At 39.4% G+C, this 108,131-nt stretch overlaps 2 protein-coding genes across 2 annotated transcripts; one reads left to right on the forward strand and one right to left on the reverse strand.

The window, feature by feature from the left end:
- The first annotated feature begins 2,810 nt into the window (after positions 1-2,810).
- Positions 2,811-68,209, forward strand: ZDHHC17 (zinc finger DHHC-type palmitoyltransferase 17). The gene is made up of 17 exons (XM_039704046.1): positions 2,811-2,937; positions 19,472-19,575; positions 27,149-27,271; positions 30,485-30,562; positions 31,920-32,064; positions 38,589-38,653; positions 39,951-40,113; positions 44,545-44,670; positions 45,941-46,083; positions 48,515-48,615; positions 54,957-55,081; positions 57,043-57,105; positions 58,234-58,327; positions 61,561-61,644; positions 62,032-62,189; positions 62,966-63,060; positions 65,066-68,209. The coding sequence occupies exons 1-17, from the start codon at positions 2,875-2,877 to the stop codon at positions 65,202-65,204; spliced, it is 1,869 nt and encodes a 622-aa protein (XP_039559980.1). The 5' UTR covers positions 2,811-2,874; the 3' UTR covers positions 65,205-68,209.
- Positions 68,210-70,384: 2,175 nt separating this feature from the next.
- CSRP2 (cysteine and glycine rich protein 2) lies at positions 70,385-79,182 on the reverse strand. Its single transcript, XM_039704187.1, has 6 exons — positions 79,063-79,182; positions 75,262-75,380; positions 73,170-73,338; positions 72,055-72,187; positions 71,296-71,389; positions 70,385-70,694 (listed from the first exon to the last, which is right to left on the reverse strand). The coding sequence occupies exons 2-6, from the start codon at positions 75,371-75,373 to the stop codon at positions 70,618-70,620; spliced, it is 585 nt and encodes a 194-aa protein (XP_039560121.1). The 5' UTR covers positions 75,374-75,380; positions 79,063-79,182; the 3' UTR covers positions 70,385-70,617.
- Between the last annotated feature and the right edge of the window lie 28,949 nt (positions 79,183-108,131).

The following is a 108,131-nucleotide window of genomic DNA, read 5'->3' on the forward strand; positions in this document are numbered from 1 at the left end:
TAAACATTTAGCTTTAATTGCAATATTTCATTGCAAATAAACATTGTTTATGCACACTTTTAGTTGTTTTAAGTGTTGATGGCACAATATAAAGCTACTACTAAGAAATGTGTGTTAAAAGTCTTTTATTTCCCTGTCACATTTCAGTCTAGTAGAACACAGAAGCTAAAAAAGCTGCACAGTCATGCCTAGCACTGAGTGTTCCATTAATATGTTTAGTCTCTGCCAAAGGGTTTTCTTCCTAATAACTTGTTAAAGAAGCTAAAATTCATGTCACAGAATAGAGAATCCTAAGACTTTGTGCTACTTCCCAGTTTGGCTGTTGTTTGGCTTACCTGAAAATTAAAAGGTCTCCAGACCTTATGTCCCTTTTCACAGTGATTAACACAAAGTAAAACAAAGGCAAGAAAATCTGTGTGTCTGTGGTACTGGTGAACTGGGTTGTGGTGTTTTTTTTGTGTTTTATTTGGGGGGGGGTTTGTTTTTTTTTTAGTTGTTTTTGTTTGGTTGGTTGTTTTTTGGGTTTTTTTTTTTTTGTTTTTTTGTGAGAATATGACCTAAAATAATTTTCTAGTGTGTGTGGTGCTTAACCAACATTACAGACTTGCCCCTATTGCATGCCTAGTTAAGTAGAACTGGATAAAACCTCTTGGGTCAATAGGGAGAGCACTTCACACATCAGCTATGGAGCATTCAATGCAATCACACGGAAGAGCATTTCCTGCCATTGATCAACAACAATTCCTGGCATTTACAAGGCATCTTTAATCAGAGAGATAAAATTGTTCTGAAATGGTAATAAATTCCCAGAATACCCCCCTGAATGAGATGACACAGTTCTTGATTTACAAGTGAGCAAAGTAAATCATAGAGAAGTGAAATACTTGCTTAAGGTCAGACAGTAATTTTTTTGGCAGACTCCAGAAAAACATCTAACCTTACAGCCTTTTAGATTAGTGGGAAATAGGAGTAAACTTTGGTACTGTAGCAGATTGTTGGATTTGTATCTGCCATTTGCTTACACTGCACAGGCCTAACCTCTCTGTAATGACAATGCAAAACAATGAAGAATCACATTTCCATGTAATTATGTTAGATTGTAGGTAGATTAGGAAAGGACAGGGAATGCTTGAAGTATGGAAAACTTTTGAAACTTCTGAAGCACAGCTAGCTTTTGAATGAGGAGCTCCAAGGCAGAGACACAGTAGCACAATCCCATATTCTAGTTCTGCTGTTACTTGGCAGTAAAAGGGACACTTGTTCTGAAGAAAAATATAACAGGCTGCACATGAACTATACTTACAGATCAGGCCCCAGTTTAAACAGCAAAAAATTCTCTGTACAGATATATCTAGGAACAGAATTGGTTTGCAAATGTGTACATCTGTGAAGAGCAGGCTGTAAATAACCAGACATGTCAGAATATTTGTTTACAATCCAGTTCAGAGCTATGGGACAAAGCATAACTTCTTCAGAGTTCCAAGGAAGAATAATCTGAATAGTAAAAATACTATAAAGATTTTTAGTTATTTTATCACCCTTGCTTTCATTATAAATAGGAGTGATGAACTGTCATGATTAATTGGATTTCTATTTCTGGAGGTTGTAGGGGGGTTGAAAACCCTCTTCCTCATGCAAATCAAATTGCAAATTATATCTAAGCCCTAGTACATTTAATAATATAGACAGTTAAAAAAAGATCCTCTCCTGTATATTCAGTGTCTTGTTCTGCTCTTTTAGCACTTCAGCCCTTATGGTTTCAAATATGTGCTTTGAGACCTGTTTCACACCCCCGCTTTCTAAATCTTATGTCATTCTTCTTCACAATTTTGAATTTAAATACATTTAAAAAAAAAGACATTTATGGTTTAACATTTTAATAATGCTGCAGTCAGATTTTATTAGTGCTTCTCTGTTACATTTTGCATGAGATAGGAAAGAGTAATGAAGAGAATATCATTGTAGGGTTTTAGGCTTATGAGCTTAATGTATTATGATACAACAAAATGTATTATCCAAAGGACCCTTTCTCACAAAGGCAAATGAGAGCACCATAGATATAGCAATACAGAGCAGTAGTCAAACCAGCAATAACGTTCTGTAATTGCAAAACCATTTTTGATTAAAATGTAATTTATTAAGGAAAGAAAAAAAGAAAAAAAGCGCTTTAGGATTCCTGATCTTGGCTGTATGCACATTACGCAGCCTGTGAGAATAGAAATGACCAGCTAAAGAGAGCTATTTTGTAACTTGTCCCCAAATCCGCAGCCATCTGCTCGGGAGGTGAGGAACCAGCGGCCCAGCAGGGCACAAGCGGCTGGAAGGAACTGCTTCCTCAGGACTGCTGGGGGGGTTCAAACATTCCTGCAGCTGGGAGCAAACACCCAGTTAAATCCTTCTTGCTGTCTTCCCATGCTCTCTTTGCCACTCCAGCAGGCATGAAGGTAACTCCCAAGGAAAATGGACAGACTCGGCTTAGTATGGAACAGTATCTCCATTAAAGGTGGAAGGTGAAGGGCTGTTTTTTCGCTCACATTCCAGCCTGTAATGAACCCCACTCCTTAATCAGGGGTATCTCCGCAAACCTGCGCTACACTGAATATCGATTGCAGGAGAACTGGTGCCGGTGCCTCCGCAGACACGGGGGGTGCGCACACAGACACACACACTCCGCAGGTTCCACACCTGACACACGCCGTGTGTGTGTATATACATATATATACACATATATGTATGTACGCACACCATGACTGCGCGGGGCCCTCAGCCCGCCGCGCTCCGTCCCGTCCCTCCCGCCGGAGGAAGCGGCGGCGCGCGCGGCGCGGCGGGCACGCGCACTACCCGGCATGCAGCGGGCGCGGGGCTGGCAGGAAGATGGCGGCGCCGCTGGAGGAGTACGAGAAGGAGGCGGGCTGCGTCCCCATCCTGCACCCGGAGGTGCGAGCGGCCCGCCCGCAGGGAGCGGCGCGCGGGAGCGGGGCTCGGGGCGCGGCCGGGACGGCGTCCCGCCGTGGGGCGGGGGGGAGCGGGGCTCGCCCTCCGTGCCCCCTAGCCGGCAGTGGCGCCCGCCCGAGGCGGGGGTGAAGCAGCGGCGGGGGCAGAGGCGCCCCGGGTGGTGCCGCCGCAGCGGCCCCGGAGCGCTCGGAGCCCGGCCCGGCCCCGCTGCCCGGGGGAAGCGGCTCGGGGCAGTAAGTGTTTCCCCTTGGGTTTGGAAGGCACGGGTCCGCAGCTCACCCGCAGGTCGGGGCTGGCCCCATCCAGCCCAGCGCTCCCGTGTGGCCTGGGCTTATCTCAAGAGCGAGCGGTCTGGTTTTCCCAGGGTGCCGACGGTGGGAGGAATGTTTACAGGTAACGTGTAGAGGTCGTTTCGTGCCATTTCTTTTACCCTTCTTTTGTGCCGCCCACCTTTGTCAGCAGCATGTCTGTATTCTTGAGAACTAGCATGATTGTTTTGAAAGGTATTTTAAATAGTTTAGAAAAGCTTTTATATGTGGACTTGTCATCTGATACGTTAAGGACTGTAAGAATTGATTTTTCAGCCTACAAAACAGATAAGTGCATATGTCAGGCTCCAGTTTTTGCTAAACAGATGGTATCTTTTCCTTTAACAGTGTTCTAAAAGTCTGTTAGTTTATTTGATGACTTAAGAGGCTATATAGGCCTCTATATGTGGTTGTGCACCTTATCTGCTCCACCTCTCTAAACTGTGCTCATGGCTTTAGAATAGACCAGTCTGTTCTGAAAGGTAATTAGCTAGCAATAAACCCCAAGTGAGTGTCTCGATTTTTTTGTTGTTGGTTGGGTTTTTTTTTTTTTGTGGTTTTGGTTTGGTTGGTTAGTCTTCTGGGATTTGTTTTAAGGAATGTGTGTAGACTATTGCTACATGTTTTTTCAGCCTAACTGGAGTCAGACTAAATGCAGTACCCTTGGTAGCAGTGTCTGATGGTTTTCAGAAGTGACACAAGTTTTCAGAAGTGATCCAGACTGTACGATGTTAATGTTCTTTGAAAGAAGGTGTTCTTAACTTGTGGAAACTTTAGATTGGCAATCTAAGACTGGAACGTGGAATAAAAAGCATTTATAGCTTGTCAGAAATTCATTGTATTTTAAAGATTGAAAACTAGTGTTTGTTAATTTTGAGTAGTTACTGTATAGCAAACTAAAATCTCTCAATTTAAATTGGTTGTCTAGCTAGTTCATCTGGTAGAATTTTATACTGTTCCTTTGATGCATAAAGTTGAATGTCTGCACAAAAGATGGGAATGGAAGTTAATTATATTTTTTATATTAACACAATTTATATTGTGTGCTGTAACATCAACAGGAATCATATGTCATCAACATCACTAGTTTGGAGAGAGTTTTATTCCATTTTTCCAGAAATGCTGTGTCTGACTAGATCTTACAAGATAGTGTCTACATGGATTTCAGTGAGTGTTTCTCTATTCCCTAAAGTCTTTGTACAGATAAACTTTAAAAGAGAAGGATGTTTTTCATGCTGGTGGTGAGACAGACTGGCTGTTAACAGACACTCCAGAAATGCTCTTTTGAAAACTTAGGGACGGTGTGGTAGCAGAGCTGTATTGTCACAGACCTGCCCACTGAACAATGCAGTGCATCTGTGTTCAGTTGCTTTTGAAGGTCAGGGGCCCTAATACATAGTGATTTCCACTTTTTAAGAAAGTAGCACCATGTCCTTATGTAAGTAGTGACGTTAGAGCATATAATCAGTTTCAACATTTGTGTACATTTAAAACCGATGCTTTTTATAGTACTGTCAAAATCTTAACCTTTTTTTTTGCTTCATGGTGCTGTTGTTTATGTTTGGTATCTTTTTCAGGTATTTTTTCTGTGATTTTTTATGAGGCTTTTGTTTCCTACTGTCCTTTTGTATTTACTAATTTGGATTACTTTCAAATTGTTTGAAGTTTCTGCGGGTTTTTTGGTTGTTTTTGTTTGGTTTTTTTTAAGGGATGTGTTTGTTTTTTATCTGGGCTCTAAGGCTTTGCATTTTGCCATGAAATACTATGAATACAATATTAATGTTGTAGGAAAGAAGTTTGAAAGAATAGTGAAAATTACTTAAATACAGTCATGCTGGGAGATCTGTTTATTTATTTGTGAAAGACTCAGTTTAAAATGATTCAGTAATTTTGGTAAGAAGAGGTAGAAATGGATGGAAATGTGAATGCTTTAGGAAACTTAGGATGGGAGTGCTTTTGAGGGGGTTTGTGTGGTACCATGCTGAATTCTTGGGCCTCCCTTGCTTCTTCCCTCATGAATGCAAGCTGAACTTAGGTAATAGACTCTTTACAATGACATTTATTCTGCCTTATGCGAAGTTCAGTTTAGTGTGGCAGGGTAGATCCTGTCTTTCTAGCTGTAGGATTGCCAGTGGAACAACAAAGCTTTTGAAGACCATTTTAGTGGTGAAGTGCAACAAATAATATTAATTGCACATGTGATACTTGTAGGAGGATTCTGTAGTATGTGACAAATGCTTGGAGAACTGCTGGCTAACTGATACATCTTGGAAATAGTTGTTGGGATTATTCCTGAATTTCATTGTTCCTAAAAGTCTTGGAGGAGTTGGACTACTAGACTCGGATTTTTTTCTTTAATGATTTGGATGCAATGTCAAATTTGTCAGTAATAAAATTTGCAGGCAAACAAGATGGATGGGTGATAAGCAGGGAGGATGGAACTGTACAAAACCATCTAGAATTCACGTGATATTATGCTGGTAAAGCAAGGCACACCTCAGAGCAGCTATATTCAAAGTAGTGCACTGAAGGTAAGAAGCATATGCATGGGATTGTATCCCAAAAGTTATTGACTGATAGGATACGAATATGAACAAGCAGTTCCACAGAAGTTCTCAGTATAATGCTTTGTTTAAAAATGTATAAGAGCAAGGAGATGTTTTTTGGCTGAACATGTGGTAATGCTCATGATGAGGTTTTGTCTTTAAAAATACTAAATAGTGAAGAGTAAGGAAAATAATTTAAAAATAGTTTAATAATGCCTTACGGTAGGTAAAAGGCCTGTAAAAGCCCTGTTCACTTTATCTAAAAAAGTGAGAGGTATCTTTTTTTCCCCATGTGAATATTTTCTTCCTGAAATCCAGTGCTTTATTCATTTTATGCTGAACAAGATCCAGTGACTGGAAAGTGAAGTTGAATAGGTTCAAATTGAAAAGCACAAGTGGTAAACGTGGAGGGTGAGTAATCATTGTAGTGAAGGAAGGAGGGCAGTAGTGGATTATCCAGCTGTTGATGCTTTCAGCTGGAGTTCAGGGATCTTTCTATAGACCAAATCCAGGTTTTTTAATTCCACAAATGGATAACTGACTGGTGTGTCAAATATGTGAAAATAGAGGAGTGTAGACTGTGTTGGAGTGACTCTGATTCATGTACATGAATTCTTAGGAATTCCCAGCAGGACTGGGAAGTGCGTGGTTGGCCAAAGCAGGCCCCGTGGGTGTGGGTCTCGGGATGGACATGGCAGCGGTGCCCTGCAGTGGGATATGGTAGCTCCTTTGGGAGGGATGCAGAGCACCCTGCCATGGCTGACTAACACTGGGCTAAGTAGTCCCTCCCTGCTGGTTTGCTTCCTTCTCCCAGTGTTTAGGTTTCTGGTGACAGAATAGCGAGCTCTGCTTCCTTTTATACAGTGTAGCCCTGCTGTGGGAGTGCTGTTCTTGCTTATTATGTTTGTTATCCTCTGATTAAATTATTTTTATAGGCCAACATACCTGACTTTAAATTCCTTGGATCTTCTAAATAAGAGTGAATTCCCGACTCTTCCATGCTAGGTGATGATAGGTTTGGATGTTTTATTCTGAAATTCAAGGACAGGGAGGGAGAAGAATCTTAGAAAATGGATTTTGCTTATAATGCTCCTTTATATTTGGAAAATATTCTAGATATGTGTCTAGTATGGCTCTAACTGCCAAAGGTATTGCAGCTGTTGAGAGCTGCATCTCTTCCTAAATGGTAAGAACTATTACTGGGAAGGAAGATCAGGTTTGTTACTTCAGTGTAGTGTATTTACCACCATCAGGTGGTGTGGGATATATTTGAGAAAGATGGAAGTTATTGTTTATTACAGATACCTCTTGGTATTAAAAAAATCTTCCTGCAAAGTTGAAAAGCAATTTTAACAGTTATAGCCTCTGTTTGACAAGAATTTTTCCAGATGGAAGCCATCATTCTTATCTTAGTTTCTCTCCTTGTCATTCAGTTTGTAACTACCAAGGAAGTTAGAAGCATATATACTTATATGCTTCACCTTCTTGGTGATTTTGAGAAAACAAGTACATCTATTGTGAATAGCTTTGCTCTTATATACTTATATTTCTTCTTGGTGATTTTAAGAAAACAAGTACATCTATTGTGAATAGCTTTGCTCTCTCTTTTTTTTTTTTTCTGTTCAGAATTTCAGTGAAAGGCCTGATGTGACCATCCAGCTCTATTCTCTGTGGAGTTCTGTACAAATTGTTTGGGTTGTCCTGGAGTGCAGATTGTTTTTAATTGTCTTATACAGATACAGAACTTACTGTGTTGTTTAGTCAGGATCACTCCAGAGACTAGTCTTGCATTTGTGAGCTCATTCAAAGATCAGGTATCACTTATTATACTGCTAAGAAAGGACAACAGAACTGTGAAGTCTCAGACAAATTAGCATGCTTGATATTGAAGGTTGAGCCTTGCTTGGTGTATCTTGGGTAGCTTCAGAGGCTGAGGATGGAGAGGACTGCAAATCTAATCCAACCTTATATCACAGGCTGAAGGTTTTTTAACTAATTCTTTTTATTGCCAGAGTGCTAATTATAAAGTAAAAAAGAAAATAAAATCCTATGTTAATAGGTCATATTGTGTAACTGGGAAAGTTGCCCTCAAATTTAATTAGTCTGTTTAAGACTTAAACATGTTTCTAGTCTGAATTTAATTTATTTCTGTTCATTACATCTTGCAAGATACCTATTCAAGTATAGGTCTGTCTGTATCTAGTTAATATGCTGATGATTATCAGATCCCTACACTACTGTTATGGTCTGCAGTCCTCCTGATCCTTTAGAGTCTCTCATGTTGATTTGTTCTTTCAGTGTTTTGATGGCTTTGCTCTCAGTGCAGTAGCTGTTGCAGGAATGTGGGAGCAGTGCACTGTTCTGGCTGTGGCAGTAAACACCCTCTGGGTGACCCATCCCTGGAAGTCTTCAAGGCCAGGCTGGATGGGGCTCTGAGCTCCTGTGACAGAGGTGTCCCCGTCCACTGCTGAGGGGTTGAGCTAGATGGGCTTCAAGGCGCCTTCCAACCAAGGCCATCCTATGATTCCTGCTCATCATTCCCCATAGATATATTTGTACTGGTCTTGTTGGGAACTGCATCACACTGGAAACTTGTACTCAGATAATGACCAACCCTTCAAGGTAGTTTTTAGGATAGGTCTTTATTTTAGATAGGGCTTGGCTTTTTTTGATATTTAAAAAACCTTAATTTTGTCCTGTCCCAACATTCGCTAAGTTGTATCAGGAAGAGAGTATTAGTTGTTCCCCTTTTTCTCTCTCCACACACTCCCCATCCTCCCCTCCCAGTAAGAATTATCTCTAACTGTTGTTTACTTCTGGCTTGCAATGCTGAAATAGGCTGGGTCAAGGTACAGCCTCTGAAGGATGCTTAGTGTGTTCACCTTGACACTTCTCTGGGGGTTTAAAAATGGGAGCTACTGAAAAAAACAAAACGAGTTTTTTTGGGAGCATATTCCTTAATTTGGAGAGTAGGAATAATGGTCACAAATCAAATCATAAGAATAAAGCTTGCTCACCTGTAGCTTTTAATACATGCAAGACAGACCACATTAACTTTCATTGTCTTCTAACTTCTAAATCAAAATATCAGACGCTACTAACCCAGACACTTTGGACATTAACTGTGTTTGACCGTTGCTACTAATTTATCCAAAAAAAGTGACAGGTTTAATTACCTGAAGCCATGGTACAAGTTTTTGTAGACTGCTATATTATTAGTATTTGCTTTTTTGTCTGTTTTATATAAAACCTAAAAAAGGCAGCAATAACTTAAAATGGTAATTGTTTATAACCCATGTAGTTTTGTATCCAGACTGCAGAAGTTTCTTCTGGCATAATTAATAGCAATATTGATATCTTTTGGACTATATGGTTGACCCAAACAACCTGTAATTTACAGAAGTTTAGTACTCATTGTTCTATAGAAAGCGTTTTATTGGGGCAGTTTAAATTTTCTTTTTGTTCTGCGCTTACCAAACATTTTCAAATTTTGTGGTTTTGTGTTTTTATTGACACTTTTCATTCTTACTTTGTAATCTTGACAACTTTTGTTAATTTCTTTTATTGCTAGGATGGTGCTTGCCCTTCTAGGGATAGGGAGGTATTGTATCCTTCTGCTATATATTTTTTTCATATTTTTCTAATTTGTCATGATCATTGCAAATGCTTCACTTGCAATTCTTACGAGATTTTTTACAGTTGTTTTGTTACAGTTGCCTTTGTAAATGGTGCCATTTTTCACCACTTCTGGTCTTTTTCTCAATGATGAAATTGTGGCTTCTTTGGCATCTGGTAAAACACTTAAACAAGTTTTCAACTATTTAAAATTTTTGTTTTATGTATCTTCTGAATTGGGTAGTAATTGATTTTAAAGTTAAAAATTTGTTTTGAGACAGGCCCTCTTAATGCATAAGAGATAAATGTCTGGTTTGATCCAAATTTGTGTTGATTCAGTTTGTTTTTACTCATTAAGCACAGGCCTTATTTCTCTCAGATTTCACAGATTAGTCTTTCAACAGTTTTTATTTCACTGTGTTTTGCCTGTTTGCTTAGGAAAGTAATAAGACTTTATGAATGTGGAAGAAAATTTACAGAATTAAGGAGGAAAATGTTTGCTTGCTGTTTGCTTGAAAACTGAACAATGTTGCCATTGGTACTGACATGTTTAGAGAGGAGCAGCCTCAGTAAGTGGTATTTCAGCATGCACACTGTCCTCTGTGGCTTTTCCAAGACAGCATGAGATAAAGATTTGACTTCCATGGTATCCTTGTACTTGAGATAAACACTGGGATGTGTTACAAATGAGACTGTGGAGCAAAGTAGAAAGCCAGGCTCCCTTTGACTTCAGAAAAAGCTGAATTGAAGCCTTGGGCCTGTCACATCCTGTATGTGGTGTATCATTAGACTACAATTGTGCAATTTTGAGATCTAGTAATTTCTTCCTACATTTGTAGGATGCCCTGAGGTATGTAGAAGTGTTTCCTTGATTCTGTCTATAAGGGAAGAGGTACCAAAAGTGGAGGGTAGTGGGAATGCTGTGGTCAGAGTTTGGAAAGCTGCTCAAGATCAGGAGAAGATGACTCAGGAAGGAGGGAGCTCAGTAGCAAGAGAAGAAAGACATCAGAGTGTACTCTGAGAACACTTGCATTGCTGCATCTGAAGGATGTGATTTTTATGGTTGCGTTTAAACTGGTCTCAAGCCATGGTGGAACCCAGACACAGCTCCTCACCCTTCTTGGGGTGAGCTTTGCAATTGTGTGGCCAGTAGGTGATTTGGGGTGGTACTTGCTTGGCGAGTCTGTGGCCTAATCTGACACCTTGGGTAAGAGCTTATGGAGGAGGTGCAGCCAGCACCAGGAGTGATCACCTGCCTGATTGCAGATCACTTTTAGCTTGTCTTGAGCTGATTGTGATTTAGGTGCTTCCAGCTGCACTCATATGCCAGTGGTGCTTCTCTGCTCCCAGGATGAGCCAGTTCAGGGAAGTAAATCAGTAGAAAATGCATTCAGTACAAAAACTGCTGTGAATAACTTTCTGCCAGTTCACTAAGCCTACTCATGGAAGGGTCAAGTGCACTAAAGCACTGACAGAAGGTAGATGATGAGCTGGCAGTCCTGGTTTGGAAAGTGAGGAGTCGGGGAGAACAGGACCCTTCTGCAGTGTTAGACCATGGATTCACTGAGCTGCCTCATTTGCTGCAGAAGATTGTTTGTTAGCATGACTAGAAATACCTTTCCTGCACTTCCTAGGTGTGTTGGTTAACCAACCTGTATTTATTATAAGTGGGAATGGGAGTTTGCTCCACTCACTGTTGATGAGAGACTCCGTGGGCTGCTAAAACATTGAAATGGGAATGGTGAATTGAAATTTTTTTAAAGGATTGAGCACAACTTGTACTAACTTTTTTCTCTGTATCTGCCAAGGAGAAAAGGGCATCTCTAGCTAGGCTGACTGCTCATTCTGTCATGTGCACTTGCTGATCTAATTCTTGATGGGGAAAAAACATTTACCTTTGAAAAAAACTTTTAAGAATATCCTTTTCTGTGAATTTGAAAAAGAGGACTGCTTTTTCTGCAAGTAGCTGAGTATCAGTGTTGGGCTAGACACATACTTGGGTGCATTTTTGACGTTTAGCACTTTAAAAGAGTGAAATATGTAAATGGTTTTACATTAATCTCATGACAGACTCTTAATGCTAGGTCTTTCGGAGATTTTTTTTTTTAGGTTGATGGCTCTGTAAGCTTGTGTACTGTGAGACCTAGACCTGTGTAAATAACTTGGAAAAAAAATAGTTTCATTTTTGCCAAAGTCCTAAGATTTTTGGCTAAGAACATAATGCAATGCTCCTTGCAAAAGAAGCCAAAAAGTGAAATGTACATGTTAATGTAACTTGCTGACTAAACAAAGTATAATGAGCTTTACACCATAGCATTTTAATCTTTTAAGGTTTTAAATCATTACAGATGCTAATAAATGTAATTCTTCTAAATAGTGCTTGCTTTTTGGTGCTGTATGTGCAAATACAAAGCCTCTTGAAAAGCATTTTTTGTGAAGCTATGGCTTCCTAAAGTATGTAACACTGTTCAATTTAGGAGTATCTTCAAGGAAATTGCTAGGAAAGAGTTGACTGGTTGTGGGTGCTTGTTTTGAAGAAACAAAACTTATCATGATCAGCTGTGATTTGAATCACATGAGCTGTGACCTCTGCATAGAGTGGTTGGATTAAGGGCTCTAGTTGAGCATCTCTAACTCGTTATGTAAAAAATTAGATCTATGTTGGGGAGTATGCAGGATTATGGTCTCTGTGTGATGCCTGACTTGCATGTGGGTGGAAATCTGTAGCAGCAAAAGGACTGCTTTATGGTGTTTAAATTGAGGCTTTTCTCAGTCTATTTCACCACTTTTTAAAGAGAGCATTGTCTACTTAAACTGTATACTGATTAAAAAAAGATTGAGTATTAGGCAAAGATTTATTTCCATTGTTCATGTATTCTATAATTAGCTTCTCTAGGGATTTTCAAAATACATCTTTTCTTTTAGTCAAGAAACTGTGCAATTAGACCAAAATTGCAGGAGGTAAACTGAACAGACTTCACAAAATGCGGTAAAAATTAAAAAGTAATGGAAAACAGTAACAGAAATACCATTGAATGGAAGCTTATTTTATCATGTCATACTCATTTTGTGTAATTCAGTGCTGTAACAGGGGCAGGGAGAATCCTAATGTTAATGGTTAAGGATCAAAGTAAGGCAAGTCTGGTGGTATATATTTGCAAGACAAACACGGATCCTTTTATTTTTAAACGCATAATTTGATCAGTTAATAAAACAAATGGTGTGACTTTTTTTTTTTCCATGGAGAATGTAGTCTGGTTTAGGTGGAAATTTTCTATCACTGGTTAGCTAAACTGAAGGTGTATATGAATCATCCCGGTCCAGACAATCTAACAGCTCGTAGCTGCTGAACATTCTGGCTCCTCAAAGTTATGAACCTACATAGCCCTAGAGAATTCTTAACTTTCTGGGCTAGGTGTTTGTGTGAATATGGGAAGGATTAGACTGTTCTCACTTGATGGCAGTCAACAGTTAGATTAGCTGTTGCAGCAGTAAATGTTGAGAGAAACTGGTTTCTAGGGAAGAAAAAGCTACCCTTATGCCTGTAAATAATTAATTGTGATTCTCTCTAATATTATCAAATTTTAGCCTCTGTTTCTGCAACTTTGTGAGTTGCAGAGTTAGCTAATGGGGTAGGGGAAGGAAGAGGATCTTTAGAAGAGGATCCTTCATTAAAAATACTAAAATACCAGCAGTATCTCTATTTTGTTGTTTGTGTTTGATCAATTTGCTTGTTTATTTTGGTAGCATTTTTCTATTAATGTTAATTCATGAGTGACTAGTCTTTCTGTATATAAATGAATGTGGGTGTTGATAATATGCAAGTAACTATATATAAATTTGTCTGTATAGATTCTTGCACCTTCTTTAAAAGTAGGAGGAAAACTGGGAGAGAAAACTATAAACCACAATATTGTAGTAAATGAAGTACAGGGAAAATGAACACATAAATATGGGGGAAGGAATTCTTTAATACTGACCTCCAGTAGTCCCTGCTAAATGTAACACACATACATGAGGATTATTATTTAGCTTCCCTGAAACAGTTGCAGTCACTTCCAATTTGATTATGATTCTCTGACTACAGCCAGATATGAAAATAGTGTAGTCATCAATTCAAGAAGAAATTAGTTTGTTTCTATTAAGAAACAGATGCAATAGTATGCAATATTTTATGGAAAGTAATACTCCTATTTCTAAGCTTTTATTTTGAAACCTTTAGTTAGTATTTTCTCTTTAAGTCTCAATGATCTTGGTCACCATTCAGAATTTGAGTGTCTGATTTTGATCATGGTACCTCTTCCTTGCAGCAACATCACATAATGTTAAAGGAAAAGCAGTCCTAGCCATCTGTTAGTGGCTCCCAGAGCCATGTGTGGCAGCTGTAAGCAGCAGTTCTTTCCTCCCTTCCTTATGTCCAAGCAGGCATATTGACCTATTCATATCCTCCTGCTATGTGTAATTGTGAATTATGAAATTGCTATCTCAGAATGATTCAGTCTTGGTCATCTTATTCTGTCATGCATTAACTTCTTTTTTTTTTTTCTTTTTTTTTTTCTCTTGTAAATACTATTCTCAAAATCCTTCTTAAGCTTGTTTCATTTAGGCTTTTTTACTGGAAACTGTTAAAAACTTTGAGTATTGAGGGGAAATGAGCACAACTTTACTTACAGATTTGGTTATGAGGACTGATTGGGAATGCTGATATTGGCAGAGCTTCCAAGAATAAACACTTCCCCCCACTCCTCTCCCTTGCACTTCATACTTGTTCTTTGGAGTTGTAGTTCATATTTTTCATTATTTTCTCTTTCCTCATCTTACTGGTCCTGTTTTCCAGAGGAGGTTTGCTTTTTTTCTTTTATTTCTTTTTTTTAACCAAAATATGGGTTTTTTGTTGTTGTTTTTAAAGCATTGTTCTCTTTTGAGGCTTTTTTTCCTACATTGCATTACTTGTGCATCTGTGCAAGGAGTCTGTGCATTTTGTGACTAATAAATAAAGACAACACTGTCACAGATGCACATGAGTGATTAGGGCCTTATCAAAGGATAGTCACTGAAGTGGGAAGCTCATCTAAAAGAAGTGATCTTTGGTAGGAATGGGGGAACCAAATATCATTCTTATAGATGAAAAAAATTTGTCTTTCTTGCAACCTTCCATACTAGCCAACTCTAGCAATTTCTAAGCAGAATAGTTTTTTCAACCTGTCAGCCTAACTTTTTGGTTATTTAAAAGCTGAAGCGAGTTGTCCATGATTACTTAGTCAAATTAACAATTAGCAGGTGCAGAAATGTACCTGCTACCTTCTGTTGGCTCGCGTTCCCTCTGTCAGTGCTTCTGGAGCCTGTGTTTTCACAGGAGAAACACATTCAGCTCGCTGTCCCACTAAAAGATAGTTTTTTTCTGTTTCTTGTTGATCCCTCCTGCCCCTTTCCTGTCATGAGAGGAGTGGGTGTGGTGTGACCACAGCTCCAAGTACCAAACTTGGCTTGAGTGAGGCAGCAGGAGCATGGAACCAAGAGCAAGGAGTGGGCAGAGGAATGACCTTTCTCTTTTAGCAAAGGTAACAATTTTGGCTCAAGTCTTGCTTGAAAGTGGCTCCTTGAAACCGGATGGAACAACCAGAAATCTAGTGTTTGCAACTTGCCTATTTTAAATCAGTGACATCAGGTCTCTGCTCTACTGCCTTCTTACTGGTTTTCCTGACTCAGCTGGGGAAGAGCCATTGTCACTGAATATCAAAATAGCCAAAAACAAGTGCACTTGGGTTTCGGTTAGCTTTCCCTCTTTTAACTGGCTGTTGAGGATTTTTAACAGCAGATCATCATTGAAAAATTAAATTTTCCTGGAATAAATATTTTCATCCAAAAAGGGAAAATATTTTAACACTTGGGAAATGTTGAAGCCATTTGTGAATGCAGTTTATACTCTAGGCTCAAAATGTTATGTTGCTACTTTATTATCAATCTGGCATATCATATGTTTTAAAAAGTCATAGTAGTTTCAAGAATTTATATTCCTAAAATTTTTGTGAGGGTGTATGAATTTAGGGGAGGTTCATTTTTTACGTGTGAACTTAAAAGCCTCGTTTTTCAGATTTTTATGCTCATTTCTGTTCCTCTAATAGTGGGATGCAGGTAATCTAGATCATTGTAGAATTTAAAAGTTGAGTTTTCTCTTCTGTCCAGCAAGGTGGGGGAAGTAATCTCTATTTTGTGTGTTACTGTATTTTTTAACTCTGAAAAGAGATACTGTGTAAATGTCTTAGGTGTGATTTCTTTCATGCAAAATGAATCATGCTGGGCAAATTCCCCCCAGTGCTTCTAGTTTAGCTGCCGATGCAAATTGAATCATGCTGGGCAAATTCCCCCCAGTGTGGCACCATGCAGTTGGTCCTGCTGGGGCTGAGCAGGCTGTGTGATGCCTGGGCACAGGGAGCTTTGTTCAGGCAGCCTGCTGTCCAGTTAGAGAGGTGCCTCAGTGTGTATCTGCTGAAACTGTTGTCTATGGTATGCATATAAAAAGAGATTATGTTTAATATCGACAGGTTTTTAAATGGCAGTCTTTTAAATTGCTGTGCTAAACGTTTAGAAATGGGGAACGTGCCCCCTTGAGCAGATAGCTGGTTTGCATTCACTCATTGCAGGGCTTCTAAAGGTCTCCTACTTCAGGCTGTCAGTTGTTTTCTTGTTGTTGGTGACTTGCCCAATTCTTGGCGTAAGCCTGTGTTGCATTCTCTTAGTCTTTGGTTATTTCTCTCTAAATCATTCTGTCTAGAATAATCAGGAAAAAGTACTCTTCTGCATTTATATTCCGGTGTCCTAGCGCTGCACGGAAATTTCAGAACCCTGATAGAATTATATTCAGTTCCTAGCTGCTACCTTGCTTCTTTCATGTTAACATTGTCAGCCAAGTGTAGTGTATAACAGCATTATTTGCATTGCCTTGGTCCAAATCACCAGGGGTATCAAGGATTACTGTAATTCACAGAATCCAGGTTTTCTTTTCTCCTGATTCCTGATAGCTTTTTGACTTAGGAACCCAAAGGTTACTGTGCAGGTTACAGTCATAAACAAGGCACTCGTAATGCCAGGTAAGAGTTACCCCATGGAGTGGCACTAGAAGTAGCCAGCAGGCTACTGTGAGCCAGAATGCAACTGTCGAGTTGCATAGATAATAATGAGTAATAAATTTTGAGTCTTAAGATTGGGAATCTGTGTCCAGGCTACAGACAATTGACTGTATTGGCTGAGTATTCAGATTTTATATGCTTTGCTGTGATTTAAAGATTTACTTCCAAAGTGGGCAGTGTCTGCATATTCTCTAAAATCATCCTTTTTTCCATGGTTTTCACAATGTTACAGAAAACTCTGTGGTATGATTTTGAAGGAAGTGATGTTGATAAAACTTCAGGGATTTTAGGAATTGCTTCAACTATTCCTAAACATAAAATATTAATTCAACTCTGTCAATGAATTATCTTTATCTCTGGCTTATCTAGTAGCTGGGAAAAAAAGATTTGGTTAAGCTGTTGCCTTTTTCAGATACAAAGCAAAGCTATGTTTTTGAGTTGTAAGAGGATTGGTTGTAAGGTAAGATTTGGATGACGGCAGATGCCCTGTTACATTTTTAGGTTGTGCCTCCTGTAGAGATGGCAACAAAGCAACCTTCCTGCTGAGCTGGCAATGCTTATTTGGTTCATCTAGGTAATTTTTTGTGCTAGGAAAGAAAAATTAAATCCTGCAGAATAACATTGTGGTAAAAAAAAATATATAATCTGCTGATCACTTAGGTACTGTGTGAAATGGAAACATTTGTTTTTTTTGAAGAAAAGTCATACATAAGTCTGTTTTGAAAATGAAGGCTTGCTGCACTAGTCATCAGTGTTAACTGTGCTCTGGTTTTAAAGTTCTAATTGCTTCAAATTCTTGAAAGTTTTTTTTACTGCATAAATTGTCATAATTTTTCTAATTATAAGTTACTATAGTAATTTAATGCAACAAAATGTACTCAATGCATTAAAAATTCTTATTTTGATTTGTTTTCTTTCTGTCTGGCATAGGCATAATGTATGTAATGAATACAAACATGCTCAAGTGAAGTTACTCAGTTTTTACATAAATATTGAGTGTTTTTATATTTGCAACTAGACTAATTTCTTGATAGTTTACTCTGAAGTTATAACTGATATCCAAAGATTTTAGACTTCTGCCTAAGTGGTACTTCAGCATGTTGAAATCTAGAAATACTTAAAATGTGGATTTTATACTTAATTTTTTTCTAGCCTCTTTAAAAGAGATAATGTATGTAATAATTTTGGAGTAGAAATAGTTATTTTAAAATAGCAGCCAAGATGAGTAACATCTGAGGGTTGGAAAACAATTTCGGAGTAGAAATACTTATTTTAAAATAGCAGCCAAGATGAGTAACATCTGAGGGTTGGAAAGCAGTTTACTTAAACTCCCATCCATTCAGCGGAGAGCTGGGTAATGCCCCAGGAATCAAGAAAACACTTCAATTCACTAGCCACAACTGGGCACAGTATGAGGTTATTTCTCATTGTGCCCAACATCTCCTTTTGCAGAATTACTGCCCAGCTGAGAGAACATGAGGAATAGGAAGGCCTGTTCCTCCTGGCAATTGGAACTCTCCCTAGCTGTAATACATCTCTTGGGCAGTTGAGCTAACAGGGCAACATACACCTTTAGGGAGAGGTAGTAGTGGAGATTTGTCACTATGAATCCTTGTTAAGTGCACTACATGATCATTGTCTTGACTCAATTATCTTTATTAAAAAAAAAATAAAAATGTCTGTATAGTATAATAATGAACAAGTTGATTGCTCATTTCAGTGACTAAGTGGAAGTTGGAACTGTTTAAATTAAACACCTTTCATAAGGCATTTAAAAGTTTTTTCGGGTATAAATGAAAGATAAAATTCTTCTAATGGAAGTTTATGTCAGGGAAAACTGAAAGTAAACAATACATTTTAATGAAGTAGACTGAAATGCATTTTTAGATCTTGTAGAGGACTTGCTCTTTTTTTTGTTGTTGTTTTTTCACCCATGTTGCAGTTTTCATGCTTGTTTATGTAGCTATGCTGAATTGCATGGCTGATGCGCAGAGGTGATCAGCTATAGCATCTGCAACACATAGAAAATTGTCCAGAAGATGTATAAAATTAATTTTTCAATTTCAGCTTGCTGAGCTAAGCTGTGTCTAAAGAAAAACAGTATGTTTCTGTCCTAGGGATATGTTAATAGTGTTTGAATATAGATTCCACCAAGGGAAGCACTGAGCAAGTGTTGCCCTTCATCAACAGAATTAACTCAGAAACCTGTATCTGCTGAAGAACACATCATGGTTGTGCCATTTACTTTTGAGACCCACACCTTAAACACCCACAGATAACATCTCTGCTGTTTGAAATGCAACATTTATTTGTAGTAACAGAGTGAGACTTTGTCAGTTTGTGGCAAATGGCTTTTCTACCTATGTTGTGTTGCCTTTATAAAAGCAAAGTAAAGCAAACCAAAAAATAAAAACCCAAAACCAATAATTCCTAAGGAAATTTGTTCTTAGTTTTTGTTTGCCTTCTCTAAAAATACAAGTAGGAAAAAAAATTAGGATTTGGCAGCACCCTGTGATTGTGAGTTGTGTTTTCTGTAAAGTGTTTGAAAAGTATACTGGGGAATATGGTGGCTGACTTTACAAAGTGTAGGAATGTACCACTCCTATATTTAGGTGGCTTTATAGTGCAAAAAAATTGTTCTTAGTTTTTGTTTGCCTTCTGTAAAAATACAAGTAGGAAAAAAGTGTAGGATTTGGCAGCACCCTGTGATGTGAGTTGTGTTTTCTGTAAAGTGTTTGAAAAGTATACCAGGAAATCTGGTGGCTGACTTTACAAAGTGTAGGAATGTACCACTCCTACATTTAGGTGGCTTTATAGTGCATTCAATTGAGTACTGGTTTTAGTTTTGCTTATAACTTTTTTTTCCCTCCAAAACTTGCTGCCTTGGGTGTTCTAAAAGTAAGTTTGTCTTTTTTAGGAAATAAAACCTCAAAGCCATTACAACCATGGATACAGTGAATCTCTCGGACGGAAAAGCCACATTGATGATTACAGCACTTGGGACATTGTCAAAGCCACACAGTAAGTTTATCTTTGAATGTTAGATTTGTCTGTGTCTGTATCAGAAACAGTAAAACAGGTTGTTTTATTTGTGTAAAGTAGAAGATAAACTGTATTATCAGTTAGAAACAGTAAAACAGGTTGTTTTATTTGTGTAAAGTAGAAGATAAACTGTATTTTTCAATCTAGTAGTGGAAGATTTCAGAAGTAAGCTGTACAAAATTACTGTTATGACAAATTTGTGATCATTGTATAAAAAATATGGGAGGAATTGTGTTAAGTTGTAAATATAGGTGGTTGCTGGACAGATTGTTGGAAGAGGGAATGCTACTGGTGTTTAATTTCTATAGGTGATGATAAGTAAGCAGACAACATTTATATGCAAACATAAGGGCTTGATCGTAAAAAAATATGGGAGGAATTGTGTTAAATTGTAAATATAAGTGGTTGCTGCACAGATTGTTGGAAGAGGGAATGCTACTGATGTTTATTTTCTATAGGTGATAAGTAAGCAGACAACATTTATATGCAAACATAAGGGCTTGATCATAGAGGTTATAAAAAAATGTGTTTCTAACTTCCATTATCTCTGATTCTGCAGTCTCAGTTCTACTATGAAACTGAGTTTGCTACTGAAGGAGGACTGTAGGAGTAAACTGAGTGCAGATTTGCTTTCTGTATGCAGATGTATTATACAAATTTGTTTGTTCCACAGTCCTTTAGCAGACGCTAATTTATGAGACTTTCCAGGAAGTTGTTACAACACTGTTTTCTAGTTTGCTACTGTTTACCATTCAGAAACCATCACTACCATCACTTTTCCTGAGTGAGCTGAGATACTTCTGTAAGATTTTTATTATTGTATTGTTAATTTGAATGCTTAAACCATTATGTATCTTGTAGAGCTATTTGCCTTTTTCTTCTTAAAGAAGATTTTCCTTGCATTTTTTTCTTAAAAAAACCCAGTCTGAACTGGAAGCAGCTTTGCAGCTCTGCATGTGACACAGGCCCAGTTTAGGCATAGGCAGTATGTACTTTCCTTCACTTTTTGTTTTGAGCTGTAAGGAGTTTAGCTTCCTGAAACAGATGTCTGACTCTGCTATTGTTGCTCTAAATACTTAATAGTAGCACTGCAACCTATCATACGCACATTAGGGTATTTTTAGAAATTAAAGTATTGGCACAATATCAAACTAGCTGCTTCTTATAAAAGTATGGAAGTGTGTTTGACAGCAGAAGTGGTTTTGCAAGTTACCTACTTCTATTTTTGCATACTCGTTGCATGTTTGAAAACTTAAAATATCTTTGTCTCTCTTAACCCTCACATTCAGGCTGATCTGTGCTTTCAGCCGAGTTGTTACACTTCTTTTCTGCTTTCCTCATACAGGAACCAACAGCTCTGAGTTGACATCTCACCACAAGGACTGCAGTTTCATATTGTAGCTCTAATGGTTCTTATTCCAGGGAGGGGGGATTGTCAACATGATCAAGTTGTGGTATCCAGGCAGCACTTCTCTGACTAGAAGGAGAATTCGCAGAATAAACTAGGTTGGAAAAGACCTTTGAAATCATCAAGTCCAACCTGTGGCCTAACATTACCTTATCAGCTGACCCATCGCACTGAGTGCCTCATCAAGTCTTTTTTAAACACTTCCAGGTGACTCAACCACCTCCTTGTGCAGCCCATTCCAGTGCTGAAGCATTCTTTCTGTGAAGAATCTTTTTCCAATACATAGCCTAAATTTCCCTGGTGTGGCTTGAGGCTGTGTCCTCTCAGGCACACCTTTTTTACTAGGTTTTGAGGGGCATGTCTGTCATAAAGGGAAATATCTGAAATTTCAGGTAGAAAATAAACCCACCAAATATCGTAAGGCTTAGAGTAAAAGAAATAATGCTATATTAATTCAGTGTGCTTGAAAAGATACACTTTTCCTATTAAAATGATGTAGCTATTTACATTTATAGAAGCATAACCCATCATGTCTATGTAGAAAAATAGGTGATCTTATTGTCTACCCTTTGTCCTCAATTATTAATATTCACTGAGATTAAAGTATCTGCCGATTTTTCCTCACCTTTTAGTTCAGTGCTAATGTGAGAAAGATGTCACAACATTTTTTTTATTTAAAAAGGGCCATTCATGAGTCTCCTAGAACTCTTCCCCCAAGCAGGTCAGTAAGTTCAAGCAAGATGTAGCAAAATATAATAAGAATTATTTTTAGTCTCTTGGTTTGGATTTGGAGTTTTTTCCCCAAGTCCAGTTTCTCCTGGAAAAAAATAATTAGTCATGTTATTGTTCCAACCTACATGAAAATTGAGAGCATTGTTCCTTAAATCTTAAAGATGATGGTGAGAAAAATGGGATGAAAACATCTAAAACTCATCTATATTTCATATATGCTGTTTGAGTTTAGAATTCTATTTTGACATGTTTTTATTGAGATTACGCAGAAATAAAACAAAGTTAGTGAAATACTGTGCTCAATTTTGTCAGCAAGGAGAAACAAGAGCTTGCAAACTTCTCACATTCTTACATAAGTATTTGTATGTTGCTTCATATCTTACTGAACTGTTTCAGTGCTTTATCATCTTAATCTGTAGATTGCACACAAATTAACATGCTCATAAGGTACGAGCTACAAATACAATAACATCTTATAATCACATTAAGATTTCATACAGAAAGCAGTTGTTTGGCTCATTGAAAAGGGTTTATTGGTATTTGTAATTTTCATCCATTATGCTCCTTGTAAGTTCTCACAAAGACCTAGGCATATTTTGTATCAAAAGTAGTCAGTCTCTGTTTTTTATTTTGCAAAAACTTTTGCTGGAGTAAAAATTTTAGTGTTTGGTTTTAGTACCTATTCATACAAAGAACACTTTTCACTAACTTTGTTGTAAACATGTCCAAGAGCATCTAGATAGCTTTAAAAGTTGTACTGTCTATGCCCTTCATGTTGCAGATGTTAGAAGGTGTGTGTAATTTTTTGCCATCTTATATTTGGTTATAGCAAAATTGTTTGGTTCATAGAAAGTCTCCACTGTGTTTTGAAAGCAGAAGCAGACCATTCATCTGTATTGAAAAACTATTTACAGAGGAATAGTAAAAAAATCATCCATGCTTGTCTTTGGTTTTCTTCCACTGTTATATTCAGAGTTCTCACTGGAGCTCCAGGGAAGGAATGGAATCTTGTTTAAAAAAAAACCCAAAACTGTCACAAGTGATTTAAAAGTGAAATTTAATGGTGATATGTTGGGTACATTTATTTCTATGGTCTGGCAGCAGTAGCCATCTGTCATCCAAGGCAGCAGTCATAACTTTAAATATGATGTCTTGGAAAGTGTCCTGTGTTAAAACAAAAAGGTAGCAACTTTGTAAAGTTAAAGCTGAGACAGCTTTAACTTTACAAAGCTTTCTCTTTTAAGCTGAGAAACTGAAAAGTAGCTAAAGTTCTCATGCAGAGAAGCATATGATGGGCTGTCACTAGGAGAATAAAATCTGAGGGACATTAATGCTTGCATTGTGTTCTTCTGTTCTGTTGAGAGTGAAATAGACACTTTTGGGTTGTAGCGAGTTTGATCAAATTCCAGCTTTGCTGAAAGCAATTTAAATGACCATTATGAACATGGGTGTTAAACATTAATGGTATTAATAAGTGCTTTTGTGACATCTGGAAGATTGAGTCCCTGTGCTCAACTGTTATGATTTCATTATCACAAGATGAACTTTTCTGTTAAGTTTTATTCAATGAGATCATTCAAAATGAAGTTGTGTGCATTGTGAAATAGTGCAGCATAAAATATGAATTATGTTGAATCTTGCCAAGGAGAAAAATCAGTTAGAGATATGGCTTTTTTCATGACTATTTCTCATCAGTCATAGGGTAACTGATTTTAAAAAAGATATCTATGGAATAATTAAAATTGGTAAAGGATGGCCAAAGGAACAGTTACTCCTGGCTCTTTTCAGCTGGTCACAGGAGAGAGTGGACAGACTGTGACACAGGTACACATCCATTATTCCTGGTTATTTGTGCCCATGGGGTTGATTGTATTGCTGCAAGTGAAATGTACTGACTTTCTTGTGGAAGGGTGAGACTTTTTTAACCACATTAGTAATATGGCCACAACTGTCTCGACAATTTAGGGCTTTGGAACAGTATTTAAGAGCTGAATTTCTTCTGTCTTTCAACACTACTCTTAATGGTCTGTTAACTAGCTCTTGAGTTAAACCTTTTCTGTTGAAAATAAAATTGTCTTAAGGTTAACACAAAAAGCTTGAGAATGTGTTAAAGGCTTTGTTGGTATTTACCACCATTATTCATGGGAATGAGATTTCCAAAGAGGAAAAAAGATCATTTTTCTGTTAATTGCGTTTCCACTTCAAGCAGCTTTGATTTGAGGCAGTGAGCTCCTGGTTTACCTACTCTTTGTTGGCATGGTGATGTGCTCACTGTGGAGAGATTCCTTGCTATTATTGCGGCCAAATCTAATGTTAATCGTGCTGCAAAGCTGGCAGTGTCTATTTTCAAGAGTCTGTGTATTTGTAGACAAAAGAATAGATTATGGATTACGTATTTCAAATTCAGAAGGCAGTAGGGTACTGTTTTTCAAGGTTTTAAGGTCAGCATATCTTTAACCTGCAATGACAAAATGTTACAGGTTAGTTACTGAAACGGCTTAGAGACTGTGGTAGCAAAATGAGCTTGCACAATAGTATTTTTGTCCTGGGCTAATCTCATTTATTTCAGAACAAGACAAACTCAATAATATGCTTTAATTATGCTCCATATTGATGTTTACAGCATCACCCTCTAGAATTCACTCAGATGCTGAATATTTGTTGGATTAATAGATCAGTCTCTTGTGAGGATTTCAGTCTTACTCTCCATTACCCTTGAAGGGCATAGAGCCCTCTATAACAACATTACTAGCATGATTATGCTGAGTGTCTGAAATAGGTGACTTTGTAATTTTCTAACCTAACAGTGCATCATGAACCTTTGGAGAATGCAAGGTGAAGTCAGCTGCAGCAAATTCATGGAGCAAGGCAGTAGGTTGTATGTGAGAGAAGAATGCTGCACTTCTGGGATGGATCTGAAGAAGCCATAGCTGCAGCAGATTCAGTGTTTTATTTAATTGTAGAGAGCCTGGTGTTTCCAGGAAGAGGAACAGATTGTTGTCAATTCCTAATGTTTTTAGCAGGCAGATTTTGTCTGTCAAGATCCTTAAGTCCTCTTTGGACAATAAATGGAAGAGCCATAAAATTATACCTTGTGTGCTGCATCTTCAGTAAACAGTTATAATTATGTTCAAAATACTAAATGTAAATTGCTAGAAACAGACAAACTGAGAGTGACTTAAATTAAAAAAAAATCTGTATACGTCATTCTCAGTGTCACTTTTGGAAAGAGCTTTATTTTCCTATAAAGGCTGTTCTGGCGTATTGCAGAATTTTATGTTGTGTTTTGTGGTGAAGTACTGTGACTTGTGGATTGCCTTCTAGTGGGAAGAATGAGAAGTCTGTGATGCTAAGCCCAAAAGAGTGAATCTATTCCTACTATTCCTTCTTGCATCTGAGGCCATGCCAGCAGTCTTTGCCCAGGGCCTCACCACAGTGTACAGGTGAATTCTAGAAGGAGGTGCTTGTAAACATCAATGGAGCGTAATTGGAGCATTGTGTGGGAACTGGCAACAGCATTCTGCAACAACAGGCTGCAGGGTCACTTGTGACAGCTTTCCTTGGTTTTCATACATCTTAAGCCAAGTCCTTCAGAAAGTAGCATCATATTTTCTGTAAGACTGGAGTTTTGCTTTTAATTAAATAACCTGACAAATAACCACTCCAACCTCCTCCCCACAAGAAGCCCCGAAGAATAATCACCACTCTTCCCCCTTCCTCTTAAACTGTCAGGGGGCTTCTCGGTTATTCCTATCTTGGCAGCATGGCCTAACAAAAACTTGGGTAGTAATCAAAGCTTACTTTCAAGAAGGTTCACGTTGTGTTGTGCAGTCAACTTGATAGCACACTCATCTTAAAGCATTGTGCATATTGGCCATAGCTGGCCAATAGTGATGTCGTGGTTTAACTGCTGTGCAGCTGAGCCCTGCACAGCTGCTTTCTTACTTCCCTCTGCTGGGATGGAGAAATTGACCAAAAAGGTAAAGATAAACAAAGTTTATTACATAAACTAAAAGCTGCACACAGAAGCAAACCAAAGAAAGGAATTGGCAGCTTCCCATGGGCAGGTGAGTGTTCAGCCATATCCATGTAATGGTTACTTTGGTGGGCGAGCACCTTCATTCCAGATGTCCCTCCTTTGTTCCTCAGCATGCTGCCATGCAATATTGGATATCTCGTTGGTCAGTTGGCATCAGCTGTCCCTGCTGTGTCCCCATCCAACTTCTTGTGCACCCCCAGCCTGCTCACTGGCAGGGGAGCATGAGGAGCAGCAAAGGTCTTGACCTGTGTCAGCACTGCTCAGCATTAGCTGAAATATTGGTGTGTTAATCAACGTGTTTTGCTCACAAATACTAAACATAGCCTGATAGGAACCACTCTGAAGAAGAGTAACTTAATCCCACCCAAAACAAATATGTGTAGGGAAAATTCTTATCCATTGCAAGAAAGCTTTAGATGATTGCCTCTTGCATTTTATAGGAAGTTAAAATTATTTTATCCTTGTGTTCTTTGTATCTTTCCGATAACTTAGAATATTTAAAAATTCCTACTTGTTGTTTTATACTGCTTACTTAAGCAGGATGAGAGCCAGCTAAACTCAGCCTTAGGCAATACATTTTTTAAGCTGGTGACTGTTAAAACTGATAGCAGGGCTTAGGTGAATTATTTCTTACATAATGGTTTCAATTTGTAGTTTAAGTGAAGACAGCAAGTTATCTCCAGCAGGAAGGAGTGTCATAACAGCTGACTGGAGTAGAACAGCTTGTCAACAAATGGTTCAGTTGCCATTCTGTATGAATCACTTTCCAGGCTGCCTTCAGACACTGTAATATGGTAATGTAATATGTACTGTAGAAGGATCAGAATTTGCTGTCTTGGTTTGGGAAGTCCTTCTTTCCCCCATCTCTCCTCCTTTCTCTTGACTCCTTGTTCTTGCCTGACCTGCCTTTTGTAGTCCTAAAATGGAATGTACTTGAGCTTCTTGTGTTTGTAGTTGGCTTGATGATCTTATCTTCTGAATTTTAGGAAGATACAGTCAAATCAGCTGACTTACGTTTTATTTGCTCTTTAGGAGCTGGAAAGGAAGGAGAACCAAAGAGGGAGAAGGAGATGTAGTGGAGTCCCTGGGAAGTGAACAGTTACTTAAATTTAATATACTACTGGTAGATATTTTGCCTTGCTCTACAGTGCAGTTTTCTGTGGACAAAAGTTTTGTGTAATACCTTGATTTGATTTTTGCCAGTGGAAGCTTCTTGTTGCAAGACATTTGTAATCATGTAGAAAAAGAAAGTAAAGCTTTTTCTTAATTTCTCTTCTGTTGAAGATTTTGTATTGTGACTGAAAGGATGGTGTTTGCTGAATGCATTTTAATCTAAGGTAAGCATTTTGACAAATCTTACTTTATTCTTCAAGGTATGGAATATATGAAAGATGTAGAGAGTTGGTGGAAGCTGGTTATGATGTTCGACAACCAGACAAAGAAAACGTAACACTTCTCCACTGGGCTGCAATCAACAACAGGATAGATCTGGTGAAGTATGTATTACACTTTAAGTTTAAAATTCATTATGTCCTTAAAAAGGTTGATTTCTGTTTTTAAGACAACTGAATGTCTTTAAATTTAATGTGTCTAATTTGTCCTTTTTTCCTTGACAGTATGTCAAAGCTCTTGTTCATTAATGCATCTCTACCACTGTGATGTACAGCATTGCGTTTTCTTCCCCGTTTACTAGCATGCATGTAACTACTGGCTGTCTATCTAAAATTGCCTTCTCTTGATACAGTTCTTACACTTCAGGTTCCTCTGTCTTTGGATGATCTTGATTTTTTTTGTATCCCTCACCTTATTTTATGCTCTCCCACTCTCTTTTTGCAAGGCACTAGTCTATTTTATTTCTTCAGAATTAAACAATTTAGTGGTTTTTTTTATTTGTTCAGGCCTATCACATCTTTCCCCAAGTGTTCTCAATTTCCCCATTATGCGCAGTGGATAATTTCATTAAGTATGTTGGCTCTTAAGCTTGGTACTGAAGAGATAAAGTTGTTTACTCATGTGATACCAGATCTCAGTGTCTTGTTTAGTGAATGTTGACTATGTAAGTTCATTCCAGTGAAGCAGCTTAGCAGCTTGTCGTTCAGGAGTGCAGGCTTGGAATTAGACTTCTCTTATTTTTAGTATTTCTTCATCCCATCTATTTTGAGACTTGAAATTCAGTGTACATAACAGTGAAACTCATTGATAAGGAAAACTACAGAACCTTTTCATATTTCTATATAATCAGGGATGAGTGTCTAGAATACCATTCTGTTCTCATAATTGCACTGGTCTATTGGTATCTCTTCAACTCAGCTTTGTAAAAAAGCAAAAAATGGCCTTATGTCTCTAGAGTTACTTACTTCTTATAGTAGTTCCCCATCCCCTGTGTCAAGCTTTCTCCAGACAAAGATTTGTCTTCTACTTTTCCTTCTTCTAATAACAGTGGCTGCATGCACTTTGATTCCTCAATCACTGAATGCAAGCAGAGGTAGTTTTCAAATGCCTGCCAAAGACTTAGTGATCCTAATGTGGAGATCAGTGGAAGTATTTTCTTCTTAAGATGACCTCTTATGAGATCTGCTTGCTTTGTGTGTAAGTAGTTTGCTTAAATAGAACTTGCATGCCTGGCATCTTCTGTTGGAAGCTTAGATGACTCACTGAGAGTAGGATTGCCCAGTTCCTTCTTTCTTCAGGGACCTTCTCACCTAGTGCAAATTTCCTTCTGCAAGATCTGCTTAGACAAATAGACAAAGTTCTCACTCTGGTTTTGCAGAAAAATCTTACCATTTTTGTATATTGAAACCGAAATGCAGTGATAAATCTCTACCAAGTTTCAAAACACCCTTAAAGAAACATAAAATGTTATTTCAGTGTACCATCTGGCGGGAGATTGTCGCCTTGTCTTTTCCCAGTTGTCAAACTGCAAGTTCTTCCTTCTAAATAAAACCTACTAACCAGTAAGCAGTTCTTGCTGTCAGTAGAATCTGAACAGTCCCTGTATTTCTGCAAGGACCAGTATTTGAATGAAGACAATCTGTTTCGTGCTCACCTCCCCATGAGTGGCTGTCACATCAGAGATGAATCCAAGCTTTGACTGTGAATTTCTCTGTGCTGTCTTTTTATCTAGGCAAGATTTCCTTTGGAGCTCCTTCCCAAGGGGGAATAAATAGCTCTTCAGTTAGTAGCCGATATTTCACTGTAACAAAATTACTTTGTTTCTTTACCATATAATGTGCTTTGTGTTTTCACCTAGGTGGGACAAAGACTTTCACAAAATCTCTGGTTTTTCTCATAAAAGACTTCCGCAGAAAGATGTAGAAATTTTGTTCTTTTAGTGTTGGAGGCCGGTGGAGTAGACTGTCCTGCATGAATCAGAGCAAATCTTATTTGTCTTTCACTGTTTGTTTTTTTTTACTTTGGCAAATCTGTTGAAGTACTCCATTGTGTCTGATGGCTCTTAAAGCAATTGTGTAGAAACTTTTTCTTTGGATGTGTTTAGTCTGAGGTGCATTTTTCAGTTGCTGTTCCTAAAGGTTCCTAAAAGGGCTGTTTTTGAAATTTCATTCTCTGAATTGATAAGCACTCTAGGAAATGAAGGTAGTTACTTAAGAGTAAGTTTTTTCAGGTTTTTCTCTTTGTTGCCCTTCTTCTTGCCATGTCTCGAAACACATAGCAGAGTTTGAGATGGCAGAAATTCAATGCTGAGGATTTCAAGGACAGCTCATGTGGGTGGAAGGGCAGTTTTCATATATACCTGACAGGTATTTTCAAAGTGAAAAGTCTGTAGGCACAGATACTTGAAATGTGCAAACACTTACAAATCTCCAGCTAGGTATAGACAAAGGTTAGACAGTGCTGAATGAAAAACTAGAAACCTTCCAGGAAGGCCTGTATTTGGAAACAATAATTTCTTTATAAAGCATGCATTTAATTTTACAAAGGAAAATAATATTTTTAGGTTAGTGTCCCAGATAAAACAGTAATTACAACAGTTCACAGAAACATTACAAATGACTATGAATATGAATTATTGCAGTTAAAAATAGGTAACTTATTTTGTTCTTACAGATAGCTCATCTTCTTATAATTGTTGTTGAGGGGAAAAGAATGTCTATCCTATAATTGAGAAATATTTTTAAATACTCAGATGATTTTTGTCCTTTGATTAATAACAATTGAAAAGTATGTAAAAATTTTATTCCTTCACTAAATGTGTAACTTAAGTGTGATCTTTGGGATTAATGACTTCAGCAGGGTTATTCCAGTGATACAAGTCTAATAGCATATACTTTTACTATTTAACTAAAATTCTCTAAAAATTATAGTCTTAGAGCACCATAATCTTTTTACCAGTAATTCAGAATTCTATTTAATGCAACATAATATTTAAGAATAGTTTATTAAATACTTCTGTGGTAGCACAGTTTGTACTACTGTACATACTGTACAATGTGTATAGCAATTGTTTACCTTAGAATAAAATTAGGAAATAGCATAATGTTTGAAACACTGTAGGAGGCATCTCTAGTCTCCCAACCCATGTCAGAAATGCAAGAAAATTGAAAGTATATGCATGACCTCTAAAAAGGAAGGTTATATGAAGTCAAGAAAAGGTTCTGGTCCTCTCATCTGTAACTGCCTATTTTGTATAACATCAAACATGCTCACCTGTGTCCTTTCTATTTAACCAAAACAAATTTCTGTTATTTCAGGTACTATATATCAAAAGGTGCTATTGTTGATCAGCTTGGAGGAGATTTAAATTCTACCCCACTTCACTGGGCAACAAGGTAGGAAAAAAACTTTTGAAATTTTCTTCTCTCTTTTTTTTTTTTTTGCTTAACATAGAGTACTGATGGTTTTATAGAATTGTTGTATTTTATGGAAATAGTTTGTACTAGAATTAATACAGTCTTTGATAACTGGGCAAACTGTGAACGTGGTGTGTTTGAACTAAAAGAGCTTTCAGCAAATGGTTTTTTCTGGCATAGAGGAAGATGATTACTACAATAGGAAAACAAGTGAAGTATAGGCACCTTACCTTACTCTTACTTCTGAGATCTTCTTTTTGTCAAGTCATGTGAAGTTCAGTGGCACTTTTGCAGATGGGTTGTAGGATGATTTCGGGTGACATTGTCCTTGGAGTATTATATTGCATATGTGGATTTTTTAAAAGATGTACTTAAAATCAGGGTTCTTATGTAGAAGATGATCAGAGAGTGATAAATGGCTGGAAAAATTGAAAACAGGCTTCAAGCAGTACCTGCTCCTTCAGACAACCTAGAAATAGGTGGGAAAGAAACAGTGCCCATATTAATATTTTTAACTGTAGATGGCAAAAGGAGACTTGGAAAATTAACTTTCAGAAGATTTAATGTATCAAAATGATCTGCTAAAGGTGAGGACTTGCTTGTTAGCCTCTATTAAAAAATTTAGCCTCTATATTTCTTTTAGTTACAGAACACAGTCTGATTCTGTGTTAATAGCACAAAATCTTGACTAAATTTCCTAGTGTTCATTCATACCTGTAATCAGTTCTGTGAATCATTGTCCAAAGTGGCTTCTGAAAAATTGGAAAGGTCTTTTGCTCATGTCAGTAACGGTGTACTGACACTTAGGCACTGTGTCTAAAAGAAGGATATGCCTCTGCTCATTATGCTAAAAAGATGCATAAGCTTTTAAGATAGTGTGGAGGAAAAGTAGACCTTCAGTTTTCCTTTTTTTCCCCCTACTTTTGTTTTACTGCAGTTTTTAATCCCCACAAAAAGTGAGAGTATCTAGCCAGTTTGACATCTCTTAAAATAGCAGGTTTCATATGCAGTTTGTAACAAGTCACAGTAGACTAGATTTCTCAATCATAACTTGGATTTTTGTTGACTGTCTTTTTTGCTGTGCAGTACAGATAAGCAAATTGAATGTGATGAGTGCACTATATGCATAGTATTTCTCATATGAATGAGTTTGCTTACTCACTTGGAGAATCAGATCATGGCAGTTGCTCTTTTTAAAGTATGAGTTAAAGTGTGGGAGTTCTGATAGTGTAATTAACTGCTAAACGTGCTTGTTGTATTTCATTATTCAAATTTTAATAGTTTTCCTGCATATAGTTATTCAGTTGTTTGTTTTTTTGTGTTTTGTTACATTTAGACAGGGTCACTTATCCATGGTTGTACAGCTGATGAAATATGGGGCAGATCCGTCGCTAATTGATGGAGAAGGATGTAGCTGTATTCATTTGGCTGCCCAGTTTGGACATACTTCGATTGTTGCTTACCTGATAGCAAAGGGACAGGTAAATTTTAAGTAATACCATATTTAAGTAGATTCTACTAAATTTTAGGGTAGAAACACAGTTGAAACTTACACCTGTCTTCAAGGAGATGCAAAATACTTGCTTGAATAAATATAAAAATAATTCCATGTCCTTTTTTGTAGACTACAGTGTTGATGTGCCATTTGTTAAATTAATTTCCTGCAACAGTCATCTGAGTACTTCAGCTTTAATTCACACCTGCCTAATGTAGTATATGGAAATTCTGATTCTTTATTTCTAATGAATTTAATCTTTAAATGTAGCTATGACAATGGTAACAAGTGTTGTAGAATTCTTCAACAAGAATGAAACAACCCCAAACCTTCTTGCTAGCCCGTTACATTACTGCTAGATCTGTAAAGTGTGTATATAATGTGTATTCATTACTGTTCCTGTTATGTCTCATCTGTTGTTCTGTCTGCTCAAAAACATGATTGTGTTTTTGCTACACACCCTGCACTGTAATCTGTAGATTTACTCACCCATGGGCATGTGCCTGAAGCACAGATTTGATTTACTGTGCGAACCATACAGAAAAGTTAAAGCCCTCCTCTTGTATGACAGTCCTACTAATGTTGTTCACACTTCTGTATTCTGTATTCACTTCTTATTCTTTCAAATACCAAGTGAGATATGATCCAGTGAGTCATGTAGACTATGAAATCAGAGAGTTTGGTCTGTGTAAAACAAATACTGAATTTGCTGCAGAAAATTACTTACCCCTGTACATGTGAAAAACCCAAAGCTATTGCTCCAGGCAGTATTCAGTTTGTATCTGTTTGGTAAAACAGTACTTAGTGTATGATAAGAAGTAAGCTAGGCAAAAGAAGCATCTGATCCTATTCTGTATAACTGCTGTTTTGTAAGAAATAATGATTGGAGAGGAGGGTGTTTTTATGAGGAGCAAGTTTTGTAATTTCTTTTCAAATTATGTATAATTATATGTCGGTTTTATGTTACCAGAAAAATCTTGCTGGTACTGCATAAGTGTGAACTTGTTTAGAGCATAGCATTAATAAAGTACTAATAGCCTTTAAAGTATTCTACTGTGGTTTTGCAGTCTCCCTGTGTTTGTCTTCCTGTTTGTATACAGATTTGTCCTGTTTATTTGAACATATTGAAAAGAATCTGTATGTCTTTACATGAGTACATACATAAAGACACAAAGAAATGCCTTAAAATATAAAACTGTTAGTTGGAAAATAGCTCTTCTTATCAATAGTTTTTAAAACAAAGTGCCTTAAAATTTAAAACTTAGTTTGAAAATAGCTCTTCTTATCAATAGTTTTTAAAACACTGATTTTTATTAAATCCCTCAAATATTTTCAAGTATGATTTTGGTATTCTTTTTATGATGTAAATTTAAATTAATATTAACAGTAATTTTTCAGTGCTTCAAAAAGTTCAGTTTGAAAAATTATGTATTGATTTGTGTGTTTAAAATCTAGTAATATCAATAGCATTATAATAACAATCCCTAAAATGATTGCTCTCTAGCTATATTACATACAACTACAGAAACTTTAGTTTATCTAGAAACTATGGGAGATACATGATTCTATTTTTAAATTTTCCTTCAGTTAGTACTGAGGTCATTAATTTCTTCTCTTTATTTCTTTCCCCATTTTCTTGGTGGTGCTGCGATTTGGGTTTGGAAACTTGAACTGCTTTTGATTCTGTGGGCTTAGCCTATATACTGCTACTTATTTTCCTTTTGTCTTTACAGAGACCAGGTTCCCTTATATCCAAAGAGTAGGCTAGCCCTTCTTCTGAACCTAATTCTAGTACCTGTGTGGCAAATGACAGCTAAATAAATGTCAAAGTGAGGGTCATGTAGGCTTTTGTGCTGTGTTAGTTCAGGTCCTGATGCCTTTGTGAATGAGTGTGGTCAAAGAAAAGCCAACTTTCATAACAGAGTAGAGGACTGGCAGGTGGATTAAGAAATTGCTCCTAATTGCTACCTTGTTCATTTTTGAGGCAGAACTGGAACCCAACTTCAGTGTTGCTGTTTCACTTTCTTCTGGGCTGCAGCAGCCAATGGTAAAATTTCCAATCTGAGGCTTGAGTCCAGTCCTCCAACTTCTGGAGTGTGGTGAAGGAGAAGAACTCATGTTCAGTTGCACTCTGGCTTTGATTGGAAGTGAACCCATTTTCCTGCCAGCAAGAACTATTCAACCAAGAGGCAGCAGTGGCTGATAGATGTTGCTTTTTGTTTAGTCATGCCTCTTACTGAATTCTGAAAGACTGATACCTGGCTGTATAAGAATTTGAACACATTATTTGCATCAGTAGGTTGCCTGAGTCAAAATCAAACCTGGTACATGATGTAAAAATAATTAGAAATCAAGTAACAGAATCTGTAACATAGTTCAAGTTTAGGTAAGATCTTGATTAAAAAAAAAGGCGAGAAAGAAAAACTGAAAAAGAGCTTGAAGGCACTTAAAAATGTGCAATATACAATTTTATTGCTTGACATTTTGCTTACGCTACTTAAAATACCAGAGGCATATCAGGAGCATATACAAATATTCACCTGGAATAAGTTAAGATACAGATGTGATATACAAATGGTTGAATAATGTTTTCTCATCCTGTGCATGTGTGAGGTAACTTGATCACAGATAATGAGTGACTGTAAAGTTGCTTGTAGGGTAAAACTATGTAAGAAATATTCTACTTCTAAAATTATAGTTTATTTCATACGCATAGTTCTACTATCACTTTCATAGTTTAACTAGCACTCACTCATCAAGTACTTTTTTTTCCCCTCAGAGTTGCAGTTTTGTATGTTAACTAATGTCTTGAGCTATGTAGGGTCACCTGAGCTATGGCCTACAAGTAGGTGAGAAGATGCCAGTGTGGTACCGGCAGCCATGGTTACTTTGGTGCTGTGATCCATGGGCAGTGATCCTCAGTTGCCACTGTGGCTCCTTCTCTCCACCAAGCTCAGGCCAGCGTTAAGACACTGAACCACGTATTTTATTTCCTAGACCAACTCAGAGCACATTACTTAGAGAATTGTAAGTCCAGTTGTGTTCTTCCTTATGATTCAAGACTGTGTTTGATGGACTAGGATATTCAGAACAGAGCTTTTGTTTGAAGGAATGGAGGCAGTTTAGTTCTGTGTTGTCTTCTTTGTTGGTCTGTGCTCTGTTCTGTGGGACTCTTACAAAAATCCCTGCTTTAATAGAAATCTTTAAAAATCTCTGCTTCTAGTCAGTAACTGGCACATCTTTTCTAAATTAAGAAAAATTGTCAGACTTGCATCAGCCTTTCTGATAAATCTTCTTTGCTATATGCTTTTAAAGCCTTTTTCCTTTCCCTGGACAACAGTTCATGTGAAAGAGATCTTTTCCTTATGGAGAATAGGATTCTGAGCAAAGATGTGATGGGTCTTTTCTATGAAGGTCTGTATTTTGTGAAATAAGCAGTAATGGTTCTAAAGAGGCTAAAACTCCTGGTTCCTTTCTGTGTGATTTAATGTAATTCTAAGTAAGATCTCTTGATGTTTTCTATGCTTGCTTTATCACAATACTGGTTTGACCATTGCTTGTTAAATGTCCTGGTAAGCCTAATGCTGCTCTGATCTCTAGCTGCTCTTCAGAATCCTTCCTTGTCAACTCTTGCTAGTATAAAGTAGTATTAAGCAGCAGAAGAGTTGCTGCAACTCCTTTTCATGCAGAAAGCTCTTTCTCCCCAGTTTTTTTGCCTCACTTAAAAGCTTTTTGTGCAATCTTGTATTAGTGTCCTAGGATTAAGTCTGGTTATCTTTGCATGTGAGAAGTTTTTTCTCCTTCAGAACCAGAGTTATTGTACTTTAGAAACAAGAGGAAATTTTGCCCATTGTGGTTTACAGAATTCACACTTGAACCATGTGCAGAAGGCAGCAGTATGTGCAACTTCTGATCATTGCATCACTTATTGTTTGAACCTTTGGTTCTTGCAGGGCTTGCACCATGTCCTAACAGCACAGGCACACGCCTCCATTAGCACTGATGTGTCACTGAGAGTTAAACAAGAAAGTAATGCTCAAGTGCCTGTTGGCACACCATAGAATGGAAGAAAAGTCTCTTAATATGAACCAGTAATATGAACATACTCTTAATATGAAGAGTATGAACAGTCTCTTAATACAAACCAGCAGTAAACCTGCTGAAGGTTTACTTTTTTGCCTCAGCCCTCTCTTTGGCAAAAAAAGCAGGAGCAGAGCTTCCTTTCTAAAATGTCTCACTTAGTGTGTGGTTATAGTAATGATCTGGAGAAATAACAAGGAATTTTTGATGAGAGGTTTGTTAGAGCACGTCTGCTATCCACAGCTACATCATCTTTATTACATCTGTACAACAGTATGCAAGTCAATGTCAGCTGCTTTGCCTCTTGTTAAAGTTCCTTTGAAAAGGAATCTTCTTCAGACAACGTAGTAGCTTAACATGAGTTGTAGCTGTAGCCTACGTAGGTAACTTATGTGTAGGGAATGCTATGGAGCTGATGGGTTTGGGTTTTTTCTTTTAGCTGTCACCTAGTGTGAAAAGTGTAGTTTGGATTTGTCAGGTGGAATCATTGAAGGAGTTGTTCTGCTTACATCTAAACACATTCCTACTGTCAAAAAGAGGCGCTTTTTATATATGAAATGTCAAGATAGAAGACTGATTGTTCATGTTGCAGTAATTTGTACAATCCTCCAAGTTTGTTCACACAATGTGAGCTGTGAATCAGTCATGCTTCTCAAGGACAAATGAACTTGAGATCAGGCTGTGGTTCTAAGTTCCTTCATGATTTCAACCACAGGGGGTTAAAGGCAGTGCCAGCAGTTGCATAGTCCTAGTAGGCTCAAACGGATCTGTCTAAGTTCCTTCGTGATTTCAACCAAAAAGGCAGTGCCAGCAGTTGCATAGTCCTAGTAGGCTCAAACGGATCTAACCTATACAAGTACTGTGGGGAAACAGAGTTGGATCCTGACCTCAAGCCATGTAACTCTTCTGAACAAACAGTACAAGCAAGTAAACCAAGTAACTGTTCTTCTTCTCCTCCATAAACTGTGTTTTTTAAATATACTTTTTTTTTTTAAATTAAGCAACAGAGTAAAAACTCAGAAATACAAAGTCATCTGCAGGCTATAGGTGTTTTAAGAGCAATTATTTGGAGGAGCTGAATTGGATTTTCAGGGAAACATCTGCCTGGGTCAGGCTAGCAGCAGCACGAGTAGGGATCCCAGGGTGCTGTGCATTTTGTAGACTGCTGGAGCAGGGGAGGTTCTGGGGATGACAGGAAGCAGCATCACTCACTTTGTGGGCTTTTGTCAGGAATTTCTCTAGCAGAAGACTTCACCTGACCTCAAGCCATGTAACTCTTCTGAACAAACAGTACAAGCAAGTAAACCAAGTAACTGTTCTTCTTCTCCTCCATAAACTGTGTTTTTTAAATATACTTTTTTTTTTAAATTAAGCAACAGAGTAAAAACTCAGAAATATGAAGTCATCTGCAGGCTAGAGGTGTTTTAAGAGCAATTACTTGGAGGAGCTGAATTGGATTTTCAGGGAAACATCTGCCTGGGTCAGGCTAGCAGCAGCACGAGTAGGGATCCCAGGGTGCTGTGCATTTTGTAGACTGCTGGAGCAGGGGAGGTTCTGGGGATGACAGGAAGCAGCATCACTCACTTTGTGGGCTTTTGTCAGGAATTTCTCTAGCAGAAGACTTCATTGATATGCCTTCCATTCTAATTTTCCTAGTAAGAACTGAGAGAAGTGGTACAGGAAATGTTATCATAGCCTGTTGCCTCTAAGGAAAACTCTTCATGTCCTGTATTACATTAACTTGCAGTGATTTCGTTAGTGCTGGTTGGTGAGATCTTCCCAAATGTGCTTGAGTATAACCTGCCTCAAAATATTTAGGAATTACCAATTTCTCTAGGCAGGAGGGAAAAGAGATTATAGATCAGGTATTTTTCTGAGGAGAGTGTTTTTATTAATGGCTTTTTTTCCATCTTCAAATTCTCTGGCATACATTAACTGGATATCCAGATACATAAATTCCATTGGAACTCAGTGAACTAAGGGAAATTGCTTTGCAAGTGGAAAAATAGGTGCAACTAGCATTTAGTAGGATGTAGAATTCAGACAGTGGTATTTATAGTAATTTATCAAGTATCTTTTCAAATATTGGTGTGTTATTTTAATTTTCTTCTGCTTTTTAGTGCAATAATGCACCACCTATGTATATCTTTAATCTTGAAGATTAATAGTAAGTTAGAAATTACTGGTCTTACACAGCATGACTGTTTCATAGTTTCCAGAATAGATTGGAACAGATATTTTTTGGCAATGGTGACGTTAATGTTTGTTTTCATTTTTTAAATACTATTTGAGTGCTAAAAGCTTGCCAGTTTTTCTTCCAATTCAGATAATTAGTCTTAGAACACTGCTTCTCATTGCAAATATTGCATCTGCTGGATCTTGAGTATGCTTACTTACCTCACCAACTTTTTTTTCTTTTCTTTTTTTTAGGATGTAGATATGATGGATCAAAATGGAATGACGCCTTTGATGTGGGCAGCTTACAGAACACATAGGTAATGCATGCAGTTTTAACTTTATCTTAGTGTTAACAAAGTGGCATATAGTAGTGGCTGGTTTGGGGAGTTTTTTGGAAGTTTTTTTTCTGTTCTTTCCACATTTGCCATTTTATCTTTCTTCATTTATGATTATTGTGAATTCATCCCACTTGGTAGCTTGGCCCTACACAGCCACTTCTTCACTCCTGCTAAATGGGATGAGAAGGAGAATCAGGAGGGTAAAAATGAAAAAATTCATGTGTTGCAATAAAGACAGTTTGAATAGATAAAGCAAAATAAGGAATTCATTTGTTACTTCCCATCAGTAGGCAGAAGTTCAGCCATTTCCAGGTCAGCAGGGCTCTGTCACCTGTAACAGTTAATTGGAAAGGCAGATGCTATAACTCTGAAATGCCCTCTGCTTCCTACTTCTTTTCCCCGGCTTTTATTGCTGTGCACACTGCACATGCAATGTTGGATATCTCGTTGGTCAGTTGGCATCAGCTGTCCCTGTAGTGTCCCCATCCACCTTCTTGTGCACCCCCAGCCTGCTCACTGGCAGGGGAGCATGAGGAGCAGCAAAGGCCTTGACCCTGTGCCACCACTGCTGAGCAATAGCTAAAACATCCCTGTGTCATCAATATTGCTTTGGTCACAAATCCAAAACACAGCACCATAGGAGCTGCTGTGGAGAAGATTAACTTGATTTCAGCCAAACCCAGTACAATGACTTTTTCAGGAGAGAGGGTACTATGAAGAAGTGCTCACTAATCATTCCTGAGGTGATGACTGGAAAAAGTGATAAAAAATAACACTTCTCCAAAGAACAAATGTTTGAATTAGATTCCTGTTTAGAAGGGCCTATCTCTGTCTATTGTTGGGAGAAACACAAATTAGCTCTTACCAATACTTGCCATTGCCAACATTCGAATCCTATTTTAGTTTCATCTTCTGGATTGTGAAGTGGAAACATAACATGTTTTGAACTTTCATTGTTTAAGTATATAATCATGTGCATATTTTTACAGATCTGTTGGTAGTGTTAGATTCTGGTAAACACAAAGCTAGAGTTGTAGAAGACGTGTTTCTTGATATCCCAGAGTGAGCTGTCTTAGGGAGGTCCTTTAAAGTCAACAGAGTAGTGGTTGGTTTTAGTGGGAAGATTTTGAGTCATTCATAATTGGCAGCAAAAAATGTCACTTTGCTATTACGTAGTGTACCTGATTAATGATCTTCATAAAAACTGAATGCATCAGCAATAAGTTGGGATGTATTTGAGTTCATCTGTAGATCTAACAAGAATTTTCTTTTCTAGTGTGGATCCAACACGATTACTACTTACATTTAACGTGTCGGTTAATCTGGGAGACAAGTACCACAAAAACACAGCATTGCACTGGGCTGTGCTAGCAGGAAATACTACAGTTATTAGTCTTCTGTTAGAAGCTGGAGCTAATGTTGATGCTCAAAATATTAAGGTAAACGTTTGGTCTGGTTTAATTGTAAGTGGTTTGAGGCAGAAATAACAGAGACTATGATAAATCGCAAGAACAGATTATTATCGTGGGTATAGTGGGATCATGAAGATGGAGCAAAGCAATATGTCATTTGGCAATTTTTTTTCCTAACACTCATGCACAACCACTAGATTTGCACCATAAAAGATACTCAAATGAATTATTTAACAATGATTATGTGTGAATACAGGGGAGTGGGATGTGCAGTTAGATTGCATGTGTGAAGACTGATGTATTTGGATGCAAAACTGGAAACCTGACCAAGTATCTTCTAGTGAAATTCTGGGATGACTGTTTGTTGGAGGGAGATGTGAGACATCTCAGTCCTGTCCAGGGAGCTGACAAATGCTCTAGTGAGTCTCCCAGTGCCAGTAAGCAAACTGGAGGCCTGAAAATGCCAGTAGAAGTCAAATAAGCAAATGGGCTCTTTTTATGTATGTGAACTTAACTTGTCTGATTACCAGAATTTCTGAACTGCTAATCTAGATTCTGTACTAACAGAGCCCATCTCCAGCATATGTTAGACCAGCAAACAGCTCTTAGAATTTCTACCATAGACTTGGAGTTTCTCCAGTCTTGGAAGGTGTGCCTTTAGAACGTGATTTTGTCCATTACTTCCAGATACTCTGTATATCAAATTAGCTGCATTTTGCTACCCAAGCTGTTTCACCTGTGGTGTCAGAGCAGAATTCACTTTTAGAAAAAGAATTCTCTACTTAGTTTCTCTTCAAATATTTTCCACTTAAAGAGTGTTACAGACAGAATGGTTATGCTTGAAAATACAGCTGTAACTTAATTTATTTGTCCTTTTGCCATTTTTCCTACTGATTAAGATGGCCGGGGCCTATTTTGCTTGGCCACAAGTGATAGAAATATATATATTTAAAAAAAGTATACATCAGTTATCTTGGAGAGCATGGAATGGCTTTTTAAGGGAGCAGCCAAATTTTGCTGGCAGCTTTTTAGGTCCTACATCCACTTCAGAATATCAGAAATGTTCATAGTCATGAATAAAAACTCATTACAAGGAATCACCTTTATACATGTATAAAACAAATAATCTAGCCTCTTGCATGGACTGAGGTGAAGATATATCCATTATTCCTGGTCTGTAAGGTCATTTGTGTGAAGTAGTTATGATTCTAGTCTCACTTCTTGTGTTGAAAAGCTATTTTCCTATGCCACATATGGTAAAAAAATTAAGGTATTTTTGTGGGGAAAAAAAAATCAGTATGTCATGTCTTACTTGTCTTGACAGACTGATTTGTGTGACAAGAGTTCTAAAATCATCACTGTACCTACAGTTCTGGACTCTTATGAAATCTGTAACAAAAATTTGTGTTTGGCTATATGAAAAAGTATATGCTAGCCTGAACTGGTTCATGGTCTTGCCTTCTTTATTGACAGACAGCAGCAGTCAGTAGAAAAATAGGTTTTTGAACCTGCTGGATCATGATATCTTTCCAGTCATGCCAGAAGATACGTGTCTGGTTTCACTACCACTGGCTATCTTCTGCAGTGAAGTCTAGGTTTCTTGCATGCTTTCTCAGGTTTTTGGATGTTCAGAGGATCAAAATCATTTGAGCAATGGTAGTTTTGCCATCCATCCTGTGACTTTATAAGATATGCTGATTTAGGTGGTAGTATATATATATAGGAAATAGAAACATCTGGTTTATTCTTAAAGGCCAATAGAAACTCAGTTTGGTTCCCCTCTTTTGACTGTTCAGCAAAAGTTTTCTTTGAGCCAAAAACTAATTGAGTGTTTGGCTCATATTTCCTCAAAAATAAAAGGAATTGTGAAAGGCTTCTTTCTGATGCAGTCAGTTTCAGATTTCTGGAGCACTATCTAGTGAAGTCCTCTTCTCACATAGCCCATGGAATTGACCAAGAATGGTGGTAAGACAGCTGAGATTAAAGAAATGCATGGGCTGAAAGCTGTTCATCTTCTTCAAATTATTAAGTGTCTGAAATACTCTATGTGAGCTTTGACTTTATTGTTATCAGCTCTAGTCAGTCTGTGTTAGACAGGCACGTGCTGCTGGCTGCCTAGGCTTGGAACAAATTGGGACCAGTCATTTTAGTAAGGTGTTCTTTACTTTGCATGACAGTTTGTGAAGTATTTGAACAATAGCACTGCTATTACTAGAACAAAGCTTGATACAAGCAGTAAATTAATCCTGTTTTATTTACCCTCTCTTTATTATGCTGTACAAGAAATTAATATTTTCCATTTGGTAGTAAGATACTTCTTTTGTTTTTGAGAACTAGATTAATGTTAGAGTTGGAAGCTGTATTTCAGTAATCAAAATAAAGTGAGTTTTTTGTTTGGTTGATTTCTTTTCTTAAGGAAATTTTCTTGCCAGACCAGTAGACAGATTGGGCAGACGAGGATAGGATTTCCCAGGGAGCCGGGTTATCTCTGGGGACTTGGGGAAAACTTGTAAATTTTATTTAAATATGAGCAGAAACTCCTTTTTTTAGTAGAGAGATATAGAGACCTATAAGAGCTCTTATGGTCTAAGAAAGATTTAAAAAAAAAAACAAAACAAAACAACTATAAGTGAATAATTTATTGAACTTTAAATGTAGTTTCTTGATTATGCAGTGTATCTTAGGCTTGTCCATGGAGGTCTACATGTACAGTTCCTTATCGTAATGACTCTTCAGATTACTTTTTCTATCTAAATATTTTAAATATACATTACTGAAGCATTTTTGCTTGCTGACAATTTAAAGTGTGTTACTGGATTAAGTTCCCCAATATTTTTTTTTTAATTTTTAAGGAAGTCAGCCATCAACTACTCCTGTAAAGACAAGGAAAATATTAAAATGGCCAGATGATGAGAAGCATAGTCAAAGACTTCTTTAAAGCTCCCTCAATTTTTTTATCTAGGCAGTTCCTAGGTGTCTCATGGCCCTCTAGTGGAAGGGATGCTCAGCTGGACCCCAAGACAACTTCAGGATTTACTTGGGAGATCAACTCCCAGAGGGGATTGCTTGTCCACAGGTAATCTTTACAGTCTGGATATACAAGGTGATACTAAAACAACAGCATCTCTGGGGTTTCCCAGATATTAGCAATTCAAGGTGCTGTTAAACTACTGTGATGAAACAGGCACCAATAGTTTGATTTCAGGCATTTCTGTTGAGAATGGAGTTAATTTAACCTGTTTTTTTAAACATCTGACTAAATAACTTTGAAGCCAAGTTAAGTCAGAAGGTTATTCTTTTTTAACTGATTTTTCACAGACCTGAAAGGTCCTGTTAAGTAGCAAAAGGCTTCACCTCATAATTTATATTCTATACTATTTACTGTCTTAAAGATTTGGAGTAAGATTTCAAAGGCAGAGATGACAGTTAAGTATTCAGTTCCCGTTGTCTTTCTGTGGGATGTAGGTAGCTAACTGCAGTTTTTAATCTTTGAAATCACTTCTGTCTATAGTAATTATTGCCCTTTCTGGGTAGTTTCAGTTTCTAGTACCTGTCTCACTTTTTTTTTAGGAGGGGGCCGAGCGATGGAGGATTCAGCCATTTTTCAAGCCTCCATGAATGATTTGTTTAGGAGGGGAGTTAACTCCAGTAGAAGAGAGGAAGAGTCAAATGCAAAACTGAAGCTGGAGGTACCTGCAATTGGTTGTCTCTTGCCTCCTCTATAATTTTAGACCGAGTCAATAACTTTTTCATTTAGCTCTCTTCCTAAGTGTTTAAAAAGCAATAAAATCAAATGAGTTTGGTAGGCACCTTTGGTCCCTGTATCTTTCACTCTGTGTTTCTCTTTTGCTTCATCTGTCAGTCCTTTCTGAAATTATGGAAATAAAAACATGAGCCACTGCTGGCTTAGCACCCAAACTGAAATGAACCTAAGAACATTAGGCTTGTGGAAAAAAAATCCTAGGTGCATTCCATAATATTAGTAACTTCAGTCTGCCAAGAGGCAGAGAATTAACTCAGTCAGGCTTTAGACTTAGGAGAGTTTCCATGATCCAGTGGGTCACAAGTTCTTATTCTTTGCTTGATTTCTGCTGCCTGTCAATAGCTGAGGGGGAAGCACAGTCCTTCATTTACAGACTAGTAAACTGTGTGTACAATAGTGGAACATAGATTTGTTCTCTGCCAAAAGCAACAATTATTACTGTCAGGACATACATCTTGTCAGAATCATACATTTAATATGCAACTTGGCCACACTTGTGTAGTTACGAGAGAGGGAAAAACAAAAAGGAATGAATGATGTTTGGTGTCAAGTAAGCTGCAGAGCAAAAAGTATGCCAGAATATAGCTAAACTGTTTTAAAAGGTGTTAGTTTTAACAGCCAATCTGCTGTTTCAAAAGTGCTCCAAATGCATTTTATTTTAAATTGGATGTTTCTCACATTTATACTCTTGACAGGGAGAATCACCACTTGATCTTGCAAAACAAAGGAAGAATGTTTGGATGATCAATCATCTACAAGAAGCAAGACAGGCAAAGGGGTATGATAGTCCATCCTTTCTGAGAAAGCTAAAAGCAGATAAGGTAAGTAGTAGCATAACACTTGTGTAAATTAATCTTATGGCTGCTCTTGGTTTAGGGACCTGTGTGTTTGTTTAAAAGAAGTTCAGGACTGTGGCTTCCCCAGATTTCAGCTTTAAGGAATGTCTGCTTATTATGACTAAAGTGATTGCAAAAAAGGGAAAAAAAGTGCTTTATTTAGGGCAGGAGGAAATAAAACCCTAAGCTTCCATACACATACTTTTAGTTTTTGTGCTAACTAAAATAAAGTGTAGGAAAGCATTGTGTAGTCATGTATTGTTGGGGTTAGCCAAGATGTACCAAAACTGACTCTTGGGTAGCTGAGGAAAGAAGCATTTTGGGTATCCTGAACTCTGATCTCCTCTTTAGTTATGTATTGTTTCTTGTTATTGTGTTGAATGAAAGAAGCAGTCAGTCTTAGCAATGTAAAGTAATAAGAGAATCTGTCATGGGGAGGCCTTTTGCTTCCCTGAGTGTTTTTTAATACTGCAAATAGGAAGAGGCCATACATGAGGGTGTAAGGGTTAACATACTGCTCTAGCATGAAGAACTGTCCTCCTACCTGTTGTTTGATTTAAAAAGAGTTAATGTTTACTTCTTTGTATCCATCAACACTCAGTGTTGTGCTGGATATTAAATGTTGCTACCACTGATGTAATTTTTTTGAAATAAAGATACATTGCATCAAGATGCTCAAAGTACTGCTACAGTCTGGGATTTAACCCTGTGGTACTGTAACAATACTGTGATTGTTGACCTGAAGTGGTTTGTACATTTCATTGTCACTGTACTTTAATTATTTGGAAAGAGTTCAGTGCTCTTATCCAGAGTGGTGTCCACACAACTCTGTGTGGACACAGAGTTTTTTTGTGTAAGATAAAACAGGTCAAATCTTTATTCATAGGTGCTTCCATATGGCTTAAAAACTGCAGTTACATGAGTAATAAAAATTTACTGACATATTGTCATATGCTGTGTGGCAGTTCATACACTTAATGGATTTGTTAAAAAGAGCTAATGTTGCCTTGATTCTGGATTAGCAGCAAAGTCTCTAGAAGACAGTTCTAAAACAAAGTTACTGATTTGTAGCATAATTTTAGGAAGGTTTATTTTCCTTGCAAAAGGTGTGTAAAGACAAGAAATGAGGAAAGTTTGTGAAGATTTATCCCCTACTGTCAAGCTTCCTGAAAATTTAAGTTTTCATTACTGTCCTGTTTATTATACAATCTGTTCCTGAAAACAGAGTTACTTACTGGTGTTTGTTTCTATATAGGAATTCCGTCAGAAGGTGATGCTGGGAACTCCTTTCCTAGTTATTTGGCTGGTTGGGTTTATAGCAGACCTAGACATTGATTCTTGGCTCATTAAAGGGCTGATGTATGGTGGCGTTTGGGCTATGGTACAGTTTCTTTCAAAGTAAGTGTTTTACTGGGACACCGTCTGTTTAGTGTGCATGTAAGAAGTATTTTGCTGGCATCTTTATTGGATAGATAACCTTAAATTTCCATTTGTTGGAATTGGTCTTTATTTCTGCAAAAGATCTTGTGCAACTATAGCTCCTGTAATGTTCTGCTGTCTTGTGAAACCTGAAATTATCTTGGGTTAATACTGCTGAGCTGAGAGAAGCTAACAGCAGAAGAATTCTGCTGTCTTGTGAAATTATCTTGGGTTAATACTGCTGAGCTGAGAGAAGCTAACAGCAGAAGAGAAATTCAGTCATTATCCAGAGGAGGGTGCTGAATGTCTGTCTACAAAGAGTTATCAGCATGAATATTGCAGAGAGAAGGCAATGGGAAAGTTACTATAAAGTAAAAAAGGCAATGGGAAAGTTACTATAAAGTGAAAAAGACAATGTGCAAGTGTACCATTAAAACTGTTTTCTTTCAATAATTTAAATGCACAAAGGCTTCTAAAGAGATTTATAGAGAGAAATTAAGTCAGAATCAGATTTTGAAGCTTTTGTTGTTGTGGAAATAAGTGACTAAAGAAAAAGGCTGCTTTCTAATAGTGTTTTTTGTACATCTTGTTACCTGATCATAAAGACTTTTAGTTGTATTTATGATTACTTTAACTGTCTGTAAATGTACTTACAAATACACACACACACACACACATGTGTAGTCATATTCCAGTGGATTTTCAAAAGCTGTAGACTACATCATCTCTCCTTTGCTTTTCATTATCATATGTTGCCAAGATAGGAGTACTTGTTGTATTCCCATGCTTAGGATCTTTCTGCTTCTCTGGAGTTGGATGTCACATTTATTTAGAACCATTTGCTTCTCTATTCTTTCTGTATAAAAAGGAAAATATATGTGCTCCTTAAACCTAGTTCAGAAGATTTTAGTGAACTTAGTAGACTGGGAGGGAAGTGGAAGGTTATTGATCGTTTCCAGGATCTTGGAGATGATCTCTTTGGTATTTTTGTCACCTCTCAGGCTTTACAATTTGCTGGTCTCCTCCCACAGAAATACATATTTCTCATTTGTCAAATTCACAACTGTGCCTCCTACAGAAAGGAAGGACAAGATTTCTTCTAATCTCTCAAGATCTGTGTTTTGTCAAGATTTATATTTTTGGCCTAACTGACATGAGTTCAGGATTTTTATTATTTTTATTTTATTATAAAAATATAATTATAAAATTTTTATTTTTATTTTATCTGTTGCTTAATATTTAGTATAAATAATTTTTAAAATGTTTTACACAAAGCCCAGGTTTGAATTAAACTTGTGCTGTTATTCTAATAGTGTTTTCTTTCCCTATAGAATTTTAGCTAATCTGCTTAGATGTGTTTTGCTCCCTACTTTCACACACACAAAAATGCACAGAAGTCACTGAAGGGAAGATTACTGCAGAGTAACTTCAGAATACTGCAGTGTGTCCAAATATGTATTCACTTGTTATTCATCAAATGAGCTCATGTTCCTTACAGGGTTTTCTCCAAAGACCAAAGGAAATTCCACTAGAGAAGAGAGGGATACTGTAAGGGAGTTAAGAAGTGAAATGGAAACTACTCCCTGCACACATTTGTCTGTGGCAGCCCTGAGGGAATCACTACCACAAAAAGCAAAATGGATCAATATCAGGATGTTTAGGCAGATGATGCAGAAATTTTATTTCAGGGAGGTTAGTTGTTTAGAGTATTGTTTTCCATAGGTTTTGTAGCAATTTCTTCTTGAATATGGAGTAGTCTAGTTATTCACCTAGTTTGTCTCACTGTATGTAACTTTATTCAGAAGAATCTTTAAAATGCAAAAGTGTAAGAAAGTCAAAATACTTCTGATGGCTTAATTTTTTTTAAATTAGCGTAGCAGCATTTTGTCTTAGAACTTAGCAAATATAGTGATATATGGGAAATTAATTAGTCTGGATTTTTTTCAACTTTATATTGGCAGCTGTAGCAGAAGCAAAATACTGAATAATCTGAAATATTTCAAGTATATAGGCTGATAACACCAAAGTTTCTTAAGGTTTTTTTCTTAATGACGTAATTTTAACATGCAGTTTTCATTGAATGGGTTTTCAAAATGTCTTTAGCACTGTAATCTCAAAACTTAATACAGTTTGCAACCACTGTTCATGTTGCTAAGAATCTCACAGGTTCCTGTCTGCTTGCACAGTGTAGTTTTAGCATGAGTATTTACTTATTCTGCCTGTCTTGGCAGGTTGAAAAAAGGAATTTCTTGTGAACTTTGAACAGAAAAGTGGGAAAATGTATGTATAGCGTATTTTACGAAATTCCATATAGTACATATTTTAATAGGAAGTGTTTTCCTGAAGCAGTAGTTCAGGATGTACATTTCATAAATCAAACTTACCGTGTGACATTGTTCCTGTATTACAGGTCATTCTTTGATCACTCCATGCACAGTGCACTGCCTCTTGGAATATATTTGGCAACAAAATTCTGGATGTATGTGACGTGGTTCTTCTGGTTTTGGAATGATATCCTTTTTTGTGTACAGTAGTATTTTTTCATGTTCACAGTATGAAACATATATATAACACTAAGCTAATAATAATTTTTAAAAGGGAATCGCCACTAAACATAGCTATCTGTATTAATGTTAATTATTGTATTGCTTTAAAAATGTGCATAGTATTGCTATGCTTTGATAAGTAAAAGATTTCCCTCAAAATCTACTTACAGTACTCTGCAGAATTTCCTGTCCTTTACCAACTTCTTATGTGGAAGAATTGTTAGCAACTTTGTAAAATATTGTCTGGCTGTGAGGGGACACAATGTAATTGACTACAGTTTTTAGACTATTCTGAAAAGCAGTAGGCTTTCATGGTCTATATCAATTCCAGTGGAATGGGTTTCATAGTTAGATCTTCCTAAAGATTTTGGAAATTCTATTAAAGTTTGTACAAACTTTAGATACATTTGATAATTATATTTTCAGTTATTCTGAAAATATGTGTATTAACAATACTAGATTATAGAGATTCACCATATTGCCATATTTTTGTGGTTTTGATTGTCTGTCAAGATATTAATTTCCCTTACTCATGGAGGTAGAAATTGAGTCAGAGTTCACTGGGGAATGTTAGTTTTCCATGGCAAGGAAATAGATTCAAACTTTTAAACAACTTTCTTGGGTACTGTAATTTCAGTAGCCAAGAAAACAAAGTAGAGATTCGATGTTTAATATAGTTCTTACAGTTGTAATTGTGAGGTTTTTATCCTGAAGCTCATATTTCATTCATATATCTACCAACTTGCTTAGATTTTTATTTCTGTTATTCATTCTGATTAAATAGCTTGAAGCGTGGCTTTTTTTTGTCATAGAATAATCTTAATTGTCCACTAGAAGTATAGACAATTACCCTAATAAAACCTGAGAATGTCAATAAAATACTGTCCTACTTCTGTCCCAAGCTGGTGTCTCACAACCTTTGCAACAGTCTTTTTGTACAAAGTAGTGGTCTAAGACCTTCAGTTACTAATTACTTTCATTAGAGCTGACACAATTCTGTGACAAGCAGTTTTAGAGACCAAGTGCTTGAGGCCATCTTCCTTTAATTGGTGATTTTAAATTGGAAGTCCTTGTGATAAGATTCCAAATTCATTCTTCTTCTGGAAAATAGCCCTGTAGCTTTGTTGCAAAAATGAAAATGCATACCTCCTTTATTTTTATTAGCATCAGGCATAGCATTGTGGTTGGATAAAGGATTCCTGTATTTTTACAGCTTTATATGATTGCTTACAGCAGACTAGAGTACTACTTTACACTTTGTTGTGTTCAAGTGATGAAACCTGTCCTAGTAGTTTTCACAAATTCTGACTTGGGGAAGAGAATTTATAGCCTTAAACAACTATCAGAAATTGCTTTACTGGAACCTTATATTATAAATAGCATAAAGATCTTAATTGCTGCAAGTGCAACTTTAATATTTAGGTATTTAAAGATCATCAACTCTTGTGTGTTTAATCCTAATGGGACAGAAGAGGGCAGTTGATGCAATGTATAATAACGAAAAATAAAACTAAGGATTTGCAGTGCATTTTTTTGAATTTCAGTGTGGTCACATAAAAAATAGAACTCTAAATTCTAATGTTTTATCATGTGTCTTTCAAAAAGCCAGTATTGAAAATGTACTGAACTTTTTGTAAATGTTTCCATTCTATTGGATTTTTCTCAGCAGCTTCTGAGTCTGGTATATTTGATAAAGTAGAAATCCTACTTTATACCAGGGAATGAGGAATATGATATGTGTATTTTTGAGTCTATATAGGAGTTTATGGTCCAGTGCCTCCCTGCCACTGTTTTGCTGCATCCCTGTAACTATATTTTGCTTGTAACACAGGATACTTATGTCTTGCCCCATTAGTGTAGTCCAGTTTTCTAGTGTGTGTAGAGTAGGAACGAAAATGCCTTCAAAAATCCTACACACTAAGTCACTATGTTTTAGTTTAGTTTTATTTTTAAAAGAAAAAAAGTATTTAAAATTACACTTTTAATAAGGTGAGACTAGAATTTCACATTTTGTTCTTTTTCATTAGTATTTATAGGTATAACATTCTCTTGTGTCCTGTAAACGTCCTGCCAAGATTATACCTCAGTTGTTCATGCAGTCTTTTCAGTTCCAGCTGAACAAATACTGCTCATTATGTCAAAAGGTTCTTACAACGCTCTGTTTTTCTAAAATGTCAGAGTGACCCAAACTATTCACAGTATTTTTTTTCTTCTGCTTGTATTTGGTGCAAATGGGAGTGTACAGTTTTAATTAAGCAAGCTTTTATGGCTATCGCATCCTTTCTGAGATTATATAAGGCAATTTGTGTTTTAAAAAATAATTTATCATTGACTAATACTGTATTGATTATCTTATTTCAAATATCTTCATCAATTGCTGGGGTCTAGGTTAAAGGAAACAAACATTAAACACTTTTTCAATTAGTGATCATTTTAAAACTGGGTGTAAGAGAATTCGTTATGATTTTAATTCTTTCACAAAGCTGATACAATTGTATAGGATTTAAAAAACCAACAAGCTAATTGGTACAGTTAAGCAGTTAAAAAAAATTTATTATCAAAATTAGTTTCTGGAAAAGAGCAAGAATTCTTAATGCAGAAAAAAAGAAGTCAACAGCCATTTTTCTACAGGAACCAAAGACCCCAAAAATCCAGACTCTGGGCCCAGCTGTCCAGAGCTTCAGTTCCCACATCTAAATGCTATTCTAAAGTTAAAAAAAAATAAGTTTAGTAAAAATATACAGTGTGGAGGAGATAGGCTGACTTAATTTGTAAGCTAAGCAATTCTTTTATGTCAGATAGAAATGGAGATAGAGGGCTTTTGCAGAGCTTCAGTTAATTACAAACTGATTTTGTCCAATAAATGCCTAGTCAAATGAGGCTTCTCATGTAGCTGGCTGCTGTTACCTGCCTGGGCTCTTAGATCCACATGTACAGCTGTTATGAATTGGGGATTTGGAGCATCTTTCTATAAGGGAAGGCTGAGGGAGTTGGGCCTGTTGAGACTCAAGAAGAGATGACTGAGAGGGGACTTCATCAGTGTTTATAAGAGTCTGAAGGGAGAGTGTCAGAGGATATTTCCAGGCTCTTCCTAATTGTGCTAAGCAGTAGGACAAGGCAGTGGGCAGAAGCTGATGCACAGGAAGTTCCATCTGAATATGAAAAGGAGCTTCTTTACTGCAAAGGTGAGCATGCACTGGAACAGATTGCCCAGGGAGGTTTTGGAGTCTCTCCTCAGTGTTCCAGAACTGTCTGGACACAATCCTGTGCTCTGATATGACCCTGCTTGAGTGGGAAGGTTGGACCAGGTGACCCACTGTGGTCTCTTCCAGCCTGGAAGACACCAATTCTGACCATTCTGTGATGCTGTGATTCTGTGAATTGGCAGGTTTATTAGCATGTATTTGATCTCTGACACCTTACACTGGCTGCAGATTTTTCTGTGCAGGAGAAAGAGATTTTTGGTTAGCAAAAGGGCATATCTGGGTCTATAATGTGCATTTTGGCTTGATTTCAGATGTGTATGAAATCAGACCTGATAGCAGGAAGCTGCATGTGTTTGGGGCTTTTTAAGTAGACTACAGTTCACAATGAAAAATTAACTTATCCCATGTTTACCTGACTTAGGGGTTGTGTGGTGCTTTTCTGGTTTTAATTTTCTTTTTTGTGAGATAATCTTTTTGATTCCAATTCCTGGAATAATTTTCACCGTCTTGTAGTTGTTCTAATAAATAAAGAATATTGATCAGGACTAAAAGTAGGAAGTGTTTTGTGGGTGTTTCTGCTTTGTCTCTCAATGAAAACTGGGGAAACTGCATAAAAGAGGAGCAAATTGATGGTAAGGCAGGAGGTGTGAATGCCTGGTATATTATGCATTTTGCAGCCTTTGATAATATAGTAATGTACTTTTTCCTTGTGCAACTGTAAATGAGAATGTTAACACAAAATGAGACACTCTAGAGAACCAATTCCCTACTCTACTCTGAAGCTATTGCAGACCTACAAGAATTTCTTACATGTGAAGAGTTTTGAGAGATGTCTGTGATGCAAGTTGCTAAGATCCCTTTTAAAGCAGACTTCAGAAGGGAGTTCAGTATGATTTTAGATACCTGTAGTGCAGGCATCTGTACTGAAGTTTAAATACTCTTCACAGCCAGTGACAAAAAATAGCCACTTGTAAGGCTCTGCTTCTCTTACATGATTTAAATACCTTGATACATGGGATGTGGCTTTTTTCCCTTCCTGATGTCTGTGAGGGCATACTAAGTGATTCAAAGTGGGTGAGATGAATCGTACACCTGAAGTTGTTTACCTACATCACATGCTGGAAATACCCTGAAGAAAACTTTTAAATTCTCGGGTAGTCTCCCAGCTGCAGCACAGAAGTCCCTTATCTGCCACAATTTACATTGTCAGCATTGTACTTATCTGACACCACCATGATAAAAGGACAGAGAAAACAGGTTCTGTGGGTTGTCTCTTATGTTCTCTCTGTATCTGAGGGAGTAAAATGGGGGAGGAGTCCACTGAGACAATGGACTGCTGCTTGGTTACAGGTTATACAAATTTAAGAATTCCAAAGCATTAAGGTTATAAAACCCCTCTTAGTCTTTTCTCACATCTTCTTTAAAAGTCTAGACGTGACGTATAGTATTTAGAAATAGGTCATAAAATTGGTTCCAGTTGTACCGTGTTTGTACCTTTATATGTACCTGATTAAGGTACATTTAATGGAAACCAGTTTTCACTGCTGTAAAAAACCCAGCAATTATTTTAGTATTCTAAAGAAAATGTAACCTCTCTCCAGCTAAGCAGTTCAGTTGCACCAGCTTATTCTTGGCAGCAAGTAGCTTTAGGAAAAAATAGGAAGAAGTTGGATTGTGTAAATTTTGAAGTCAGAGTTTTTCATCTCTAATGTATAAAGTAGAGCTGGGAGTGTTTAGGTTATGGAATAGCTGATGTTTTTTCCCCCATATAGACTTGCAGTAAACTTCTTGTTACTGGAAAGATTAATTGCCTTTAGTAAGCTTATATAACATTCTGCTATATAAGATACATTATTAAAATTTTAATTCAGCTTGCCAATATTTATTAGAAATTCACAGCCAATTCCTTGCCCCAACAGGAGGAAAACAAAAATCTTTTGTGATACACTTCACATGAACAATGAGATTTCCTGATAATTACAGCAGTCAAAAAGAGGGTTTGCATTTCTGGGTTCTTTTATATCGAAGCTATTTAGATCTGAATGTATCTTAAGTTTCTCAAAATACAGTGTAATTTGGGTGTGTAGTGTTTTCTGCCTGAGTACTAGGTGTCCTTTTTGTTTGAATAATGCTGTAGAAGCTTCTGCCACCACAGATTCTATCAAGTGGGGTATCTTCTGGCAGTTGTAACTGGCAGTGACAGCAGGTGACTTCTGTCAGTTTTGTCAGCTCTTTTGTAGGTTAACGCGAATAAATAATTTTCCTTTTGTGGAAGAGAAACATCTTAAGTATTTGCTTTTTCAACATCACTGCTAAAAATGTTTTAATTCTCTGAAGAAATGTCAAGTGCTGTAAGACTAGCATGTTACATGGCAAGACGTTGAATGCAGGAAATGTATTTTAAAACAAATGGCTATTTTCTGTCTTTATGGTAAGTGATTTTATAAACACTTCCGGAGAATAATGAATCCTGTGGTTTTTTAAGTATTAGACATATTAGTATGTTAAAAATAACTTTCAGTGATGCAAAATATGTGTATTGCCTCATTACAGGACCAGGTTTCAGATACTACCTTTCTTGGAGATAAGTGCTATTGGAACATGATTGCTGTGCAACAGTGGCCATTGCAGCAAAATTCCTTCTATGGCCAGAAACAGCCTGTCCTGTGATAGCACAGGAATGTCAAGTCACTGTAGACACAGGCAGTCAAATGTCTGTCTTATAAATAGAGCTCCAAAATGTTTATTCTGAAAACAGGAAATAGTTATTAAGAAGATAAATTTCATGGGATTTAATTTAATTAAAAGAGAAAACAGTTTCAAAAACTGAACTATTGTTATTCATCCTTTAGAAAGATAAATGCTTTACAAATAACTTCTGGAACAAACCATTCTTAAAGTGAGTTTTGAAGGTCAAGCAATGGAAAATGCTGAGTACCAAGCTAGTTGTTACAGCAGTGCTGAATTTTGTTAATCTGAAGACAGTGACTCAAGGGCATTAGTAAAATTTAAATTTAGTTAAATTTAGTTTCAGAATTATCAGTGAGAATGTTCAAGAGGAAATTCAGTTTTACACTTGAGATTCCTTGACTGTAAACACATCTCAATTTTTTCTTTATACATCTTCCGTTCCTTGCTAATAGTGTTGCACTTTTCTACAATTTTGGAAAGTCCTGGAAATCTGATCCAGGAATCATCAAAGCCACGGAAGAACAAAAGAAAAAGGTAAAGTCAAGAGATACGAACTTGTTCTTCAACAGCTTTCCATCAGTTGATCATAGTTTACTGTTCAGTACATTACATTCAGTACATTTTCAGTAAGTTGTATAAAAAAAGGTTTAAAATATTGAAGGGTCTTCCAGATCTATTTTTTTACCTCTGGAATGTATTTCAAGTCTTAACTGGTGTGAAATTGCATATTAGTAATTTTGAATAGCACAATAAAATTGTGACTTGAATTTTCAATATTAAAAATTTGACAAGCAGTTAAGTGAAAAAGGAAATGTGAAGTTTCAGACTTTTGCCATACTGAAATATATAGGCCATTATGGGAAAAGTGTTAGTTAATTTTATTCCAAACTTCTAAGCATCTCTAATTTTCTTTACCTTTCTATCTAAAAGTATTAGACTGACAAACATTTTGAGGCTAAAACAGCCAAAACCGCAGGAAGTTTGGGGTGGGCTTTTACTTTGGCATAAAAGTCAGAGAAAATATGGGTGATCTAATGATAGCTAAGACATTGTATCATTATTAGCATCTCATATTTTTATTTTTAATTAAGTGCATTGTTCTCAACAGCCAAAATGAGCATTGAATATGCCAAAATTATACAAGCAGGAAAACCGTTTTGTTTTGTTTATGTTTCCTAGAAGCCAACATTCCACCTAAAATTAACTTTGAGCTTCTACTTCATGGTTATTTGTAAAAAGACCTGTGTGGATCAAGATCAGACCACTTGGAGTTATGTCCTTATGTAGAATGAAAATATAATAGCCATTAAAAGGATGGTGTCGATGAAATAATTTGTGTGTTCTGCAATAAGCTGTAGCTGAGTTCTTAGTCAATATGCAGATTTACTCTGAAAATTCAGTTTCTAATACTGCCAGTTTGCCAAAGTAAATTCCCAACTAAATTCTCCTCCTTCAACTGGACTAGATTAAGTAGAGTAGTCAACTATGACACTTTGGATTGGATTCAGCAAATTGCACAAATATGCAGTTTATTTGATGTACTTGCTTAAGTAGGCGAGTGTGGTTCCAAAAGCCTCGTTGAACAGGGTAGGAATTGCAAAATGCAACTTCTTGCGGCAGATGCATATGGCTATGAATGTTTTGTGTTTCTTGCTTTGCATCTAACCACATGGTAAAATGTTTTGTTACCAGGGATATAAACCACTGTAGGACATGTGTAGCACTTCCTAACATTTTCATAATTTGTCTTCAAGTATTTAATGCTGAGTTAGCCTTTAACTTTGAAGTAACTAAGTAAGAAAATTCTTTTCATTTCAGATGACCATATTAAGTATGTTTAGAAATGTGTAGTAAGCAAGAATTTCAGATGTTTGTTGTTTTAATATGTCATGTCCTTCATCCTGTGTTACAAAATAATCCAAACCATTCTTAAAGCAAGTGAAGGAATAAATGAATAAAATATTCCGATAGTTCAAAAGCATAGAAGGTAGACAAATGTTTACAAAGTACAATGATGTGGAGCTAACTGAAGTGGTCCTCTGTCTGCACAAGACTTATATTTAAAAGCTCTTCATCTGCTCTTGTTCAGTTCTGTTCTCCTGAGGTTTGGGATTTTGCTTGTGGCCAATACTGAACTCCAGTGTTGAGTGTCAGACCATGCACATTTGTTGCTGCATCCTTTTTTACTCTGTAGTGTGGTGTTATACTCCCACTGAAGTCAGAGGGACTCATAATGAAGTTGTCCAGGGTATCAAAAGTCACATCAGCAGCACTGAAATCACAGTAGGTGACTAGGAATAAGTATAAAATAGAATTAATTTAGAAGTAAATACGCCTATTGGTTTAATAAGGTAGATTCAAAATCAGTTTCATCTGAATTGAATTTGTTCCTGTATGTAGAAAGTACCCAAAATAAAGGGTTCACAGCCACAGGTCTGAAAATGCTTGTCACCATTTGTTTTTATGCTAAATTCTAATTTTTTTTTTCCCTGCAGACAATAGTAGAACTTGCAGAGACAGGAAGTCTGGATCTCAGTATATTCTGCAGTACCTGCTTGGTAGTATATTTTTTGATCAATTTCACTGTTTATTTTTATTTCCTTTAGTGCTAAGCCAAAATTAGTGTTCCTGTAATGAACATGTATTTGACCTTATTGCATTTTCAAAGGCAGAATTTATTTGTACTCTTTAATCTAAGCAGTGTTTTCAATACATTATATGTACACAAAAATAATGCAACAGTGAGAGGAAAAAAATTATCACTGTGGAAATAACTTGCCAGTGTCAAAATTCACGTATCCAGTATGTCTACCAGGTTGGTTGGTTATACACCTAGCAAGTTATAAAAATCACATGTGACATTCCACTACCTCCATAACTTGAAGTAAAATCATGTTGTGCTTCTAGTAAAATATTTTTTCAAAGATTAAGTGTGTTTCTCTATCTGGCAATATTCAGGAGTGGGGGAAAAAAAAATCTTAACTTTGTAAAGCAAATATAATGTGCTTTTTGTTTGAAAGTTAACTAGCAGATACAAAATGCTCAAGCATATCAGTGTTAACCCTGCAAAACTCTGGTGTATGTGAAATATGAATGATGTTTAAATCTCCAAATTGGAGGCTGGAAAATTATATACAGATGTGACACTTAAAAAATTATGTGTCTGTATATACATATATATTTCAGACCACTTCTTTCAAGACATAACCTTTCAAGAAAAAATTTTGGGAGTAATTTAGCATTTTAAGTTTCACTGAATTCTGCTTGTTGAGTGATATTTCTGTCTTTAGAAAATAATCTGAAAAGTTTGTGTTAGAGCTTGGTTATGAATGATGAAAAATCATGGAACTCAAACTCATTCTGTATTTTCATTGTTAAAAGCTGAAATGAGGCTGGTTACTATACAAAGCTCAATAGCTGGAGGTGATAGAAGAACTTTGTATGAGAAAAACAATTCTTTGTATAAGAGAAAAAAAGTGAAAATCATTTCAGTGCAGTTGTAAGGATGTGTAGATTAAGCTAAATAGCTAGGATTGCCTTAAGAATTAGCTTCAAGTTTGAAGTTCTCTGAGGAATTAACACTAGCACAATCAATTTACGTTTAAATTGAGGGTTTGTGTTTTCTTCTGTTTAAAATACATCAGGCTAACTTGCTTTTCTAAGCAAATGTTTATTATCTGTTACAGATACGGAAGCCAGTGAGGTCCAAACACTGCGGTGTTTGCAATCGATGTATAGCGAAGTTTGATCACCACTGCCCGTGGGTGGGCAACTGTGTAGGTGAGGAATTTGCTAAAATGCTCTGCAAGGTCTTGCCTGTTCTCATTTCACAGTGGAAGAGATTTGGCTTCTTAAGAAAAGCTTTTCAATATTGAGCTCAATTCCTTTTCTACGTGTGATTCTCTGCATTATTCTCATTTGTATTGTCTATTATATACCCGTCCTCAAAATTGTTCTGTGTCTAATTCAGTTTGCTACATATGTATTTTAATTGACATGAAGTTTAGTAATGAAAAGATGCAGAGCTTAACTGCTGAAAACACATGTCCCAGTTCCACAACTGATTATTATACTTTACAAAAGATAAAAATTTTCATTTTGACCAATGATAATCAGTAACTTATTGGTAAAGTATACATATTTAAAATTATTATGATTACACAAGTTAGATTCAGAACAACTTCCTATTGAGGTATTTTCTTTTTAACCATCCAGGTTGTCTTTTGTTCTCCTCAGTGATTATGAAAGGAATGGATATAGAACAGAAATAAAGTCTCTAAATGCTGCTATTTCCAGTCATACTTTTTGAGAAACTTATTTGAAAACCATTATTATGCAGGGAGCACTGAAGACCTCTCAGCTAGGAAATGAGTGCAGCTTGCTTCACATGTTTAATATTTTAAGACACAAGCAGAGGTAACCTTAATCTTGGGGAGGAGTTAAGAACGGGGTTCACTGACAGTTGACAGTTTCATAAATGCTTCATTAGATATAATGAAGCATTTATGCTTTCAAATAGATGTAGTTTGGTCTGAAAATCAAGAGTAAAATAGTTGATCCTGGCATTTAAATTGTAACAGAACATCTCTAAAGTCTCATTGAGATCAACTTGTATCACCCCCTTCTGTTTTATGTTTTCTACAGATGTAACTATCTGAGATATTTTTGGTTTATATTTTAGATGTTTTACGATGAAAAAAATAAGAAATTTTTTAGTTCAGGTTTTACAAGAGTACTGAGGAGTACAGGTCAATGGGACAGAAAGATCCAGTATTTTAATCAGTAACCAGAAAAAAAAACCCAAAAAAAAATGGAGGAGGAAAGACCTTAGTTTGTGTGTATTGAGAGAGTGTATGAGTGATGGGATTAGGATGGGTGGAGGTTTTTAAATCACAGTGATGATGGAAAAGTATAATCTGTTTTTTAGTGGTGGTGTACAGAGTGGGGTGACTGGAGTAAACCTTAGGGCCCTTGAAAGTGTGCTGGGAAAAAGCATTGGAAATCACAGTATGGGAGCTGGAGCTGAACTGGAGGGAGTGATGGTCTGAACAGCCTTATATGGCTTCTCTGTCTCAGATTGGTACGTGGTGACTCCAAGCATGGGATTGCAGTACAGAATCCATTCTTAAAACAGCATTTGTGGTATGCTTGCCAAAAAGGGAAACATGAATCATGCCTTTCTGGAAAGGTGGAATTTGGATGTGTGTGGAATGTGTTAAAAGGACAAGAATGTTGCTAAAGATAGGACTGAGAAATCTTGTATGAGTGTTTACAGACACTCTGAAATAAATCTTTTGGGAATAAAACTTGGCACAAAAAGACCTAGAATATTTTTACCATTTTTAAGAGGTTGACAAAAAGTGGAGACTATTTGAAAAATACATGAATTGGCAACTAGGGCAAATTGTTTTCCTCAAAGTTTTGATTAAAATGCAGCAAGCAAATCTCTGGAAGTGATTATATTTATCTTCTAAATGGAGTATCAAAATAGCATTATGTTTTTCTAGAGTTTTTTTAAATTTTATTTTAACTGCAGAGGATTACTCTATTCCTGCCTGTCCAGGAGGCAGCTGTACTGTGTTTTGCCTAATCTTATTCAAAATACAGTTTCTCCAGTTTGTTTTTTTTTTCACATTTTTCTTCCTTTTAAACTGCAATCAAGATTGTACTATTTCATTTATAGTTTTAAATGCTACACCCATGTTTTTACCTCACACATGTGGATTTCCTGTTATGCAGAATTTTGTTTAATATCATTAAAGATGTTGCTGAGAGAAGCATCCCTTCAGATGCCTCTCAGATGGGCTTCTACGCCACTGTTTAACTTCTGTGTTCTTTATAGAATGTCTTTTATGAAACTTAACAGTTCTAAAATTTAGAATGCAAATTAAATGATCCCTTAGAGACATTCCCAACACTTTCTCATATGCCCTTAGGTGATTGAAGGCAATATTACAACGTAATTTTGTGTTTTCAGGAACTTGTTTGATTTTCAAGGAAGAGTCTTATGTTTAGTCTAGCTTGTGTTATATGTATGTTTTTCCTCATCTCTTATTTATACAGTCTTTCAGCTCACTTGCTAAAAGCACTTCATTATTTTCTGCCTCCAGAGGATGCTCTTGTTTTAGCAGGGAAAACATTTGACATAATAAAGAAGTAAATGCTGTGCTGGTAAACGATGACAGCCAAATCTTTTGTAGCCCATTATCGTCTCTGTGGGTTTAGTTTACAGCCTGGAGCTGTTGGAAGGTTGCAACATTGGACATATTTTACAAACAGGAGGAAGGCTGAGTACTTCAGAATTATGATGTACTCTAATAAGAGGCATATTTTTAGCTCTACTACTGTTAAAAATAGATCAGTCTTCTAGTAACTGAGTTTTCTTGCATTAGAATTCTGTCTAAAGCAGAGTAGTTTTTATCCCATTCATTGTTACAGCTAGTTCTTAGGCCTTGTCTGTTCAGTTGCAGGTATTTGTTTTACAAGTTTTACTAGATATTTTATTTTTACCTAGCTTCATCAGGCATCCAAACATATGATGTAAGTTAGCTTATTATCAAGGAAGGTTGTATATTTTCTCATATTTCTGTTACTTTTCAGAAAGCGAACTCTGTCGTTTGATAATTTTTTCAGTGGATTTAAAAAAATACTTATTAATGTGTAATTCCTGGCTGATAAAAGCACTGCAACAACTGTTACCAACTTTGCTCTAAATATTGTCTATCAATAATTTTATTACTTCATGAAAGAGGTTGCAAATTATTTAATTAATTGCAGTTGTAACATGACAGAAAATGAAAGAAAAGTTGCTTTGTTGTCTGAGAAATAAAAAAAAATCATAAGTAAACCAGCTAATTTCACTGTCTTGAAGTTTTACGGGCTTAATATTGTAGCATAATGTTTCTTATAAAATAAGAAGCAGTACATCTAAGACAGCAATTAAACTTTCTGGTATAATGTTGTCTTTCTGCTGCTGAAAGTGTAGTAATTTGGTCCCTGTTGTGCAACTTTAGGAGCAGGGAACCATCGCTATTTTATGGGCTACCTGTTCTTCCTGCTTTTTATGATCTGCTGGATGATCTATGGATGTATCTCTTGTGAGTAAATGTGATTTTTTCATCTTTTTTTAAATTATTTCTAAATACTTCATTTCCTCATATGGATTTTTATAGATCTTTGCATTATCAGAGTTTTGGGTATCTTTATCCTGGAATTGAACTGCACATTAATATTTTATTATATTGGGTATTTTAATTTAGAAGATGTTTTTCTTGTTCTAAATCTTCTTCATCACAGACAAGTATGTGCATGTGTCATGTATTCAAGGAGTTGGGAAAGGAAGAGAGAGCAAGTAAAGCTCAGAATTCTGGCACTTACCATTTTCTTATTTAATTTAACACATTCTAATGTGGGCATTATATGTTGCTGTAAAACAAACTTACCTTAAATCTTTGTATATTTTTTGACTTTTTATTTTCCTCTAGACTGGGGTTTCCACTGTGAGACAAGTTACACAAAGGATGGATTTTGGACCTACGTTACACAGATTGCTACCTGTTCCCCGTGGATGTTTTGGATGTTTCTAAACAGTGTGTTTCACTTCATGTGGGTGGCTGTGTTACTCATGTGTCAGATGTATCAGGTATGGAAAAACACTTCACTCATAATGCTGTGTCTTGGGAGTGACATAAGAATATCAAATAGTTCTGTCATTCAAATTTTCATGTTCATTGTGCTAGACCAAGTTTAATCTCTCAGCCTTGCTGGAGGAGGCAAGCGTCTGCTGTCTCACAGTATTTTTTTGTGCAAGAGGTTAAAGTACCTACCTCCTGCTTTCCATTCTCAAAATGGCCAAAAGGTAAAACAGACCAGTAAAAGACAATAAAGACTAATAGAGGATAAGAGCCGTGAGGCCAACTTATAATAATGCTGTATGTTATTAGTAGAAAGGGAGTGGTAGCTTGAAAGAGGATGCAATAATTTCTTAACACTGCTTCAATGTGAGTTGAAGCCATTTTATTGTACTCTAATCTGACCAAACCCAAGTTTTCTTTATCCTTTCTATGGAAAGAAAAGTCATACTGAAAGCCTTGAAGTATGACATGTCATTAATGAACCATGAGACTTAATCTTTCCAGAAGATTTCCTGGAAATAGAAATTATCCTCTAAGGCTTAGATACAACTTTTCAGGAAATTTAAGTTTTGTCCTCCACTTTTACAATATTTGTTACCTACAACATACATCAATTTCAAAGTCTTATGGTTTATGTTTGCTTCTGATAATTTCCCCAGTCAAAAAGTTGTTTCTTTAAAAATAAATTTAAACCAGTAAATTTGGTCCTTTTTCAGTCTGTCTCATACAGTACTTGGTTGCATATTTTTATGTGAGCTAAATTACTTATTCTTCCTGTCTCAAGATATCTTGCTTGGGTATCACAACAAATGAAAGGATGAATGCAAGAAGATATAAGCACTTTAAAGTTACAACCACATCTATTGAAAGCCCATTCAAGTAAGTTCTGAAGCATATACCAATTTCTTATTTGTATAGCCTTGCATACATTTCAATTATATTGCTTGTTGAAACAGAACACACCTGAGTACTTCCAGACTGTCTTCTCTACTTGGAGTGCTGAATCTTGTCAGCTATTTTCAGTCACGCATTCTGTCCAGTTAAAGGAAGTGATTAATGTTTTGTAGTGTAGGGTGCATAAACACTGAAAAGAATGTTTTCCAGCACTGGTTGTATTTCACTGTAGAGTTGATGGGGAAATAAATATCCACTTTATAAAGCAAATGCTCAAACCAGAGGTAGTTGCTTACTGCAGCATGTCTATGTTGACCTGGACATTCATTTCCACACTGGGCACTTTCTCCTGAGTAATACTTACTGTGCTGTTGAAGTTGCTCTATGCAGTAGCTCCTCTTTCTCTACTGTGAGAAAAGAGGCTTCACTTTCTTCCAGAAAGTGAAGAGCATGGCCAAAGCTATTTGTGGGGAAGGGAGCAGGATGCCCCAGGAACTGAAGTGGGTGTTGCATGGGTGAGAGCAAGCTGTTGCATACAGTTTTTGGGCATCAATGTGTGAAAGAGTAGGTTGGGAATCTGGTTTCTGTAGTGATGAGAGTGCAAGATGAAAGATGGGGGCTCAGGGATGAAATAGCACTGGGAATATGGGGTCATGGAGCAGCTTGTGGAGGCAAAGCAGGACATAAATGAAGACCTGAAGCTGGTATATTGCTGGGTTGAGAGCACGTTACAAAAGGAGATGGAAAACAAAAAAAGCAAGTCTCATCCTGCTGCACATGCTGTGTCTCCTGTGGGAGCTGCTGCTCTTTCTGGTGCCACCCGGAGTAAAGGAGATAGGAGATGGAAATTCTGATCAGGAGTAGTCAGCATGGATTCACACAATCCTGTGCAATGAGCTCTAGGGTGACCCTGGCTGAACCAGGGACCCACTGTGCTCCCTTTCAACCTGCCCATTCCATGATTCTGTTCTGTAGCAGATGGATTTCTGTGCTAGGAATTTGTGTGGTCTTTTTAAAATATTTTCATAGAAAACTTGTAGTGAGAAGTAGACGAGCATCTCTATGTAGTTGAAGTGTTCTACAGATTAGAGTTGTAACAAAACCAGATAATTTGCCTGGAAAACATGGGGTGGTGCACAGGATAGGAAAAAAGTGCTGGTTTGATCCCAAATTACTGTCACATTCACAAATCATTTTAACTGTAATAGCTGCTATTATAAAAATTACACCTGAAAATAACACCAGATGTCTGAAATAACTGACTTAGCATCACCTGTCACATGAAGCATTGGCATCAAATAGTTTCATCTCCTTTTTGCTTAGACCTGCTCTCTCATATGTCATTACATGAACTTTTCTTCCAGAAAACTATGATCTATTCAGCCCCTGTCTAATTAAGTTAAAAACCCCAGCAGGTTGGGAGTTTTTCTGTGGGTTTCTTAAATATTTGACAGTTAATTGATTCAGCCACAGAAAGTGCTTGACTAGTTCATTTAATTCAGATCATGCTTTCTTAATTTTGTGTTGTCAAGGGACCTGGTTGATTCTAGACCTGCAGCTGGTGAACCAGTATGTATGCAGAAACAGATACCAATAAATATGGAAATTAGTCTAGGAAGACATTAATTTCATGCCATTTTGTTTTGCATCCATCTGTATAATGCAACTGTCCTCTTAGAACAGCATTTGAACTACCAGGTTGTGCTATATGATGATGGACTGCTAAAAACATCTTCTGGTAGATAGTGGAAGAAAGTTGGTGTCTTGATTATGCCCAAGAATCAAACATTCACCAGTCTGGTGACTACCTCTTATTTCAGAACTTATTCATCAATTTGCTTATCAAGTATAAGAAAAATTCTGAACAGAGCTCGTTTTCTAAACTTAGAAACTTCAAGGGTGAAGAATCAAATGTGTAGGTAGGCAAAAGATTATTTGTTAGATGAACTGTGATATTGCTTGCTAATGTGTGTTTTTCTTTTGCTTTTAGCCATGGATGTATAAGGAACATTATAGACTTCTTTGAATTCAGATGCTGTGGTCTTTTTCGGCCTGTTATTGTGGACTGGACAAGGCAGTATACAATAGAATATGACCAAACTTCAGGATCAGGCTACCAGCTGGTGTAGCACCACCTTCATCCTGTGAGCATATCATCCTGAGTGGTGCCTGAAAAATTTTCTGTCTCTCTCTCTCGACTCCGCATCCCTTGAAGAGTAGCATGCTATGTGTAAGGCTGATGATGAATCATAAAGGTACCTTCTCTTCATCAGAATTTTATTAACAAAAAGTAAAAATGGACAGAATAAACTGCCAAACCTGATAAGGAAGAGGAGGAAGATCAAAAAGGGATTTTAACAGTTCTTAACATGAGAATTATTCATGACAACATATTCACAGTATTTGTTATCAGGTTTTTTATTTAAGGTCTTTCACAATGGAGCATGAGATTATTGAAGTATTGACATAAGTAGTTACATTGTGCTGAGCAGAAAAAAATTGTATCCCAATATCAATAATTCCACTGAAACAAGAATCTAGAATATAAAACTAAATTTCATGATATGGAGTTCACTGATCGCTATGTTGTAGTTCCTGTAATGTGATTTTTTTTAATACAGATTTTCTGTAGTAATATGTACATTGAAAAATGTGCTTTTCAGTACTGTTATAAACATCCTGTGGTGGGGATCCCCTGTAACATGTTAAGTTATAGCAGTAAGGCACGTCAGATAATGTTGAGTAAAAATATGTTGCCCACGTTTTTTGGTGATTGTTTCTGCCACCAGTTAGTGGTACAACTAAATACTTGTAATAACCCTGTTCTGAAATATAGTCTGAAATAAACAGCTGCGCCAACAAGGAAAGCTTTTCTGTCAAAGTTAAAGCCCTGCCTAAATGCATGATGCACCTGTAAAATTAGTTTACAGTATATAATGTTCAGGGAAAAAAGTGGGAAAAAATAATTATCTTTGAAGTAATTGTATAAGCAACTTACAGACTAGCAGTGTTTTAGTATTAGGTTTGGTCCTCATACAGAACAGTGTAGTGTATTTGGAGACATGTTGGAAGAGAAATTACGTGAGGGATACTACAAATGTAACAAAAGTCTCAGTTATAAAAAGACAAGATAGTTTTAAATTGAATGCAATTGGAGAAGAAGAACCCAAAGTTGCCTCAAATGCTTATTTCGTTTGAATGTGAAATAATGGAACCCAACTTTAACAAAAACAAAAAATTATGAATCCCCATAATGGCACGTGCACACAGAAAATGCAGAGCAGTGTTCTGAAGAAGGTGGTGTATTGGCACGTGGAAATCACCCTTAATTTCTGTTTTTAAGTTCTCATGCTACAGATGTGTTTAGAAGGTAAGGAATGATCTGAAATTGCATTCCAAAGGGGCTTTTTTTGAATGTGATGCACTGATTTTTGTTATGGTGTTTTCATATATTCATAGTGAATTGTTCACTGCTTCCTTAACTATTGTTTACAGAGAGACTGAGAATCAGTTTAGTTCTCTTCTAAGTGCTGTAGCAACCCAGTGGTTCAAGGAACCTGTGAGGGGAGTTTGGGGAGGGTCCTGAAAGCAGATGTCTGAGACCAGTGTAAAGAATGTGTATCTGTATATAAATAATTTATCAAATAGTTTTCTCTCTGTGAGTGTGTGTTTAGTGTATTTAAAGCTGCTCATTTTCATTTTATTCAACCAAAAAAGTATAGGAAGATATCTAATGAGCTTTTAGTGATGTTAAATATTGCTGTTAATAGGCATTATGCCCTGCAAATTCACTGCATGTTTGATGCTTGGCAAAATTAGCGTTTTCTGTAATACGCAGATTACAGGTAATAAAGCAATCTAGTGGTATTCCCGGCCCTTGCCTTAGTAGGAGGAGCAGTGAAACTGTAAATAGTTGATGTTCAGTATTTGCAAGTAAACATTTTTTCTGTAGTTGTTCATTGATCTCAAGACACACACTTAGTTTGCAAGTACCAGATATCAGGATTTACAGAAGTGCAGCATTAGAGTCCTTGAATGTTTAATACTGGAAAAATCAATGTTGTCTTGGACACTTTTAACAGGAGAGGTTTGGGTATAGGGATGAAGAAGCTTTGGCTACTGTTGTCAGACAAAATTTGTAATGCTAACAAAAACATGCTCTATTTCTGTGAAAACAATTGACTTCAGTTGTCCATATTTTTTTCTAATCAGAAAAAAGCATGAAAGCTTTACACTATGGTTTGTTTTAATCACCAATGATGTTTGCATATTTGTTCATTCATTTCTTTTTTCACATTTTAGTTGGGGGTTGGTTGACTTGAGGAGCTTCAATACACTTTATAAAATATCACCCAGGCACCAGAAGAGCAGTTCAGTGCATGATGCAAGTTCAGTCATATTTGCCCAGTAGCATTAAATGCCATGAATTGCATCATGCACTCCATGTCAAAAATGTTTGCAAAAGAAGAGGTGATCCTTGGTAGCACGTAGCAAGTTCTGCACTATTTACATGTCAGTAGCTCTCTGGTGACAGATTTGTTGAGACCTCCAAAATCTGAGCGATAGTAGGTAGTTGTGAAAATTGACATGCATATATGATTTAGGATGTATGAAGTTTCCAGTGTAAAATGTAACTTGTCTTGAGTAACACTGAATTGTTGATGTGAAATTATAAAGCAAGCGGGGGGAGCCAACTATGCAGCATTTTTTCTGTCAAGTTATCAAACTTAAAATTCACTTGTTGAACCAAAACTGCATTGCTTCTGAAACTTAAGCTGATCCAGACCAACAGCAGATCAGAGCAACTTAATCTGACATAGGTAGAGTAAATAGGAATTTTGTCTTGGCCCTAAACATGTGCTGTTTCTTTGCAGGTTTTTGTATTCTTTGAGGTCCACCAGATTTTTTTTCAATTAATGTGTAAAACAGCATCACTACATTTTAAGCTGTGGATTTTTTTGTATATTATTTATAACTGTGCCAAGTATTATTTTAATACTGTCGAGATCTTGATGTGTATTGTGAACAAAAAAAAAAATCTGTAAAATGTTTAATAAACTAGCTCTCCTTACATAAATTAAATCTGTTAAATTTTGTAAGTTATTAATCAAATAAATATTGACTCTTAGATGCAGTGTTTGTATTGACTTGGGGTGTGATTTCATACAGTGTAGTTGGTGTCCAGTTTCAGAAGCCTTTCTGGAAAAATGTACAGGTGTCTTACAGATGGCATGCACTCAAATCTGTACAGATGCAAAATCCTATGAGTTACTACTGTGGTAAATTATACCTTTGTACTACCAATTAAAGTTGGCATTCACCAGTTAAATATTCCTGTCTTTTGAGTGAAGCCTGCTGGCAAGGTAACATTTCTTAAGGGAGAACTCCATCTAGGGAATGTTTCACGTGGCCTAATGTACTTACATAATGACGTTTGAGGTATCCTAAGCGTCAGCCAGGCATCTGCATAGAGCTAGGATGTGTCACCAAGATGTGTCCTTTAGGGTGGCACTTGCAGGACACAGACTGCCTTGGCTATTCTGATCCATGCTAAAGGTTAGGGTTTGAGTAGAAACAAGATAACAGAGTTCTAATCTAATCAGGATATTTATAACCAGCAATGTGTATTACAGTGTAAGGCTAGGACTTAGGAGCACATCTAAAGGGAGGAAAAAAGTGTTTTCCACTGAGTCCTGTTTTGGTATTGACATTGAGAATTGGTGGTGGTGTTCTCCCCTTCCCAAAGCAGTCTTCCTGGTGAGGCTGTGTCTGGGCTGACCACCCTTTGGCTTGTCAGGAAGTGACCAGGGCAGACTTTGACCTGTGCTGAAGATCTCCATCCAAGATTTGCAGTGCTCCATCAGAGGAATTGCTGTGCTTGGGAGTCCTGATGATTTGAAAGCTGATTCCTGGGTTTGGGGTTTTTTGGAAAGAAGCCAGTCCTCTGCACCCCCATATACCTCAACTACGGTTCAGTGCCTTGCACCTCCCATTAGCTGCCTTTTAGTAAAATCAGACTTCCTTGAAAAAATTTCCTTTAGTAAAATCAGACCTCCTATGAAAGCAATGTTGATGGTTAGCAGGACAGAGTTTTTCCTAGGTTTCCTAGGCTGTGCTGTTGTTTGCTGCCTCACTCCCACCTTGAAATGTGCTGCTTCAGAGTTACTGTTGTCTTTTTCAACTCTAATCTTTCCTGCTCTGTGAACTGGACAAGCTCTTGGGTCACTGAGCTGGCTTGTTTTTCCTCCTATCCACATGGTTCTTTTATAACCTGTACAAAATGCTCTTTGTGTATTAGAGTAGTACATATTTTTCTAATTAGGCTTTTGGCTCGAACTGCTTCACTGCCTCAGACCGTGGTCATAGATGTTGCTTGAAACTGCTTTAGACCATGCTGACACACTTGCTTAATGTGTCATTGCAGCAGTCCCAGTCCCAGTTATATGTGCTTCCATAAATTCAGTGTTGTGAAAGGTTCTTTTATCCCAAAAAAAGTATCAGCTTGCTTCGCAAACCAGACAAGAGTTTCAAAGTTCTTTTTTATTTTAACCTAACTTATTGATCTGCAGCTGTCTTGGTGAAATATTCCTGCACGGTAAGGTCTGTGCATAACTTCAGTACTACAGCATGCTCAGCGCCCCAGAATATTATGGTTTGGTTTTCATTTACTAGACACTGTGCCAGAGACAGGCAGCCATTTAGGCACACAGGTATCCCTTATCTGTCACTTTCCGAGCTGTGTCACCATACAGAGCAGTAGATTAAGATTTACTGCTTTTGTGCAGTGAGCAGCTCTTTGCCTTGCACATGCATATATTATGGTGTGATATTGGAGAATTATTCAGCTCTGAAGGCCATGACTGTAGGTCCAGCTTTCAGCAGAGCTGTGCATCAAGTCTATAAAGCATCATTTGCTTTTGTGCAGTGAGCAGCTCTTTGCCATGCATATATTATGGTGTGATATTGGAGTGTTATTCAGCTCTGAAGGCCATGACTGTGTATGTCCAGCTTTCAGCAGAGCTGTGCATCAAGTCTATAAAGCATCATTTTTTCCACCCCTGAAGTACCCAGCAACACTCCCCTCACATTTACTGATGACGACAACACTTAGGGTATATCAACAAGCAAAGCTTTATTGAATTGATACTCAGTATTAAAAGTGTTACAGTGTGATACACAAGGCGAAGAAAAAAGCAGTGTGTGTGTTTGTTTTTAAAATCATTGGCTGAAGGTACACTACAGTAACTTTCACCCCTGAAGTACCCAGCAGCACTCCCCTCACATTTACTGATGACGAAGTAGGCAACACTTAGGGTATATCAACAAGCAAAGCTTTATTGAATTGATACTCAGTATTAAAAGTGTTACAGTGTGATACACAAGGCGAAGAAAAAAGCAGTGTGTGTGTTTGTTTTTAAAATCATTGGCTGAAGGTACACTACAGTAACTAGTATCTGTTTCACAGTAGTTAGTAACATTTAGGAAACTCTCTTGTTCCTTCTGGCAGGATCTCAGCAGAGCTGGAAGGCGTTTTTAGCCCCCTCACTGGGCATGAACAAGGGCACCTGCTCCCTGGCCATACCCAAATCCCTTGGGGCCAAAGTTCTTCGCGTAACAACCTGTGAGAAAGATGAACATGCAGTAGCTGAGTGTTCTGGCACATTAATTAAGAACAGCACTGTCTGGGCTAAGATTCTCAGCAGCTTCTCCTTAGTCACTAGAATATCTCCCTGGGAAGCAACACTTAGAAACATTTTGTTAAGCTCATAACTAACAGGACTGAACTCGGTAGCCAGGTCTGTGTAGCTCCCAGCCCACTCTGTGAGAGCAGTTCACAGATCAGGTCTGTGGCTTGGTATCTGTTAAGACATGTGTTGTCATCAAACCACTGTGTGGCTCAAGTTTATATCCACAACCACTCAAGAAGGCAGAGCATAATGCTTGCTGGCTTGTTTGCCTACTCTGATCAGGCACAGGGCAAGGCTGCTGCTGCATTTCTCAGTATGTGATGTTTTACTTGATGCAGATGTCAACTACATCAGTAGCTTTAGTAATATCTATTACATTTTTACTCTATTTTTTTTTGCTCTATTGCTAGGACTTACAGAGCACTTCCATGTGAACATGAGCCTGAAAGTTCTTATATCAGCAAGATATTGACTATTTGTCCTTGTAAGGTATCTTGAACCATAAACAAATGCTCTTTGCGTCTTTTCTCACCTTTACAATAGATTTCTCCCTCTTTTTCAGTTAGGGTTGTAGATTCTAGGCTTTTGCCACACTTGGCACATCGGAAGCAGTTCTTGTGCCATGGCTAGAAGAAAAAAATAAGATAGTATTAATACATAGGCTGCCCAAGTTGGTAAAAAACCACATTGACTGGAGATATCTACATCACTATTGATTAGAGACTGGTGCAATGAAAAGCAGCTCAAGTGCACCAGTAGCAGACAAGAGTACCTGCATTTCTGCGAGCAGCACAAAGCCCTAGATCCCACCCAGCATCCTGCCCAGAGCAGCATTCTGAAAGGTTTGGGCTTGCTGTGATGAATTCAGAGCACATCTTGGCTCTCTGCAGTCAGTGAGTCAGACAGCTGGCAGCCTGACATGCAGTTTAACATGGTATTTTCAGAGACCATCCCCTTTAGATGAAACATTCTGCCTCCCTCACAAGCTGCACACCTAAAGATTGTTTCCTCTTCTGGGTGAGAGGGGCTTCTGTTGTTTGCTTAAAGTCTCTCGCATGAGACAATATAAAATACTCACCTCTGAAATCTAAGGTGATCACTCATAACCCTGCATTTGAAGTGCCTTTTTTTTTTTCCAATTAAGTTGATTGATTTGACTATTTCCAGTGCAAAGAAATGCAATTTTAAGCTAAGTGCCCTGCAGCTGGTTCCCTGCTGGGACTGACATAACACACCTTGTTCAATTTGAAGTCCACACAGCAGGAACAAAACAGCACATGAAGTTCCTTACCTTTCCAGCTCCTATTACTTTCTCTGCTGCATAAACAGAATCACCACACCTAGAGCATTTCTCTGTCCCTCCAAACTTCTGAGCGAACTTGGAAGGGTTTGGATTTGTGGTGGGCCGGTGAGGAGAAGGCGTGCTGAAAGAAACAGGACATTTGTTTTCTCTGCTCTTTTACTAAATGATCTCTTGCTCTGCTTAGCAACATGAACAGACCAGCACCCAGCACATGGTACAGAACACAGTACTGCTGCAAAACTGAAGAAGTAAGTTACCAGCAAGGCTATCCAATTACACTTGGTAGGGAAAAAACCAAAGCCACAACAACAAGAAAAGAAAGGCCATGCTTTAAAGGATAAAAAGAAGCTACTGTAAAGGCTGATTTCCTGAGGAGCCTTCCCCTTTTCACTTAACTAGAAGAACTGAACTCCACCAGAACATGGATTTTTCAGATAGTAAGCTACAAATTATTCCATTAAGTCCCTATCCATTGATTATAATTAGGAACCTGAATGGACCACTGAACCTTGGCTGCAGAGCATATATCATATAAACATTACGCAATAATTTGGGAACTTGCATGAAGCAAGTTGTGAGATGTATCTCAGCTTCTTTGCACATGGTCTGCTTTACAGCAAGAACTTAATCAGATTAGGAGTGTTTACTATTTAATGTGACTTTTGGTTTTGGCTATAATTAAGCACAAATGATTCTTCATTTGCCAGTTAAAAATTCATTCTGCTTGTAGCCCCAGATTCTCAGCTGTCCAAATCCATCCCTGCAAGAACCTGTTGAACAGGAGAGCAATGTGACACCCAGACTCACCTCTGTGAGCTCATGCAATGCCATCAGCAGCTCCATAATCCAGTCCCCTATGGCTCATTCAGAAGATGAGCACGTCCCTGCTTGCACTAACTCCTGCTTCTACTGTTCCGACTCACAGAGTCACCAGTGGGAGCTTTGTGCAACGCAGGTTCAATGCCCTGCATTCAACTAGACCGGGGTATTTTTGCAGCATTTCTATTCCAAACATGAACATAAACAAAATCCAGCCTGAAAGACTCCTCTGAAAATAGTACTGAAGGACAAGGGCCACGCACCCCCCAGCTCAGTTCACTCACCTCTCAGGCTTGATTCCTAGTCTCTCTCCCCTGTCCATGTTCAGCGTGCCTGCCCCTTGGCCATATCCATAACCTTTTGGCCCATACTTTTTCCCATAGCAAGATTTGCAGTAAACTTCAGCATCATGAATTGCTACAGTTGTGCTGTCCAAGTTTTTCCGGCAGACCACTGGAGGTAAAAAAAAAAAAAGTTAATCTGCCCTAAGAGACTATTTCCATCAGCACATACAATAAGCCAAAAATCAAGTGAGAAATGATGTTATGGTTTTCCCTGTCCAAAATTCCCATTAGGCAGTAGGACCACCAGAGATTAGAGGGGAAAAAGTTGCTGTTTGAATTTGTGAATTGTGCTTAGCCCCATAAAGGGCTCTATTCCCTCCCACCTCTTCATGACCATGACATTTAAAGCCTGGAAACTTGCCGTGGTTTGATGAACAAGGCTGCTCAGAAACCCAGAGAGGGCAGTCAGCAGTTTCCCTTGACAGATGCCATAGAGCATGAAGCAAAAGCCTATCAGTACAGAAGAGCCCCTGCCCTGCCCTATCCTTTTGGCCAGAGTGGGGTTGGGAAAAAAACCAAATCATCAAGGTTTCCCACCCCTATCCCCCACCTCAGTACTGCTTCAGGGCAGAGCTGGGGCTGGTTCACAGCTGTCACCGGAGGGGCTGTGCTTTTCTGGCATTCCTAAATGGTCCTCCAGCACAATGCAAGCCCTCTACTCAAGGTTACAGTAGAAGGGAGAACTATTTCCTTCTTAAACCTCCTTTTGTGTGCCAACTGGCATGCTCTTTCCATCTGCAACAGCATTATGTCCATGGAAAAGAATTTTGGGGAGAAAAAAAGAAACGCCCTCATGAATTTTTTGTTTAAAGATTTTAATGTCTGCAAAACATTGGGCGACTTTTGCTTATGGCAATCATTAGCTCTAAGGTTCTTTTTATAAGACACTAATATCCAATAGGTAAATCAATTAATGCATGTTTGTTAAGTCTACAGACTTTAACCCCAACATAAGTATGCACTAAGGAAACCATGTATTCAGACACACTAGAGCCATTGTTTGACTGCAAGTTCCAGGTTTCTTTTAATAGTAACTCCCATAAAAGGCTGAAAATGAGGCAGCCGAGGCATCTAATCTTTGTTTTTTGTAACCACTGTAGAGCTCAAGGAAAGGAGTGTAGGTGTGCCGGGGCTCTCAATGCCAGCACAGCACACCAAGGTTAGGCAGCAGACTTAACAGCAAACTTGTCTGAGAGGCACAGCTGTAACTGCAGCCAATACAAGGCTGAACCCTAGCTCTGTCCATATGTATTAATCACCAACAAGTGGGGCAAAAAGAGTACCTGATGTTTGCAATAAGGTACAATTCTCTGATTCAGACAGAGAGGCTGTCTGCCTGCAAAGTAGGAGCCTCTGATTCACAGAGACCCTTTGTTCCCTTCATCTAAGCAGAGGTATTTTCAGCATAGAAAGTGATTTTCAATGCCTCACTGGGCTTGTTGGTTGGACTGGAAAATAATGCTTTGGACTCCTTTCATCTGAAATAAACCACAGGCCTCTGTGCCAAGAAAGTTTAGGCTTCTGGCTGTGCTAAAGCATCAACAACTCGGCTGTGTTCGTGAGCACTGCTGTCTTGGTCTGCACAGGACTCCAGGGCAGCAGTTTGGTAACCGTTCCTTCAGCTTCTGCCAGCCCCAGGAACAAGGGGAGAAGCCCAGCTGAGCTCAGATCAGTGCAAAGAAGGCTCTGCCACTGGCCTTCCTCCTCTGCATGAGCAACACTTAAGCCAGGCTTCCAGCCTCAGGATCCCTTAGACTCCTGAGGAAAAGGCTGGCAAGAGTGCAAATGGATGTGCTTTGCTCTGAGACATACATCTCACCCCTGATATGACAAAACCTCTCCAGCAGGTGAGCTCTCCCCTCAGGACTGCCAAGCCCAGGAAGCACATGGGGAAGCAGGAATCATGATGGACAAAGTCACCTCTGGCCACTGCCATCCCCAGTGTGTCACAGGTACCAGCTGAGTCTGGGACGCCTCCTGTGCTGTGACCCCCACAGCTATGGCAGGAGAGATTTTGGAGGAGAATACTTACTGCAGAGGAAGCAGCACCGGTGGAAGCTCCTCCCGTCGCACTGCACCTCCTCAGCGTGGTAGACGGTGCGGCCACAGGCACCGCATTTGTTGCCACCTCCCCAGTTCGGCATGGTGGTTCTGTGTGCCCAGCCAGGCAGCAGGGGAGAAGGGGAGATGTTTGTTAAATGCAGTGTCCTCCATCACCGTGGCCCAGGACAACTGGGCTTACAGGCTCCTTTAAACCAGGTCTGTGAAGTTTGTGTGGCATCAGAGCACAACTCTGTAATTTCATCAACTGTTTAAAAACAGTGACCCTCCACTGCGTGAGAAGTTTTTGGGACCAGTTCAACTTCCCAGCTCTTCAGATGCCAGAGCAGACTTAAAGGCTTAGGCAGGCTCTCTACGGCTATTTGTAAAAGCAGACTAGCTGGCAAGGGGAACAGAGACCACTGCTGCTGAACAGCAAGAAAAACAGAGACACAGTCTTCACGAGCCATGTCCTCTATCCCTGCCTGGGGATTTTGAAACTTACATAAATTGGATATGCACAAATTACAGTTTCATGCACAAGAGCTTTACTGTACCTGGAACGAATGCCCCCCCAGATGGATATAATTTCAGTTTCTATGCTTCACTAATGCTGGGCCTCTTGCCTGACAGAAGCAAACCAATTGTACCAACAAGGACATTTTGTTTTACTGCAGGGCCTGTCATTTGGGATGCGGTACAAGCCAAAGTTCACTTCACCAGAAAACTACATATTACAGTTGTAGGAACATTCTGAGCTCCTTTGAGATCACACCTGCACTTCAAAGAAGTTTAAGGGGGACTATTTTCCAGGGACTCCACCCCTGTTACATGAACTGCACCTTTACCAGGCCAGTATATCAACCAAACCCAACTGCTCAAGTAGCCACAGCTGATTTAAAAGGAAGTGAAAACCCCTCTCATGCATTACTTGCAATAGACACTCAGAAAACTGTGGGGACAGGCATCTACCCACTGTGTCAACCTGTAGCCTTGGGAACCGTCTCTTACATTAAGCCAGAAGCAGTAGCTGTCCCATCTCAAGCTGATCTGCTCCCTGCCGAACTCCCCTGCACTCTCTGGCACCACCATCAGCGGTTCCCCCCAGCTCCTCCCACAACTGCCTGGGGTTACAGCTCCAAAGCAGAGCCCTGCCCACCACAGTCCAGATTTCTGGGGCTTTCCTCCTGCTGCCACCACCATGAGCTAACACAGCTGTGTTTGCTGAAGGCTCATCTTGCTGTCAGCCTGAACTGCCCTTGGCTTGTGACTGCTGTTTAAGGCTGGTTTGCTCTCCTGCAGCTCAGCACCACCAGCTCTCCCCAGCACAGAGCTGCCAAGAGCAGCCAGACAGGGTTACTGCCTCCAGAGCTCTACCCAGCAGAGCTGCTCAGCACTCATCACCCCAGTGCTCCTCACTGATCCTCATTCACACAGGGCTTTTGGACGAGGACCATGGTTTGCCCACTGGAAGCTCAAAAGGCACCTCCTGCCACCCTACCCCACCAGCAGGAGCATTCCCTCCCTGCAGAGTCCCCACACAGCAGTACAGGTCAATTTTCAGGGAGGGAGATTAGGGAGGAATTTCGGAAGGAATTTCTTGGAAGCTTCTGACTTTTCTCTGCAAAACTCACCTTCAGTTGCCCTGAGAATCTCTCCTAGGCTTGACAAGGAGAAGATACACACAAAGCCTGCTGCCTTCAGTTAACTCTGCACTCATCCCTCTGAGCCAGAAGCAGAGGACTACCAATCTCCATTGCCTCCCTTGTCAACAGAGAGGAACTGGAAGTGCCACCCCAGGGAGCCAGAGAGGAGCACTTTGCTTCAAGAGCTCTTTTCACTAAGGGGCTCTTCTCCCAACGTGTGGGACAGGCCTCAGCGCAGAGCGAGCTGCCTCGCACCCCAGGCAAGGCAGAGCAGACTCCCCAGTCACAACTGAGAGCAGCAGTTTTGGCTAAACCTGAATTACATGACCCATCTTGCTTGGTAAAACAAGCCTCCCACCCTCAGCACGAGCAGCAGGTCAGCAGTTTTAGGGATGCAAGGTAGGATGTGTGGTTCCCAAGTAAGACAGCTGCCAGGTAGCTGCTGCAAGACTTTTGTCCAAGACAGGCAGACAGCAATTCATGGCATGTGGGAAAATAAGATTAGTTTATTAACCTAAACTGGGGCACCTTAGGTACATTCCTAAGCAACAGCTTAGGAAACTTGCTCAGAGTGGCTGAGCAGTGCCATTTGCACACTGACACCAATTACTGAGATAGCCCTTTGTTTAATACTTCCATGGGATTAGCATCATTACTGCTCCATGGTTTAGCACTAATACCCTGACCTGGCTCATAAAATTAGTTTTATGACATTTCCCACTTTGCTTTTGTCATTCTTGGCACAACTGTACAGTCTAAAACTCAAGATTCCATTTTCTTTTATCCAAGTGCTTGGCTGTGCTACTGCACAGCAGCTGACATCAATCACAGCAAAGAGCGTCCTTAGCTAAAGAGAATATAGGCTGCACAACGCTTTGGAAAAGGAATGCGTGGACTGGAAAAAAAATAAAAGAGAAGAGATTCCTTTCCACTCGGTATGCTTTCCAAAATGTAAATGGTATTTGGTACAAGAACTACTTCTCTCTTTTCCTCTCATCACCGCCATGCTCGTGTTTTATTGTGCATTTACATGCGCCTACATTATTTTAATCATTTTGTCAGCAAACAATAATTTCGTTTTCATGCAAACTAGAGCTGAGGACCTGAATCAGGTTTCCCCAGCTTTACCCCAGATTTCACATGCAATATTGGGCAACACAGGGTGCAGCTCCACCCTTTCTTCCCCGAGAGAGACAGAATACTAGACGACCCGACAACCATTAGCTGACTCAAAACTTCTGATAAGGGCTTTGGGAATTCATTAAATGAAAAATAAAAAGGAACTGAAGTCGGTACTCATCAAGGGTCAAGGTAACCGTATTCTCTTTCAGAGAAGGTATTTCCATTTATCCTCCCGTGATGTTCCTATGACGCTTGCGTGGGAAGAAGGGCAATATTTCCTCAGTTACTCAACAGCAGGAGCTCCTCCTGGCAGCGGTCCTCCGGAGGCGCCTCAGGCCGGTGCCTGCAGCAGCTGTGCCCGGGACACGGCACCGGCCCGGCCCCAGCAGCTGTGCCCGGGACACGGCACCGGCCCGGCCCGGCCCCAGCAGCTGTGCCCGGGACACGGCACCGGCCCGGCCCCAGCAGCGCTGCCCGGGACACGGCACCGGCCCGGCCCCAGCAGCGCTGCCCCGGGCTCCTTCCCCAGCCCCGCGGGGAGCACGTTCAGACCTCCAGCCCCGCCTCAAGCCTGCCCTGCTCCCTCGGGACTCCCTGGCTACTTCACGCAGGCCCCTGGGGAGCTCAAAAGCAGCAATTAAAATCCAGGTGATCTCACCGCCAACACCAACAATTCTGGCTGTCTGCTGCGGCTTGATGGCAGCTGCTCGCAGCCAGCACGTCATCCGCGGGACAAGCCGCGGTGCCGCCAAGTCCTTTCCGACCCGTTTGTTAACAGCGGCTCTGACTCAGGAGACCTAAGCCAGCCGCAAGACAGACAGGCAAGAATTCCAGGCTATCCAGTTATCCTAGACGGCTTTTTCGGCGGCCCGTCGGGGAAGCCCGGTGCGTGGCAGCTCCATCATTAGAGCAGCCAGGCAGCGGGACCGGGTGAGCATCACCCCCAGCCCGCCTTGTGCCGCTCGCCACCCCCGACCCCTGCCCGGGCCGGGGGCCGATCCAGCCCCCCCTGCCCCAGCACTCACCTCAGCTCGGATCGCCGCCTCTCGGCACGGCGCGGCCCCGCGGCGCCTTAAAGGGCCGGGGCGGAGCCATGAGGGCCGGGCCCCGCCGCTGGCCCTGCCCGCGCTGGGCCGGCCGGGGCCGGGGCCGGAGGGGTCGGCCCTGCCCGGGAGGCAGCGGGAGATGTCCCAGCTGCGGCCTCCCACCGCAGGACCCAGCTTGTGGTTTTACCCAGTTTTAGGATTTTGCTTGACATACTTGCAGACTCCGTAACCGTGTTTCCCCAGAGCACAGGGGTCGGGAATGAGGTTTCCCAGGACGTGAGGAGCGGGAGAAGGCTCCTGTGGGAGTCCGCGCCCGGCTCGTGGGAGCCTCGGGGACTCGGCACCGCAGCTGCCGCCGAAACACTGCTCCACTGGGGACTGATTAGGAGGGGCCTTAATAGTTTCACAAAAGGCCGGCAATTAGGGCTGTCTACAGCATGCTGGAGAAAGCTGCCCGAGGCTTCAGCTGCTTTTTATAAGTGTCCCCATCTCCCAGTTTCCCAGGGCTGCTGCACACTGGCCCTGACGGTTTCAGGATAACGCACAGGGCTCCCTATGTCTTGCGGGAGATGTGGGTTTATCCCCTGCTCGTTATTAATCCAATACCAAATCACCTACTCGTTGCCCACAGGAATGCCAGGCAGCATGGGAACGACCTTTTCACACAGACCAGAGATGGAGCCCCAGGAATGAAGCCCAGCGAGCTTGGTGGAGGCAGCACCCAGGAGCCCTCCTGCACAAGCACTGTGCAGTGAGGCGGGCTGTGCTGGCTGGGTGACAGATCCCGCGGAGCTGCTGGCACAGACACTGGGTGACATGCCACCTGGGCCCAGACTGCCTGGACTGTGAAATGACTCAAAATGACCTCCACACCAGGTCAGAGAATGAGAAGGGTTACCTCTTCCCTCCCCTTAAAATGTTCTTTCCGTGTACTGCTGCCTGCGTGCTGGCAGCTGCAACTTGCTGAGATTTTTTGCTTTCTGGTTTTATTTGTAATGAATCTTGAATGACCAGACTGTGCATAATTTATGTGCATCTTGGAGTCCTGCTCCATAAGCAAAGCCAGTATCTGTTCCTGTGGAACAAGTTGGTGTTCACCATGAGCAAGACCAAGAGTCTGACCTCAAGCATCATAGCAAAAACTTGATGCTAGGCTTTGAGGGAAGCAAGCACTAGGAGAAGCAGAAGTGTTAGCGGCTGTTGTTTCTTGAGTTGGAGGTTGCATGAAGGGAGAGGATCTCTCAAAGTCGGACAAGAGGCTATGAGTCAGAGCAAGCTTTGCTGCAAGAAATGCCTGTGCTCTCTTGTCCAACTTGTCCTGCTCCCAACCCTGCTGGAACTGCGTGTGATGATGCTCAGTTATTTACCATGTCTCCTCGGGTAGCCTCCAGAGCTAATAGATTTTGTCTTTTGATAACATTTCCTACAGACTATAAAAAATAAACAGCAGAGATCCCAATGGGGAGAGAGAAGCTTTGCAGACCTAGCAAGGTCTGACCATACTCAAAGAAAGGAAGTTCTCACTGTGACTAAGGAGCCATGCTGGTATGAAATAAAACACTCTTCAGTGTGAGCCACTGCTGAGTGAGCTAGAAGACAGTCCAACATCCACTATTTCATTTTCTCATGTTTAGTATTTAGTCAGTTTGTCAGAAACAGAGTAACCATGAGGGTCAGACATAAGTATATCAAGTCCATTCCTATAGGAGCAATATTAAGGATACTTTACTGCAACACTTGGGAATAATACCTTGGAATGAAGAAAAGCAAATGAAAGAATGAAAAAATTTACCACATACTTTTTTTTATTGATTTTTTCATCAATAAATTTTATAAATATAAGTATGAATAGGTATATTTGTTATCTGTAAATACACAGTTATTTTATTTATAGTCATTCTATCTACTCTGCAGGTCTCTTTTTCTCTTTTTCTTTCCTGATAGCATAGTTCAGAATTTATTTAAGATAAAGCCTGGATCCAGCCCTGCTGCATTCCTCCTTGCTGTCCTGCACTCCTTCAACCTGTCATCCTGAACACGCCTGCTGTTGCCCAAGCAGCCCCACTGCCCCCTCCACCTTCCTCAGCATCTTCCTGACCTGATCCTATCCTTCCCTATGTTCCTGCCTAACACCTGCTATAAGCTACTCTTTCTGACTCACCCAAAATTTCAGATGATGCCTCTACTCACTGACCTGGGGAGAAATTTCAACCTAACCCATCGTGGCAGGCCCCTGTAGGCAGCCTGGCTCCTGCAGTCTGCCAGCTTTTTGTCTGACTTTTGTCATTTTGAGCTCAGCAGATTATAATTAGGACAGTTTATTTCTGAAAAGCAGTGTTCAAGTGTATTACAAGCTCCCGTTCCTTTCCCCTGCTGATTCGGCAGCTCGGGTGGACTGGGGGGTTTGGGGGTGTGTGTTTCCTCTCTGTTCTTCTGCTTTCTTAGCCATGGGAAAGCCCACAGGCTCTACACAAAACTAGTTCTCCCTTCACATGTAAAATTCACCTGAAGCACGTTTGTCACCTCAGAACAAACTTCTCAAGGTTTTACCCGTACAGTAGTTTTATGCAAGGGTTGTTTTCCATGTTTTGAAAAGCTGAGTAAATCATCAGCTTGTTTGACCTAGTTTCTTCTCAAAAGACTTGGCACACATCAGCGTGCTCAGGTTTTGCATCCGCTAAGTACCTTCCACTCACCTGGCATTATCTTATCCTCGTTTGATCTGGTAAGCATAGCCCCGTGTCTGCTTATGGCAGAGTCAATCTGCTCTGCTGGTAACCTTTGCTATCCTTTTCTGAAAGTTTGTTCTTGTTAATCTAGATTTTACTTTGCAGGGTGTATATTCATATTCTGACACTGTTTTTTTGTCAGAACTAGTTTTATCCAAATACTGTTACTACTGACTAACTGTCTTGCGTGTGTTCTCATAAGAGCCTAATTTCAGCTATTTTGCCTATTAGGAAAGCTATTTTGAAGCTAGCATAGAGTTTATTGTTTACCAGACTGGGAGGTCAGACACTGTGCAGTGCTTCCCATGGTACCTTGGTTAATTTCTCACTGGTCATCCCCCAAACTTGCCCCTAGTAAAAGGTGTTTTCAAGTGCAGTATCAGCAAGTGAAAAAATAATTTGTGCCCAGCATTACCCAGATTTGTCCTATCACAGAGGGAACTATGTGTTTAGCTAATTTCCTTGTCTAAGCGTCCATGCATCTCAGCAATGTTATACATTTATTCTACTATAAATCAGATCATGATAAATTTTTGAAGTCTGCACAAATTAATGAAAATACAACAGATGATTCTAGTGTTTACTGGGGCTGTGATTTTTGGTTTTTAATTGTTTCAAGTCCAACTTACAGATATGGAAAACATTCTCAGTATGAGAAGATTGTGCTTTCTAAGATTATTGATTTCTTTATTATTGGTTATGTTTTTATTTTATTTTGCTTTAGAGGCTCCAAGCAGAAATGGAGGCAGCTTCAGAGCTGTTACAAGTGAGTGCTGGTGGGATTTTAAGGAGATTGAGCAGTGGGTTTTAACTGAGAGGTTCTCATATTCCTCTCCAGTTCAGTGAAGTTTTTGGGACCCAGTATGTGTTCCTGGTCCCCCAGGGAGATGGATCATTCATTCTGAGGGTCTTGCATGCAACACTTCAGCCTGATGTGAGACTTATCTAAATGACACACATGGTTTGCATCTAATCCTAAATACATTTAGTGAGGTCAAGCACAGTGTAGGCTGCCAGCGATGAAATTATCAGATCACAGCACTGTAAAAACCCAGCAGAACATTGAAGTTACTATATTGAAGTTCTAAGGGTTTGAGCAGAAGTTTCTGAAAAGTCTGGGGAAACATGAGATCTATTTTAGATGCCAGCTCAGCAGAATATGAATACCTGGACTCATAATGATGTCACCTCCCTGGCAGGAGGCATAATCTAGGCTGAAAGTATTGATTTCTTTAATAAAGCTCAATTTTTTTCACTGTATGCTCACAAGGCCAGATTATCCCTTGTGTTGTGCCATGGAAAAACCTGCAGTCAAGAGCTTCAGTAATCTCAAGCATGTACAAGTTCTGCTGCTGACTGACAGGATATCATTAGCAGAGGACAGAATTTGAGGACCCACACAGCTTGTTCCAATAATACTGTTACTGATTTTGAGGAGTGCAGGGAAATGTATTTAATATCAGATATAAAGCAAAGAGGGGATAGCCAAGTGAAACTCTCTGACTCTGCTGTTTTCAGAAAGCTTCCCAGCTCCATCAGGCTGCTAAGGGAGTTACCTGGATAGCAGATAGCAGTTTCTCCAAATACATAATGTCAAAAAGCTCTGGTGGGCTAAAAAAAGAGCCCATATGATCTTTCCCCCCACCCACTGGCCCCTTTTCCAGTAACTCTTAGGACTCTAAACCCTTCTGCACCATGCCAGCACTTCTGCATGCAGCTTCTTGTCCTGATAAGAGGAGGAAGCTCAAAGGCATTTTATGCCAGGGTGTTACATCACCTGTGAGCAGTCTTCCTCAGAGCCACTGGCAGTCTTGTGCCAGAGCTCCCTGCTAAGCATTGTGAGAAAGAAGAGGGCGGACAGTTTCCAAGTTGCATTGTGTTGCCATTACGTGAAGTTTCCAGCGTCCTTACATCAAAGGAAAAGCATTTCAGACTCCACAGAAACAGCTAGGGGGTGGTCAGCAGTAAACCCAGCAACGTGCTGATGCTTGCTGCAAACCATTGCTAGAAAAGCTGTCCCTGCCCCTGGCAGCACAGCACGCTAAGATGCAATGATGCTTTACCTTTCCCAGGCTAGGAACATCACATGCAGAGGAAGGAAGGGAAAAATTTGGCAGAAAAGCTATCCCCTTGAAGGAGAACAAGTTATTGAGTGTGGTGGGGCTGATGGTTTCTGTCATGTCTCCTTGCAGCCAGCAGTGCTTTAATTACTCTGACTCTCTGCAGAGGGGCTTGGTGGAGTTTTGTTCTCATCTGAACAAAACATGAGCATCAGACTCCTTTTTACTGACTGCAATGCCAGTGACAAGCACATGCCATTTGGGAGTGTATGAGCATGCTGTGAAGCCTGTTTTTCTGCAGGAGTAGAAAAGGAAAGCGTAGGTAAACCTTGTCTCACATTGAACTTCCTCAGGGGAGAAAGACAGGACTCTCCATAAATATGATTGTTCTTCATTAACAGTCACTGGAGGGGAATAGGACTCTAAACCTAAGAGTGCCTAAGTGGCCCTGGTCACCACCTTAGTGGTGCTTCTAAGACTGGGTGTGGCAGCAACAGCAAGAGCCAGCCATAAGATACAGTCCCTCTCTGAAAACTAAGCACCTGAAGCGGACTCTGTCTAAAAAAGCAAGGGTATTCTGTCTGCAGGAAGCTTGCCAGGGGAGACCTGTGCCTGAGAGCTCTTCCCAGCCTGCACCGGTTTGGTGCCTAGCAGCTGTGAGTCTGAGCCCCTGTGGTGAACCAGCAGCAGCACTGCATTTGTGTGATGACTTTCTCCAGTGGATACCGGCTACAAGTGAGGCTGCACTAGCTCCTGCCATGAAAGTGAGCTTCCACTGAACTCTGGATGGACACATTTCTGTCTCTGACATATCCCCGGTGTGCAAAATCTGTGGCAGCAGCTCTGTGGCCATCTTGGTTTAAAAGACAAATATCTGCTAAGGAAGATGGAAAACTTCCTGAAATGGAAAGATACCCTCTCCCTCCAAATTATTGTGACTGTGTGACACAACAATAATACCTCACATCTGCATTTTGAAGCTGACCCGCTCACTTCAATGCCATCTGAGGAGGAAAGCATACTTTGTCAGTTCAATCATCTAATCTGGTTATTAATTATTTTAGTTATTATCACTGGTTGGAGAATTTTAATTACCTCTATCACTAAATGATATTTGAACCAGTAAAATCAGGTAATAAAAGCACCATAGAAATGCTGATTGTATGCAAAGGTTTCAGCAAGGAGAGGATGTCAGGGCTAAGTGCTTGGAGATGTGTTTGTGATTGTATTAACCTAAAAGACATTGCAGTGCACAGTGAGCACCCGATGCGAGCTGCCCAGCAGGAACTGCTCATTTGGGATGCTGTTTTCCCCCATCAGCAGATACATCCATCACCCAGCACTGACACTGGAGCTCCCCGTGTCCCTCGGACCCAGTGCTCATTCCTACTCCCATTCCTACCTGTGCTTTACCCCTCCTGTTGGCCACAGCATTAATCAGGGTGCTCAACAATCCCCAGTTAAAACCAACTGTGCAAAAATCCTACCTAGCGGCAATGCTGCATCATCAGGAACAAATCACTGCAGGCACTCTGCTTGTCTGTGGTTTCTTTGGATAGCAATTTACGACCCCTTCCACACACAGCGAGGGAAAACAACTGTGCTTGGGAAGAGCACTTAGGCCAGCTCTTGCACATCACGCAGTCTTGGCAGTGATCCCTTTTTTCTTGGCACAAATACAGAAGCTGTAGGAGGCTGGGGGTGTCAGAACCTCGTCTGCACGGCGCCGATGGTCAGCTTTCAGTGCTTGGCTCAGTCATTATTGTTAATGCTGCGTTCAAATTATGACAACCACTGTCATGTAATGCGTGGTCTGTGACAGCCACACACCGTCCTGCTATGGTAGACCAGTGCCTGTAAAGTACAGATATCTTCTGCTGAGAAATGTGGGCATAAAGAAGCAATGAAAGAGCTGAAAGGATTCCTATGGAAATTTTATCACTTGGAAAGAAGATCCAGCATCAACAATAGTGAAATTCCGTGGTCAGGAAAAAGCCCAAACAATTTCCAATATTTTCCTTAATTGGATTACAAATGCCACCTTTGGAATACATTCTGAAATCAATTATCCTTTTCTCTTTGTTGTGCTGTCAGTTTATTTTTTACACTTCATTAGGCAAGGCAATTAAATGAGGCTGTTGTGTTTCTTATTGATTCTTCTTTGTGTTTGAAGTCAGTTTATCTTCTAGATGTTAGGCAACAGTAAACTGTTTTCTTTTCTAGCACAGATGAGATAGCTATCTGCACATACTTTAAAAATAAGGGAATTGCCATTGTCTACCACTGAGTAATTTCTGGTCTTCCTTCAGGTCTATGTTCTTCCATACACTTAATTAAAAGTCATATTATATCATAAAAAAAGATTGTAGGGAGGTTGGGAAGACAGCCTGCTTAACCCAACCCCAAGAGGAGATGTACTAACAGAGATTGAAGGGCAGGTGGTTGAGATTTATTATCTAAAGTGCAGGGATTTTAAAAGGTTTTAAAAAAGGAATGTTCTGGAAGTTGTTTTGTAGGCTTAAGTGGGGACACTGTGGCAGGCAGAAGAGAAAGTGTCAAGCTGGGAGTGAGCATAGTAAGCAAAGAGAGTAAACAGGGTAAGTGTGTGACTAGGGGAAACAAGATGAGTGGTACTAAGGGAAACTGGAACAGAGATAAGGAGGAAGGTAATATGCAAGATCCTAGTGGACGAGGACATTCTGGAAAAGGACAAAGAACCAGCATTGAATGCTGTTTGAGACTGGAGACTGACCTAGGGAGACAATCATCAGCATGAAAGAGGTTTTAGTATTAGGTTAAAAAAATTAAAATTCATAAGTTTATTAACTCCAAACTGGTTATGTGTTGCCATATTTCTCTTCATAGAGAAAAGCAAGGCACAATTCTTCCCAAGAATATTTCTGGGATTCACATTCTCTGAACATCAGAGAAAGAAAACACAATTCTTATCACTTGCTGTGCCTGTGTTGTGCCAAAGTAAAATGCAATATGGAGATTGTTTACCCAAAGTGAGGATGTTTTGTTCCCTTGGCCTATCAGGGCCAAGTGTGTGTGTCGGGACTGTCACAAGACAGTCATGAGAGAATCAGAGATGAGTACAGTGCTGTGCAGTTGTGAGCAAAGGTGAGTGCAAGGCAGATTCAGTTTAGACGCAATGTATATAGTATAGAATAATAAAGTAATTATTTAGCCTTCAGATAAGGCGGAGTCCTCCTCATTATTCTCTCCCCTTCTTCAGGGGTCGCCCGTGCAGTAATAGTTATGAGATGCAGGAATACGTGTATTTTCTGTATTCCTTGCAAGTTATGTCACTGCTTGTACAGTTAGATTTATCTTTGATTTTACTTTTTTCCCTAAGATTTTTTTCCTGCAGCAGTCCAGATGTGCAAAAGCTTTAATAACACATTAATTGGAATTTAAGGATTTAAGGGTGGTCTTTTCTTACCACTGAAAGGCCTGTTCTCTTAACTGAAAATAATTTGCACATTTCATCAGAGGCTGAATTTTAAGTGAGAAATGTAATATAGCCCTATCTATCTATCTATCTATCTATCTATCTATCTGGATACAGATATGGACCTGTTGGAATGGGTCCAGAGAAAGCCAGAACAATGATCAAGGTCTGGAACACCTCTTGTATGAAGGCAGGCTGAGAGAGTTGTAATTGTTCAGCCTAGAGAAAACCCCAAGGACACCTCATAGCACTTTCCAGTGCCTAAAGGGGGCTGACAAGAAAGCTGGAGAGGGACTTTTTACAAGAGCATGTAGTGACAGGGCAAGGGGAATGGCTTCAAACTGAAAGAGGGTAGGTTTACTTTAGGTATTAGGAAGAGATTCTTTACTGTGAGATGGTGAGGCACTGCAACAGGTTGCAAGAGAAGTTTTGGATGCCCCATTCCTTGGAAGTGTTCATGGGGGCTTTTTTTGAGCAACTTGGCCTAGTAAAAGATGTCACTACTCAGTGCAGGGGGGTGTTGGACTAGATGGCCTTTAAAGGTCCATTCCAACTGAAACTAATCTGTGATTCTGTGATACACAAGTCTGTCGCTTTTTGATCCTAAGATATTATTACTTATTCTCTGTCATTTGCTCAGCAAAGTACACACCCACCAGCCCAATGTAAATCACCCAAACATTTCTGCTCTCAATTGAAAACCTGTAAGTTATCATGCTGTACCCTGCAGTTCAATAGTATGCTTTGTGTGCACATAACAGCCTCAGTGACATGGCTCTGAGTGGGAGGAACAGCAGCATGTTTTTGACATTTCTCTCTCCCAGGGGCTGGTGTAGGCCATGCTAGAGCAGCTCTGGATGCCAGCTGATGCTGGGCTGCAAAACCCTCCTAAGAGTAGGTGATCCCCTCATCTAGTCAAGCCAAATCAAGAACCCACTAATCACAGAATCATAGAATGGTTTGGATTGGAAAGGAACTTAATAGTTCTCCTGGTTCCAGCCTTTCCCACCCTCCCCCCACTATGGCAGCTAAAAGAAGGCCATGGATTTCAGTGAGTTTTGGATGGTTTTTCACTCCTTTTCCTTGGCCATCTTACCCCTGTCGAGTGACGATGGCAGCTAACATTGTGATAACTGAGGCAGGCACAGTAGAGAGCCATATCCCTATCACAGCTGGTTGCAACTGTAATTAAAGGTCACTAATTAAAGGTCAACAGTCTAGTTTGAAGATTTAATGTTAGGCAAAACTCTTATGGCTCTGGTCATTGAGCAAGCAGCCTGCTGTGTGTTTCTCCTCCACCAGACATGGTTTCAGTCTTGTTCCTGCAGTGAGCCACAACTTCTCTTTGTCCAACAGTAAATCCTCAGCACAACTCATGCCAAGCCCTGCAGAAACAGCAGTGGAGTAAAAGTGCAGCAAACACTGAAAAATTTCAGCAGGTATTGTGGCATTAAAAGCTTATGATTTTTTCAATCCAAAACCTAACCGTTGTGTTGGCTTTACAAAATAAATAAAAGACATTAGTTTCCAGCCCATGATAATTTGGTGTGAATCAGGCCTTGTAAAGGCCCCTTGGCATTGTATACGTTCTTCCAAACCTGGCTCTTAAAGTTCTAAGAGTAATTATGTGGGCCTGAAATTCACAGCTAAAATTTGTTTTGATTTATTTACATGTAATTGTTGTCAGGCAACCAGATACTGTTTTCAATTAGGCATTATGTTTCCAGCAAGAGGATTAACAGAAATCAAAAGTAATTAGCTCTCCTAAAAAGCAGTCATTTTATGCCAAACAGAAGAGAATTTTTATTTTTCCAGAAGATATAAGGTAAAATAGAACTGCTCTGTAGGTCAGCATAATTTTTACTGTTTGGTGATACTTTTAATGGTCTTTAATAATCAGAGAAGGAAATGGGGCAATTCCATTGCCTGTAGTGAATTTGGAGTCTGGGGGCAAAACCAGTATGGAAATCAGCTGAGAGATGAGCATTCAACCATTGGATGAGACTCTTGCTGGTAATTTGGGGTAACCAGTGCTGGTAGTTTCCATCAGCTGTTTTGCTTGAGCAGAGGACTTCTCAAATTTAGGGCACACAGCAGAAGCCCCTCATGTGCATATTGCCTCCTCTCTCAGCCCCACCTGGCTTGCTCTTACCAGTTTGGTATTTCAGGAAAATGTTCCCTAAGAGCTAATGAGCTTCAGTAGTACAGCTCTTGTTTGGAGAGATGGCAGGCAAGCTAGTTGGATACTAAATCATTTTTTGATCATGCAGATTTACTGTAGAGCACCTGGACACCTTGGAGGCTTGGAGGTGTTGGAGATTTCTATCAGTTTCTTTCCTTGCTTCCAGCCCATTGTTTCACAGCCCAGCTGGCATGGCACTCAGCCAGATATTTTTTGGCCTGTTTGCCCATGTTTTGTTCATTGTGCTGGGATCTGATTGTATGTGCTCAAGCCTGTGCCAGCTCAGTGAGGCTTTCTTTCACCGCTGAGGATGGAGACCCTGCACTTGCCTGTGGATGTTTGTGGGGGTCAGCACATCACTGAGGCCTTGCTTGAAGTGAGTTTGTGTAAACAGGGAAACAATGGGCTGCCTGCTCCTGCCAGTGGAGACAGCTTGCCTGCCATCAGGACACTGCTCTTGTTGCTTTGGACTTGTACAACCAGACAAAGTCCTTCTTAAATGAGGAAAGCCGGTGATTCTTGGAGTTGTTTATTTTAGCTACTGTAACTTTGTAAGGTATTCAAATCTGTGTGAATGTAATCCTTGTGTTTTCTCTGCTGATCACCTTAGTAATATGTATGGAAGTAGTTTCTAGGGGCTGTTCACTAACTTACACAAGCATTTCCTGATACTCATTTTGTTTTCATTGCCTTTTTGTTCTCCTGCTCTCGCTGTACAGAAAATGCAGGACGTAACATGTTGCTTAATCCTTTATTTTCCCCTATGCCTGGTAGTCTTTCTTGCCACCTTCACTCCAAAGCCTTCGTCTGACGTATTTTACTCCTCCTTGCCTTAGAGCAGCCTTCAAGCCGGTATGGAATGCACACAGATGCACAGATACATGCGTACATGTATACATATCTATATACAAACTTATTGATTTCACATGGCCTGGGAGGACAACATGGTTTACATCATCTCACATCTATTGCCCTGACCTTTTTAAATAACTCATGTGCAGTTTCAGTGCTGTTTTAGTTTGTCTTAATAGCAAGTTTGCAGTTGAATTTATATAGTATTTTATAGTTAGAGTCTTTCTTCCATAGTTCAACTGTACTTCAGGGAAGAAATGTTGGAAAAAATAAATATATATGAAATAAAATTATTGTGCAATATACCACTAATATATTAATGTATCATGCAATATACTCTAATGTTAGAATTTCAAAAAATAAATACATAGGAAATAAAATTAATACCACTAATATATGAATATATCATGCAATATACTCTAATGTTAGAATTTCATTGTGCTATAAATAATTTCATGTATAGATGAGGAACAGACTTTCAATTTACTACTGGCTGTCTGAATTAGTCATATATGGTATATTTCTCTAAAGGGGTCATATTTGACCGAAGGTGTCTGTTATTGTTGGCATTAAGTATTATGCTTTCTAGAACTGCTAGACTACTCATGGCACTAGACCAATTTGTTATTTTGGGAGTAGATAAAGTCTTTGTTTAGCCTTCTGGCACTCAGTGCAGCTCTTAAAAATGGTTTTCTTTGTTTTGCTAAGGTTTTCTGTTCCTCTTAAATCTACTCTGGTCTATGGAGTTTTGTCAAAGGAGACAAGAGGCCTGAGTATTAGGTGTTCTCTTTCTTGGATATCTTCCCAGAAGGCTCAGTTTCAGGTGGGTGGGAGGGGGACACGAGCAGATAATGTACAATACTGTACTTGTACATTGCAGTGTCAGCACTCCAGCATTTGTCTGAAACCAGCAGCTGTCACTGTTGCTGACATTCACTAGATGTCAGATACGATTTTCATACTATACAATAGTACCTGGAGAAGCTGAATCATATTTTTTTCCACATATAAGTATTACCTCATTGTCTACAACTTGGAGTCAAATCTGGAAGAGGACTTGGGCAGTTAAAGTGTGGGGATTTTAACCTGATGGCAAAACTTCCTCAGTTCCTGATTTTAAGATGGCTATACCTGCATGTTTACAGAGACCCAGAGCTGCCCCAGCCCTGGCACAGATGTTAGCTCAAGGTGTGGAGGATGCCAGAGACCAGCTGGGATCCCAAGCAGAATGTTCCTGCCCCGCAGCCATTGCCGTGCTTAGTACACAGACAGGATTGTTCTCGCAGAAATACCATTGCCAGCTTCCCTGAAGGCAGCTTGTGGTGCTGCTGTGCTCGACAACCTTGCAATTAGAGCAGTTAACCAGAGTCTGGGAAATCTGGACTTAGGTCCCTTTCCAGGCAGAAGGGATGCCAGCCGTCCCCTTGCCAGGCTCCAAGCTGCCCTGTGAGAGTGGGACTGTCATTTGTGGGTGCAAAGGGGCCCGTGCTGTTGGAATAAAGCCTTACCCACCATGCTCTTCCTTATGCCTAGGCCTGCTTTAGTGCATCACTCAGGGACTGTGTCCTGAGCATCCACAGGGGTTTGAGCATCTGTACTGCTCCCAGGTCTGTGAGCTTGATCCCAGCTGAGGCTGTCATCCTGTTACACAGTTAAAACAGACTTTTGTGAAGCTCAGGAGGTCAGTGGGCTCCACTGATTTACAATCCAGAGCAGTTTGCTAGATTCAGGCTCTGTACTTATGCTGTTTTTATTGCAGAAGTTGCCAACAATGCCTTTTGTTTGGTCAGGGCATTGTTTGGTCAGTAAGTATGCTCCCTGATAAAATGCCCACTTAAGGACATACTTAAGTCCCCATCAGCTTGAATGAATCTCAAGTAGGCTCCCTGTAGTTGCTTTGCAGAGCAGAGCTTTGACCCACAGGAACTGATTTCACTGTCTCTGCTCAGCCATTGTGGTCAGTGAGGGGCTGGTATTGCCATGCTATGGTTCAGGTCTTGGAGCTGAGTAAGGGTTTCAGGCTTTGATTTTGAGTCAAAACATGACCACCCCTTTGGATGTATAGCACAGAAATGGCACTGTGCTGTCTTTCTGTTCTCTCCTGCCACGACATGTTTTCTAGAGAGTTCAAGAGAGGCGGTAGACTTGAAACATTTTGTCATTTGAGGCTCGTAAAATATCTTTCACTCCTCAGCCTTTGAACTGAAGCACTTCCTTACTTTCTCAAGGCACTTATTAAAATGCCAATCAAGGAAAATATCTTTAGGAATCCAGTTTTCCAGGAGACAGCTCTTCATTCATTATGAGTTCCACTTACACTGCAAAAGGCCCAATTCAGCAAATGTAAACCCAAAAATTTACCTTAAGTACCAAGGGAGGCTTGCTGGGTACAATTCTGGCTTGCATTAACATGTGTTTGAAGAGCCTGAATGCAGAGACCTGATATTGGAAATATTTATTTGACAGCATTTATTTGGAAATGCCGCTGCAGCAGCCTGTGGATCTCACTCCAGCCCTCATGAAAGCAGCAGGTGGGTGTCACTGGTGCCCTGTGTTGCAGGTGCTCTGATAACAGTTTAAAGTATTTTTAGAGGGATGAAAATAATGTTTCAACACTTGGTTAATTTTTATCCAACATGTGCCCAGTCTGTACAATTTAGATGGCTAAATGTCAGCTTGCAGTGTTGCTTAAAATGTAGGGCTGTATGTTGTAGTCTTTTAGTGGTTACTTGAGGTTTAGGCATTTGGATCTTCTGAAACTCAGCTGAAGAAGCTGATATGAACAGTTCTGTGTCACAGGTGTGTGTAGTACCCCAACATCCCTGTTTTCCTGAGACCTGGCTTCTGGCTCTACCCCCACCTTTTGGGGGGCCTGAGAGAAAGGACATGCCCCAACATCCTTATATATAATCCCCTAATTCTGGAATCAAGGCTTTGAGAGCTCAGAGATGTCCTTTGGTTTGTTTGTAGCTCATGTGAAGTGACAGGACAGGGAGTGCTGGATGCAAAAGGAGTGTTGAATGCAAAGACAGCAGCACTTTGCTGATGGGGGCAGGCTGGTGAGCAGCACTGATGAGGGCTTGAGAGGTGGCAGTGTGCTATTGCAGTGTGATATTGCTATTGCTGGCCACACCCTGAAGTCCTCATGCTACTATTTGCTGAAGCAGGTTGTTAACATCAGATGGTTTGTCTGTATATACAGAGTGAGGTGGGTGAGGTATATACAGAGTAAGAGCATCAGTATTTGATGTCTTACAGTGAGGGAGAGAACTGTAAACTACAACTAAAGAATATGATTTAAACAACAATTTGAAGGGAAAAAAGGGGGTGAGGGGTTGGACAAGAAGGCAGGTCTCTTGGCTTATAGCTAGAATGGATTTTAACACAGAAGAGCATTGTGGGTACAAGAAGATTCAGCTGCCTTTTGATTCAGTGTTTTGGCCAACTCATCGCTTTTCTTGTTTTTGGCTGAGTGGCTGTAGTGGCTTGTTTCCATGGTCATCGTTGGCTCATCAGCTTTGCTCAATTCTTTGGCATTTTCAAAGGGACCAATTAAGGCCATTTCCTTGAACTTCATCATTAGGGACAGAGCTCAGTTTGTGCATTCTGGTTACTCGCCAGATCTGGTACAGCTGTCCCATGTTTGGGGACTTATGTGCAGCTTTGTTTTGTGGAACTGGGATTTCTCCTGTCAGCAGAAGAAAAGTATTCTACCTGACTTGAATTTCCCCAGGCCTAGAATGATACCCAAGAGGAAACTGGAACCCATGTTTCTTTTATTTTAAATAGATCTGCACAAACATCTGCTTTAAAGGGGGCTTTGAATTACTGGGAGCAGGAGCAAATGGGAGAACTCCTTAGGGTATGGGAACATTTTGTAATGCATAGGATTTGGGTCTTAATTTGAGTTTAGCCAAAAGAAAGGTGTCAAAATATTGATCTTTCCAAATCCTCTGCAGCATGTATTAGAGTTGGCTGCTGAGATTTTACTTCAGTTTGCATCAGGATCGTTGATACAAGTCTCTAATACAAACACTACTAAAAGGTTCATTTTTCTTCTTTAGCAGGGCTTCTAGTGCTCTTGAGTTTTCAGTTTCATATTTTTTTCCTGACTATTACTTACTAAAAATACACATTTAATGAGTTACCTTTTTGGCTGGATAGATATTTCATGGTGTGGTCAGTGATGTTTATTGAACAAAGCTACAGCCTGGGTCAAAAGTGGTGCAAAATTGCAACTGTGCATTCCTAATAACTTTTAACAGGAAAGTAATGTTGAAGAAATATAGTCACCATCCTACAGTACCTGGCAGTGGGTGCTTTCTCCAACTTGAAGATTTCTTGGCATCACATCTCATGTGAGGAAATGAAACATATTAGATTTTTCAGATGAGAAGGGAGGTATACAGACATTTTAATCACTGTTACTCCAGCCAGGAGTCAAGCTCCACACATCTGCTCATCCCACCAGTGGGATCAGGGAGAGAACTGTAAGGGTAAAAGCCAGAAAACCCATTAGTTGAGGTAAAGACAGTTTAATATGGAAAGCAGGAGCTGTGCACACAAGCAGAGCACAACCAGGAATGAACTCATCACTGCCCATGGGCAGGCAGGTGTTCAGCCATCTCCAGGAGAGCCCCATCAGGACTTGGAATGACAAACACATTATTTCAAACATCACCCCCTTCTTCCTTCTTCCCCCCTTTATATACTGAGCATGATGTCAGATGGTCTGGAACACCCCTTTGGTCAGTTTAGGTGACATGTGCTGGCTGTGTCTCCTCCCAGCCCCCCAGGCACCCCCAGTTCCCTCACCAGTGTGGCAGCATGAAAAGCAGCAAAGGCCTTGGGTCTGTGTAAGCCCTGACCAGCAATAACAAAAATATCTCCATGTTACCAACCCTATGTTCAGCACAAGTCCAAAACACAGCCCCACACTAGCCACTGTGAAGAAAATTAGGTCTGTCCCAGCCAAAACCAGCACACTGTTCAGGAAGTTAGGATCAAAGAGCAGAAATGATGTTTCATCTTTGTTTTTTTTTTTTTTTCTTAATGAATTAAACAAGTTATTTGTTCCTGTCCTGGGCTCTGGCAGCCTGAAATGCATGGATCTGGTAATGGCTGTTTTGCAGTAACAGATTCCTTCTCTCTTTTTTCCTTTTCCCAGCTCACCTATTTGTTTCAAATATATCCATCAGTTTTTCTAAGTCCTTATAGCAGGCTTTAATTGAAAAATACAGAAGTTATCTGTTTCCAGATAGTAGTATATGTAGGAATGAAAATTCAGATTGGCCCAGGTTATGCTGTACAAGCAGTAAATGTACTTCTGCTACAGAAAATCACTCCATTTGCAATGTTTTGAATGAATGAGCAATCAAAGTGATAGATGTCATGCTTTTATAGTTTTGGGTTTTTTTCCCCTCAGAAAGGATTATTAAAAAAAAATCATACATTTATTTCCAATTCAGTACTCACCTGGATTCTGTTCTGAGATGTGCAGAAGCTGCATCCTACTTGTGTTTCTGGTACACATTTCAGCAAGTCACCTCACTGGGGATTATACCACATGAATATGTTGATTTCTGCCCAGGACCATGCATGTATTCCCCATGTACTGTATACAAACACCCTGTGGTGAATAAACACTGGTCCAAGGGGTCCCATCAAAGCAATAATTTGACAGAACTGGTTTTGGATGAGGCAATGAACTTGGGCCTCCCTCTGCATCCATGAAACAATCTTCTGCTTTTGGAAAACTGACTAAGAAGCTTATTTGCCAGTAGATTTCTGTGCTGAACAAATGAATGCAGGAAGTAAGGGGAACTAAGTACAAGAGCAGATGTAGGTAAGGAGTTAATAGTCCAGAAGGAACAATGAAAGTTTTAGGATGTGGAGGTTTTTCCCCACAGCAGTGTTACAACTCTCTTATATTGTGAAAGGGAAGATGGTTAACCATAGCTGTGTTGCTATAATGTTATAAAATGGATGGGATTTTATCTTTCAAGGAGACTGTCTAAAGATCCAGTAGCATGGATAACTAATTGCAGATTTCTCCGCATGACAAGACTAAGTTGTAATAACAGCTTGGGAATAATTCTGGTACATTTTTCCATTAACAAAAGTTTAATTTCTGGAACTTTGACAGGTTTTTAAAGTAACGTAGACATTTCTTACCACTGAAACCCACATCTTTATTACAAAGCCAAGCTGTTCTCTCTGAAACCGCATTATGCGTGTTGTAACAGTACTCTCCCACAGATGATGAATACTTAGGACATATTTTTCCATGTGAATCATCCATTCACTTAAAAATAAATTCTCTTATTAAACAAAATACAACCATGTGACACGTTTTGTAGGTTTGTCTCTCCTTTTCATTAGATTACCAATGTTTTTTTACCATCTCAAATAATTTTCTGATGATTTAATTATTTTTCCTCCTTACCCCTTCCTCCTCTTCTTTTCAGTGTAATATAAAGCAGTTTCCAGCCTCCCTTTGTTGCAAGCACAGCTCAGTGACCAAGAACTGATCCTGCAGTGACATGAGTGCAAATAGAACTGTAGTGTTCCTCAAAACCAATGGTCACACAGCTGTATTTGAAATTGCCTGACTGTATTTCTCTTCTGGATAAAGCCCTTTAAGAGAGAGCCCATCATTGCAGTTCCCAACTCTGGTCCCTGAAGTCTCCACAATTTTTTTTTCCCTTCAAAACTAGAAGGTTGCAAGGGGACACAAAAAGCATATGTTGTTGTAATGCTGGTGCTCTGGGTGAGCATCCATCACCAGATGCTAAGCCTTGCCACAGGTGATATGGTTTTCATGGTTATTATCTGACTGTTTCACAGCCCCAGATAAAAGATAAACAACATCCTAAGTTCCAGGACTGATTACTTTTGATAATTGTTCTGCTGCTTGCTTTGTGCAATTTACTTCTATAAATACACACTAGGGGAATCATTTGTCTAGTGTACCATGGCACAGTAATTTCCTATATAATTTTATCCAACTGCTGCAGGAACTCATTTGAGCAATTGTTAATTAATCATTAGCAGTCATTAACTTTGGGTAGCAATGATTGCTAATCAAGATTTTCATGCTGCGTTTTTTATTTCTGAAAGTTCCTAATTAATCAAATTAGTAACATTTTTTGTTATTTGAGAAAAAGAAACAGTATGTTTCTAGCAGAACTGTTAGTTGCATCTTTGCCTTTAAAATCTTTGCATGCCTTCACTCTGGCTGCTTTTTTGCTGCATAAATTGCTGGGAGATATTTTGCAGTTTAAATTAACAATGCTCTCCCATTGTTCATGCTATTGGCAATTATGCTGCTAGGAATAACCATGAAAGTAGTGACACCACTCCAACTATTTCCCTTATGGGTAATTTTCTTCGCCTCATACCTCATGTCTTTGAAAAAAAAAAAGAAAAAAACTCAGATATTTATAGTGCTTTCAATGCCAGCTTTTTCTTGGTGGTGTAGCTAGTAATAATCTATTTTTCTATTAGTGTACCCTTGTGGCCCATCACCACCATGCTTGCAGATGAGGTAGATGTTGCTACCTCAAGATTTTGTGCAGCTCCTCAATGGAGGAACATTTAATTCCGATTTTCTCTTGCGCTGAGTAGACTTTGCAGAGTCCCCTGTATTGTATTTGTGGGGAACCCTCACAGCATGAAGGAATGATGAATCTGACTCCATGTTCTCAGAAGGCTAATTTATTATTTTATGATACTATATTATATTAAAGAATACTAAGCTATACCATATGAAAGAATACAGAAAGGATACTTACTGAATGCTGAAAAGATAATAATGAAAACTCGTGACTCTTTCCAGAGTCCTGACACAGCTTGGCCCTGATTGGCCATTGAATCAAAACAACTCACACCAGAATCCAATGAAACAATCACCTCTGGGTAAACAATCTCCAAACACATTCCACATGTGAGCACAACACAGGAGAAGCAAATGACACAATTATTGTTTTCCTTTTTCTCTGAGCCTTCTCGGCTTCCCAGGAGAAAAATCCTGGGTGAAGGGATTTTTCAGAAAATGTGAATGTAAGACCCTTAGAAAGAATAGAGTGGCACAACCAATGGATGACACTGGGATGGAAACTTTCCCTTAGGGAGAAGGCTTGGCCAGGTGTCTCTGCTTTCCTTCCTCCACCCTTTTTCCTGCTACCCTGGATAGCAATGGTGGTGGGAAGAAGGAGTAAAGGTTGAGCAGAGCAGCAGCTGGGCTGCACCACATCTCCCACAAGATCCTTCACCTTCTGTAGCTTGGCCAGGCTGTGCCAGACCCACACAGAACTTAGGGACAAACCACGTGGGACAAACTGGACCTAGAGAGTCCAATATTTCCCCTTTCTGGGGCAATGGCGAAGCAGCCCAGAAGCTGTCAGGCTAGCAGTGGAACCTTTGCAAGCACTGGGAGCACAAGGACAGTGGGCTTCCTAAATTGGCAACAGGATCAGCTCCAGCACCTCAGTTTTAGGCAAGAAACTCCTATATATGTGCCTTCACCCTGGCCAGAAATGTTAATAATTAACTCACAGAGCTGTGAAGTACTTTAACAAGAAAAGAGCAGCATATTTGAACAGCACCTAAATCTAGCTGAGCCTACCTCCGTGAGGCCAGAGTGAGCTGCTGGACGGGTGTGACCCCACTGGGATGGAAACTTTCCCTTAGGGAGAAAGCTTGGCCAGGTGTCTCTGCTTTCCTTCCTCCACCCCTTTTCCTGCTACTCTGGATAGCAATGGTGGTGGGAAGGAGTAAAGGTTGAGCAGAGCTGCAGCTGGGCTGCACCACATCTCCTGCAAGATCCTGTAGCTTGGCCAGGCTGTGCCAGACCCACACAGACCTTAGGGTAACCACGTGGGACAAACTGGACCTAGAGAGTCCAATATTTCCCCTTTCTGGGGTAATGGAGAAGCAGCCCAGAAGCTGTCAGGCTAGCAGTGGAACCTTTGCAAGCACTGGGAGCACAAGGACAGTGGGCTTCCTAAATTGGCAACAGGATCAGCTCCAGCACCTCAGTTTTAGGCAAGAAACTCCTATATATGTGCCTTCACCCTGGCCAGAAATGTTAATAATCAACTCACAGAGCTGTGAAGCACTTGAACAAGAAAAGAGCAGCATATTTGAACAGCACCTAAATCTAGCTGAGCCTACCTCCGTGAGGCCAGAGTGAGCTGCTGGACGGGTGTGACCCACCAGCCCTGGGATGGAGAGATTAGCCACTCCTGCCACTGTGGTTACTGAGATAACCTGACCACACACTCGCCTCACTGGCAGCTGTAAAGAGTAAGGTTGGCACGTCCCTTGACAGTGAAATGCTATTGAATTGCACTAACACTTTATCACTGCTGCTTGCTGCACAAATACTTGCTATTACATCCATTATGAAAACATGTTTCCTACAGAGCTACAGATTGCAAGGCTATGAAAAGTAAAAAACTGAAATCAGGGTGATCTTTTTTTAAGGAATTCCAGAGGAATGAACAATAATTTGCCACTAATTGCAAAGAAGCTTTGATAAAAACTCTGAACAGATTCCCAATAGCACATATTTTCCAGAGGCTGCCTGGTAATTTTCAGTAAAACCCAAGAACAATATGACTATTAACTTGTATGTTAAATGTCATCCAGATTTGTTCATATCATTCTCCTCTGCACTGCATTTTTTCTGGGCATGCTTTCATAATTTATGGTGTGTGGCCACATTTGGGCTTGCTCAGTTTTACACCCATGGAAAAACACTAGATGAAGGTCAAATGAAGCCCATGGGGATGGTGATTATCTTTCCTATTTAAGTCTTCTTTTAAAAGTACCAAAGTTACCTTCTAGCCTGTGGCTTCATTTGAAGACAGATTGCACAGACCTCTTCCCACATTAAGGTGCAGTCAATATTTGCTTGAAAGGAACAAGGTCAGGAGCAGTGATGGCATTTGATGGCACGGTGAACCCCACAGGGATGGCTGGTGGCACTGTGTGCAAGGGCATGCTAAATAATGGGATGTGCTTGTTGAGAGAAACCCCAAACCTCTTTGTGCTTGGCTGGTGCTGCTGATATTGTTTGATGGCTATAAATGTTCAGAAAATTGCCAGCTATTTGTGAGGCTGTGCTGAAGGCTTCCCAACTCTAGTAATGCTGTTTCATTGTTGTGAGTATTATACAAGGTAAAGGTTGGGTCTGCTTAGATTTGCTGCCTTTTAAACTTCCGATAGCACCAATCAATACCAAATGACTTAAGTTACCAGCCAAAGAGACTGATGGATGGTTGAAATAATTTGTAATACCTCATGGGAAAGTTAATTGTTCAAATTATTCAGTGAATATTGCAAGTTCTCAGACAAATAGAACATTTGACTATTTTGTCATCATGAAAGATCTATATCTGTGCAGAATATTATTTAAATTAATAGTTCAACTGATTAATGTTTTATTTCTTCTGTGTAGCTGGCCTGGTTTTGTCCTTTTGATAGAGGAAGTAAAAATGTATGAACGTGTTCTGATTCCCCAATTCCCTATTTAATAAAGCTTATTAAAAAATTAAAAACAAGCTTTAAGGCACATCCTGCTGTGTGGTTAGTTCTCTTAAGAAGATTAGCAGACAATCCTAGCTGTGCTGTGATCCCAGCTGCCAGTGGCTGAAAGGCTGGGATGCACAAGTCATTAAAAAATGTAGTTATTGATATTTTTAAGTTGTCTAAATTAGGAGAGGTCCTGATATTGCCTGAACTGGGAGATATGCATGATAGTCATTAGTTCAAATTCTTTGCTGATATAAAGCCACAGAAAGAAGCACAACTGACTCTAAAGATCTAGAAAGACCTTTAGCATAAGACTTTTTATTTAAAAATAAAAATACCAGCCATTATAGTTTTGTGTTTAAATAAGGGTCTGTGCAGCTGAGATTCTTTGTATGCTACATTGTATTTCCTAAGCATGTAGGTAAGGTTTATTGTCTGTGTCCTGCTTTAAGGTGTCCTTTCCAATTCATGATTTTGGTGTGGCCACTACTCTTTTCAGCTATTTGTTGGTCTGAAGGTACCAAAGAGAAATTTTGTATGAGTCTCTTACAATTTAAATGTACTCTGATTTTAAATGTAGGAAAATAGTAGATGCTGATGTATTTTTTTCCTGAAAAATAATATGCAGCTTGTCATTTAATGAAGCCTCCTCGAGAATTTTTGTATGAAAGAAAATGGCTTGTACCCCAGCAAAGCACTGCCACTTTGCTGGGACGTGTTGGTCTAATTTTTTTTGTGGATGAGAATGTGACCAGGTAGAGCAGCAGGCTGTACCAAGAGAGGAGATTGTGTTTTTCCTGGGGACAGCAGTTTTCCCCTGCATTAAGTTACACAAGCTGGTTTGTGGGATAGAGCTGAAGATATCAGTTGTCTCTCTGGTTTCTGGAAGCTTTTTCCCAAAAGGCCAAGCTGGATTTAACTGCACTTGAACATTAAATTAAATGGCAACTCAAGCTTCCTAAAGTACCTGAAAATCTGGTGTGAATGCTTTCCACATACTTGATCCAAGGTGTGTATCTTACCCCTGGGACGAGCAAAGATAAGGATTGAAGGCTTGAAAACCATTGCAAATGTTTGCTGCTGGCTTTTTAAATAGAAAATCCATTATAGCTGCAATTCTGGGGCAGGCACAAAGTGAAGATGCACAGGTAGGACTGTGAGACAAGCCCTGGTAAAGGGCTGAGAGGGTCAGAGCATGTGCATCAGCTTCCCCCATTCACTTCTCAGCCTCTGAGTAGGTTCTGCTACAAAAGACAATGGTTACTGACATATTTATTGAACTGGAATAGTCAAAATGCAATCTGTCAACTTTAGGCTAACAACAGGGAAAAACCAGCCAAACAATACACCACAATAATACCCGCCATTAAACAAAAAAACTGTTTTTCATCAAGACAAATTACAACTCTGCACCTCAATTCTCCTATTGTCAGAAAGCACTAAGGTGACAAAATGCTTATCCTTTCAAACATTTATGGAAAAGGACATAGATAGCTCTAGCAGCTTCATTTTTGCTGATTTATGTCCTTTTGTGTAACAAGATATTTTTAAATTACACCCTTCTGATAACTTTATGGAACAGCTGTAATTTCTTTTCTCCCTCTTTTACTGTGCTTTGTAAAGTCACATTACACTGCAACATTTAAAGCATGGACAGAATTTGGCACTACCTCATACCAAATGTACTTTTCAGGAACAAAAATAATAAATGCCCAGGAAATTGCTGTTTTTGCTGTTATTGCCCATTAAATCCATAGAAAGGGGGGAAAATACACTGTGAAGTTGATAAAAGACCTACCAGCTCAATCTGGTTTTCAAACACAGAAGAAACTTCGGTGATATTTTCTCCAAGCAGGAAATTCTCAAACTAAGAAAATTTCATTTAGAAGCCTCTGATATAAATTGTGAGCTTATTTGTACTTTGCCCTCTATTCTGCATATACATTTTCCATGTTTTTGTCCTTGTATTAGGTGGTCCATTTGAGGCCAGGCAGATTTAGTAAGGCCCAAACCTCAGTTGTCATGAGATGTATGAATCAATTTTGCTCCAATAAGGAGCTCTAAAAGCAGCAAAGCAATCTGATATTTCTTCTATAAGAAGCAAATAATCTTCCACAAACTGAAAACCTTTTTTTTTTGTTGTTGCTTAATGATAGTATTATATTCTCTTCCTGACTTACATGTTTTGGCCCTTCCAAATACCCTTTATCTTCCAATTAGTTTCCCCATTACATGTATAATTACAGACAAATCAGATTATGGTTATTAGCATATATTATAAGTCATTTTACTAATTTCTGAGGGCATATTCCTACAAGGGATAACATAGAAATTAGAAGACTAATTAGGCCAAAATTACCTTTGCTAATGAATCTAAGCAGTAGTTAAATCCTTGAACAAAAGAGACATTTTTGTGCTTTGGAGGTTGAAGGTATGGTTCTCAGGAACCAACTTAAGGAATAAATCTGTGGAGTTTCAATATCTAGAAAGGGTTCAGCTCCAAAACACCTGAGCTGATTCTCTGAAAATCTGCTGCCATTGGGTCTAACTGTGTGTGCTGGAGAGTCTCATAAAATAGCCCTCCGTGAAGTACAGCTCTTTCCTTTGCTCTTGGGACCCATGAGGAAAAAGAAGAAGGGTTCAGGAGGGAATGTCAAATATTATTTGTGACGTGAGGTTATGATCAGGCAAGAACAACAGCACCCCCCCACCAGGATAAAGGCAGGGTGTGTTTATGTGATTGCCCCTGTTTCCCAGGCAAAGGGATGTTGCCTGAGCAATTGATGCAGGGTCATAGTCAGTGTCAAAGACAGAAACCTGCAGTGGAGGAGTTCCTTGTGCTTGTCTGTCCATGTCATGTGTGCACCGGTCCCACTCCCTTGTTAAGCAAGAAAGTATTCTGAGCTCAGGAACAGTTGTAACAGAGCAAAACACCTCTAGGTTTCAAAATACAAGCCCAGAGCTCAGGAAACCCATTGTGATTTGAGGCCGTGCAATGGGTACACAGCCTTTGAAGGTTAGTTAATCTCAAACCTTCACATGCATTTGAGTTGTTGAATCTCCTTGAAATTAGGAGCCAAAATACCTTTGAGGGCTCGCATCTCAGTATCCCCATCATAGAGTGCTCTGTCTACATAGAGGAAAAAATTACTTTCTGCTTCAGATATGCTAAGTATGCTGAAGAGGGAGGAGTGGTTCAACAATAGAAATGAACGGCAATAAAAGTCCTTAAGATCTACCAACTAAGAACTGCCAGAGCTGTTGCTGGGATAGGTATCTGTGCTCCTCCTGGAACAGAGTGCTTCGTCTCCTCATTCTTAATTGGGATGTATATTCATTCCTGTTTAACAACCATGGTTTCAGATGATAATTACCCACTGAACATTTGGGCCTCTGAGCTTAAGCTTTCCAGACCATGATTCTACCCCAGATTAATTGTATTTAGATGTGTAGTTAACAAAGAGCAGCTATTCTTGTAGGCAGGGAAAATCTCTCGTCATCTGAAGGAAAAAGGAAAAAAGTGATAGATTGTTTTGAACAGCTTTGGTGTCAAAATGGGTGGGAGCAAGTAAAGACTGAAATAGTATAGGAAAATAGTCCTTGGAGAGGTGACAAGACTTTTGGAATTCCAGTGAAGCTAGCCAAGGTTTGGGTATGATAGTTTCCATATGTATTAGTGGTTTGCACGACCATTTCTCCATTTTCTGCATGAAATGAGGCATTGCTGCACATGGTGATCCTGTTCTTTGTACATGCTGGAAAACCTCCCCAGGTAAGGAGGTGGCTGCACCTCCAGTGCTCTGCTACAGGTGAGGGTGTGGGAGGAGTGAGCATGTAGAAGGGAACAAGCTTTAACTTGCAAAGGTATCCATTGGAAGTGATGGGGTTGATCTGTCCGACAGCCAGACAGCTTTTTCCTTAAAAAAATAAAGAAAAAGAAAAGACCTGGTACTGCAGTCACTGAGCATGTGTGTATGTAGGCTGAGCTGACTTCCAGCTATGTGCCTCAAGCTGTTAAGATTGAGGCAGCAAGCAGTATCAAAGAACTATACATTTCAACAGGAATATTATAGACTCAGAAACTGAAAGGAGAAGAGAAATAGGTAAAAGGGCTAAAACACTTTTGGGAGGAATTGAGTCACATGAGGGGCTTGTAACTGTTTTTCAAATCTATCTCAAGTCCAAGGGCAGTTTTCAACACGACACTGGTAAAATAGCCTTGACTTTAGAAATTAGTTTAATTTTCAACACATAACATAATTTTTTAATTACCAGTTTGGATTTTGAGGAAATGAAGATGATTAAACAAAGAGGAAAACACCTTTCCTCCCCATTCTCCTAACTCAGCTTAAGTCAGACACCTCCCAAGCCTTAGATTTCTTTGTTTCTGCCAGCCCTCACACCCAGCCCCTTCCATGCCCTGTGGTGAGGTGATAGGCACTGCTGAATGGTGGATCTGTGCACCATAAGAGTTTCTTTCAGCTACTAGTTCCTTCTTACTTTTTTTCCATCTGTTCACCAGCTGCAGGAATGTCCCTGCCCTGACGTGGGTCATCTGAGGTACTGCCCCAAGCACAGAGCAGCTTCTCTCAAAACTGCATCACCAGAGTGCTGCCAAGGAGGGGAGAGCAAAGTATCAAGTGTGAGCAGTAGGTGCAGAAGAAATGCAAAGGAGGTCAGAGCTGAATGCGTGAGCTGGTAGTGGTTTGGAAAGTGGAGGTAACATCCCCCGGTGCTCAGCAAGAAGTGTGTCTGACAGAGGGGTACACACTCCTGTCCAGACAGCAGGCCAGGAGGGCCTTGGGCTGGGAGTCCAGCTCCAGGAGTTTGCAGGAAAACATCCAAGCCCAGGATGAGGTTGACAGGGTTAGGTTATATTACGCCCTTCCTTTAAGCATTTCCTTTTGGCTAGGTCAGGTTTCTGCCTCTTAACCTCCAATGCTGGCATAGTCAAGGACTGTAAATCCCTCTCTGGAAGACAGCCAGCTGAAAAGCTGGTCACTACTGCAGCAGCTTGTTGTGGTTTTAGGTCTGTTTGCTTGTTCAGAAGACACTACTGCCATCCCTGCTCTATGTACAGTGGTCCCCAAGTCCAGTTTTTGTGGAAGAAAGCTAAATTCTAGGCAGAATTAGGTGAATGGGTGTTATGCCCACTATTACTGGGCAGAGACTAAGAGATATATAAAAAGAAAAAGCTGAGAAAATCCTGGAGGTGGAAAGCAAAATTCCCTTTGGGAATTTATTGTCTTATATCCCGAATGATGAATTCATGAGTTCATGATATCCATTTTCCCTGGTGCCACTCAGCACCTGTGCTTCCTCTTCACCACAAAGTTTTCCTTCCTATGGGCTTGCACAACAGTTTGTCCTGGCACCTGTGAGCTCAGTGGTGGCCCTTTGGTAATGACATAAAGCAGCCACAAACCACAGCTTAGGCTGAGCTCTCTGGCACTGGGAAAGCCTGGACACCAAAAAATTACCATCTTCACTTGGAGGAGACCTGCCTTGAGCCCAGCATGAGTGGAGCAGCTGGAAACCTTCTAAGATGTGTTGTTCCCAATCTTTTTTACTCCTTCCTGACTGTGCTGGGGGTTGCTGTTGTTTGATCTGTTTGTCCTTGTCCTCTGAAGTGGACACCCCTCAGAGGGGTGTCCTTGAGCTTCAGGGAGCTGGACTTGTTCACACACACTGTCTATAACCATCACTGCAGCACATATTTAATCTCTTTAGAACATTTTCTTAGCCTCAGGAAGGTTTTCTGTTAGGGCAAGCCCTAGGAGATAGCCTGATTAAGCTTGAGTGCGTGCAATTTCACTGCCTTGGGAAGAAACAGTTTCTGCGACATAATATGCAACAATTTATAAGTCTTTTCTTCCCTGTGGCACTTAGACAATATGTCAAGTGCAAAGAATTCCAGCCAAATATAGAATTCTAAACACAAAGAACCTTAATTAATTTTCTGGAAGAATTTATCATGAGGGAATCAGTGGGAGGTGGGAAGCAGAGCTTTTAGCTGTGTTTAATTTTCCTTTCATTTTCCTGTATGTGACAGTAGATGTCTCTCATCATGGCTCTTTCTCGTAAGCATGCTCAGATGCAGCTAGAAGCTGGTTAGACTGTGACAGATGGTACCAAACCTCTATTGTTTGGCTGGAGGTGGGTATTCTGGAATGGTTTTGCTTTGAAAACAGCTCTCCTCCAAACTTTCCATCCTCTCTGAAGTCCAGGAAAGGTTTCCAGTGAGGCAGGAATCCTTGTAATGATGTAATGAGTGTAAATCTACCATTACTCCAAGATCCTTTCTATAGGCTGAAAGATGGAAGAACTCAGAAGCATTCCCATGCCTGGTTAAGCATTACTGCTGAGCCATTGCTAGAACGTTGTGCTCCAGGACAAAGCTTTCACCAAAGAGCACAGACGCTGCCGGTTGCAATTACAGCTGGCCGGGAGCTCCAGCTAGGCTTACCCTAGAAATGTTGGCTGCAGCAGGAATGTTGGCTGGGGTAGAGGCATATGTTTTAATATAGAAAATCAGTGCCAGCAGCAGCCGTAGTGTAGATGCAGCCATGCTAACACAAGTGCTCTTGCCAGCACAGTGTATACAAAGTATAAGAGGCACAGACTCCCTTTCCTGAGCCTGGCATACACTTGGGGAATTGAACTAGAACCTCCTGTGCAAGTTGCAGAGCTGAATCCTTGGAGGAGGAGTTATTGTCTCTGAACTGGGCATAACACACCAGCCAGGGGATGGTGGCTGCTGCTGTCCTGAGCAGAGCCCCATAAACCAGTGGTTCCCACTGGTGGAGCAGGTTGCACCTTCAAGCAGGGACAAGCTTTGGGTGCAGAAGGAGCTGGTTCTTCCTGTGAGCTGGGGATTGCATGGATGTGCCTGTACTGACGTCTGGTCTACTGAGAGCTCAGATCAGGACTAATCCCCATTATTGGTAAGTCCTTACAAAAATTCTGCTAAGAAGGGTAAATCTTGGTAAACAGCCGTTCCACTTGGCAAGAGTCATGGCCAGCTGGCTGAAGGAGGCTGAGATAGCTGGTGCTGACTGTTTCTTCAAACTGAGCACCCACAAGGCCCTTCAAAAAGCACCCCCATCAATATGTTTCCAGAGCCAGCACATTGCAAAAGCCGAAGGGATCTTGGGTAGAAGAGATTTTGTTTGTTGCTGGGGAGCCTGACATCCTGTAAGAACAGCTTACCTTGTTAGAGGCTAGCGGGTGCCAGT

Source organism: Passer montanus, unplaced genomic scaffold, assembly GCF_014805655.1.
Source record: "Passer montanus isolate IOZ18808 unplaced genomic scaffold, ASM1480565v1 scaffold17, whole genome shotgun sequence".
Classification (NCBI taxonomy): domain Eukaryota; kingdom Metazoa; phylum Chordata; class Aves; order Passeriformes; family Passeridae; genus Passer; species Passer montanus.

Excerpts from the sequence above, each read along its gene's own strand:
- ZDHHC17 (XM_039704046.1), top strand. The coding sequence starts at position 2,875 with ATGGCGGCGCCGCTGGAGGAGTACGAGAAGGAGGCGGGCTGCGTCCCC. Across the intron at positions 27,272-30,484 it reads AACAGGATAGATCTGGTGAA|GTACTATATATCAAAAGGTG; the intron begins GTATGTATTACA and ends CTGTTATTTCAG. Across the intron at positions 32,065-38,588 it reads ACCTGATAGCAAAGGGACAG|GATGTAGATATGATGGATCA; the intron begins GTAAATTTTAAG and ends TCTTTTTTTTAG.
- CSRP2 (XM_039704187.1), bottom strand. The coding sequence starts at position 75,373 with ATGCCGAACTGGGGAGGTGGCAACAAATGCGGTGCCTGTGGCCGCACC. Across the intron at positions 71,390-72,054 it reads AAGTAATAGGAGCTGGAAAG|CCATGGCACAAGAACTGCTT; the intron begins GTAAGGAACTTC and ends TTTTTCTTCTAG. Across the intron at positions 70,695-71,295 it reads GGGAGAAATCTATTGTAAAG|GTTGTTACGCGAAGAACTTT; the intron begins GTGAGAAAAGAC and ends TCTTTCTCACAG.